The sequence below is a fragment of the Convolutriloba macropyga genome, chromosome 11, assembly GCF_964194025.1.
Source record: "Convolutriloba macropyga chromosome 11, txConMacr16.3, whole genome shotgun sequence".
Classification (NCBI taxonomy): Eukaryota; Metazoa; Xenacoelomorpha; order Acoela; family Convolutidae; genus Convolutriloba; species Convolutriloba macropyga.
In genome coordinates this window covers 3,386,106-3,491,763 of record NC_134478.1, presented here as the reverse complement: position 1 = coordinate 3,491,763, position 105,658 = coordinate 3,386,106, and the positions used below count along the sequence as shown (strand labels likewise).

The following is a 105,658-nucleotide window of genomic DNA, read 5'->3' as shown; positions in this document are numbered from 1 at the left end:
ACACACTTGAGTTTATTTGGTAATTTTTGAGAAATTATTCAAATTCAAACTCCGATTTTGTTTATTTTCCCTCTTTTTTCTCTTATATGATCAGCGATGCTTCTGGTATACGTTGTAGATTCCAGTGGGATCAAGTTATTTTTTTATCAATTTTAATATATAAGACTTTAAATGTCTACTTTGAAATTTGACAATTTCTCCAGAGAACGACTTTTTATGAATTTTTGAATTAATTTTTGTGTTTTTTTTGTTCAGGGGATCAATAGTCTCTCTTAAATTTTGCTTCTGCTTTTTCGAATACCATTTACCAACCCAAAATTGATTTTTAAAAACGAATCCACAGCATCAAGAACTTTCAGCAAATTTTTGGAAAATTTTTACAATCGTTTTGAAGCTTTCTGAGTGTAATGTCGCATTTTTTCTTCAGCAAGATTTATTTTCTGTTTGAATTCTTCAAATTCAGTTCGAATTTGTTATTCGTTTTTTTTGTTCAAATTCTTGACTGCATTTGTGACATTTTTAAATTTGTTGGTTGAAAAAGATCAGTTAGCTTAATGGCCACTTCATTTATTTTCATATTTGCCATTCAATCGTCCAATAGTTTTTTCAGGATTTGTCCTGCTGAACTTTAGTTTTCGTTTTTTTTTATTTCTTCATGTGTGCCTGTTTCTCATTTCATGTGTGTACTTATCATTTTTCTGCCTCTTCTATTCTCCTTATCTTCTGCTCCTTCATTTTCTCACCCTTGTTTTTTTTGTAGGAAGTTGTCGTTTTTTCCATCTTTTGATTTTCTATATAATTTTGCTTTAAAGCTCTAGTCGGCAAAGTATTGGCGTTTTTTCAATCATCGAAAACTTTTTTTTGATTTTGCTACCTTTCAAGTTCTATTTGAAAATTTTGAGTGGTTGAGTTACAGATTTGTGCATAAAAAATTGTCGTAGTCTTCCAAATTATTTTGTCTATTTGTAATTACCCGTCCCACAGCTTGAAAACTTTTTTAATTGCAAAAACAGATTTGAATTCAGAAAAAAAGGAGCAACGTACTGTGTAATAGGTTTTTTTACCCATTGAAGGCACTGTCTCTGTAGTTGTCACTCTTGTTTTGAGAGAATTCTCATCGCTTTTTGAGTTGTATTTGTATCCATAGATAACTAAAGTTTTCATATTTTTTGTGAATAGTTATTGCAAAATACACTTTGCAAAATATACAAAAATCCTCTATTTGAATGACCTCTGACTTTGAGTTTTGTATAAAATGTCTATTGGGATTTAAGATCGGTTAAACGATTTATATTAACCCCAGACCAAATTTTAGATTAAAGTTTTGTTCGGTTACCAAAATGCGATTACAAAAAGAAAATGCACATTTTTCTATTTTTTTCAGGTGAACTAAGGTCGAGAACTCAGAAATTATACTGAAATAATATTAGTGTTCCTTTTAATAGCAATTTCAATTGTTCGAAACATGTTTAAAACAGTTTTCTCATTCAAAATACTATTAAGTGTAGTTTCCGAGTTAATGTTGAAAGGCCAATAACTTCTAAAACTGTGAAAAATAGTCACATAATCAATTTTCCAACTAGGAAATTCAGTGGATACATCAAACATTTGTTTCTTTAGGCACAGTTTTTTAGTAAGTTATGTGAATTAGAAATTATCAACAGATTTTTTTCTGCTTTACGTGTCTTTAATCAGATTTCTCGAGTAATCTTATCCGATTTTGTCACTTATTTACGACCATGTTTTAAGATTAAACAATTTTGAGAGAAAAATTGAGCCAGCCCTGTCTCACCTGTTTCACTCCACTTTCGCAGCCTTTAATAAACATCAAATTCTCTTAGACAAAAGTTCTCTGATCCAAGACACAAGTGTTTGGTTTGAATTGTTACAATTCAAAAAATGAAATGAAAAACTGCAATCTACTTCTTAGAAGGCTGTTCCCAGGTAAAGACAGTAAATATCCTCACTATTTACACTCAAATGAAAAAACTTACAATTTCCAGCGTTATAATTATCAGTTTATTAAGATTCACAGGACGGAAAAACGAAAATAGTCCCCAAATAAAAGGAAAACTGCTCCTTCAACTAAAAATGGATAGGAAAAATAATGGGGCCAAATTTATTTCAGAGGCAAATTGAAAGATATATTTCTGATATTTTAGTACAATTTCAACCCTTCCCAGGTTGAGGTCCCAAACGGAAGCAAGTATGTCCAGACAGAAGATGAAGCACGAGGGGGGGGGGGGGGGGGCGTGGTGCGTTCGAAATTACTTAGTCTGGAAACAACGAAAAACGCGCAAAATCCTCAACACGAACGCACAAAAGTCTGAACATAGGCACTTTCCGTCTGGGGACGGTCTGGACGTACTTTGATTCCGTCTGGGGACGGTCTGGACATACTTTGATTCCCTCTGGCACCTCAACCTGGGCTGAACTAGTAACCAGACAAAAAATAATATAGTCCTGCATGTCACGATTTAGGTCAACAAATACTTTGGTCTTCATAGCTGTGAAAATGAGCAATATTCGAAAAAATTCAAATGGCCATCATAAAGGCACTATGGGATTCATTCCAGTTTATTTTGTGGGGGTTACAAATAAAAATTAGGCAGGCATGCTGTTTATTAACATAAATGACGTCGATTCCACGAGAAATGCTTTTGAGAACCACCCAATCGAACTTGAAAATATCTCTTCTTATCATTAAGATTTTAAATCAGTCTTTGCAAACTGCGGAAACAAGGATTTTTTTCTACCGTGTGCTGTTGCCTGATTTGCGTTATTGATTTAATAAGTGAAAAAGATGTCTTTGAGCTGTATTTTGTGTTGATGAAAGATAGATCCCGCAGGCACAGTTTTCTAATTATCGTCTCTGAATCAAAACTACCAAATTAAGCGTTTTTAGGTCTAATTAAATTCTCTTCCCGGTGACTGACGGAAACAGCGGGGAAACATATCTCTATTTTATTTTATAAATGGCTGCCTACAATACTTTTTTCCCTGATATTCAGTTTCAAAAAAGTCTTCAATCGGTAGATCTTATGAACTTAAAGCTGTACAGCGAAATTCCTATGGTAAGTTGAATTGCAATGTCCATGCCTCAAATAAATTTATAAGGGTTTTGCAACGGCAGGGTCAATTATTATGAAGGAAAACATTTTTTATACATTTTTATACAAAGTTTTATACATTTGAAGGGCTATGTCACTGACATGACTTCTTATATCGAAAACGAACGGAAGTGATTTTCGACACGAGCCACACAACACAAATTACAATCATACAAAACACTCGCAATCAAAGGAAACTAATATATTTAATCTAAATCAAAATAACAAACAACATTTTTTAATAGCACATTCGAACGATAACCCCCACCCAAATTAAGTTGTTTTTGATAACAGGCTAAAAGCGCTGAAATGAGGACGCCGAGAGGTGGGTAGAAGGCTCGATGTGGGATAGAATATCGATTAAAACTTGTTAGAGAGTCATAATGTTATGAGGTATTGTTTTTGAAACTCTTGTAGAGAATAAAAGTTAATCCTGCAAAATTCTTGCAAAAAATAATCATGAGGGATCTTGCGAGGCGGCATTTAAAACTAAAAGAACAGCTATGGAGAATAACTTAATTTTAAGGAAATCTTATTATTCTGGCGTGATAGCCGAGAGGTAAGGTGTGTGGTTCACACGCCAATGATTGAGAATTCAATCCACTGCCTCCGTGAAGCTGTCTGTGTAAGGATGAGCTCTTACCTAACCATAGCTTCAGGTTGACCATAGCCTGACCAATGATGGCTGCAATAATGGTACCATGTGAAAGTCTCAGATAAAAAAAAGTGGCCCTAGTCACCAAAAAAAGAGCATTCATGCTCACCAAATGAACAGTCTGAGATGTGGGGAATAATTGAAAAAGGACAGCTACTGAGGACAGAACAGGCTACTGTTAAAACACTGCAGACATAAAGCCTAATGCTACTCCGCTGCGATTACGCAGAAACGTATTCATTTATTTATTTCTATTTGCAGTAACAGCATTGTATCTTCAAAGAAATATAACAAAATAGAACTACCAATACTGTCTTCTTACTGTACCATAAACAAGGAGTGATTAGAACCAAGACTCATTAGAGTGGTTTTGAATCAAGATTTTCAGGAAATTACTCTGTATATTTAGATATTTCAACCATCATGCCGTCTTAAGAATCAAATTAGGAGATAAATGACAAGTTATCCTGACACCTACTCGAAAGAAGCGTCAATATCTCCATGCGAAAAAAAACAAATACAATTTTTATTTCGGAAAAAATAATAAAATTTGGAAAAAATCTATGTACAGCGTGCACGACAGCTTAACAAGGAAATTATCGAAACTGCTTAGGAAATTAGCTCATCAAAACTGATGTGCCAATGGTCGTGAAAAATAACGACGAAGATGAAGACTATTTGAATTTCGCGTCCGAGTAGACTCAGTTTTTTTTTCTCCCTTTGTGTCATGGGAAATGGTGAAACCTATTAACGTGCTCTTCAAAAGAAAGAGTTTTCCTCTGGAAAAACAATTAAATCCGGTACTCGAACAAATTGGAGTTAAGTTCTTGTCAGTTATATTCGACCAGATTTGATTTCACAGAAGCACAAAAGTCTTGCGTTAGTTACCAATACACGAAAACTTTCTTGAGAGTGGGACCAAAGTACAAATCAAAGAAGGACAAGTCTTGAATTATAATCCAATTTATAAATTTCCAGCATTATCAGGCTCAGACAAACTAAGTCAAAAATGCCCTAGGAGCCTGTATCTCAGAGACAAACAAAATATTAAAAACAAATTGAATTTTTTTTGAAGATTTGTGGACAGCTTCAAAAAACAATTTAAAAAGTTAACATTTTAATGAATATTTTTTATCTAAAAATATCTAAAAAGGCCTGAAATCAGTCCACAATAATCAAGCTTGGGAATCAATGACAAAGGAAGAAATAAAGAAACAAATATTTAGGAATAACGCAAAAATCAGATCTTTTTTGAAAATCAGTAATGTCAAAGTAAGAAATTAAACCATACAACTACAAGCCAAACTCTTTAACCAAAGCATACCAGCACAAGTAAAAAAAATCACCAATTGTAATTGCTTTAAACAGTTAACACATACATATTTCGGATACAAACCGTATCTCAATCAACAAAACAAATGGGTAAAATTAGGATTGAAAAGATTGACCGAAAAATGCGGCAGTAGAAAGCCAACGAAAACTGTTCTTTTTTTGTGAAACTAACCAATAAGAGCATACGAAAAACAACAAAAACAAATCAGACTTAAAATCAATTCTCATTTTTAAAAAAATTATAATAATGAAAATGGTAACGTTGATCTCAAACAATAAATGAGATTCCTGATTAAGGACGAAACAAAACTATAAAAAATGAGATGAACTGATGACTACGAAAATACAACTAATTCTCGTAAAACCTCAAAAGGCAAAGTTTTTTTGAACACGAATAGTGTACAAGAGTAGTATATAGGTGAGCGGAGCTGCCCGGGGGGTGAAGACCCACATGTTTAAGATACGCTATAGCGGTTTCAAATCATTTCGGTCATCATTGAGTTATCACATCAATGTATAAAGATAGGTAATAGATTTTACTTGTATTAAGATTTGATTTTTGACAGTAATGTATAAAAATGGGTAATAGATTTTACATGTATTAACATTAGAGATATGAAAGCAATGTATAAAGATAGTTAATAAATTTTACATGTATTAAGATTTGATTTTCGTCAGTAATGTATAAAGATAGGTATATGATTTTACACGCATTAAGATTGGAAATAAGACAACATCGCATTAAGATTGGTAATAGGTCTTATGTATAAGATTTCTCATTAAATTTTTTATCACAAAATAACAGAAAAAGGGTTAACAGATAGCAAATTGAAAAATGAATCTGTGTTATATTTTTAATTGTTCTTTAACGCAGTTCATAGCAATTATTGTAAACTTTTGTGTTTTTTTTATGCAAGTCTTTCGCTCGACATTTTTGCGCTTTTCTTCTCGAACATTCTTTGACTCCTAAAGTGAATTTGTCACGCTTTCGTTCTTCATTTGAGTGATCGCTAGTGCTCCGAAGTTGCTAATATAAAAGCGGTTGCAGCATAGCAAAATTAAGTGACTCGTAGCCGAGTTGGTAGTGAGTTTGGCCATGGAGCGAGAGGTCAGTGGTTCGAATCTCGGTGGGGTCAAAGTTTTTTTGCATCCATAAAGAAAAAATTGGTCTAGACTAAAGACCATCAATTAAAGTGCCTCACATGTCGTTCAAGAGCATTTCTTTCGACATTTGTCTGTTTATGTTTCACGATGAGTCATCTTTTTAAGCTATTGTTTTAAGGTACCTGGTAGCAAACAGTGCTCAATAAGACTAAGTGCAAGGCAGAAAGTTCTACAGTGCTAATACACTTTCAAATATTCTGAAGAGCACCTGTGTTAAGAATAAGCTTATTCTAAATAATGAGTTTTCTATGAGACGTTTATCGATCAAACTCATGATTGTTGTAATTTATAGTTCCTAAATCACATATTTATCATGAAGGATTTCACAGCAAACTATAGCTAATTTCGGAGACTGTACAGGTAAAAAGGATTATCTCAAACAACTGATAAAAACGAAGCAACATAATCAACTCAACTCTGGGTTAACTGGAATAAAAAAGGATCAAAATAGACTTCTGTTGAACTAATAACATTGTATTGGTCTCCTTATATGGATGTCTGAATTGATACACACAAAAAATTCTTATTGATAGCTACGATGAAAGTTATTCAATCAGAAGTGCTAGAACAAAAGGGAATTCAAGAATTTCCAGATGTTTCTTTATATCAGAACAAAAAACCTTGCTTGATTTTTTCATCCAGGGTTGTCTGCAGATCTGGTCAACACCTTGCAAAATGGGTCAGAAAACTTTTACATGCTCAGCTTGAACTTTAAAAACCCGGTTCGGGTTTCCTTCAAGAATGATTACTTTAAACAGTGGACTCATCAACATGAAAAAAATTTTATTACAATCACATCACATGTTCACAAGCGTACAATTGATTTAAATGGATAAAATGACAGAAAAAGAATCAGAAAGTTTAGATCATCAAAGGTGTCGTATGAATTCCATCTGCATCAACAAGTCGTTTTGGATAAAAAAACGAGAGTCCTTTTTTAGTTTGCTCATAAGTTAGAATTTGGTGATTTATAGTTCTGAATCCTCTGTTAGTTGAGGCTATATTCAATGCATCGTCCAGGACTCGTCTGTATTTCTGTAAAGGTCCATCACTGTTTTCTTCCAGAACACTCTTGTTGAGTCTTTTGCTGCTGAACTTAGTTTTGTTCGTTACTGAATTATAGCAACAGTACGTTTTGCTACATAAACATAGCATTTCAGTACATCGGAATTCCTCCTTGAATAATCCAGGCTCACGCTTGTCATGTTTTTTATGTTTATCGCAAAAAGTTCTTGGAAAAAAATTACTTGTACTATTAGCATGAAAAAAATCTGTACAGTCATTACTTCTCTTCTCACTCCAAATACTCCTCATTTCTGGTTTAATGCATTCATAGAGATTTTCATGAGCCAGCGCCAGATACAGAGAATCAGTGTCCATTTCAAGCTCCTCAAATTTCTGAACATCACAGAACTTGTCAAAGAAATTGTAGTAGAGCTCCAGCATTCTCAGTTTAGCATACTGTAAGATAAAGAATCCAACAATTATTGGTTCCGATGCTCAACAGTGCTTTTTGCAAGCTCAACTTCATATATATCTGGTGTAACGTTGTTCAATCTTCTAAAAAGACGATTATTAATGGCTTTATGCGTCTTTTCATCGTTAAGATAAAGAGTTTCTGTGTGTCGACTTCGATCCATAATCTGATAACCATACGAGTTGTTCCCAAGTAATTTCATAGTTTCAGCAACAACGCTAGAGTCCGGATTTTCATCACCTTCTCGTCTTGCATCAACAACAGATTGTACAAAACCGTTGAAACATTTTTGCGGGATATACTCAAGGAATCTGTGGATTTTGGTACAGCGAAGACCCAGCTTCAACTAAAACTTTAATAATGGTGTTATGACTATTCCATTGTTTAATTTGTAACTCGAAATCAACATTCGTTGTGGTTTTAACAATAACGAGTTTCTTTCAGCATAATTCAGCATGAATTTACCTATATTCTCTCTTCCAACATCAGGAACTTCTAAATCACACTGTACATATCCGAATAATTTATCTTCCTGTATCCGCATCAACAGCGTCTCACTGCTCAAAGGTAATTTGTAGGGGAAATTTTTTCTAACGTGGTTCTTCAACATGGAGTTCTTCTGAACATGATCCCACCCTTCACATTCTCTCATCTCTATAACTTTGTATCCTTTCTTTTCTAGGTAAAGCTTTCGTAAGTTATCAGACTCACGCTTCCGGATACCATTTTCAAATTCGTCCTTATCAAGACTTGGTTGAGTTTCTCTACAGGGACAGAAGTGGTAGTAGCATCCAAGGGCTTCAAAAATTGTTTGGCAGTGACCACAAAAGCCATCCACAGTAAAAGAATCAATTTTTTTCTGTCTTCCAGTCGTATAGGAGCTCTCAATAGTTCATTGGTGTCTGTTTGCTTGATAGAAAGACATTACCATGTTCTCAAACTTCCTGATTTTGTTTTGACGAGCTTTGAACTTTTGAAGATCGCTATCAAACTCCCATCTAATGTAGAGTCCAGTTGGCATCGCTTGGCACATGGAGAAAGGGTACAATTGGCTAGCATCTATTCCAAGTATTGCTTTACAGACACTATTTGACCTCCGGATGAATGTTTTGTCTACAACAGCTTTCCTCGTAAACACTATTGATGGACCACCAGTCATTTCACTTCTTATTTTCTCATGCAAGTCTTTGTCAGCTTCGATGAAAGGGTAAAACTTTCTATCCATCGATTTATGAAGACAGATATCTGCTAAATTGGGTAGCGTGCAACCAAGCTTTAACATATCAATTTTCTGATCGTGATAAAATTTCATCATTTTCTTCATTGCTTGTAAAGTTGGTACAACATCTTCGTTATTATACCAACGAAGGAAATCTCGAAAAGTTTTCATTTTCTCCACCTTCCACAACTCTTCTAGGAGAGCATAGTTTTCTATTCCAGTTCTAGGCTTTTCTTTCAGTCCCATTTCCCGGAGAACTACTGACTCCTCTTTTCCAGATTTAATCAACTTTTCGAACTGAGCGAAATCTTTTTCCAGTGGATTTAGGTTTTTCAGTTTGCTGAAGAAGGAATCGTAATGTGGAAGATGGTTACAGTCAAGTTTCGATGGCGAATCAAACCACTCATATGGGAAATATCCTTTTGTCTCTTCGGATTGATATGCTTTCAGAAAAGAGTCCAGAGTTGTTCCTCCACCGAGAAAATTTACTATATCAAGAAATTGAACATCTCCAAATTTGAAAGAAATAAATTGATTTGCCTTCTTGATTACCGTAGGTGTAGCAGCTTTGTCGTTGAGGAGATGAGGAATGAGATAGCTTTTGATTAAATTCAGATCATACTTTCCACTGTTGAATCCAAAAACTGGCAGAGTGTCAACATAATTATTGAAATGACACTGGAGATCAAGGAGCTGCTTTTGTTGGTATCGTAAGAAATTTTTAGAAGCATTTCTATCTTCTGTTTCTATCTTCTATTTGATTGAGCTTCGGAAATAATTTGCAGTCTGGAGTAAACATCATTCAACCTGGTTTTGATCTCTGCTTCCACCTCCAAGAACTTGGATCTCATATCCACCTTGTTTTTTGCTGCTAGTATTTCCAGTTGAGCTACAAAAGATATGATGAGACGATTAGGATCGTTTTCGCATATGAAAACTGGTTCGTCCAACAAATTTGAAGAGATTGATACCGATACAGGTACATGAGTACCAATCCATGATGTTGTCGCTGTGTTATTGAGATCAACTGAATGAACACATATTGCTTCGAAGTCGAAGACGGCTAAATTTTTGAAGAGAGTATCATCTGCTGGTTAAACAATTGAGAAGTTGTCAAGCTTCTCAAACAGTGTTTCTCGCAAAGAATAAACACCTCGCGGATAGACATTTTTCACTCGTTCTTTACAAGTTTTCAAGTGACGATTGAAGTTTCCGGAATGGTTGAAAAAGACATCACAGCTGGGACAACGAAGTTTCTTGAAGAATTTGTTGATATCATTAACATAACAAATATGGTTGTTACAACGAAGCAATTTGATGTTTTTATCATATCTTTCAACGCTTCGTCGTACAAGTTCACCGATAATTTCACCCTCTTCAATGTCAAAATCATAGATGAAAATGTTTTGTTTGATTTGTTCTTCAATTATAGGAATTTGATCAAAGGAAACACCTGTAAAGTTTTCAGGGTCACAACCACTTGCAGTAACAAAATTGTGAAAAATTTTCATTGCCTGTAGTTCAACATCTACTGATCCAAATAAATGAATAGCAATTGCACGGAACAAACACAAATTATCGTTATACGGTTCATCGTGTCCATTTGAACGCAGACAATTTACTTCAGGGTTCCTTAATAATGGCTCTGGAAGAGGCGAATCAGTGCAACCCATAAGTATATTCGTAAGAAGCGCTGCAAAGACAGTAACATTTGTAATTACTGTGAATCGCCATTTCGAGTTTTGGCGTTCCTGTGTACATGTTTCAACCAAGTCAAGTTTCTCAATTTCGTTCTGGATGTTTAATAAATCGTTTCTATTGCTTAGCAGAAAAGCTCGGTCCAGCAGTAAATTATTTTCATGCGGATAATAATATCGGTAATCGTTTGTCTCTATATTTCGCAAAATAAACCCCAATGCTAGGTTAACTTTTGCAGCACAGTTGAGGTTTGTGAAAACCTCATCGATGTTTTCATTGATCTTTTTGTTGTCCAAATCCGATAAACTGAAGTTGAAAACTTTCTGTCTGCCATGCTCAGCATGCATATCGTCAAGTAAATGCTGACAAGCTGCCAGTTCTTCTTTCAATGATTCGCTATCATTATCAATTTTCTCCATAATCTCACGAACACGGTTTGTGCGTGAGGACCCAAATTTTGTGCTAGCTTGATGTGCTTTCTTGCGATGCAGTTGAAGTGAATAGAAACTTGGGAACTGTTTCTGACAGACAAAACATTTCTTCAATGTATTACTAACTTTTGCTCCGTGAGCCTTCGCAATATGGTATGATAATTCTGCAGCATTTTTTGTCGCAAAATTACAATTCCCTTTCTTACAGTAAAGCGTCCCCATCATACATGTCTTCCTGTGGCGAGCAATATTGGTCTTTACAACAGATTTTCCACATTTTTCACAGTTGACGGCCAGGTTTCGATCTTTTGCAGGCATTTTAAAATAATTGGGTACGTTTAACTATGGAATGAACAAATAGATGTTTTATTTTTATTGAAAAGTATTGACAACTGAGTCTTAGAATATGAATAAACAAATGTCTCTCAAGTTCTGCAGAAATTCAAGGTGTATTCATTACTACATGCGAGCAATAAAGTTGAAATATTTGTTTATGTTACTAAAAATAGATTTCATTTCGAGTCCTCAACCAAGCACGGCAAAGTTTGAAAAACTTCGTGAAATTGCGACAGCCCTTATTCGTGTACAGAAGTTCAACAACCCTGATTTGTTTTATTAAAGTCTAGACAAAATTTATTCGGTTTGTTTACTTAATGTCTCGGTTTGTTTACTTAATGTCTAGACAGAATTTATTTGTTTACAAGCAGTAAAAATAACAATGTAAAGAATTTTCGTCTTCGAACGACCTTGAAATTTTGTTTACACCATGTTATCAACTCAAACCCAATAATTAATAGAGGTATATCACTATTTACTCACTCAGTTTAGTCTCTTACTATGGTTGAAGCTATGAACGAAAACAGTCCTGAATACTTCAAAAAATTTCAAAAACGATTCAAATACACTATTTGCGACAAAGAACCAAAACCTCAAGGTTCTGGAATAGAAAATTATGCATACGGTTATCACTCGTCTTCGACTCTTATCGATGGTTGTTCGTTTGGTTCCAATCATTGGCATCTCATTTTTGAAGATACAGGTCCCAAAGATAAAATTGTTTTTTCTTCTTATGCTCCTGCGACGATACCTTGCCTTGTGACTTGTTTTAAAATCCCTATTTTGCCTACGGAGGAAAATTTTGTTACTCATGGTGCTATTGTCTCTCGCTTACATGTTGCTGTGGAGTACTTGGCAAAATTTAATCAAGTTTCAACCAACAAAACTAAAAGACAACTTCCTCTGCCTAACCCTGCGGAAAGACTCTCAACCATTACTACTACCACTTCTAACAAACGTGCTTCCACTATCCCCGATGTGATTGTAAAACGTTTTTGTCAACTAATGCTTGGTGAACATTCTTCTTCTCTCTATCAGATTATGGATATAATTTTAAGTGGGCAGGGAAGATTTGTACGTGAGACTTCAGACTATTTAATAAACTTTCAGTTCTGTAAAAATTCTACTGTCTAAAATAGTGTTGTGATAGAACATTTAATTCAATTTCACTCCATATGTTTTAAAAATGCCAACAATTGCAATTCATTTACATCAGGTACAAATGGAAACTTACTGCTATAGAAATAATGAGCAATATAGATGCAAAATAAACCACAAAGTTGCGAGTCTGCTGATTGCAGGGGAGACTGAATATCTCTTCTGTGCTCCATAATATCCATCAACATATGTAAATCAGTACATTGCTGTAAGCGGGAGAAAATGTCTTTATAGGCAGTCAGAGGTACTGCTAACGGATCTGCAAAGTATAGTACGGGGTATGCGTAGCGTTTCGCAAGCATCACCCAATGTGAACCAATAGAATCAGCTCGCGATGCATTCACAATTATAAAACTGTTAACTGGTAAATTTAAGGGATAATTGTCAGCCGCATAAACACCTCGAAATTTAAATTTGAGATGTTTGCACTTTTGAACATGAATATAAATTTGTTTTTCATCCATTAGTAACCATTCATAGGTAGAACATTTTTGGATACGTTTCTTGCAGAGTCAATACACACAGTAGACAATTTTTCTCCCAGGAAAAAAAAATTAAATGTTGTTTGGCAAACCAGTATCAAATTTCAGTTCAACCGATAATGATGAGTTTGTTAGTTCAGGATAAATAAAATCGTGTGTCGCCTCTTGCGTGCTAGTTAGGTCAAAGACCATTATAAAGTGATGCGCAAAATCACTTAGGGGTATTCCATGACCGTTTTCAACATAAGCTAGGGCACTCATTGAATTGTAATACAGGCGCTTGTTATCATTTGTTAACATTGGAGTGCCAACTGTTGCGAACCCGTTTCGATAGACCGTAATTTCACTCAAATCAAACTTTTGATAGTGGTAGGGATTGATATTGTTAGTTCCAATGAATGCATTGCTCCTGCACAATGCAACAATCAGCCGCCTTATTGGTTCTTTTGTGAAAATATCTTCATGTTTCGAACTAAGTTGACCTGCTGTTGCGAGGAACGTTTTTGTTATTACTTCATTGTAGCGATACATTGCCGGAGTTTTTAGGAGTGTTTTTTTTTCAATGGCTCCAACAACGTTGTCTGACACTGTCATCTTTCTAACAAATAAGTTTACTTCATCGATTTTAACTTTGTAATTTTTTGCCGCTGTCTCACTAATGGTAACAAAATCATCTTGCGATCTTCGGAAAGAAAGTCTTAAGGTAACACCACTTACTAAATGTTTTTCACAGGAAAAGAAATCAACAGCGAGCTTTCCATATAAAGTAATTTGTTCCGATTCTCTCACAGCTACTTGCCTTGCATCTCTTGAAGCTGCAGCTATACCATCGGAGTTCGGCTCATACTCGTAACCTTGACACTTTAGCCAAGTTTCCTTTGCATCGGCTCCAGGTGAAAATTCTGTTTCAATAAAACTTTTATGAGCATAGTGTCCATTAGCTGAGGAAATTTTTATTCCATTTGCAGAAACAGTACAGTCGGCGAACAGTGAATGAAGAACCTTGTTGAAAAAATATGCAGCATCAGTTGCGGTTGCATCGCCGGCGGTATATCGCAAATCAGTTCCATCAGCATTTTGTATTCGACATTTTACTTCCAAATAAATTTTCTGCAAATCTATGAAATTGTTGCGATCGCCTACAACTTCGAATTTGAGCGATGATCCAGAGGGAGAATAAAGTGGTCCAGTTTTTTGCTCAAATGATTGATCAAAGGTGACTAGCAAAGGTGGTTTTTCAAATAAATCCAAGGAACTGTGAGTGGCTTCGGAAGGTATTACAATATTAGTTCGCATTATCGACTCGAGAGAAACAATCCAGTCGACTTCTTCTTGGCTGTGGTTTTCGACAAATGATTTTTTTAGTGGATCGTTTTTTTGTAGGTTCGAGGTTTAGCATATTGTTGTCTTCGACGTTTAATAACTTGCCGGCCTCGTGTTATGCGTGAATGGAGAGAACCACCAAATTGTTTTCGGGCTGTTTTTGCAACCGTGCTTTTCAACGCCGGCTTTGCCGACTTTCGTTTCGTTGCTACTTCAACCAACTCAGGTGCACCCTGCACTAAAAGCTCTCGGCCAATTCTTTTGGCAGCGGGCCATATAATTCTTCTTGACAATGGTAAAACAACTCTTCCAATACCTGCTGCGAGGGCTCCAAAGCCACTTCCTCTTTGACGATAATGACCGGAGAAATGTGGCATTGACTGTGATGCTTGGTTGCTGTAGTAAGCTTCCATTTCACTTGATTTTTTGAAACTTTAAGCCTACTATCACTTTTCCTGTACCAATAAATGGAATAAGTTTTCCGGCTTCGTTCCTCAACTCCACTTTAATATTCTGAATATTGTTAGAAAGTATGGGCTTGTAATCCAGAATTGTAAATGTCTTGTGATGAATGGGTGTAACAGTGTTTATGCTGCCGTTTCTTAGACGCCTTTCGGTCTCAATGATTTTAATTACAGGAGCTCTCACGTCTCCAATAATTCGATATTCTATAACGTCTTTGTAGACAAATATTAATTGTGAGCCACAGGTTATATCAACTGGAAAATCACTTTGGTGTCTATTGAGAGTTTTGTGTGATTTGTATCCAATATGAATGTATCCATCATGCGAGTTGTCTTTTATACCCTTGAAGCCGAGAATACTTGGAACTTCTTCGTTTTCAAAGGAAAAACCCTCATTCGCTCCGAATTGTAAAACCAGTTTATGAGTAATTTTGTCAAAAGTAAAATCAAATTGTTTAAACTGAGCAATTCGCCTGAGTTCATCCATTAGTTGATCCAAGCTACTGTAAATGCCTTTGCGAATTTTTCTGAGGTGTCCACTGCGATTATTTGAGGCGTCGATTTCCACTCCCGAGTTTTTATAAACGACTAACCCGTTTGAATTGACGTTGTTGATGTTTGATGGGAAGGATATTGAAGATAAAGCTACTTGCCATTCTCCATCCAAAATAAGTGGTTGAGATAACTGGTTACGGAATTTTGCCATTGTGTTTTCACCAAAAACTTCCATTGATGCGTTGGATATTAGGTCGATTGTGAATTCTTTCGCGGGATTCATTTTATTCGTCTGCAGTAACTAACACGTTTACTTGGACTAATTCCGGTTCATAAAATTTACCTTCAATTATAACGTTGTTTGCATCTATAAGATTGTACGTTGGTGGACACACGGTAGCAATTTTGAATATCGTAAAAACTTCGTCTGTATAATTTTGTTTATAACCTTTTCTGAAATTTTCGTCGTGCTTTGCAATCCTAACAAGGTCTCCTTTTTCGTATTTTGGTTTGTACTTTGTTGTGTTGATTGCTAATGATATTAAAATTGGTTCATGTTTTTCGAAAACTTTATTAGGTGCTAAATGGGTTACCCGGTTAACACGACTGTTTATAGTATTTACAAACTGGGGTAAATCTTCAATATATGTCCAAGTCCACTTTTCTTCCAAATATTTGTAAATGATTTTTTTAAGCGATCGAATGTTCCTCTCTGCAAATGCCGACTTGATTTCGCTTTCTGTTGTATATAAATGAATTCCTTTTTTTTCACAAAATTTTTTGAAATCTCCTTTGAACTCTGATCCCTTGTCTGTCCATACTTTTTCTGGTTGTTTCTTCTTGATCATTTTTTTGAACGCTTCAACAGCATCTTTTGCATATAAAGCTTTCATTGGTTGAACTCGTAAGTAACGTGATAAAACATCCACAGCCACTAACAAATATTTTACACCGTTGTTGTGTTGGGCAACTTTATCCATATACGCAACATCGACAGACCAGATTTCATTTATTCTATATGCAACAGCTTTCAGTCGGGGAAAACTTTTCATGAATTGTCTGTAATTTGTGTACGGGGCTTTCGACTGAAGATAGCGAACAATTTTGTCTCTGGTGAAACCGCTAGCCTTCTTCAAGTTAGCAATGCTACCAAATGCAGCACTGCCTTTAGTGTACAATTTGTCTAACTGTTTAACTTGATAGGAAGTAATTCTCCCAGGGGCTGGTTGGTTTGATTTCTTTTTCTGCCTCTTCAAAGTTTCTCTGGTCTCTGTCAGAAGCTTTTGTTTTCTTTCGCTGGGATTTTGAAGCAACATCTTTGTCCGACTCATATTCCAAAAATTGCAGTCTCTCTTCAGATGATAAATTTAGAAACTTTTTGGCGTATGTGTTACAAGTCAAATGCGACCCAATATCGAGATGCGTTAATATACTGAATTGTTCGAAAGATAGTTTGCAAGTGGTTTGCTGTAGATTGTAAAGAAACGTAGCAGCAAGAACTTCTGTATTTGTACCATTAATAAGCAATCTCTTTGATGAGTCCAAGGAAACAGAATCTGATTCCTCTATTATGTCCAGTATTGTATTCGCTCTTTCAAACTTTATCCCCTTCAAGATTCTAATATCATTCAGCACTCCTTTTTTGATAGTCGATGTGTTGTCTGTCGTAATTGATTTCGCCATAGACTCGTTTATTGTACTTCTATCATCCACTGAAGCGTCAGTTTGTTGTTCTGTATCCTGTTGCGAGGCAGAAGGAGCTGATGGTGACTTGTTTCTCTGGAGAAGCGATATCTGGTTGGCTGGATTGTGAATATTTTTGTTGCTGAGTAATTGAGAGACATGATGTTGTTCTCTTGTATACATCTGTTTAGGTATTAACACAAACTCAGTATGCATTTTGTTCGAAATCAGTATGCATTTTGTTCTATATATTCAATGCAGGATAATGCTATGAGTTGAATGAGATTGTTGCCCGAGGGAGATCGAATTATTTTTAACCGTTCAGTTTTCCCTACTTTCCTGTTCGAAAGTTGACGCAGAATTTTTTCAAATTTTTTTTAGTTCTTTTTTATTGACTGGAACAACTCCAGAGAGTACGTTCATCACACAGTCACTCAGAAACCAAATGAAGTCGCCGTCTTTAAGTAACTCGGATTCAATGTTGGAGTTCTTGTTTGTGCTATTTGCCAATTGCTTGAGCATAAGCAAATGTTTCCTTTTCATTCGTAATTGGTGTAACAACGGCTTCCTCCGAAGGAATGTAAGAAATTGAAGGATTCGGTCCAATAATATGTGACGCAAATCGTAAACCCTGACTGGTTTTGGGATCGAGATCAATAATAAAATGTCCAAAGGGCTCCGCAGTAGCTAGTTTGTATGCTTCTTTTCTCAGTTGGAGACAATTCAACTGTTTTCCAAGATATTCAATTTGTTGAATGTCACGAAGCGACTTGAATAATATTATGTGTGTTGTATTCAGATCAATGGTTCTGGACCATTTGCTTTGATGGAACAAATTATGCTTGACGCATATAACATGTAATTTGAGATGACGTCCTGAAGTAGCTATTTTTACAAATTCTTTATCGTTGAAGATTTCTTCACATGAATCGTCATAGATAAGCAGACAATGTGATAGATTTTTTGTTATATCAAAGCCTGAGTATTTTAGAAACTCAATCCCTGGTATAACTTGTTGCATATCTTTGAAAAGTGGTTGGAACTCTTTGTAAAATAATAAATTTTCTCAAAACGTGGATAAAAGGTCGAACCTTTTAGCATCCGAAACAAGAGTTCTGTTTTACCACAACCACTTGGTCCTACAATAGACATGAATACACTGTCATGTGTAAGAATAACTTTGTTCATAGTTTGGGATTAGGTAAAATGTAACCAACTAAACTCGATAAGAGAGCAATCCAAATTGATTTCTCTTCACAGCTTTCTGATAATAGAAAGAGCATAGAGAAGCAAAGAATGATCATTAAGACAATGATACTAACTTGAACAAAAAATATTACTTCGGACCTTGGCACTGCTGAATTTGAACAACAAAGCCATGGGGGCCTCTCCTTGTTGTTCACATCAAAGACTAAATTACTGATACCGGCGTCAGCCTCGTCTCTTTGATTCATTGGAGAAAAATAATTAATTGAGAAGTGAATTGAAACAAGGATAAAAAAAATGTTAAATTTTTGAATTATTTACTGGGCAACTCTTTCATGTACCAGAACTCAAACAATTTGAAACCTTTAATATGACTTTTTATCTCTAGTTTATAACAAACGGTTGATGAGTCATTTTCCTCGAACGATGGTTGATTGAAGACTTTTTCAACTTCGGGGTGCTCCAAGACATATAATCGCAACTCATTCGGCATCTCATTAAGTGATATCTCACGTTCTGGTGGTGTTTTTTTCAATCTAAATTGAGAAAATTTGTTGTCCGCCCATGCTTCCAACGTGGGATTCGCTGCTCTTTGGGGTACTGCATAGGCTTCTGGTTTGTTTTGTTCATAGCCATAATTGAACTGATTCCGATGTTCTCGAGCTCTCTGTTTATTTTTTATGTACAGTTGGAAGTGATAGAAATTATCTATCACGGGCAGGAAAGCCCTAAAGCTGTCTAACTCGTCGGGAGAAAGAGTAATTGTTGCAAAATAACGCTTTGCTGCTGCACTATAAAGCGAGTTGTAACGCGGTTGTTGTGCTGTGTTTGGCTTGTTGTTGAGATAGTTCGCTCGGTTCTGTTGATCACTTGAAAAATTATTCTGTATTGGTGGAGAAGGATCCTGAACTCTGTTGAATATTACAATCGGCTGATCGTCAAGTGGAGTCAAGCAAGTGAATATCTTCAAGTTGTCTGACAGATAAGTTGTTAAATTTTTTGTGTCTTCTCTGTGCATCACTTTGTGTCCACTGTGAAAATATTCTTGCTTTACGTTCCGCGCAGTGATTTGATAATTGATCGTTTGTTGAACGAAAATTTGAATGATGATAACAGGAAGGAACTTGTTCTTCTGATATTATCTCTGAGATTCGGGGACAATTTAGATCCTCCAGATTATAAACAGTTTTTTGTAAAAGCTTACTGAGGAGCTCACACTTTTCAATGCCTTTGGCAAAAAATTTTTTTCGTGTGAATCGGAAACTGAAACTCAGACAGATTGTTTTCAAATCACAGTAAGGTATATCACCTTCGTCCCAATCAAGACCGTATAGGTTATTGGTCAGCCAAATAACAGTTTGTCTATCGTGTGTGGGTAAATCAGCGAATTTAAGCGGCGGTTTGAAAAATATTGTATCGTTGTAACTGGAACACAAACTGAGTTCTCTTATAATGAATCCAAGTGACTTCAGTTTGAAACCTTCGAGATCGAGGACAATAATATTTGTGGTTTTGCTGCCAAAATTTTGTAGCATTCCAATTCACGAAACAATTGTGAATGAAAAATTTTCACTGATAGAATGAATAATATTCCTGTCAGGTGTCCAAAAAGACAATTGTTTACTGGTGAGTAACGGAAAGCGTAAACATATCCAGGGCCTTTGTTTCGGCAATCTTTTATAAAATGCAGCGGCGTCATTTAATGCAGCATGAAGTCGTAGCACTTTGCTCCGTTTCAATAAAAGATCTAGTCTTGAATTATCAATTCCAATGAAACCACCATAGGGTCTAAATTTAAGTGCTATTTCTCAATCAACTTCTGGATCTAACAAAGAACAAGCAACTACGAAATATAATTGTCGATAAGATATGTGTGTATAATTTATGTTACCTCTCAGTGATAAAACTTTCTCATGAATGAGCTTGATGTCTTTTGTTCCTATTGTGTTCATTATTTACTGTTTACTGAACGTGAGCGTTTAGAGCTTTTGTTTATAAATCTTTCAATTCTGATTGGTTGTCAATTTGAATAATAAATCAAGCACTCCGATTGATCAATTTACCTTGGAAAGTTTTGTGACCCTGAACATGTTTGGGCATGATCCGATGACTCTCTACTCAATATATCATTAATGATTTTATACATCTACTAACAGGTTAGTTTTTATTTTTTTGTTTTTGTCCCATTTATGTGTACATTTATGGATATAAGTGATTATGACCATAATTGTACACATAATTACGCAAAAAATTATTTCATTGTACAACTCTGGTTTTTTTATCAATGTGTATATTTATGTATGTATGTGTATGAAAGTATGTATGTATATATATATATATATATATATATATATATATATATATATGCGTGTATGTATGTACGTATATATGTATGTATGAATGTACGTATTTATGTATGTATGTATGTGTATATGCATGTAAGTATGCATGCATTGTGGTGTATGTTTGTGGTAATTGTAATTGGCTGATGTTTAGCGGAGTGTTTGGGGTGTGGTGGTAAGATGAATGTTGTTGTTTATCACACCAAACGTGTTTCACAACTTCTCATATTGATTAAAAGTGAAATAGCGTTGAAAATTTTTGGACCCCATTTTCATAACATTTCACATTGATTAAAGCCAAAAAATTGACAAAAAAATTTTTAGACCCCATTTTGCAAAAATTTTTACAAGATATTGTCCCCCTATGGGACCAAAATTTCGATTTTCGAAAAAAGTGTTTCAGACAACTTTTTTCACTCAAAAAACATGTTTCACAATATTCCACATTGATTAAAGCCAAAAAATTGACAAAAATTGTTTAGGCCCCATTTTTCAAAAAATTTTACAAGTTATTGTCCCCCTATGGGACCAAAATTTCATTTTCCGAAAAAAGTGTTTCCGACAACTTTTTTCACTCACCAAACATGTTTCACAATATTCCACATTGATTAAAGCGAAAAAATTGACAAAAATTGTTTAGGCCCCAATTTTCAAAAAATTTTACAAGTTATTGTCCCCCTATGGGACCAAAATTTCATTTTCCGAAAAAAGTGTTTCCGACAACTTTTTTCACTCACAAAACATGTTTCACAATATTCCACATTGATTAAAGCCAAAAAATTGACAAAAATTTTTTAGGCCCCATTTTTCAAAAAATTTTACAAGTTATTGTCCCCCTATGGGACCAAAATTTCATTTTCCGAAAAAAGTGTTTCCGACAACTTTTTTCACTCACAAAAGATGTTTCACAATATTCGACATTGATTAAAGCCAAAAAATTGACAAAAATTTTTTAGGCCCCATTTTTCAAAAAATTTTATAAGTTATTGTCCCCCGATGGGACAAAAAATTCAATTTTCTAAAAAGGTGTTTCCGACTACTTTTTTTTTACTCGCAGAACATGTTTCAAACTAGTTCACATCTTTTAGAGACAAAAACATCAAATTTTTGTGAAATACATTTTTTTTCAGAAAAAAAATAGGAGCTGATCAGAACCACAACGGGGGGGGGACATTATGTATTAAGATAGGGAATGCAGAAATTGTCCCCTAGGGGGGCACTTAGGGGGACATTTACTGCGAATTTGCGTTAAATGTCCCCCTAAGTGTCCCCCCTAGGGGGACAATTTCTGCATTCCCTATCTTAATACATAATGTCCCCCCCCCCCCCCCCCCGGTGTGGTTCTAGTCAGCTTTTTATACTACTTACAAGTCGCTGAAAGCATTAGCTACGGACTGGAACACTTATTTCGTGTTACTAAGTTTTTATTACCAACCGATGACACCTATCATTATTGAGTTTAAGCAAAAAGAGAGCAATAAATACAAAAAATACAATAAAAACACAAAGTTCACTAATTTTTTTTGTTAACAATCGGCGTATACGTCTCAGAAATCAATAGCAACGTTCCTGAACGATGATTTTAATACGTTAGGAATCCTTAGCAACCGATACATCCCGTGAAATTTGATATTGAGAGATGAAACTACGAAGTGAACAATAAAACTCGCAAAACTCAAAAACTCGATTCCACTTCTTCGTAAAATTAGTCGCCAACCAAAAAAAATCAAATAAGAATTTCCGAGAACAAATAGTGACAAAATAATAAAAAGCAGGAACTAAACGTTGAGAAAGTCTAATTGTTAAAATGTTACGCAATTAGAACACATTTTTGTCATATTAACAGCACTTGAGACGACGAAAATAAAAAAAAAACAAAAGTCAAATTAACGCTCGGGAAAAAAAGAAGAACTGAAAATTACCAGTTTCTCACTCTGTTTTAAATAAATCACAACGTAAATCTACTCGGTTCCCGGCCGCCTTTAACATTTTGGCACGATGAAAATCACCGCTCTAATTGTCTGCTCATGAACGTGAAAAAACTTAAATAATTGTGAACATATCTTAAAAAAACAGAGCACCGATACAGTCCAACAAACACTTTAGATTGTAAAAGGAACTTTGTAGTAACCTGTCAGCAAAAATTTTCACGATTGAAAAACAAAGCCAAACGGAAACAGGCAAACTGTTTTCGTTTGTCTGATATAAGGAAAACAATTTGAAATCAACTATGTCACGGTGTAAACCGTCAACTCCCAAAAATATATTGGTGTTTTTAGAGAATTGGGTACGAACGTGTACCCCTGAAAAACAGAAGTATTTTTTTTATTTTATGAGAAACAAGATTATTAGTAAAGAGTGAAAGGAGAAAGGCAAAAATTAATGTTTTTCACTGTCTTTTGGCCATATTCGAAAATAATGAAGTCAGAGCTCAATATGGTATTCACTCAATATCTAAAGAACATAAGCTTAGAGTTACATTGCGTATGAAGGAAAATTCCGATGTTAGATAATTTTGTTGACAGATTATGAATGGACTAGTCAGGATTTATAAAGTATGAACATTCAAGAAAATATAATCTTGATAAGATCGAAATGCAAAGCTTTTCTTTATTGAAAATTTAAATAAATATACTTAGAACTTTCCAATGCCAAGTACGTTTTCAAGATTTTCAAAAACTTTTCCAGAATCCCGAAAATCAAGCGATTCTCAAACAATGATCTCATGGTCATCTTCAAAGTAATTTTTTGAAATAATATGGTGGTTATAGAGAACAAATTAATATAATCACCTACCACTGAAACTCTCTATAGTTTAATTTTGTGCCTGTCATTTGAAACATTCTATTTTTTTCCTATCGTATCAAACTTTTAAAATTTTATTGCTCTGGGCTTTGATAGATTTATTGGCCTTGCTTTGCTTCAGTTTTTTTTCGAAATTTGTGGGTTTTTTTGTATCTTCAGAGATTTTTGGTTTTGGATTCAATTTCTGGTTTTTGATCTTGGGTAGGATCATCAGGGTCGAATGATTATGTTGGGTTTACCTCAGAGCGTTTTTCATTTGACTTTAAATTTTACAAAATTATTGACCTGTCATGCCCTGAGATTTTTTTTAGCCTTTTGCTAAGAAATCTGATCAATATTGTTTGCATTTGATCATTTTTCCTGATCAATCATTTCTCAATTGTTCATTTGTTGCTTGAGATCTTCCTCATAAATCAACTCATTTATCTTACAACAATTGGATTGCAGCCACAACTAAAAATTTAGGGACATTTTCAAAAATTTAGCCGATTGTTCTCATAGTTTTTGGCTCGTTTTTTTTAGCTTTGAGAATTACCTCAGACAACAATTGGACAAAAAGAAATAATTGTAGGTTTACTTTTTAGGAACCATTGTGTGTCTTAACTATATTGATCAAATGGACAAAAAAAGTAATTTTAGGTTTATACTTTTTAGGGACCATTGTATGTCTTAACTATATTGATCAAATGGACAAAAGAAATAATTTTAGGTTTATACTTTTTAGGGACCATTGTGTGTGTTAACTATATTGATCAAACGGACAAAAGAAATAATTTTAGGTTTATACTTTTTAGGGACCATTGTGTGTGTTAACTATATTGATCAAACGGACAAAAGAAATAGTTTTAGGTTTTATACTTTTTAGGGACCATTGTGTGTTTTAACTATATTGATCAAATGGACCGAAGAAATGATTTCAGGTTTATACTTTTTAGGGACCATTGTGTGTTAACTATATTGATCAATTGGACAAAAGGAATAATTTTAGGTGTATACTTTTTAGGGACCATTGTGTGTGTGTTAACTATATTGATCAAATGGACAAAATGAATAATTTTAGGTTTATACTTTTTAGGGACCATTGTGTGTGTTAACTATATTGATCAAATGGACAAAAGAAATAATTTTAGGATTAGACTTTTTAGGGACCATTGCGTGTGTTAACTATTTTGATCAAAATGGACAAAAGAAATAATTTTAGGTTTATACTTTTAGGGACCATTGTGTGTGTTCACTGTATTGATCAAAAGGACAAAAGAAATAATTTTAGGTATATACTTTTTAGGGACCATTGTGTGTTAACTATATTGATCAAATGGACAAAAGGAATAATTTTAGGTTTATACTTTTTAGGGACCATTGTGTGTGTTAACTATATTGATCAAATGGACAAAAGGAATAATTTTAGGTTTATACTTTTTAGGGACCATTGTGTGTGTTAACTATATTGATCAAATAGACAAACAAATATTTTTAGGTTTATACTTTTTAGGGACCATTGTGTGTGTTCACTGTATTGATCAAATGGACAAAAGAAATAATTTTAGGTTTATACTTTTTAGGGACCATTGTGTGTGTTAACTATATTGATCAAATGGACAAAAGAAAGAATTTTAGGTTTATACTTTTTAGTGACCATTATGTGTGTTAACTATATTGATCAAATGGACAAAAGAAATAATTCTAGGTTTATACTTTTTAGAGACCATTGTGTGTGTTAACCATATTGATCAAATGTACAAAAGAAATATTTTTAGGTTTACTTTTCAGGGACCATTGTGTGTGTTAACTTTATTGATCAAATGGACAAAAGAAAAAATTTTAGGTTTATACTTTTTAGGGACCATTATGTGTATTAACTATATTGATCAAACGGACAAAGGAAATAATTTTAGGTTTATACTTTTTAGGGACCATTGTGTGTATTAACTATATTGATCAAATGGACAAAGGAAATAATTTTAGGTTTATACTTTTAGGGACCATTGTGTGTGTTAACTATATTGATCAAATGGACAAAATAAATAATTTTAGGTTTACTTTTCAGGGACCATTGTGTGTGTTAACTTTATTGATCAAATGGACAAAAGAAAAAATTTTAGGTTTATACTTTTTAGGGACCATTGTGTGTTAATTATTTTGATCAAATGGACAAAAGAAATAATTTTAGGTTTATACTTTTTAGGGACCATTGTGTGTATTAACTATATTGATCAAATGGACAAAGGAAATAATTTTAGGTTTATACTTTTAGGGACCATTGTGTGTGTTAACTATATAGATCAAATGGACAAAAGAAATAATTTTAGATTTATACTTTTTAGGGACCATTGTGTGTGTTAACTATATTGATTTAATGGATAAAAGAAATAAATTTAGGTTTATACATTTTAGGAACCATTGCGTGTGCTAACTATATTGATCAAATGGACAAAAGAAATAATTTTAGGTTTATACTGTTAAGGGACCATTGTGTGTGTTAACTATATTGATCAAATGGACAAAAGAAATAATTTTTGGTTTATACTTTTTAGGGACCATTGTGTGTGTTAACTATATTGAACAAATGGACAAAAGAAATAATTTTAGGTTTACACTTTTTAGGGATCATTGTGTGTGTTAACTATATTGATCAAATGTACAAAAGAAATATTTTTAGGTTTACTTTTCAGGGACCATTGTGTGTGTTAACTTTATTGATCAAATGGACAAAAGAAAAAATTTTAGGTTTATACTTTTTAGGGACCATTGTGTGTTAATTATTTTGATCAAATGGACAAAAGAAATAATTTTAGGTTTATACTTTTTAGGGACCATTGTGTGTATTAACTATATTGATCAAATGGACAAAGGAAATAATTTTAGGTTTATACTTCTAGGGACCATTGTGTGTGTTAACTATATTGATCAAATGGACAAAAGAAATAATTTTAGATTTATACTTTTTAGGGACCATTGTGTGTGTTAACTATAATCATTTAATGGACAAAAGAAATAAATTTAGGTTTATACATTTTAGGAACCATTGCGTGTGCTAACTATATTGATCAAATGGACAAAAGAAATAATTTTAGGTTTATACTGTTAAGGGACCATTGTGTGTGTTAACAATATTGATCAAATGGACAACAGAAATAATTTTTGGTTTATACTTTTTAGGGACCATTGTGTGTGTTAATTATATTGAACAAATGGACAAAAGAAATAATTTTAGGTTTATACTTTTTAGGGATCATTGTGTGTCTTAACTATATTGATCAAATGGACAAAAGAAATAATTTAGGTTTATACTTTTCAGGGACCATTGTGTGTGTTAACTATATTGATCAAATGGACAAAAGAAATAATTTTAGGTTTTAACTTTTAGGGACCATTGTGTGCGTTAACTATATTGATCAAATGGACAAAAGAAATAATTTTAGGTTTACACTTTTTAGTGACCATTATGTGTGTTAACTATATTGATCAAATGGACTAAAGAAGTAATTTTAGGTTTATACTTTTTAGAGACCATTGTGTGTGTTAACTATTTTGATCAAATGGACAAAAGAAATAGTTTTAGGTTTATTTTTCAGGGACCTTTGTGTGTGTTAACTATATTGATCAAATGGACAAAAGAAATAATTTTAGGTTTATACTTTTAGGGACCATTGTGTGTGTTAACTATATTGATCAAATGGACAAAAGAAATAATTTTAGATTTATACTTTTTAGGGACCATTGTGTGTGTTAACTATATTGATTTAATGGACAAAAGAGATAAATTTAGGTTTACACTTTTTAGTGACCATTATGTTTGTTAACTATGTTGATCAAATGGACAAAAGAAAAAATTTTAGAATTATACTTTTTAGGGACCATTGTGTGTGTTAATTATTTTGATCAAAAGGACAAAAGAAATAATTTTAGGTTTATAGTTTTTAGGGACCATTGTGTGTATTAACTATATTGATCAAATGGACAAAAGAAATAATTTTGGGTTTATACTTTTCAGGGACCATTGTGTGTGTTAACTATATTGATCAAATGGACAAAAGAAATAATTTTAGGTTTTAACTTTTAGGGACCATTGTGTGCGTTAACTATATTGATCAAATGGACAAAAGAAATAATTTTAGGTTTACACTTTTTAGTGACCATTATGTGTGTTAACTATGTTGATCAAATGGACTAAAGAAGTAATTTTAGGTTTATACTTTTTAGAGACCATTGTGTGTGTTAACTATTTTGATCAAATGGACAAAAGAAATGTTTTTAGGTTTATTTTTCAGGGACCATTGTGTGTGTTAACTATATTGATCAAATGGACAAAAGAAATAATTTTAGGTTTATACTTTTAGGGACCATTGTGTGTGTTAACTATATTGATCAAATGGACAAAAGAAATAATTTCATTTATACTTTTAGGGACCATTGTGTGTGTTAACTATATTGATTTAATGGACAAAAGAAATAAATTTAGGTTTACACTTTTTAGTGACCATTATGTGTGTTAACTATGTTGATCAAATGGACAAAAAAAATTTTTGAATTATAATTTTTAGGGACCATTGTGTGTGTTAATTATTTTGATCACATGGACAAAAGAAATAATTTTAGGTTTATAGTTTTTAGGGCCATTGTGTGTATTAACTATATTGATCAAATGGACAAAAGAAATAATTTTAGGTTTATACTTTTTAGGGACCATTGTGTGTGTTAACTATATTGATTTAATGGACGAAAGAAATAAATTTAGGTTTATACATTTTAGGAACCATTGCGTGTGCTGACTATATTGATCAAATGGACAAAAGAAAAAAATTTAGGTTTATACTGTTTAGGGACCATTGTGTGTGTTAACTATATTGATCAAATGGACAAAAGAAATAATTTTAGGTTTATACTGTTAAGGGACCATTGTGTGTGTTAACTATATTGATCAAATGGAAAAAGAAATAATTTTTGGTTTATACTTTCTAGGGACCATTTTGTGTGTTAACTATATTGAACAAATGGACAAAAGAAATAATTTTAGGTTTATACTTTTTAGGGATCATTGTGTGTGTTAACTATATTGATCAAATGGACAAAAGAAATAATTTTAGGTTTATACTTTTTAGGGATCATTGTGTGTGTTAACTATATTGATCAAATGGACAAAAGAAACAATCTAGGTTTATACTTTTTAGGGACCATTGTGTGTGTTAACTATATTGATCAAATGGACAAAAGAAATAATTTTAGGTTTTAACTTTTTAGGGACCATTGTGTGCGTTAACTATATTGATCAAATGGACAAAAGAAATAATTTTAGGTTTACACTTTTTAGGGACAATTGTGTGTGTTAACAATATTGATCAAATTGTCAAAAGAAATAATTTTAGGTTTATAGTTTTTAGGGACCATTGTGTGTGTTAACTATATTGATCAAATGGACAAAAGAAATAATTTTAGGTTTATACTTTTTCGGGACCATTGTTTGTGTTAACTATATTGATCAAATGGACAAAAGAAATATTTTTAGGTTTATAATTTTTAGGGACCATTGTGTGTGTTAGCTATATTGATCAAATTGACAAAAGAAATAAATTTAGGTTTATACTTTTTAGGAACCATTGCGTGTGCTAACTATATTGATCAAATGGATAAAAGAAATAATTTTAGGTTTATACTGTTTAGGGACCATTGTGTGTGTTAACTATATTGATCAAATGGACAAAAGAAATAATTTTTGGTTTATACTTTTTCGGGACCATTGTGTGTGTTAACTATATTCAACAAATGGACAAAAGAAACAATTTTAGGCTTATACTTTTGCGGGACCATTTTTTGTGTTAACTGTATTGATCAAATTGACAAAAGAAATAAATTTAGGTTTATACTTTTTAGAAACCATTGTGTGTGTTAACTATATTGAGCAAATGGACAAATAAAATAATTTTAGGTTTATACTTTTTAGGGATCATTGTGTGTGTTAACTATGTTGATCAAATGGACAAGAGAAATAATTTTTGGTTTATACTTTTTAGGAACCATTGTGTGTGTTAACTATATTGAACAAATGGACAAAAGAAACAATTTTAGGTTTATACTTTTGCGGGACCATTGTTTGTGTTAACTGTATTGATCAAATTGACAAAAGAAATAAATTTAGGTTTATAATTTTTAGGGACCATTGTGTTTGTTAACTATATTGAGCAAATTGGACAAAAGAAATAATTTTAGGTTTATACATTTTAGGGATCATTGTGTGTGTTAACTATGTTGATCAAATGGACAAGAGGAAATAATTTAGGTTTATACTTTTTAGGGACCATTGTGTGTGTTAACTATATTGAACAAATGGACAAAAGAAAAATTTTAGGTTTATACTTTTTAGGGACCATTGTGTGTTAATTATTTTGATCAAATGGACAAAAGAAATAATTTCAGGTTTATCCTTTTTAAGGATCAATGTGTGTGTTAATTATATTGATCAAATTGACAAAAGAAATAAATTTAGGTTTGTACTTTTTAGGAACCATTGCGTGTGCTAACTATATTGATCAAATGGACAAAAGAAATAATTTTAGGTTTATACTGTTTAGGGACCATTGTGTATGTTAACTATATTGAGCAAATGGACAAAAGAAATAATTTTAGGTTTATACTTTTTAGGGATCATTGTGTGTGTTAACTATATTGATCAAATGGACAAGAGAAATAATTTAGGTTTATACTTTTTAGGGACCATTGTGTGTGCTAGATATATATTGATCAAATGGACAAAAGAAATAATTTTAGGTTTTTACTTTTTAGGGACCATTGTGTGTGTTAACTATGTTGATCAAATGGACAAAATAAATAATTTTTGGTTTATACTTTTTATGGACCATTGTGTGTGTTAACTATATTGAAAAAATGGACAAAAGAAACAATTTTAGGTTTATACTTTTGCGGGATCATTTTTTGTGTTAACTGTATTGATCAAATTGACAAAAGAAACAAATTTAGGTTTATACTTTTTAGGGACCATTGTGTGTGTTAACTATATTGATCAAATGGACAAGAGAAATAATTTAGGTTTATACTTTTTAGGGACCATTGTGTGTGCTAGATATATATTGATCAAATGGACAAAAGAAATAAATTTAGGTTTTTACTTTTTAGGGACCATTGTGTGTGTTAACTATGTTGATCAAATGGACAAAAGAAATAATTTCAGGTTTATACTTTTTATTGACCATTGTGTGTGTTAACTATATTGATCAAATGGACAAAAGAAATAATTTTAGGTTTATACTTTTTAGGGACCAGTGTTTATGTTAACAATATTGATCAAACTGTCAAAAGAAATAATTTTATGTTTATACTTTTTAGGGACCATTGTTTGCGTTAACTATATTGATCAAATGGACAAAAGAAATGATTTTAGGTTTATACTTTTTCGGGACCATTGTTTGTGTTAACTATATTGATCAAATGGACAAAAGAAATAATTTTAGGTTTATACTTTTTAGGGACCATTGTGTGTGTTAACTATATTGAGCAAATGGACAAAAGAAATAATTTTAGGTTTATACTTTTTAGGGATCATTGTGTGTGTTAACTATATTGATCAAATGGACAAGAGAAATAATTTAGGTTTATACTTTTTAGGGACCATTGTGTGTGCTAGATATATATTGATCAAATGGACAAAAGAAATAATTTTAGGTTTTTACTTTTTAGGGACCATTGTGTGTGTTAACTATGTTGATCAAATGGACAAAAGAAATAATTTCAGGTTTATACTTTTTAGGGACCATTGTGTGTGTTAACTATATTGAGCAAATGGACAAAAGAAACAAATTTAGGTTTATACTTTTTAGGGACCATTGTGTGTGTTAACTATATTGATCAAATGGACAAGAGAAATAATTTAGGTTTATACTTTTTAGGGACCATTGTGTGTGCTAGATATATATTGATCAAATGGACAAAAGAAATAATTTTAGGTTTTTATTTTTTAGGGACCATTGTGTGTGTTAACTATGTTGATCAAATGGCCAAAATAAATAATTTCAGGTTTATACTTTTTAGTGACCATTGTGTGTGTTAACTATATTGATCAAATGGACAAAAGAAATAATTTTAGGTTTATACTTTTTAGGGACCAGTGTTTATGTTAACAATATTGATCAAATTGTCAAAAGAAATAATTTTATGTTTATACTTTTTAGGGACCATTGTTTGCGTTAACTATATTGATCAAATGGACAAAAGAAAAGATTTTAGGTTTATACTTTTTCGGGACCATTGTTTGTGTTAACTATATTGATCAAATGGACAAAAGAAATAATTTTAGGTTTATACTTTTTAGGGACCATTGTGTGTGTTAACTATATTGAGCAAATGGACAAAAGAAATAATTTTAGGTTTATACTTTTTAGGGATCATTGTGTGTGTTAACTATATTGATCAAATGGACAAGAGAAATAATTTAGGTTTATACTTTTTAGGGACCATTGTGTGTGCTAGATATATATTGATCAAATGGACAAAAGAAATAATTTTAGGTTTTTACTTTTTAGGGACCATTGTGTGTGATAACTATGTTGATCAAATGGACAAAAGAAATAATTTCAGGTTTATACTTTTTAGGGACCATTGTGTGTGTTAACTATATTGAGCAAATGGACAAAAGAAACAAATTTAGGTTTATACTTTTTAGGGACCATTGTGTGTGTTAACTATATTGATCAAATGGACAAGAGAAATAATTTAGGTTTATACTTTTTAGGGACCATTGTGTGTGCTAGATATATATTGATCAAATGGACAAAAGAAATAATTTTAGGTTTTTACTTTTTAGGGACCATTGTGTGTGTTAACTATGTTGATCAAATGGACAAAAGAAATAATTTCAGGTTTATACTTTTTAGTGACCATTGTGTGTGTTAACTATATTGATCAAATGGACAAAAGAAATAATTTTAGGTTTATACTTTTTAGGGACCAGTGTTTATGTTAACAATATTGATCAAATTGTCAAAAGAAATAATTTTATGTTTATACTTTTTAGGGACCATTGTTTGCGTTAACTATATTGATCAAATGGACAAAAGAAATGATTTTAGGTTTATACTTTTTCGGGACCATTGTTTGTGTTAACTATATTGATCAAATGGACAAAAGAAATAATTTTAGGTTTATACTTTTTAGGGACCATTGTGTGTGTTAACTATATTGAGCAAATGGACAAAAGAAATAATTTTAGGTTTATACTTTTTAGGGATCATTGTGTGTGTTAACTATATTGATCAAATGGACAAGAGAAATAATTTAGGTTTATACTTTTTAGGGACCATTGTGTGTGCTAGACATATATTGATCAAATGGACAAAAGAAATAATTTTAGGTTTTTACTTTTTAGGGACCATTGTGTGTGTTAACTATGTTGATCAAATGGACAAAAGAAATAATTTTTGGTTTATACTTTTTAGGGACCATTGTGTGTGTTAACTATATTAAACAAATGGACAAAAGAAACAATTTTAGGTTTATACTTTTGCGGGACCATTTTTTGTGTTAACTGTATTGATCAAATTGACAAAAGAAACAAATTTAGGTTTATACTTTTTAGGGACCATTGTGTGTGTTAACTATATTGAGCAAATGGACAAAGAAATAATTTTAGGTTTATACTTTTTAGGGATCATTGTGTGTGTTAACTATATTGATCAAATGGACAAGAGAAATAATTTAGGTTTATACTTTTTAGGGACCATTGTGTGTGCTAGATATATATTGATCAAATGGACAAAAGAAATAATTTTAGGTTTTTACTTTTTAGGGACCATTGTGTGTGTTAACTATGTTGATCAAATGGACAAAAGAAATAATTTCAGGTTTATACTTTTTTAGGGACCATTGTGTGTGTTAACTATATTGATCAAATGGACAAAAGAAATAATTTTAGGTTTATACTTTTTAGGGACCAGTGTTTATGTTAACAATATTGATCAAATTGTCAAAAGAAATAATTTTATGTTTATACTCTTTAGGGACCATTGTTTGCGTTAACTATATTGATCAAATGGACAAAAGAAATGATTTTAGGTTTACACTTTTTCGGGACCATTGTTTGTGTTAACTATATTGATCAAATGGACAAAAGAAATAATTTTAGGTTTATACTTTTTAGGGACCATTGTGTGTGTTAACTATATTGATCAATTGGACAAAAGAAATAATTTTAGGTTTACATTTTTAGGGACCAATATGTGTGTTAACTATATTGATCAAATGGACAAAAGAAATAATTTTAGGTTTATACTTTTTAGGGACCATTGTGTGTGTTAACTATATTGATCAAATGGACAAAAGAAATAATTTTTGGTTTATACTTTTTAGGGACCATTGTGTGTGTTAACTATATTGAACAAATGGACAAAAGAAATAATTTTAGGTTTATACTTTTTAGGGATCATTGTGTTTGTTAACTATATTGATCAAATGGACAAAAGAAATAATTTTAGGTTTAAACTTTTTAGGGACCATTGTGTGTGTTAAATATATTGATCAAATGGACAAAAGAAATAAGTTTAGGTTTATACTTTTTAGGGACCATTGTTTGTGTTAACTATATTGATCATATGGACAAAAGACATAATTTTAGGTTTATACTTTTCAGGGACCATTGTGTGTTAACTATATTGATCAAATGGACAAAAGAAATAATTTTTGGTTTATACTTTTTAGGGACCATTGTGTGTGTTAACTATAATGAACAAACGGACAAAAGAAATAATTTTAGGTTTATACTTTTTAGGGATCATTGTGTGTGTTAACTATATTGATCAAATGGACAAAAGAAATAATTTTAGGTTTATACTTTTTAGGGACCATTGTGTGTGTTATCAATATTGATCAGATGGACAAAAGAAATAATTTTAGGTTTATACTTTTTAGGGACCATTGTTTGTGTTAACTATATTGATCATATGGACAAAAGACATAATTTTAGGTTTATACTTTTTAGGGACCATTGTGTGTGTTAACTATATTGATCAAATGGACAGAAGAAATAATTTTAGTTTTATACTTTTTCGGGACCATTGTGTGTGTTAACTATATTGATCAAATGGACAAAAGAATAATTTTAGGTTTATACTTTTAGGGACCATTAGGTGTGTTAACTATATTGATCAAATGGACAAAAGAAATAATTTTTGGTTTATACTTTTTAGGGACCATTGTGTGTGTTAACTATATTGAACAAATGGACAAAAGAAATAATTTTAGGTTTATACTTTTTAGGGATCATTGTGTGTGTTAACTATATTGATCAAATGGACAAAAGAAATAATTTAGGTTTATACTTTTTAGGGACCATTGTGTGTGTTATCTATATTGATCAAATGGACAAAAGAAATAATTTTAGGTTTTTACTTTCTAGGGAACATTGTGTGCGTTAACTATATTGATCAAATGGACAATGGACAATAGAAATAATTTTAGGTTTACACTTTTTAGGGACCATTGTGTGTGTTAACTATATTGATCAAATGGACAAAAGAAATAATTATAGGCTTATACTTTTTAGGAACCATTGTCTGTGTTAAGAATATTGATCAAAATGTCAAAACAAATAATTTTAGGTTTATAGTTTTTAGGGACCATTGTGTGTGTTAACTATGTTGATCAATTGGACAAAAGAAATAATTTTAGGTTTATACTTTTTCGGGACCATTGTTTGTGTTAACTATATTGATCAAATGGACAAAAGAAATAATTTTAGGTTTATACTTTTTAGGGACCATTGTGTGCGTTAGCTATATTGATCAAATGGACAAAAGAAATAACGTTAGGTTTATATTTTTTAGGGACCAATGTGTGTGTTAACTATATTGATCAAATTGACAAAAGAAATAAATTTAGGTTTATACTTTTTAGGAACCATTGCGTGTGCTAACTATATTGATAAAACGGACAAAAGAAATAATTTTAGGTTTATACTGTTTAGGGACCATTGTGTGTGTTAACTATATTGATCAAATGGACAAAAGAAATAATATTTGGTTTATACTTTTTAAGGACCATTGTGTGTGTTAATAATATTGATCAAATGGACAAAAGAAATAATTTTAGGTTTATACTTTTTAGGGACCATTGTGTGTGTTAACTATATTGATCAAATGGACAAAAGAATTAATTATAGGTTTATACTTTATAGTGACCATTGTGTGTGTTAACTATATTGATCAAATGGACAAAAGAAATAATTCTTGGTTTATACTTTTTAGGGACCATTGTGTGTGTTAACATTATTGATCAAATGGACAAAAGAAACAATTTTAGGTTTATACTTTTGCGGGACCATTGTTTGTGTTAACTGTATTGATCAAATTGACAAAAGAAATAATTTTAGGTTTATACTTTTTAGGGTCCATTGTGTGTGTTAACTATATTGAACAAATGGACAAAAGAAATAATTTTAGGTTTATACTTTTTAGGGATCATTGTGTGTGTTAACTATGTTGATCAAATGGACAAGAGAAATAGTTTAGGTTTATACTTTTTAGGGACCATTGTGTGTGCTAACTATATTGATCAAATGGACGAAAGAAATAATTTTAGGTTTTTACTTTTTAGGGACCATTGTGTGTGTTAACTATATTGATTAAATCGACAAAAGAAATAATTTTAGGTTTATTCTTTTTAGGGACCATTGTGTGTGTTAACAATATTGATCAAATGGACAAAAGAAATAATTATAGGTATATACTTTTCAGGGACCATTGTGTGTTAACTATATTGATCAAATGGACAAAAGAAATAATTTTTGGTTTATACTTTTTAGGGACCATTGTGTGTGTTAACTATAATGAACAAACGGACAAAAGAAATAATTTTAGGTTTATACTTTTTAGGGATCATTGTGTGTGTTAACTATATTGATCAAATGGACAAAAGAAATAATTTTAGGTTTATACTTTTTAGGGACCATTGTGTGTGTTATCAATATTGATCAGATGGACAAAAGAAATAATTTTAGGTTTATACTTTTTAGGGACCATTGTTTGTGTTAACTATATTGATCATATGGACAAAAGACATAATTTTAGGTTTATACTTTTTAGGGACCATTGTGTGTGTTAACTATATTGATCAAATGGACAAAAGAAATAATTTTAGTTTTATACTTTTTCGGGACCATTGTGTGTGTTAACTATATTGGTCAAATGGACAAAAGAATAATTTTAGGTTTATACTTTTTAGGGACCATTAGGTGTGTTAACTATATTGATCAAATGGACAAAAGAAATAATTTTTGGTTTATACTTTTTAGGGAGCATTGTGTGTGTTAACTATATTGAACAAATGGACAAAAGAAATAATTTTAGGTTTATACTTTTTAGGGATCATTGTGTGTGTTAACTATATTGATCAAATGGACAAAAGAAATAATTTAGGTTTATACTTTTTAGGGACCATTGTGTGTGTTATCTATATTGATCAAATGGACAAAAGAAATAATTTTAGGTTTTTACTTTCTAGGGAACCTTGTGTGCGTTAACTATATTGATCAAATGGACAATGGACAATAGAAATAATTTTAGGTTTACACTTTTTAGGGACCATTGTGTGTGTTAACTATATTGATCAAATGGACAAAAGAAATAATTATAGGCTTATACTTTTTAGGAACCATTGTCTGTGTTAAGAATATTGATCAAAATGTCAAAACAAATAATTTTAGGTTTATAATTTTTAGGGACCATTGTGTGTGTTAACTATGTTGATCAATTGGACAAAAGAAATAATTTTAGGTTTATACTTTTTCGGGACCATTGTTTGTGTTAACTATATTGATCAAATGGACAAAAGAAATAATTTTAGGTTTATACTTTTTAGGGACCATTGTGTGTGTTAGCTATATTGATCAAATGGACAAAAGAAATAAAGTTAGGTTTATATTTTTTAGGGACCAATGTGTGTGTTAACTATATTGATCAAATTGACAAAAGAAATAAATTTAAGTTTATACTTTTTAGGAACCATTGCGTGTGCTAACTATATTGATAAAACGGACAAAAGAAATAATTTTAGGTTTATACTGTTTAGGGACCATTGTGTGTGTTAACTATATTGATCAAATGGACAAAAGAAATAATATTTGGTTTATACTTTTTAGGGACCATTGTGTGTGTTAACTATACTGAACAAATGGACAAAAGAAACAATTTTAGGTTTATACTTTTGCGGGACCATTGTTTGTGTTAACTGTATTGATCAAATTGACAAAAGAAATAATTTTAGGTTTAAACTTTTTAGGGTCCATTGTGTGTGTTAACTATATTGAACAAATGGACAAAAGAAACAATTTTAGGTTTATACTTTTTAGGGATCATTGTGTGTGTTAACTATGTTGATCAAATGGACAAGAGAAATAGTTTAGGTTTATACTTTTTAGGGACCATTGTGTGTGCTAACTATATTGATCAAATGGACAAAAGAAATAATTTTAGGTTTTTACTTTTTAGGGACCATTGTGTGTGTTAACTATATTGATCAAATGGACAAAAGAAATAATTTCAGGTTTATACTTTTTAGGGACCATTGTGTGTGTTAACTATATTGATCAAATGGACAAAAGAAATAATTTTAGGTTTATACTTTTTAGGGACCAGTGTTTATGTTAACAATATTGATCAAATTGTCAAAAGAAATAATTTTATGTTTACACTTTTTATGGACCATTGTGTGCGTTAACTATATTGATCAAATGGACAAAAGAAATGATTTTAGGTTTATACTTTTTCGGGACCACTGTTTGTGTTAACTATATTGATCAAATGGACAAAATGAATAATTTTAGGTTTATACTTTTTAGGGACCATTGTGTGTGTTAACTATATTGATCAAATGGACAAAAGAAATAAATTTAGGTTTATACTTTTTAGGGACCATTGTGTGCGTTAACTATATTGATCAAATGGACAAAAGAAATAATTTTAGGATTAGACTTTTTAGGGACCATTGCGTGTGTTAACTATGTTGGTCAATTTGACAAAAGAAATAATTTTTGGTTGATACTTTTTAGGGACCATTGTGTGTGTTAACTATATTGAATAAATGGACAAAAGAAATAATTTTAGGTTTATACTTTTTAGGGACCATTGTGTGTGTTAACTATATTGATCAAATGGACAAAAGAAATAATTTTAGGTTTACACTTTTTTAGAGACCAATATGTGTGTTAACTATATTGATCAAATGGACAAAAGAAATAAGTTTAGCTTTATACTTTTTAGGGACCATTGTGTGTGTGTTAACTATATTGATCAAATGGACAAAAGAAATAATTTTTGGTTAATACTTTTTAGGGACCATTGTGTGTGTTAACTATATCGAACAAATGGAAAAAAGAAATAAATTTAGGGTTATACTTTTTAGGGATCATTGTGTGTGTTAACTATATTGATCAAATGGACAAAAGAAATAATTTTAGGTTTATACTTTATAGGGACCATTGTGTGTGTTAACTATATTGATCAAATGGATGAAAGAAATATTTTTAGGTTTATCTCTTTTTAGGGACCATTGTGTGTGTTAACTATATTAATCATATGGACAAAAGACATAATTTTAGGTTTATACTTTTTTAGGGACCATTGTGTGTGTTAACTATATTGATCAAATGGACAAAAGAAATATTTTTTGGTTTATACTTTATAGGGACCATTGTGTGTGTTAACTATATTGAACAAATGGACAAAAGAAATAATTTTAGGTTTATACTTTTTAGGGATCATTGTGTGTGTTAACTATATTGATCAAATGGACAAAAGAAATAACTTTAGGTTTATACTTTTTAGGGACCATTGTGTGTGTTAACTATATTGATCAAATGGACGAAAGAAATATTTTTAGGTTCATCTCTTTTTAGGGACCATTGTGTGTGTTAACTATATTGATCATATGGACAAAAGACATAATTTTAGGTTTATACTTTTTAGGGACCATTGTGTGTGTTAACTATATTGATCAAATGGACAAAAGAAATAATTTTAGGTTTATACTTTTTAGGGATCATTGTGTGTGTTAACTATATTGATCAAATGGACAAAAGAAATAATTTTAGTTTTATACTTTATAGGGACCATTGTGTGTGTTAACTATATTGATCAAATGGATGAAAGAAATATTTTTAGGTTTATCTCTTTTTAGGGACCATTGTGTGTGTTAACTATATTAATCATATGGACAAAAGACATAAATTTAGGTTTATACTTTTTTAGGGACCATTGTGTGTGTTAACTATATTGATCAAATGGACAAAAGAAATATTTTTTGGTTTATACTTTATAGGGACCATTGTGTGTGTTAACTATGTTGAACAAATGGACAAAAGAAACAATTTTAGGTTTATACTTTTTAGGGATCATTGTGTGTGTTAACTATATTGATCAAATGGACAAAAGAAATAACTTTAGGTTTATACTTTTCAGGGACCATTGTGTGTGTTAACTATATTGATCAAATGGACGCAAGAAATATTTTTAAGTTTATCTCTTTTTAGGGACCATTGTGTGTGTTAACTATATTGATCATATGGACAAAAGACATAATTTTAGGTTTATACTTTTTAGGGACCATTGTGTGTGTTAACTATATTGATCAAATGGACAAAAGAAATAATTTTAGGTTTATACTTTTTAGGGACCATTGTGTGTGTTAACTAAATTGATCAAATGGACAAAAGAAATAATTTTAGGTTTATACTTTTTAGGGACCATTATGTGTGTTAACTATATTGATCAAATGGACAAAAGAAATAATTTTAGGTTTATACATTTTAGGGACCATTGTGTGTGTTAAGTATATTGATCAAATGGATAAAAGAAAAAATTTTAGGTTTATATTTTTTCGGGACCATTGTTTGTGTTAACTATATTGATCAAATGGACAAAAGAAATAAATTTAGGTTTATATTTTTAGGGACCATTGTGTGTGTTAACTATAATGATTAAATTGACAAAAGAAATAATTTTAGGTTTAAACTTTTTAGGGACCATTGTGTGTGTTAACTATATTGATCAAATGGACAAAAGAAATAATTTTAGGTTTATACATTTTAGGGACCATTGTGTGTGTTAAGTATATTGATTAAATGGACAAAAGAAATAATTTTAGGTTTATAGTTTTTAGGGACCATTGTGTGTGTTAACTATATTGATCAAATGGACAAAAGAAATAATTTTAGGTTTATACTTTTTCGGGACCATTGTTTGTGTTAACTATATTGATCAAATGGACAAAAGAAATAATTTTAGGTTTATACTTTTTAGGGACCATTGTGTGTGTTAACAATATTGATCAAATGGACAAAAGAATTAATTTTAGGTTTATACATTTTAGGGATCATTGTGTGTGTTAAGTATATTGATCAAATGAACAAAAGAAATAATTTTAGGTTTATTCTTTTTAGGGACCATTGTGTGTGTTAACTATATTGATTAAATGGACAAAAGAAATAATTTTAAGTTTATACTTTTTAGGGAGCATTATGTGTGTTAACTATATTGATCAAATGGACAAAAGAAATAATTTTAGGTTTATACATTTTAGGGACCATTGTGTGTGTTAAGTATATTGATTAAATGGAAAAAAAGAAATAATTTTAGGTTTATAGTTTTTCGGGACCATTGTTTGTGTTAACTATATTGATCAAATGGACAAAAGAAATAAATTTAGGTTTATATTTTTAGGGACCATTGTGTGTGTTAACTATAATGATTAAATTGACAAAAGAAATAATTTTAGGTTTAAACTTTTTAGGGACCATTGTGTGTGTTAACTATATTGATCAAATGGACAAAAGAAATAATTTTAGGTTTATACATTTTAGGGACCATTGTGTGTGTTAAGTATATTGATTAAATGGACAAAAGAAATAATTTTAGGTTTATAGTTTTTAGGGACCATTGTGTGTGTTAACTATATTGATCAAATGGACAAAAGAAATAATTTTAGGTTTATACTTTTTCGGGACCATTGTTTGTGTTAACTATATTGATCAAATGGACAAAAGAAATAATTTTAGGTTTATACTTTTTAGGGACCATTGTGTGTGTTAACAATATTGATCAAATGGACAAAAGAATTAATTTTAGGTTTATACATTTTAGGGATCATTGTGTGTGTTAAGTATATTGATCAAATGAACAAAAGAAATAATTTTAGGTTTATTCTTTTTAGGGACCATTGTGTGTGTTAACTATATTGATTAAATGGACAAAAGAAATAATTTTAAGTTTATACTTTTTAGGGAGCATTATTTGTGTTAACTATATTGATCAAATGGACAAAAGAAATAATTTTAGGTTTATACATTTTAGGGACCATTGTGTGTGTTAAGTATATTGATTAAATGGAAAAAAAGAAATAATTTTAGGTTTATAGTTTTTAGGGACCATTGTGTGTGTTAACTATATTGATCAAATGGACAAAAGAAATAATTTTAGGTTTATACTTTTTCGGGACCATTGTTTTTGTTAACTATATTGATCAAATGGACAAAAGAAAAAATTTTAGGTGTATACTTTTTAGGGACCATTGTGTGTGTTAACAATATTGATCAAATGGACAAAAGAATTAATTTTAGGTTTATACATTTTAGGGATCATTGTGTGTGTTAAGTATATTGATCAAATGAACAAAAGAAATAATTTTAGGTTTATTCTTTTTAGGGACCATTGTGTGTGTTAACTATATTGATTAAATGGACAAAAGAAATAATTTTAAGTTTATTCTTTTTAGGGACCATTATGTGTGTTAACAAAATTGATCAAATGGACAAAAGAATTAATTTTTAGGTTTATACTGTTTAGGGACCATTGTGTGTGTTAACTATATTGGTCAATTTGACAAAAGAAATAATTTTTGGTTGATACTTTTTAGGGACCATTGTGTGTGTTAACTATATTGAATAAATGGACAAAAGAACTAATTTAGGTTTATATTTTTTAGAGACCATTGTGTGTGTTAACTATATTGATTAAATGGACAAAAGAAATAATTTTAGGTTTATTGTTTTTAGGGACCATTGTGTGTGTTAACTATATTGATCAAATGGACAAAAGAAATAATTTTAGGTTTATACTTTTTCGGGACCATTGTTTTTGTTAACTATATTGATCAAATGGACAAAAGAAAAAATTTTAGGTGTATACTTTTTAGGGACCATTGTGTGTGTTAACAATATTGATCAAATGGACAAAAGAATTAATTTTAGGTTTATACATTTTAGGGATCATTGTGTGTGTTAAGTATATTGATCAAATGAACAAAAGAAATAATTTTAGGTTTATTCTTTTTAGGGACCATTGTGTGTGTTAACTATATTGATTAAATGGACAAAAGAAATAATTTTAAGTTTATTCTTTTTAGGGACCATTATGTGTGTTAACAAAATTGATCAAATGGACAAAAGAATTAATTTTTAGGTTTATACTGTTTAGGGACCATTGTGTGTGTTAACTATATTGGTCAATTTGACAAAAGAAATAATTTTTGGTTGATACTTTTTAGGGACCATTGTGTGTGTTAACTATATTGAATAAATGGACAAAAGAACTAATTTAGGTTTATATTTTTTAGAGACCATTGTGTGTGTTAACTATATTGATTAAATGGACAAAAGAAATAATTTTAGGTTTATTGTTTTTAGGGACCATTGTGTGTGTTAACTATAGTGATCAAATGGACAAAAGAAATAATTTTAGGTTTATACATTTTAGGGACATTGTGTGTGTTAAGTATAGTGATCAAATGGACAAAAGAAATAATTTTAGGTTTGTACTTTTTCGGGACCATTGTTTGTGTTAACTATATTGATCAAATGGACAAAAGAAATAATTTTAGGTTTATACTTTTTAGGGACATTGTGTGTGTTAAGTATATTGATCAAATGGACAAAAGAAATAATTTTAGGTTTGTACTTTTTCGGGACCATTGTGTGTGTTAACTATATTGATCAAATGGACAAAAGAAAAAATTTTTTGTTTATACTTTTTCGGGACCATTGTTTGTGTTAACTATATTGATCAAATGGACAAAACAAAATAAATTTAGGTTTATATTTTTAGGGACCATTGTGTGTGTTAACTATATTGATTAAATGGTCAAAAGAAATAATATTAGGTTTATACTTTTTAGGGACCATTGTGTGTGTTAATTATATTGATCAAATGGACAAAAGAAATAATTTTAGGTTTATACATTTCAGGGACCATTGTGTGTGTTAATTATATTGATCAAATGGACAAAAGAAATAATTTTAGGTTTATACTTTTTCGGGACCATTGTTTGTGTTAACTATATTGATCAAATGGACAAAAGAAATAATTATAGGTATATACTTTTTAGGGACCAATGTGTGCGTTAACTATATTGATTAAATGGACAAAAGAAATAATTTTAAGTTTATACTTTGTAGGGACCATTGTGTGTGTTAACAATATTGATCAAATGGACAAAAGAATTATTTTTTAGGTTTTTACTGTTTAGGGACCATTGTGTGTGTTAACTATGTTGGTCAATTTGACAAAAGAAATAATTTTTGGTTGATACTTTTTAGGGACCATTGTGTGTGTTAACTATATTGAATAAATGGACAAAAGAACTAATTTTAGGTTTATACTTTTTAGAGACCATTGTGTGTTAACTAAATTGATTAAATGGACAAAAGAAATAATTTTAGGTTTATAGTTTTTAGGGACCATTGTGTGTGTTAAATATATTGACCAAATGGACAAAAGAAAAAATTTTAGGTTTATACATTTTAGGGACATTGTGTGTGTTAAGTATATTGATCAAATGGACAAAAGAAATAATTTTAGGTTTGTACTTTTTCGGGACCATTGTTTGTGTTAACTATATTGATCAAATGGACAAAAGAAATAATTTTAGGTTTATACTTTTTAGGGACATTGTGCGTGTTAAGTATATTGATCAAATGGACAAAAGAAATAATTTTAGGTTTGTACGTTTTCGGGACCATTTTGTGTGTTAACTATATTGATCAAATGGACAAAAGAAATAATTTTTTGTTTATACTTTTTCGGGACCATTGTTTGTGTTAACTATATTGATCAAATGGACAAAAGAAATAATTTTAGGTTTATATTTTTAGGGACCATTGTGTAAGTTAACTATATTGATTAAATGGGCAAAAGAAATAATTTTAGGTTTATACTTTTTAGGGACCATTGTGTGTGTTAACTATATTGATCAAATGGACAAAAGAAATAATTTTAGGATTATACATTTTAGGGACCATTGTGTGTGTTAAGTATATTGATCAAATGGACAAAAGAAATAATTTTAGGTTTATACTTTTTCGGGACCATTGTTTGTGTTAACTATATTGATCAAATGGACAAAAGAAATAATTATAGGTATATACTTTTTAGGGACCATTGTGTGTGTTAACTATATTGATTAAATGGACAAAAGAAATAATTTTAGGTTTATACTTTTTAGGGACCATTGTGTGTGTTAACTATATTGATTAAATCGACAAAAGAAATAATTTTAGGTTTATTCTTTTTAGGGACCATTGTGTGTGTTAACAATATTGATCAAATGGACAAAAGAAATAATTATAGGTATATACTTTTTAGGGACCATTGTGTGTGTTAACTATATTGATTAAATGGACAAAAGGAATAATTTTATGTTTATACTTTTTAGGGACCATTGTGTGTGTTAACTATATTGATTAAATGGACAAAAGAAATAATTTTAGGTTTATACTTTTTAGGGACCATTGTGTGTGTTAACAATATTGATCAAATGGACAAAAGAAATGATTTTAGGTTTATGCTTTTTAGGGAGCATTGTGTGTGTTAACAATTTTGATCAAATAGACAAAAAAATAATTTTAGGTTTATACTTTTTAGGGACCATTGTGTGTGTTAACTATATTGATTAAATGGACAAAAGAAATAATTTTAGGTTTATACTTTTTAGGGACCATTGTGTGTGTTAACAATATTGATCAAATGGACAAAAGAAATGATTTTAGGTTTATGCTTTTTAGGGAGCATTGTGTGCGTTAACAATTTTGATCAAATAGACAAAAAAATAATTTTAGGTTTATACTTTTTAGGGACCATTGTGTGTGTTAACAATATTGGTCAAATGGACAAAAGAAATAACTGTTGGTTTATACTTTTTAGGGACCATTGTGTGTGTTAACAATATTGATCAAATGGACAAAAGAAATAATTTTAGGTTTATACTTTTTAGGGACCATTGTGTGTGTTAACTATATTGATCAAATGGACAAAAGAATTAATTATAGGTTTATACTTTTTAGTGACCATTGTGTGTGTTAACTATATTGATCAAATGGACAAAAGAAATAATTTTAGGTTTATACTTTTTAGTGACCATTGTGTGTGTTAACTATATTGATCAAATGGACAAAAGAAATAATTTTAGGTTTATACTTTTTAGGGACCATTGTGTGTGTTAACAATGTTGATCAAATGGACAAAAGAAATAATTTTAGGTTTATACTTTTTAGGGACCATTGTGTGTGTTAACTATATTGATCAAATGGACAAAAGAAATAATTATAGGTATATACTTTTTAGGGACCATTGTGTGTGTTAACTATATTGATTAAATGGACAAAAGAAATAATTTTAGGTTTATACTTTTTAGTGACCATTGTGTGTGTTAACTATATTGATCAAATGGACAAAAGAAATAATTTTAGGTTTATACTTTTTAGTGACCATTGTGTGTGTTAACTATATTGATCAAATGGACAAAAGAAATAATTTTAGGTTTATACTTTTTAGGGACCATTGTGTGTGTTAACAATATTGATCAAATGGACAAAAGAAATAATTTTAGGTTTATACTTTTTCGGGACCATTGTTTGTGTTAACTATATTGATCAAATGGACAAAAGAAGTAATTATAGGTATATACTTTTTAGGGACCATTTTGTGTGTTAACTATATTGATTAAATGGACAAAAGAAATAATTTTAGGTTTATACTTTTTAGTGACCATTGTGTGTGTTAACTATATTGATCAAATGGACAAAAGAAATAATTTTAGGTTTATACTTTTTAGGGACCATTGTGTGTGTTAATAATATTGATCAAATGGACAAAAGAAATAATTTTAGGTTTATACTTTTTAGGGACCATTGTGTGTGTTAACTATATTGATCAAATGGACAAAAGAATTAATTATAGGTTTATACTTTTTAGTGACCATTGTGTGTGTTAACTATATTGATCAAATGGACAAAAGAAATAATTCTTGGTTTATACTTTTTAGGGACCATTGTGTGTGTTAACATTATTGATCAAATGGACAAAAGAAATAATTTTAGGTTTATACTTTTTAGTGACCATTGTGTGTGTTAACTATACTGATCAAATGGACAAAAGAAATAATTCTTGGTTTATACTTTTTAGGGACCATTGTGTGTGTTAACATTATTGATCAAATGGCCAAAAGAAATAATTTTTTGGTTTATACTTTTTAGGGACCATTGTGTGTGTTAACATTATTGATCAAATGGACAAAAGAAATAATGGTTGGTTTATACTTTTTAGGGACCATTGTGTGTGTTAACTATATTGATCAACGCATACTTCATTTCAACTGTATACAGTCGGAAAGAACTTCATTCGTTCGACTTCTTTCTCATCACTCTGCAGTCTTTCTTGGATCTGATCATCTCTGGCGCTTTGAACTTTTATCATTACATAATGAATTCGGCTGCAGCAGTACTTGCTTTCTGTTTTTACGGTGGGTTCTATTTTCCGGACAATGTTAAAGACGAGTATAAATTGTTCAGCTTTTCTATTGTTGAAATCAATTGATGTATTTTTTTGCGAAAAATAAGAACAGTGAGAAAGAGAAAGAAAATTTAAATAAAATAAATATATTTCAATAAAAACGGATCAGGTAATTCAAGCCCAAATTTATATTGCAGTGTGGCGGTTACAGCGATCCAAACAATAATTGATCCTTAATTAATTGAGTTGCCGGGGTCAAGATGTCAGATGGTTTTAAAAAACTGAGTTTTTTTTCCAAAACTCCGGCCATTTCCTGCATAATTTGGTGCAAAATATACTCAACGCTGTGAATATTTAATTGGAATTGATCTGGAGATTTTGTTGATCTTGTGAATGCCTTGAAATTTGCAACTCCTGTTTGCTAATTATATGCAGAGTGAAAAATTGTATCACAGCTATGTTGTAAAAATAGTCCCCAACAAAACAGTCGGGGGAAAAATTGTCTCATATTAGAAAATGTCCCCTCACAAAACAGCAGAACACTCAGAAAAATTAGCCCAAAAAGAAAAAATAATACCACACAAATCATAACGGATTAATGCACTATTAAAAAATCAGAACGAAAACCAGTAGTTGATCTTGAAAAAATCTTGAAAGAGTTAGATCTTGATTGTTGTAGTTTGACTTTTAACCGGCTTGCCCAAATATTTTGCTTCTAATTGTTTTGATCAAAGATAGAAGAAATAATAATGAAGATTTCACTCAGCATGAAAAAACGGGTTCTTCACTGGAATTATACAATTCATTTTCAATCGTTTTATTGTTGTTTCTCATGCTGGGCGATTTTAATTTCAATCGGTTCTTTTAGGCACCGTTTAGCAGTTTGTAAGTTTTCGAAACTTTGTAACAGGTGGGTAACCCTGGAGGACCTTTACTTTTTTGCCTGAAACCTGTCACAAAATTGTGAGTGTCTGTTTATCAGACAACCAAATTAACAATTATGCAGGGAACTTTTCGTGAAGCTCAAAATGTTAGATATACCAAAATCTAACATGGCTTTTGGCTTCGCGGTTTTGGTTTGGTCATATAGTTCGCCAACTGCCTTTAAATTTCATCCTGGTAGTGTTGCTTTTGTATATATAAAAACTCTTTGCTGTTTTTTTATTAAATTTCTGTATTTGTATATTTGAAAAAGTAGCTTTGCTGCCTTTAATTAACGATCAGCATCGCCCTCATTTCAATGCAATTAGGATGAGGTTTAAAATTTTGGATCTTTTCAACAATTGCCCCCCCCCCCTTTGGTACCTAGTAGAGAATCGCCTCCCCTTTTGTGCTATACTTTACCACAATATTACGTGGCCTACACTTTAGATAGCCGAAAATTAGTTTAAGCGCAATTGTGGACCGCTGTTCACGGCCATGCCTCTCATGCGCTGTGGGATGTAATCCGGAAATCGCGGGTCGGTTATCGCGGCGAAGCCGCGACGCGCGCGAAGCGCGCCCACCGACCCGCCAGTCGGAAATTCTTTTCGCTTTGTATTCCGGTTCGGCTAATTGCTATACCACGGTGTATTTTATTCTATTCAATTTAATAGTATGTGCATGCGTGGAAAGTTATTAGTCGTCTCTGATTGGTTAATAAATAGCTCGCTTAAATTCTATTCAAGAATAGCCCCCCCTTTTGCAAAAGGGGGGGCAATTGTTGAAAAGATCCAAAATTTTTATTGATGCCTGCAGTTAATGAATCATAAGGGCACACGTTCGATGGTGCTGGCGAGGTATATCAAAATTATTCCAAAAGTCGTAATTTTTAACAATCGATTCAGTTTCATTTTTTTACCAATGTACCAAAGCCAGCTGAATAATTAAAATACGTATCAGGTCCTTCAATCAACACCCCAACTGGAACTTCTTGTGTCATTTGACTTGGATTGAAAGGTGTCTCACTTCAGAAGAATGTGTGATAGCTTTGTTTTCGACTTTTTTACTATTAAATTTGAGCACTACTAAAGTTTCCCTGTTTAGGCGTCACAAGAAAACGCCGCCGAGGAAAAATATGTAAGATAAACGGAAAAAAATTGATTTTTTTCACCGCAAGTTTTGTACACAATTTTGCGGTGAAATGCGGAGTATGTGGTGAAAATATGTAAGCTTACCGCTAGAGTAATCGGTGAACTTACAAAAGTTCACCACAAAAGTTCACCGCTAGAGTATGTAATTTCACCGATTAATATAGCGGTGAAATTACATATTTTAGCCGTGAATTGTGGTAAATTTTTGTAAGTTCAACGCTTACTTTAGCGGTTAACTTACATAAATTCACCGCTTTCTCCGAATTTCACAGCAAAACTATGTACAAAAATTGCAGTGAAAAAAAAACAAATTTTACCGCTTAACAAATTTATCCAATTTTTTGCGTTGATTCTACAAAAAATCACAGCTTCAAAGTACCCACAAGTAGGTAAGAAATTACAAAAGTCTAAAAAGTACAATTAAGCGCTGAATTTATGTAACTTCACCGCATTCACTGCTGATCTCACACATTTTTAACGTTTTTTCCTAAGCGACGAATTGATATAAGCTGAACAATTCGACAGGCGGTGATTTTATGTAAATTCACCAAATTCACTGCAATCACCGCATATTATGTAATTTGGACAATTTTTTCAAAGCGGTGAGTTTATGTAATTTCACCGCTAAACTCAGCGGTGAAATTATCTAATTTCACCGCCACCAGGCGAAAAAAACTTTTTTCACCGCATTCACCGCCTGATTTATGTAATTTCACCGCCTTCACCGCTGATCTTAGAAAATTTTTCGTTGAATGGCGGTGACACCTCAACCGGGGTGAAGCTTTTCTTTTAGCGCACAAAATTCAGGTTCCATCAGTTGCTATTAAAAAGGAAAGATTGTTTGCTAGGGTATTTAAAGAACCAATAGAGCACTTACGCACCTGATGAAACCTTATAGAAACAGAGCACAAGAGAAATAACCAATATTCCATATCCACTTTCAGGCGTCTCATAATCGGAACAGAAATATTGTGAAATTTTTTTAAAAGTTATCCGGTGGATATCAATGTTAAAACGAGTGTGAAAAGCAGAGAAAGCCTTAATTAAAACGTTTCTGAAATAAGAAAAGCTTTAAAAAAAGTATTCAATCTGAAATCAAAAAATTATTCTGGTGAGTTGCTCAATCACTAGAAAACCCGTTTCTAGCTTTTTGTGGGCAATTTTTTCCCTGGTCTGCTAATGTTTTTGCTTTCGTTACAAAATCAGTTTCTAGTTCGACAAAAACGATTAAGAAAGTTTCGATTCTATTTGACAATTGTCATCGAAAAAAAATGATCAAAAAAGAACAGCTTTCAATAATTTTTTTTATTTTTGCTGAAGCAATGTTTTGACAGTTTATTTTGTTTAACTGAAGTAACTGGTGTCCTTTAAAAAGTTTTTTGCGTCTTATGCATTTAATCATCAACTTGAAAACTTTGTAGTTGAAAAGCTTTGCTCCTGAACACAAACATTTTCGAATTTCTCTCTGATGAGAGAAACTCAGTCAAACTTTTGAATAAGAAATATTACCCTCAGTTTTCTAATTATATTTTTTCAATTTTCTGCATTGTATCTCTGCTGGCTGTCCCACAGATTAGGATCCCGTATTGTACCACTGGTTTAACACAATTAATGAACATTTTGATCAACTGGCTTTTAGTTATATGGTGTCTCTCTTTTTTAAAACAAAGAGCCCAAATTGAATCAAATTGCTTTTGGCGTTGCAAGTGCTCTCTAAAACCTATATTTTTTGTCAATAGTTATGCTAAGGTATTTAAAACAAATTATATTTTCAAAGCGTTTTCCGTTCTTCTTAAGAAATTTCTTCTGTCGTACTTAATCTTAAAGTTGGTAGTAGTTCTATCCGTTCCATATGTAAGTTTATCAATTAAAACCCGGTTTTTTTGGATACTATATGTTGACGTTCATTTGCTTTGTAAAACTTAGTGAAAACTGCAGTAATTTCGGCAAAAAATAACAATTATTTTCTGGCTGTTTATTTTCAGATCATTTATGAAACATTAAGGGGAAATGAGACTAATATGGAGCCTGTGGTACCCCGATTTGGACTACTGTCAATTATGACCTCCTTTGTCCAGATTGTAGGATTTTTTGTTCCTATATTTCTAATACGCTTCTAAATTTTTATATACAGGACACCTTATCTTTATTTTTTACAGCTTTGAAGCAGTACCATTCGCTCAATGGTGTTGAAGAATTTACGAAAACTTGAAAATATGCAAAAATTGGTTCCCTAGTGGGAAAGCGTGCTGTTCGTATGAGCTGTTCCTCTTTCTCTCTTAAAACCAAATTGTTTTTTTTTCAATTTCCACTAACAGTAAAAGAATGCGAATTAGAAAATTTTGTATATAAATTTACAATGGGTGGTTTTGGAAGAAAGAGAGGTAATGGACGAAAACTGTTGGGTTCATTTATCCCTTCTTCTTAATTTAGGGATGTTAATGATGTTATCGTCAGTGATTCTGGAAGACTACCTTCCTTAAGACGTGTGTTATATGGCAGGATAGGTAGTGGGCACTTGAAGCTGCTACAAACTTCATAAAGTTGTAGCTCAGATCCATTTGGTCTCAACAACATTTTAACTTAGAATCGTGAATGACACTAAGAGCTTCTTTTCCGTTCGTAGGTAGCATAAACCAATATTGAAATTGTTGATTCTTAAAGAACACTCAATTCGTCTCCACTCGTTTTTTTTCGAATTTTTACCAATTGATTGAAATAAATGATAAAAATTGTTTTTTAGATGTGGATTAAGATAATGTTATTTTTCTCAAGCTTTTTCGCTTGAATTTGATGCATGTTTTTTTATTTTTTTGATAGATCTGTTTCATTTTTACTTTTGTCTTCTGCTTAAGTTTTGTGCGTTGTTTTTAGTACTTTTCTTTGTCTTTGGGTTCAATTGGTTTTAATTGCATATTTTATTTTAACTTTTTATTCTTTTTAGCAGTTTCGTTTGGGCTATCAACCTAGCTCTGATAGTATTTATTTTTGTATCGAATTTATTGGAAATTATCAGAAAAAGGTAATGATCATATCTTCAAGTTTTTTACTTTTATTTTGCTGTATAATTGCAATAAGAACAAGCAAGTTTGATTTTGTGGGTGCAGTTTCTCGCGTAAAATAATTTTCATCAATTATCTTCTTGCAACCTGATTTAAATCTATGTGAAAGTAACAAAAATGATACTCTCGAGAGTTCCAGCAACTCTCATAGTCAGCGCCGGAAGTCCGTTCATGGTATTTGATCGAACCAATTCCTTGTAAAGATTTTTTGGTAAAAAGTTGCAACCCAGCCCCCTCTTTTTTGATTATTTTCAAGAGATTATTATAAGAGCAGGATTATGTCTATAATCGTCTAGGAACAATGATTTTGTGTTGTAAAAGTCCTTGAGAATTGATTCTGTTGGCCGGAGATCCGCTGGTTTCTCCTTTAGGCTTTCTAGCAACACTTTCAGTTCTTCAAAATTTTGGTTTGTGATCGAAAGTTTTGAAGCACGATTTGGAAACCTTTCAGCTTATTCTTTGAGAATAGACGAAATCTCAACTGATTATATAACTAGCTATCCAGGCTGCTAGTCACAGATTAAATTAAAAAATTTCAAATGATTTATATTTAAAAAAAAACTTAAAGAACATTTAAATATGAAGCCAACCCAGACTTTCCGACATCAGTAGCATCAAATGGAATCCATTTCTACTGCAATAACAGCAAGAAGAAAACAGTTATCAAAAACTTGCTATTCTTTAACCACTGTCTGTTCGAAAGACTGTGCATACCACAATCCGAAAAGACTACCCTCAAAAATCACAAGCAGTGTGATAAAGGCAGAGAACCAGAGTGATCGCCATCATACCATAAGGTCCGTTTTTAGGCGTCTTAATATCCGAACAGAAATGTTTTGAAATTTAGTTCAAAGTTTTGCAGTGGAGGTCAAAATTAAAACTCGTGCGAACAACAGAGGGTTGCCTTAAATAAAACGATTCTGAAATTGGAAAGTTTTTCACGATAAAACCATCTAATTTACTCCAAAAAATAGTCTTGTGAAATGTTCATTCAGCAGAAAATACTTTTCTAGCATTTCGGTGGCAACATTTTTCTGGGGTCTGCTAATTTCTTTCACCTTTTGTCACAAAATCAGATTCCAGTTTGACAAGCATATTTGACTTTTTCCGACCGACTGTTTCAGATTAAACCCTTAGCTCCTGAGCGCAAAATTTTTTGCTTTTCTCTTTGATGAGTGAAATTTAGTCAAACTTTTGAATAAAGAAAAATAACCTCAATTTTTAAAATTTTTTTCTCAATTTTCTGCATCGTATCACTACTGGCAGTCCCAGAGACTAGAATCATGTTTTGTACCAAAGGTAATGACCACTAGTAATGAAGATTTTGATCAATTGGCTGTGATTTAAAATTTTACTCCTTTTGTTAAACAGTCCAAAAAACAGTACCAATGTAGCGTCGACGAGTTCCAAGTGTTCTGCAAAATATTTCTTTTGTCAACTTTTGTGCCCCGGTATTTAAGAGAAATTAGACCCTCAAGGGGTTTTCCGTTCAATTTTTCTGTCGTATTTAATCTCAGTTTTGAAGTCAACATTACTATTAAGTTTATTGTTTGGGAAAACTGTTGACGGTCATAATGAGCATTTGCTTTGTTTAATTTCAGTCCAAACTGCGGTATTTTTAGAAAAAAAATACTGTGCAAATACGAGCTGTTTGTTTTGCGATCATTTAAGTAAACAATGAAGGCAGGTGGGAATGAGTCTAGACAACTGCCTTTTTTAGGACATGTAATAATTAGCTGGATATGTAGTAGGCAATTGAAGCTGCTACTGTTTTCTTAAAAGTGTATTTCATATCCATATAGTCTTCAATATATTTTAACTTAGTACACTGAATGACTCTAAGCACTTCGTTACCGTTCGTTGGTAGCATTAACATTTTAAAATTGTTGATTCATAAAGAACACTCAATTTGTTTAAACTGTATTTCCAAATTTTTCCGTCAGGTGTCGTTTTTGCTTAACTTACTGTCGGCTTACATTGATCTTTGTACTTTTATCTTTGGGTTTCAGTTCCTTTTTGTTTAAACTTTTCTGAACTTTCTATTCTTTTTGCATTTTTGTTTCAATTGGCTGTCAACCCATGAGTGATGGTTTTTTATTTTTCACCGCCTGCTTCATCGAAGATATCAGACCAAAAATGATTTGAGTAAAATTTGAATCTCTCCAAATTATAATAAGTGCGGATATCCCAGTCCGAATAGACGAGTTGCAAAAATTACGAACAGTGTAAAGAACAGAGAATATTACTAAGCAGAAAGATCAACTAACTAGTGGTTTTCTGCAGAGTCATGTAATATACAAATTTTTAGAATCATAAGCAAAAAAATTTTCTTCAAATTGAACATGAAGCGAATTTTTAATAGCGAGAACATAAAGACCATTTAAACACAAAGCAAAAAAGATGAATATGGTTCAATGTTTCAGAGTTGTATTCCAGTTCTCAACAATCTTTTATCATTTTTGGTTATAAACTTGTAAAATTCTAATATTTCTCTCAATCGAACAAAATAAAATTTTTGATTTTATAATTTGTTTTAGTTCGCGTTTCAAAAAATTTTCTTGAATTCTGGCCCGCACACTGGAAGTGGCTTGTTCGAGTAGATATAGTTTCCATTGATTACGTTGTTCTTGTTGCGTAAAGCTGGTCTTTTCTTGAAAATTTCTTTTGGATTCGATAGCTTAACTTGCAATTAACAGTAGGCATATTCTCTTCATGTACAATCCAAGAAAAATAGAAAATTATCAAGGTTTCTGCTGTTTCGAAAGGAGGATCCTGTACGTTTGGAGCATGTTCAACAAAAAATCTACGAAGCTTAGATACTTCGGTTTGTAATTATTGTTGTTGGGATAATTGAGAGTTCGTTTGTACTTACAATACCACTGGCCGCAGCCTCTGCGTTGGCTGATTTTTTGTCCAGTGAATAATAACATGAAAAAATAGAAAACCAATTTTTATAAGTAAAAGGTAAAAGAGATATTAAAAAGTCCACAAAATTATACCGATTAGTTTTCTAAGCGTCTCAAGTGATATCTAAGATCTAATTTTTTCTCCATCGTGAGGCACAGCAATTTAAGAAAAAGATTTTCAATGGTTTTTTTTCACTGTAAATACATTCCTGATCTAGTGCTTTATACTAATGTAGGTTTTACATTTGGCCGTTTTGATGTAAGTTTAGTCATTTTTATCCCGTACTTTGTTTGGGATAAAATCTGTTGATGTTCAAGACGAGTATTTCTTTTGTTTAGTTTAGCGCAAATTTCGGTAACTTTGGCAAAAAAAGATGTTCAGGTACAATGTGTCCCTTTTCGGATCATTTATTTAAACAATGAAGGGAATGGGAGATAATATGGAGCCAATTTTGACTTCTATGATTTGCAAACTCCTTAGCCCGCATTGTAAAAATTGTTTCCTTTTTTCACAAAAGATTCTAATGTTTTACATACAGGACCCTAACATATACTTTGAGAAAAAAATGCGCATTGTGCTGGAAAAGTATGATGGTTGAATGAATTCAACTTAGCTGCTTACTGTGTTCACAGTTCTCCTTTTTCCCTTATAACCAAATTGTTTGTTAATTAAAATTTAAAAAAATTCTAAAATTCTATTAGAAAAAACTCTGTAAAAAATTACAGTGGGTTGTTAAGAGAGATATTTGACCAAAATTGTTGGGTTCACTCTTTCTTCTTTCTCTTACGTAGGAGGATTACTGACGCTAATTTTTAGCGATTTTGGAAAACTGCCTTCTTGAAAACATGTGTTAAATAGCCGGATAGGTAGTGGGAAATTGAAGTTGCTACAGATGTCATAAAGATGCCGTTTAGATCAATATAGTCTTCAATAAATTAGATTCCTGGTTGATTCTAAGCACTTCTTTTCCGTTCGTTGGTATCATGAAACTATATTAAAATTGTTGATTTTTGAAGAACCTTTATTTTGGTCTAAACTCTTTTAACAAATTTTTATCAATTGTTCGAACAAAATGATCCAAATCGTTTATTTGATGTTGATTGAGATTAAGTAATTTTTCTCTACTAAATTTTTCCAATGAATTCAAAAAAAATTCTGCTGCACGTTTTCCTATTATTGTTTTGAAAGATCTGTTTCATTTTTACATTCGTCTTCCGCTTACTTTTCGCATGTTGTTTTTAGTATTTTCTTTTTCTCTGCGTTCAATTGTTTTTGGTCGCATACCTTTTCTGAACATTCTATTTTTTTCTGTTTTATCAGCCTTTTACTTTTGATTTATAATTGCAGTAGGACCGTGCAAGTTTTCTCTTGAGCGTTTAGTTTCTCGAATAACAGAGTTTTTATCAATTATCTTAATACAACCTGCTCTCATGTAATCCTTCAATGTGTCTCGTTTTTGACTGTTGTAGAAAAAAATGGTAATAAAGTTACAGCACGGTTCTTAAAGAGTGCTGTTCTTTTCACCAAACTATAAAAAACTTTCGTTTTTTGAACTTCTCTGTGTTAACTGGTTTTGGAGTCATCCATTTGAAACTTAAATAGGTGATACTCTTTACCAACTCTCACAAGTAGTGCTTGAAGTCCTTTCAAAGTACTTGAGATGAGAAATTCCGTTTGAAGATTTTTTTTGATAAAAATGCAACCCCGCCCGCAATTTTTTTGTTCATGCTCAAAAGAGATCTGTGATTGTCTAGGAACAATGATTTTTTGTTATAAAAGTCCCTGAGAGTTTTTGTCAATGGTTTCTCGTGTAGGTTTAACTTTCAGCAAAACTTTTAGAACATCAAATTTTTTGGTTAGTGATCGAATGTTTAAAAGCTTGATTTGGTCTCTATTCACAGCTTAATGTAAAACAATATAACTGGTTCAAATTTAAAAAAAATGATAAACGAACGTTTCAGTATGATGCAAAAACAGACTTTCAGCAGACCAGTAGCATCAAAAAGAATCCAATTCTTTGATAATCACAAGCGAAAAAATCGATTATCACAAATTTACCCTACTTTGATTACTGTCTTTTCGAAAGACTCTGGGTATCACAGACCAAAAAGATGGCATGCAAAAATAACAAGAGGAGTTAAGAAAAAGAATAATGATAAGCAGAGAGCTCAACTAACTGGTGGTTTTCTGCAGCGTCATGTGTTATACAAAATTGTGGAGTCCTGAGCGAAAAAAGTTTTCTTCCGACTGAACATGAAGGTAAATTTTGAATAGCGAAAACAGAAAGAACGTTTAAAAGAAAGCAAAAAGATGAATCTGTTTCATTGTTTCATATTTGTTATCCAGTTTTTAACTTTCTTTTACTATTTTTGTTGTTATGCTGTGGGGATCTGGTTGTATGCTTGTCTAATTCTTTTATTTCTCTCAACCGAATGAAATGAAATTTCCTGTGTGTTGTTGTAGTTAAATCGCGTTTTGTAATTTCTCTTTTGATTTGTGCCTTGCACTCGGGAAGTGGCTTGTTCAAATAAATATAGGTTCCATTGGTTACGTCTTTACTGTTTCAAAAATCTCGTCTTTTTCTAAATATTTCTTTTGGAATAGATAGATGAACTTTCAAATAACTGTAGTTATGTTGTTATACTTCAGTGGGTCCGCTAAAATATTCAAAGCTTTCTTGCTGGGTCTCTCCTGGTACACTCCAAGACATTTATCAAAAATTGCATTGTCTCGAGAATAACATACCAGTATACTTGAAGCATCAAATGGGTTTTTAGCGATTAATACGTTGTTTTTTCGGTAGTATCGGTCCTGTACTTTTTGCCTCTGGTTACATTTTCTACGGCCATTTGTTAGCATTTCAGTTCGTTGATCTTTTCAACAATAGTTTTACTTAGCTTAGATGCTTCAGTTTGTAACCTTTGTAGTTGTTCTGTTTGTAGTCGTTTCTACCAAAAATATTATTGGCTACATCTTCTGCGTTGATTGGTTCCTTTGTCCAGTGAATGAACACTGTAAGCCAAAGTTGATATCAAAAGAATTCAAAATTTTTCTTTAATCATTAGGACTTCTCAGAGCATTGGGTTTTTGCTTGCAACATTTTTTAGTTGTTTTTATTTTTAAAAAACGATTGTTTTTTTCGGAACGATTTTTCAAATTGACTTACACACCGTAATTCAAGTTTCTTGGCATAGTTATGTATTCATTATGATATAATTGATGTCTTTGTGTTGGCCCACGCTAAGCACTCTGCAAATTCTTAAAGAACTTAATCATTGAATTGAGGACCTAACAGCAAAGTATGATACTATAGTGGCTTCCCAAGATGAGGTTCGCGACCCAAGCCAGCTCTGATCAGACTATCCAGACCAAAATCGGCTCTGGTCAGCTGATCCAGACCAAAAATAACTCTGATCAGACAGACTTGAGTTGCGCACTAGGGGTGTCATACCGACTTCAGTCCTGCACTAGGGGTGCCAGAACACCTTTTTCACGCACTGGCGGTAACCGGACTGACACGTTTGACTGTTGAATTAGCAGTACTCATTATTCTATCGTATTTTTTTCAAAAATATTTGCGTCATTTATGGATATGGTTTTTGAGTTTTTCAGTAAACAAAAATTAGTTTGGAATAAAAAAGGTCTTCAGCTCAGCAACGATTAGCAAAACTTTGTCTTTGGCGTGGTCTTGGACAATCATCAAGTAAAATTGCGAAGTGCTCTTCAAAAAACATTCCCATGGGGTTTTTTCGGGGGACTGGCTGGATTTTTTGCTGGAACTCGTGGTTCTGATCAGACTTTCCAGCCTCTGGAAATGTTTTGGATCAGACCGTACAGACGCTGGAAAGAGATTTCTTCAAACTATCAAAACAATACAACGAAACTACGCAGACCCTAGACCACGCTCTGATCAGACTATCCAGACTCTGGTTGGGGCTCTGATCAAGCTGTCCAGAGCGTAGTCAGTGGTGCCAGACTCTGTGCAATGGACTCGTTTTACCCCTCGTGCGCGACCAAAGTCAGTTTGATTAGGGCTGGCTCGGGTCGCGCACCTCATCTTGGGTTATATGTTGTAATTTATATAGCACTGTACAAAATCTTTTTGAATTTAGCTATCGTTTTGCTGATAATGACAAGGTGTATTGAGCTCATTGAATACGACCTGCCACGAAATTGAAAAATTGCAAGAAACTAAGCAGAAGCTCTAATTGCATCTTAGGCAATTGTAGGATATGTAGAACACTGTAGAAAATATAGCAAACACATATTTTTTCAGGCAGTTCAATTTACTCAAAACATTGTCCCCAGTTTGTGCTGGTTAGACCTTGTTTTTGAGTAAAATGAATTGCATGAAAGAAAATGTGTTTGCTACATATTCTACAGTGTTCTACAAATCCCACAATTGCATAAGATGCAATAAGAGCTTCCGCTTAGTTCCTTGCAAACTGGTGGAAGCTTGAATCGGGTGATCCTGACGAAAGTTGGCTATGATCAGACGATCCAGACAAAAGTTTGGGCGTGATTCGAATTTCTGCGAAATAGAGAGAGTTATTGCGAAGTAATTCGAAAAACTTATTTATTCTAATATGGAGCCTGTGGGACCCCATATTTGACATCTGTCATTTGCAACTTCCTTTGCCCACATTGTAAAAATTGTTTCCCTTTCAAATAAGATTCCAATCTTTTAAATATAGGGCTCTAAGATATACTTTAACAAAAAAGTGCGCTCCGTACTGGAAAAGTGTTCAAATGAATTCAATTTAGCTGCTTACTTTGTTCACAGTTCTTCGTTTTCCATTAAACCCAAATTGTTTATTAATTAAAAATAAAAATTCGATTTTACATAAATTTAATAGAAATACGAACTAAAAAAATTTTGCTGAAAAATCTACAAAGGGCAGTTGGGTTTTACAAAAATTGTTGGGTTCACTCTTTCTTCCTTCTCTACGTAGGATTGTTATTTCAAGAAAAAGCAGAGAGGGAATTAGTCAAACTTTGATTCGCACTGTTTCAATCATTTAGGCCTATTTTTCGAAATGTTGCAACTAGGAGAGGGAAGTAATCAGACTGTGATTCGCGATGTTGCGAACTTTAAAGCCCATTTTTGAAATGAAGCCACTATGAGAGGGTATTTTTCTTACTGTGATTTAATTTTTCTTAATTTTATTAACCGAGATATGGCGATTAAGGAAGATTTTGCGGGACTACGGTTCGGTTGAGTCCGATTATTTTTCGAATTAGGTCGTGCATATCAGACTTTTTGCGACTATGAGTCGTTGATGCCAGATCATGATTTGAAATAGTGCGTTCATCGTCTGGGAGGGGATACCCCCCACACAAAAAATTGTCGAATCATATTTCGACCACCTTAACTCGGGAATAATATAGCACTGGGCATCCCGAATGTCTACAAACAGGTTCAGCACTAATTTGCTCTACCACCAATTTCCAGGAACTTTGCTCTGATGTAAAGTTGGGCAGTTAGCAAACTTCAAAATCCTACAATTCTAAAAATATTTTGGCTTTGGAAAACATAATAGAGCTCTGGAGATTAATTCGTGTCGAAAATTTTGAAATTTTTAGCCTGTTGTAGAATTTTCCTGATTGGAATTAGATGAAATTGTGGTCCAAGTTTAATATTGATTGCATGCGATTCGAATTCGAAGTCGATTACCATGAAGAGCGCAATAGCGTCTCAGTTTCAATAAAAGTTGATGAAAAAGTTTCTCTTTATTTTTTACTGATAAAATTCAAAAAACATGTATATAAATTGACGTCTAATTTTCTGAAAACAATACTTCTTACCAATGGTAATGGTTACTGCTACTTCGGCGGTTAAATGTTTAGCCGACTGATTGAAGCTGGAACTTTAGCCGACTGGAAATTTCCACCTTTGGAGCAGCAGTAAAAATAGGTGTAAAGTATTGTTTTCAGAAAAATAACCATCATTTAAGGCATGTAATTTACGAGTTTTGCTATTAAAAATTCAGTTCTAAACCAGGAAACATTTTCAACTAAACAGCAACTATCAAAACTTACCCGTACCTGACGCCAAGTCAATATCAGTACTGGGCAAGTCTAATTCCAAGTCTAGGTATCAGTACCAATTCAGAGCTATGATCATAACATTTAAGACTTTGTTAGACTTGGCCAACGCTTGGCAAGCCCAAGCCAAGTGCAAAAATAAAGTTCCGCACGAGGATCGAACCACCAATCTCCCTCGTCCCTAAAGGTTGTTCTTGTTACTGCTCCACCGTTATTGTTGTATATTTGTCTTTTGCGCCGTTAAAATATGCTTGCAAGAAGCAAACTTCAAGCGAGAAAGCGAGCAAAATATATTACATGGGAGACTTGCGTTTACAATTGCCCAGTACTGATTTACACGTGGAATTCTGTACGGATAGGTTTTAGCGTGGTCTTTGATTTTAATGAAGTAAAACTGGCAAGTGATCCATAAAAATCCTCTAGGATGCTAATTATCTCTAACTATTTGTCGTATCTTTAACTAGGGTCCTCAGCAATTAATTTCTGTTTAAATTTACCCTCATTACAGCTGAAATTTTTTGAATATTTTTCTGCGTGCAAGACTAGGAAATACAAAAAAGTTCAGGAGGAGATCTCGTTAAATTTCCGAAATCATTTTCAAAATAGGTGGCACCTTTTTGGTTCAAGGGAGGCAAACTTGCCAAAACGAATGGACGAATATGGCGTTTCGAATTCATTATTCTCTCTAACTGGAGATTATGTGAGACTTGCTGCAGATTTTTTTTCTCTCTGGGCTCAGATAAATATTTCTTTTGCAATAGCAATCGAGAGATACATTCTCATTGTATGGGCCACAGATGCTGGCGATCTGCTAAACAAGAAAAGAAGGAAAAAATTATATGCTTTTGTGATGATTTGGATAGTTTTTCCTGTTGTTTTCTACTTTTCAATGCGCACATACATTGCTCAGAAGAATGGTTATCACGTAAGTGCGAATAATAGTTACAATCCATTTTTGGGCCAATCAAATCTCGATTGAAAAACTCCAAATTGTAAAATACAACTGGATCCAGTAACTCATCGGTTCCTTTGCATGTACTAGTTACAATAGTTCTCTTGATTTTTGAAACTGAAATAATGCTACCCGGTATGAAGAGGTCAAAAAGAGGCTGAACACCATCACAGACGTTAATATGGCCAGCACCATATACATATTCGAATCATCAGCCCACAAATTTTTCAATATTTTAAATCAATGAGAACACAAAAGCTTGATAATTTGGTTAAAAATCAGATAAAATGTGCCTCATAGTCCCGCTGAAATATTTTTTTTTCAAATTTGAATTATTTCTTTTACGTCTACGTTTTTTTCCGATTCAAAAGGTACGGTAGTATAATGAAAGGTTATTCGTTATTAGCATCCCGGGTTGGCCCATCTTAGATAGCATACTTCAGATCATTTGTGGTTCCATCCACGGAGGGCCAAATTTTCGTGTGTGATCTTACCATGGTATCCAAGATACCATAAATGATCGGGTGTATGACATCTAAGATAGCCATTAATGACAACCCTATAGTATCCAAGACAGCCATTAATGAAAATTCTATGGTATCTTAGATCAATATTAATGGTAACTCTATGGTATCCAAGATGGCCGTAAATGGAATGTGTATGGCATCTAAAAAAACCAATTATGACAGCCTCATGGTATTCAAGAAAGCCATTAAAGGTCGGTTTATGGTTTTTAAGTTTATGGTTTTCATGATTTTTGTGGTTACGTTTGTATCTAAACATTATAAAGCTGACAGCAGATATGAGCCAAGTCAAAAACCATGAATTGAAGCCGCTAAAAAATCTTTTATCAGTTTTTATCCTAATCAAGATTTTTCATTGATAAAAGCTAATTTCGTATAATTCCCTTTCCATCGTGCCATAATAATTTTTTTGCAGGGTAAAAATTTTACTGTGATCACTGTTTTTTATGCATATGTTATCAAAACAACTGAACAAAAGAGGCATAATCATCTTACAATATCTTTGTGATCCTTATATCCGGAGTTTCTGAGCACTATAACTCTGAATCCGACAAAAAAATTGATTTTCACCATGTCAGGGCCAAAATAGCCAAAAGTGCGCCAAAATCAAGTTTTGGAGCATACAGAACAAAAATTTACCCTCTCAACTCAACAAATTTACATAAAAAATATATATTGGGATACTCCTCACTATCTCAAGAACATAAGGAGCCCATATATGTGAGTGTACTTGAGTATTATGGGGTACCAAAATTTGGGTGACACCAATTTGACCCAAAAAAAATAAATTTTGTTTCATGAGTTTTTTTGAATCCTCAATTTTTTGCCTGAAACCCGCCTAGGGTGTTGTGATAAGCATTTCTGAGCAAAACATGAAGTTGCACAAAATAAATTTTATGATCTTGGATGATCCATAAAAGTCTTTGGTCTTGGATATGGTATCCAAGACACAATAGAATTTTTTTGTTGAAAGCCAATGAAAACTACCAAATAAACGATGTACTTCATGATATCACCTTTGTTTTCAAGGTCTTATTTATGGCATCAAATAAGCCATACAACCATACATGTCCTACGTATGGTTTCCAAGAAACATATATGGTGATCATCCCGGGATAACGGAGGTCAGTGTTGCAGATCTTTTTTAAGAAAGTGGCCCGAGCGCTTAAGTAACTCAAGAGAAACGTGTAAACATGATAAAATTATATTAGATTGACCCATAGAAACACCAGTATTATGTTAAGATCTACATAAAATATTGACTCTTAGAAATGCTTGAATTATGGGGATTCTACGTGTAAAAAACATAAAAATTACGTAAGCTCTATTTTAGAAACACCAAAATTAGGTAACATTCACGACCATGTTATAAGCGCCAATGCTATTTAGAAACTCTCCTAGAATCGAAGCTTCGCTGCCAAGTTATATCAGAAATTGCCGCCCGAGTCGAGGAAAATCGGAAAAATATGTAAGATAAGCGGTGAAAAGTTGTTCTTTTCATCGCAAATTTTTTAAGTAATTTTGCGGTGAAATTATGTAATTTCACCGCTATAGTAAGCGGTGAACTTACAAAAAGTCACCATTTTTCTTCGCCCTTAAACGGGCTTGAACCCATCACCTCCTGTGTGTCATCCCATTATTCTTCCACTGCGCCATCTCTCACTAAAGTCTAGAATTTTTGTTTTGAATATAAACCAAATTCTTCCTATTTTCTCAAAAACATGAGCGGTGAGTTTTTTTAAGATTTGCGATTTTTAGCGGTTAAATTACATATTTTAGCTGTGAAATGTGGTGATTTTTTGTAAGTTCATCACTTACTCTAGTGTGTTTGTGGCGTGTGGTGTGTGTGCGTGTGTGGGTATGTGTTTGTTTGTGTGTGTGTGTGTGTGGTATGCGTGGTACATTTGAAACAATTTCATTCTACTTTCTGTAAAGTTTGTGCGTTAAATTTTTGTAAGATGACTATTTTTTAGCAGTAAAATTACATATTTGAGCGGTGTAATGTGGTGATTTTTTGTAAGTTCACCGTTTACTCTTGTGGTTAAATTACATAATCTCACCACTTAGAAAAAATTGTCAAAAAGATGGAAGATTTTGGGGTAATTTAAGGGGGAGGGGGTTAAATCTAACGATTCCTCCCTTACTCCCCAATAATTCCACCACATTCATGGCTAAACTCATGCAGTTTTAACACTTTTTTTCTAAGCGCTAAATTCATATAATTTCACCACTAAGTTAAGCGGTGAATTTATTTAATTTCATCGCTTAATTCAGGTATGAACTTATGTAGTTTCACCGCTACCAGGCGATAATGTTTTTTTCACCGCATTCACCGCCTGATTTATGTAATGTTACCGCATCCAATGCTTATCTTATAAAATGTCCCGCCTTCACCGCTTATCGTACATAATTCTGCGTTGAATGGCGGTGACAGCTCGACCCGGGCGAAAATTTTATAGCTTTTCAACGCTAGATACCGATCGATTTTCGTACATAATTTTGTTAACATTCTCGGTCTGGGATTTAAAATTACGGAAAGATAATTTTTTCACACTAGTTTTCAATCTAGACTTTTGTTCAGCAAACAACATGAATGTGAAGAAATTGTTGATTTCAGGCTCTACTTTTTTTCTTGCGAGTCAGTGGTTACTGTTTTCTGTCTTACAACTTGTTTATAATCGGCATATGTTGTGTCCTATACTGGAGATGTATCGTTATTCTGCAGAGGTCGATTGTAATTGACAGAAAGAAACTGCTTACTTTTGTATTTGCAGTAAACTTACTTAGCTTCGCTTTAACTGTACTTCCGCATCAGTTTTACTCGCAATTTAAACCAACTTTACCTAGCCATGACAGGTTCACTGTCTTTTTGTGGCACGCAAACGTAATTTATAGAACGATGATAACTTATCCAGCAGCTTTGCCGCAGCTAATTGGTTATTTCAAAATAAAACAAGCAAAGCCTTATTAGATAAAAAAATTTTATTAACATGTTAGTCGCAAAAATTTTTTTCAATTATCAAACAAAACTTTGTCTGCAAATTTAGTAAAAAAACTTTTGAATAGAAGCTGAGCTCAAATATCAAAAGAACTTTGGGGAAAAGAACCGTTCTAGGAAAATGTTCCACGATATCTGACCCTTCATTAAAAATAAAATCTAAATTAGTTTGCACAGGAAAACTTTCAGAAAAAATCGGTCGGAAGAGACATAGTGCATTCGAGACTTTAATATGAATCAATTTTAGCTATGAAACAACAAAGTTTTTTGGCTCTTACAAAATCTCTTGACCTAATTCAATATAAAACCTTTTGAATAGCAGGTAGCAATTGTAAATTCAAATCTGTATTCTGCGTTGGTTTTTAAAACAAATCGTCAGAAATTTTTTTTCCGACCCTTCTTGAGGAGGAAGGAACAATATGCTCAAATGGGTTTTTTTATTCAGTCAATTTTGGCCGATCGATATATTCATCGTAGAGAGTTGAGACTAGTATCATTAGAAAGCTTGTCCAGCGTAGAACATGGAAAAAAACGATTTTTTTAATTTTCGTTTTTTACAGGGAGTTATCGAGGTTTGCTTCGGCAATTTTAATAATTTGTTAACTTTTTTCGAAAGTGTTAGTGATTTTTGTTTGTAGAGACAAAAAACTTTATTGTAGGTTATTTTTATTAATTTTTTTGGTCAAAACTTCTGGCTAATTTTTTCAAAGCTAAGACCCATTCATCAAAAAGTGCACGAAATAAGTTTCTTTAGCCCAGTTTGATTAAATTTACGGGAAGTACAGAACCAAACACTACTAACACAATTTTTTCAGACACAAAATGGGGCTTTTTCTACCTCAAATTCGGTTGAGAGTGCTCTGTAATTAAAACTTTGCCGTTTTCTGCTGAATTTATTCGTTGATTATCAAAAACGCAGCATCTATTTTTGAGGTTATAACTAACAAAATATCATTATTTAGAAAATTCGAACCATTAAGTGTTCGTAATGGACAAACAGCATTAGCAGGGCTAGTTTTGGATCAATCTTGGACTGGTAGGTATAATCCAAAACTAAATCGGATTGTAATCAGTCGGTCTTTTTTATTAAAAAGATCGAACTTTTCTGCATTATTAAATAACAGAACATTTCAAACCAAAGCTCAAAAAAGATAGATCCATTAGGATTCCTTAAAAGCTTAGGACTTCCTATCAATTTTTCATTTGTTCCAATAAACAAAAAGAATGATCTACTTTTTGTTGTTTTGGCCTTTTTCTATCTCTGCTTGATTTTGCAGATATTTAACACGAAATGTTGGTGAGTGGAGTAAAAACATTATGCAATATCTCCTTGTAATATCTATATACATTTATTATCTATACTCTAACAGTGCTGTAAAAATCTCTTTTTGACTGTAATATCTTTGCTGTCCTTTAAGGAAAGCGAATAAAGACCAAATAAGTAATCTCAAGGGTTGCGTTTTCTAGCTATTATAGAAATCACGACTCTCTGAACTTTAAAACTAGAATGAAAACAGATGTAAACGTCTTTCCTTTTTTTAAATTATCTTTTATGTAGCGGTTTTGTTTCCAATGTTTTTACACTTGTCACACCAAAAGACCAATCTTTGAAATTCACCGTTGACTGAATGTTTTCAAGCTTTCTCAAATCGCAATTTTTCTATTAAAAATTTAGGATAGTTCAAACTTGAAAAGACCAAGTATTGAGTTCAAGAATTATTCTTGCGCCCCAACCAACATAACACACAGAAACTGACCATTAATCGTAGTTTTTTGAAGCTGGAAAAATTGTAAAACAAAAATATTTGGCGCACTGGAGTTCCAATATGGTCTTTCACTAAACCGTCATAATTTCGAAGTGAAAATGTTTCTTTCCGACCCCTCTTGAGGGGGAAGGAACTATATACTCAAATGGGTTTTTTTTGTTCAGTCATTTTGGCCGCTCGATATATTCATCGTTGAGAGTTGAGACTGGTATCATTAGAAAGCTTGTCCAGCGTTGTATATAGAAATAAATAATTTTTTTAATTTTTGTTTTTCACTGGGAGTTATCGAGGTTTAAATTTTGAGAAAAAAGAGTGAATTCCGGTGATATTTTATTCACATTTTCCGGAATCATTGACTAAAACTTCGTCAATTCTGCTAAAATTTGTTAAATTGTTTAGAAAGTGTTGTTGATTTTCCTTTGTACGGAAAAAAACCTTATTGTAGGTTATTTTTATTAATTTTTTTGGTCAAAAATTCTGGCTAATTTTTTCAAAGCTAAGACCCATTCATCAAAAACTGCACGAAATAAGTTTCTTTAGCCCAGTTTGAATAAATTTACAGGAAGTACAGAACCGAACATTACTAACACAATCTTTTCAGACACAAAATGGGGTTTTTTTCTACCTCGAATTCGGTTGAGAGTGCTCTGTAATTAAAACTTTGCCGTTTTTTGCTGAATTTATTCGTTGATTATCAAAAACGCAGCATCTATTTTTGAGGTTATAACTAACAAAATATCAATATCTAGAAAATTCGAACAATTAAGTAGTCGTAATGGACAAACAGCATTAGCAGGGCTAGTTCTGGATCAATCTTGGACTGGTATAATCCAAAACTAAATCGGATTTTAATCAGTCGGTCTTTTTTATTAGAAAGATCGAACTTTTCTGCCTTATTAAATAACAGAACATTTCAAACCAAAGCTCAAAAAAGATAGATCCATTAGGATTCCCTAAAAGCTCTCAAACGTTGTATCTTGTTTATTACTTGAAAACTTATGGTCGTTTTGACTTTTAAAAGTATTTGATTTCTAAATAAATATTGACTTATTGGACTTTGCCTCTATTTTTCTCTTAATTTGGTCTTCTTGTAGCTTATTGTCAGCAATGAAAACATTTTCTTCTTTCTATTGCAATCAAAGTCAATCATTATTGTGGTTTTACGCCTTAACTTATGGTTTTCCCTTTTTAATATTACTAGATTTCACATTTTTTTTAAAATTTAGGTATTTTCCCATTTTCCACGTTTTCTAGTTTTGTCACATTATCACGCTATTGACATCGTAAATCACATTATTGGTATTGAAAATAAGGCACGATTGAGAACACTAAAGTCCTTGAAGATATAGATTATGATTTTAACAGCTCTGACAATACTTTCTCGAAGAATTTATTTGAATTTTTTATATTTTGTCTTTAACTGTCTTTTTCACTTTGTCTTCTTAGTCGTATGAGAATTCCAGTACAATATCCCAGTTTCATTGGTTTTTCATGGAAGAATACATGATCCGATATTCTGATATTAATAGATAGCTGATGGCTTTCATGACTCTGAAAACAATTGTTTTATAAATAAAAAAAAACACTTTTTAACTACGCAATTTTGCTCATTTTATTGTCTGTTTGTTATCTAGTCTCTTTTATTACCAGCCATGTATGACCTTATGGTTGTCAGAGGAAAGTTTCAAGCGGGGTTGGTGTCACACAATCTAATGTTTTAAAAGAATTCGTTGATTTTACTGGCTTCGACAAGAAAAAAATTAATTAATTTCTTATTTTTGTCATGTTTGACGTTCCTTTTGTAGACCTAAGACTTATTCTTGATAATTTCAATTCTCAAGGACTTGCTTTAGAAGAATAGATGAAACTATTTAGTCATTTCATTCTGTATATAAAGGCGGTCATGTCTTTGGAAATACTTTTTTCAAAAAAAAAATTAAAGTGCTACTAAAATTTGCATTTTTTCCATTTTTATCTACTTGTTACCTAGCTTCAATAAAAAGAGGTTACATAAAGCATTATTGGTGCTCTCAGAAATTACAATTGAACATATTTTGATTGCCGTAGTAAGGATTTAGGGTTTCGAAAGTGTTTTCTGCCAAGTTTAATTTGAGTTTTTGTTTGTTGTCTATTTGTTGTTCTTTTTGTAACCGCATAAAAAATTGAACACTGGCAGATCCTAAATCCTTCTATAGAAGCATTAGTAATCGTACTCCTATGGGATATTTTATTTGATTTCTAATGGTTTTCAATGCTTTGAAATTAGTTGTTCAAATAAAAATAACCGAATTTTACAAAATTACTGTTTTTGTTTTTTATTGTCTAAATGTTACCAAGCCTTTTCATTGAGTAGTCCCATATCTCTTCTGGTGAATTAAAAATTATTTTGTTTAATATCAGTTTTATCTGACGCGATTTTTTAAATTTGTTATTAAGTTTTGTTTTTTAAAACGGACACGAAGTTTTTGATGTAACTAATTTTGTTGTTGTTGTTGTTTGATTTTGCAGCTCGTCTTGAGTCGCTTTCTTAATATTTGCACTTCTCATTAGTCTAATGCACCACTACTGAGTTGCTTTGGAGGCTGTCTTTTCGTTCATAAATCTATTTTTAGAAAAATACTTGATTTTTTGCGTTTTTCTATGTTCCTCATTTGGTGGACAATCATGCCAGAATTGTGGATGAGTGGGGCCGGAACCTTATGTGCAATTGCACATTACCGAGTCGCCTTGTTTGACAGTTAAGTGTCAAATAATTTCTGACTATTTGTTTCAAAAACCAACGCAGAATACAGATTTTAGTTTACATTTGCTACCTTCTATTTAAAAGGTTTTAATTTAAATTAAATCAAGAGATCTTGTAAAAAAACCAGTAAAGGTTGCTTTTTCATAGCCGACATTGATTCATATAAAAGTATTAAATGCACTGTGCCAGCAGGGTAAGTGAAACAGCAGGGTAAGCGAACAACTGCATTTCTGTTGCATGTTTAAATGTTTTGATTTTGAAAAATTTAAATCTCACGCTGTATTGAAGCCGACTTTCGTCAACAGCCAGTTTTTTGTTTAGCCATTTAATAGCTGATGATTTTAATGTCATCAAAACTTGGTGTTTTCGTATGTGCTTTCAAGTTGTTTTCTATTCCTAAAACTGTATTTTTTTAGAGTCCTGTTCTTTAGTTTAGCTTTAGACAGCACGTATTTGTTTCCAGAGGGTTGTAAGTCAAATCATCTGAAGTTTTTTTTTAAATTAAAACCGAATTCTTTTATGACATTAGGAAGTATTTGGTTCTTGCTCATATTTTTTGTCTTTTGTTGATTTGTTATCCATACCCATTTTGGACAGCTCGCATCTGCTTTGTAGATAAATACAAGTCAATGTTTTAGGTTTTATCTGATTGTGTTTCAAATTTGTTACAATGTGCTTTTTAAATTGGATGTTCTTTAGACATTTTTTGTTTTTGTGCATTTTTTCTTTGTTTTGTCTCGTAAGTTTATAAACTGAAAGCATCATATGTTATCTATTGCAGCAATGCATTATAAAAAAATTTTAGTAGTTTGAGATTGTAAAGTTTTTTCTCTAACAGTTGTTTTTGTTGTTGGTCTCGTCTCCCAGTCTTGTTAATGGCATATGTCATCGGCCCTCATGCAAATTTGTTTACCTTCGTTTAATGTTCTGAGTACACATCAATTCTTTTCAATTCATAAACCATTTCTTTTTGAAAAAAATGCCGACATTTGATTTTGTTTGGTTTCTCTTTTTTAAAAAAATCTAAGTTTTCTATCTCTCCCACAATTAGGACTAAAATGAGGTTGTGTGGGGCTGCATTATCATGATCGAAAAGCACATTATCGAGCCTCCTTACTCGCTAAAAGAAATGCTTATAGATTTTTCCTTATATAATAATATTTACTTAATTAGCATTTTTTTTCAAAGTTAGGCGTAACAGATACAAAATAAAAGTTTTCAAGCTTATTGGAGATTCTCATTTTCGGAGTTTCTTATTTTCCTTCTGATTTCAGTGAAGCAGAGACATATGGTTAATTACGCAACTGAAAAACGCTGTGGAAAACGTTTTTCCAATATTTTGGCCAGAAAGTTTGAGGAAAGTTTTCCTGTTGTTAATAACATTGTTGATACATCTTGACACAAAACTTATTATGAATTATTCTCGACAGGTTGTGATGTTTTGCCATATAAAATTGACTTAAATCTATATTATTTTTTAATTAATTAATTTATGCTGTCGGGCAGATAATTTTTTTTCACTGAATTTCAACATCAGAATCAATAGACAAATGCAAACGTCAATTGGGTGATCTGAAATAAGAGCAAAAAATGTATCATCAGTACCCAGCAAAAAACTTGGAGCCATTTTTTTGAAACCATCAAATTATTGAGATGCCACGAAGTACAAAAACGGTTTCCTATAATGTCTTATATTATACCTCTATTATAGATTTTTACTTTAATACAAACAAGTAATCCACTCAATATTTTTGCTAACGGTTTTTAATTTTTTGAAATAAGCTGCTCATTTAAAATCAGTTAATACGAATGGGAAGAGACTGCTGTCGAAATTAATTTTTGTTGTTTTTAAGGAGTCTTTTCAAATGATCAGAACGCGCTAAAATTAAAGTATACAAATTTTAACTCAATTTTAAATTGACAAAATTTAACTCAAAAAACAGTAAAATCTTTAGTAATCCAGGAATGTGAAATAAAGTCAAAATAAGTGCAAAAATTGAAAATTTTACTGAATCAAGCCAAAACATGGATCAAAACTTTTAATGTACACCTACACGCAGTTTATATAAAACATAACTCTAGTTGTACATTACAGCTGGTAGCATATTCGAAGATGAGTTAAAAATTTACATAGCTGGTTTGAATATCCCATAAATTTTCTTGTTTTAAAATGTTTATAGCTGAGGCATACGTTTTTCAGCTAGTTGTCGACAAAGTTAGCAGCGAGTTTATTGTTTAGCTGTTCAAACATATTCAAATGCTAAGTAAAATGTCAACTAAAAGGAATTGAAAAAAAATTATTTTAACGACTGCCACGATGAACTATAATATTTAAAAAAGTAATGATTTTACTAAAATTATAATTGGAAAATCTTGTTTTATTTTGTGACGTAGATGAAGTGGATACATATAGAACTGTAACAAGGAATGACGTAATTCTTCGCGTGATTCGATACAGTTACGGGTTCATAAACACATTATTGGTTCTGGCCGTTATGCGACCTTTTCACATACCGATCAACAACCTGTGGCAGAGAATCGTTATCTACTTCACTGCAACTCGACGCTTCAGAAAACCATGAGATCTTTAAAGCAGTATTCCAGCACTGAATCATAGAATTACAACACAAAGTATATTCAAATATCATAGAATTAATATTGATTTTTAAAACGCAGCTAAGGATTTGCGATTATTATCGAATTTGAATTAGTTTACCAGCTACAGTTAACATATTTGTAGAAAGTTACAAAAGAAAAACTGCCTAGAGGGGTCTCTAACGAGTCGGAGAGGCCCAGAGAAAGCCCCCCCCCCCCCTAGTAGAGGCCCAGAGAAAGAGTCGAAGAGCACCAAAAACAGAAAAGGTTCGGCGACTCAAAATAACAGGTTGATTATTGATTGATTTTGTTTTATATATAGGTTAACGAATACCTGATATTATAACCTTCTGTATATTGTGATTGATGGTTCCCGGATATTTTTTGCCAGGAACAGACAAAGTTGGAATCAATTATAACCCGGGCTAGAACTCGGTGATTTTCTCATGACATCTTGTAAGACTTTTGTTTGACAATGCACTATCTTTAAAGGGCTCTTACAAGATTGTCTCCAGATAACCGTTATTCTCCCAGGGTTCCTAGCGAACAACCGTTTTTCTTGTAAGATTTATACCAGATGAAGGTCGACATTGCCAGGCGTCCGCCGCTGCAGAGAGGTTGATAACAGCCAACAATTGCTCTCGCAAGACTAATAATTTTCAAAAATTTAAAAAATTTCAAAACTTTAATAATTTTTCAAAACTTTAAAATATTGACCTCATTCACATAGTAAAAAGGCCTAAAAGAGGTATAAGCGGCATGTAACGCATAAAACACTGTCAGATAGCAGGGTTCTTGGTCTTATTATTATTTGCGCCATCTAGATACCTATAAAGTTCTTTAGATTTTTCATAGACATTTAAATGAGTACCAGGTTTTGGGTTTTTTCTAAATTCCGAGTCCAAAATTTTATTGATCAAGATTAAAATCATGAGACAACAAAATTGAGCTGAGACATGGAGGATAAACAGGTTGCAAAATTGAGATTTTGCAATTGCTGTTTCGATTTAAATATAATGGCGCCTGATAACTGAGCTGGATCCTAAACTAGATCCGGGTATTGATTTAGCCTTTCACTTTTATGAAAAATTTCCGAAATTTGCCTTGATTCACATTATCTTGCAAATTATGTTTTACAGTTGTTAACTACAACGTCATTTTGATCGGAGTTTCTACTTAAATGAGAAAAATAAAAACATTTCAGCAACTTTAAAACAATTGGTTATAGTATCTGACCATAATTGGGTGTTTTTGGAAACCTGAGTAATATACAAAAATGCACGTATTGTCACGGGGAGACGTCCCCGTGACGAATCGTGCATAACGTTTTGTCACGGGTGGGGACGAACCCACCCGTTACGAATCGTGCTGTATAATTTTGGGGGTCAAAAAATTTTGTCTCTCAGTTTTGCCGGAGTGCCAAAACTTGTGAAAAATTTCTCAATATGTGCCGGGGAGGACGAAAACTTGTAAAATTATCTCAAAATTGTTGGGGACAAAAACTTGTATAATTTTTGTCAATTTTTTGCGGTGAAAAAAAATATTTGCAAAAGTTTTTTCGGTAGGCAAAACTTATGATATTTCCAACTAGTTTGTGCGGGGGATAAAATTTCATAGTTTTGTCGAATTATTGAAAAATTTGTGATAATTTTGCCGTTTCTGGGGGTCCATAAAAGTGATTTCGAAGTTGAAAAACTCTTAACCCCTTTTTTAGTCAAAAAGACAATTCATGGGTTTTTAAAAGACATAGAACTGACTTGCGTTTTCTTCATTTCAATCACCTGATAAGTTTTATGTAATTTATAGACAGTAAAACGAAATGGAGTCAAATTTTGGTGGTTTCGGTCCAACATCATGTTTTAATTTGATAGTTTTATTGGCCATTTGTTATCCCAGATTAGTGAGTGTGGGCAGATTACAAAACCAATAAAATTAAAGTGCCAGGGCTCCAGATTGAAATTTTTTTATCAGATATGTTTTTTGCAGCGTCAGAGGTGAAAAGAATGCAACTTTGCAGAGAATAAGGAATAAAAGTACCAATGAATTGGACAAAATAAATGCCCAAAAACAATATGAAATGTTCCAAAAAAGTACTGAAAAAGTGATTGAAATTGTTCGTTAAGCAATTCATAGATCATGTATAAATGATGAGAGAGTTAAAATTGTGGAAATTTTTTAAAGTAAAACTTGTTAGTTTTTTGGGCAATTTTATCCCAAAAACTTCCACAAAACGCAATTATACTATGCAAATATTGTTTTACCTTGAAAATGTTTACAAGCGTAGTTCAGTAAATTGTTTAACATAAAGTTTGAGGGATAATGCAAATTTGAACACGTATTATGGTGTAAAACTTGGGAGAATTTATGAAAAATGACAAAATTTTCACGTAAAAAACTGATGTCCGACTGAACCGTGCTGCGTAACTTAGGCAGAAAGATAGAATGAGTAGAATTGTTCTCTATATATTAAAAAAAACTAATTCCTCGTTAATAATTAATTTTCCTGTACTATTTTTATTCTCCTTTTATTTTCATAACACTAACAATAACGATAGCTGTGTGTCTACAGTGTTGGTCTATCTTTATCCAATGTGGATTTATCTTGCCCACATCTGAATGGTTGAAAGCTGGATGAAGATTCATTTTTGTCTGGCGCATGTGAAACCATATGTTTTTGATTGTTGCTTTGAAAATTTTGGTCTCAGCGTTTGCGATTGGTTGGCCGAGTTTTAGGAATTACTGTGTCTACTACATGTGCGAACACGTGTCTTTTATTACCACAGTAATTTGAGTGCGATTGCCGCAGCTTCTATGATTGGTCAGTCTAATTTAAGCTTTTTTACCGTCTTGCACATGTTTGAACACGAGTGTTTTATTATAAAAGACAAGGAGTTGTCGCAACTTTGATTTTTGGTTTTTTAAAAAAGTAGTATGTCGCCGTCTCAAGATTACTTTGATTTTTATCACGATATAGCGCGTTCTGAAAAATTATTTGTAGTTGCCTGATTGCACTTATATGATAATACAGGAACTTATATATCGCTGAAACTTTTCAACAAAGAAACGGAGATATCGAATTCCCTTTCAACCAAAAACTCAATCTCTCTATGCTCGAACTGGAGTAAGTGGGAGAAAATATTGATGCTATCAAAAAATAAATCTTTCGAAGTTTGCGGAGGAGCCGAGTAGCTCTGGCAAAAGCAAGTTCTAGCCTGGTTTCAGTTTAGAAACGAATGGTCAAAATCTTAGCTGCAGGTTCCAAAATTTAAAGAATGTGATAAAGAGAATTAAACAGCAAATTAATTTGATTGAAGCAATGTTTGAACTCACAACTGAATAATTTCGACCATTCTAAAAAAATTTTTGTCATTTCATTTGCAATAGTGAGCCTCAATTTGAATCTAATCTTACAAAAACCTTCGCAAACATCCACAACAAAAACCAAGATCAATTCAAAAAACAACAATTTCATTAACATGTCTTTGCTGCTGTTGATCAACCACCTCATTTTTTCAAGGATACTTCCTCTAAACCATATAATATACCATGTTTTCAACTGCTCCTTCGGGCGTCTCTCTTGTTAGCTTTGGAAAACTGTCTGCTGCAAAAACTCCATAAAATTAATGTTTCAAATTAATACATTTTCTCAACAAATATCAGGTATTTTATCACTATCCATCTCTGGCGAAGGTGATAATTGAGTTCTTTGACAACTTTTAAAATGTTGAGTTTCTTTCACCCAGAAGTAGGTTTTCTACATTGGCTGCCAATGATCCGTCAGATGTAGGTTGAAACAAAATTGTGCAATTTGTAAGTTCTGGATTAATGAAATCATGAGAAGCTTCTTGCGTTGAAGTTAAGTCAAAAGCTTAAACAAAGTGATTGGCATAGTTGTCCAAATTTATGTCGTGCCCAACATTTTGTCAAGAAAAACCAAGGCTTCCAGAGTATTGAAGTGAATGCAATGGTTATAATTTGTTGAGACTGGAGATCCAACAATTGTTTGAGCATTTCTAAAAACAACAATTTGGCTCAAATTAAATTTCTGGTAGTGAAAAGGGTTAGTGTGATTATCAGCGAGGTATGCTTGATTTGTTGCCATTGCAATTACCATACGTTGTACTGGTTCTTTCGGAAAAATATCCTCAAGGCTTCAACTTCATATTCCAGCTGTATCTATAAAAGTTCGTATGAATACTTCTGTATAGCGATACACTGTATAGCGATACACTTTTTTTGTAGAGTTTTCTCAATTACCGTCAAACCATTATCCACTTCTGTCATTTTTATAACGTATAGATTAGCTTAAATTATTTCAGTTTTGTTGTGTTTGTTGGACTCGGAAATTTTAAAAAAATAGTAGACCTTCTATATGAAATTCGCAAAGTGATACCACCAAAATAAATGTTGCTCACAAGTTAAAATGTTACTCGCAGGCTTCCCAAAAAAAATTTCCTGAGAGTTAGCTACAATAACTTTACTGGCCGCTCTGTCCGCCCGACCGTTGTTGCATCAATTTTAGCTGGCTAGTCATCGCAATAATTTCCCTGACAAATTAGCCGTGTTTTTTACAATTTTTTTTGACAAAATTTCCGTTTCACTGAACGCTTTGTGCTCATATTTTCGGTATGTGTTGGAAATTTTGACATCAATAGCAAATACTGTCCATTCTGAAAATAGAGAAAGTTTTGCGTTGTTGCCTAAGTTTTGTGGATCTTCATTTGCTGCTTCAGTGTCTGTCCTTAAATTTCTGTCTTTATTTTGGAGGATATTACATTTAATTTCAAGAAGTTTTGGAAATCTATGAAATTGTTCTTGTCACCCAAAGCTTCAAACTCAAGCATTGGACCTTCGGGGTACATGATAATCGGATTTTTTTAGTAAAAACATTGTCAAAAGTTTTAAGCAGAAATTGTTTTTCGAGTGTCGTGTGAGTTGCCTCTGCGTGCAGTAAATACGTATTCGTTTCAACATAAGAAAAGAAATTTGACCTACTTATCGTCAAAAGCTTAGTTTTACGAGTGCCTTCATTTTCACCGTTGGTTTTCAAATTACGCGTTATTCTTGTTTTTGATCCGCCTACTTGTTTTCTGACAGTTTTTGCACAATCTACTATAATGCTTGTTTTTGAAATTTTTTCTTTCTTTTATCTAGACAAGCTCAGTAGCTGCTGGAACAATTTCTTCACGTCAAATCTTCTTCGCTACAGACGAAAAACAATTTTCTGCAATCGGCAATGCGGTTCTGCTAATAGCTGCTGCTATGACCCCAAAATCGCTGCCCTGTTTGCGATGGTGTCCTGAAAAGTATGTTGAAACTGATTGCTGTAAATAGTTATCTTCCATCAGGTCCAATACTCTAAAATTCAAAGTCAATAAAACTTCCTGTTTCAGCGAGTTGCATTTCAAGAGACGTGAAATTTTTTGATGACCAATTTTTGTATACCAATTTGCTGAAAACAATTCTGTATGTTAGCTCTATTTTGCAAGGATTATCGTTTTCAGTTGTCATTTTGAATCAATGACTCAAATATGGGGAGCTTTATTATCATTACGTATTGATGTTCAATTATGTTGACGTATGTAAAAATTAGTTCCGTCCCTGCAGACAAGTCGAAAGGATAATCACAAACGAAAGTTTCTCTTCGTGATTGCCATGGTCAGATTTTCAAGTGTCCAATAACTTGTATACAAAATAATCTCACCCATCATGAAAACCGTCGAAACCTAGAATGCTTGGAAGTTCGTCATCCGGAAAATTTATTCCTTTGTTTTACCAAAGAAGAGGAAAAAACCATTGATTTTGTTATATTGATAATCAAAATGAGGTAATCCAGAAGTTTTTTTCTATGGATCTCAAAAAAGTTTTTATAGGATATAACTTCAATGATATGTCATTCTCCTCCTTATGGTCTGGAGACAGCATAAAAAGCAATCTTTTTCTCATAAAAGTTATGGCCTTCAGATCAAAATTTCTTTAAATCGACTTTGATCACTGGATTTATTTTAGCCGAGAAATTAATTTCACTTTTTCCAATCCTCCTCCAAATTATTATCTTCATTGGAAAAATTTTTAAATGAGGACAGTGTGCTTCAAGGAAAACCGTTCATAGAGGCTGATGAAACTTTGTTAACCGTGAATTCAATCATGTTTCGTTTTTTTCAATTTGCTGTCATTAACTTTGACCAACTCTAATTCGTACAATTTTTACTTTGACTGGTTCTTGGGATGTGTAAATGAAAATATAAGTAGGGGGATTTGTTGTAGTTATAAAAGTCATAAAAGTTTATGATAGCAAGTAAGGAGCGTTTTTCTTTGTCCTTTTATTCGGCACAAAATTCGTTACTCTGTTGACTCTAGATTTAATGGTTTGTACAAAGCTCTGCACAAAGTTTTGTACAAAACTGAGCCAATTTCATATATATCTCTGTATTTTTCTAAGTCTCTTTCTTTCACTCTAACATGACCCAGTAAAAAATTCTTAATACGTTCACATATAACCAGCAAAACATCTCTATCGCAACCAAGCAAAAATTTCCTCAACAGTTTAGGTTGCAAATGCATCATTTGCTTCAGTATAGATAATTTTTTATCTTTCATTGTTTAGTGTGGTTGTTTCTGCTTTATCAGATAGAAGATAAAACACTGTAAAACTTGGTTCAGTATTGTTTGAACAGTATCGTAAACAATTAGACGTTATTGGTTCAAGATCGATAAGCAAATGCCCAAACGGTTCTTCCGTTTCCAAACGATAGCATTTTTTTTTAATTTAACAAGGTTGAACTGCCTGCCTAAAAAGTTGACTTGTTGAAAATTGAGGGCTGATTTGAACAAAATGATGTGTGTTGAGTTCAAGTCGATTGTATGAGATTACTTTCACTGCTGATAAAGATTGTGTTTTATGTAAATAGGTTTAAGGTTTTTCTGACGCCCCGCAATGGCCTACTTAACAAATTTTTATTGTTATAAATTTCTTCGCACAAGTCCTCGATTAAAAAAAGAGCGTTTTCAAGGTCAATTAAATATTTTACATTGATAAACTTTTTGAATATAACTCCAAATTTTTGCTCGATATTGATGTATATTTGTTGCATTTCCCGGTATAAAAACATAATATGGTTAATTTTTGACTAAATGTGGTTTCACTCAACATTGTGAAAATTAACTCTTTTTGGCCACAACCAGAAGGCCCTACAACGGACATGAAAACTCTATCTAGCGTAGATAAAATTTCAATTATAGTTACATTTATTTTCAAGAACTGTGGAAATCTATGAAATTGTTCTTGTCACCCAAAGCTTCAAACTCAAGCATTGGACCTTCGGGGTATATGATGTTCGGACTTTTTTAGTAAAAACATTGTCAAAAGTATTAAGCAGAGACTGTTTTTCCAGTGTCTTGTGAGTGGCCTCTGCGTGCAGTAAATAAGTATTCTTTTCAACTTAAAAAAAGGAAATTTAGCCTACTTATTGTCAAAGGCTTAATTTCACGAGTGCCTTTATTTTCACCGTTGGTTTTCAAATTAAGCATTATTCCTGTTTTTGATCCGCCCACTTGCTTTCTGACCGTTTTTTGCACAATCTAATATAATGCTTAATTTTGAAATTTTTTTGTTTTACCTAAACGAGCTCAGGAGCTGCTGGAACAATTATTTCACGTCTAATCTTTTCCGCTAGAGAACAAAGAAGCTTTCTTGCAATCGGCAAGGCGGCTCTGCCAATAGTTGTTGCTAAGTGCCCAAAATCACAGCCCTGTTTGCGATGTTGTCCTGAAAAGTATGTTGAAACTGATTGCTGTTGATAGTTATCTTCCATCTAGTCCAATACTTTAAAATTCAAAGTCAATATAACTTCTCCTGTTTCAGCGAATTGCATTTCAAGAGACGTGAAATTTTTTGATGACCAATTTTTGTATACCAATTTGCTGAAAACAATTCTGTATGTTAGCTCTATTTTGCAAGGATTATCGTTTTTATTCATCGTTTCAAATCAATGACTCGAATATGAGGAGCTTTATTATCACTACGTATTGATGTTTAATTATTTTGACGTATGTAAAAATTAGTTCCGTCCCTGCAGACAAGTCGAAAGGATAATCACCAACGAAAGTTTTTTTTCGTGATTGCCATGGTCATATTTTCAAGTGTCCAATAACTTGTATACAAAATAATCACACCCATCATGAAAACCGTTGAAACCTAGAATGCTTGGAAGTTCGTCATCCGGAAAAGTTATTCCTTTGCTTCACCAAAGAAGAGAAAAAAACAGCCATTGATTTTGTTATATTGATAATCAAAATGAGGTAATCCGGAAGTTTTTTTCTATGGATCTCAAAAGTTGGTCAAAGTTTTCATGGGATTTAATTTCAATGATACGTCATTCTCCTCCGTATGATCTGGAGACAGCATCAAAAGCAATATTTTTCTCATAAAAATTTTTTACCAAAGAAGAGAAAAAAACAGCCATTGATTTTGTTATATTGATAATCAAAATGAGGTAATCCGGAAGTTTCTTTCTATGGATCTCAAAAGATGGTCAAAGTTTTCATGGGATTTAATTTCAATGATACGTCATTCTCCTCCGTATGATCTGGAGACAGCATCAAAAGCAATATTTTTCTCATAAAAATTATGGCCTTCAGATCAAAATTTCTTTAAATCGTTTTTGTTCAATGGATTTATTTTGGCCGGGAAAATAATTTCACTTTTTCCAATCTTCCTCCAAATTATTACCTTCATTGAAAAATTTTTTGAATGAGGACAGTGTGTTTTTAGGAAAACCATTCATAGAGGCTGATGAAATTATGTGAACCGTCATTAGCTTTGACCAACTCTAATTCGTACATTTTTCTTTGACTATTTCTTCGGATGCGTAAATGAGGTTATAAGTAGAGGGATTTGTTGTAGGTATAAAAGTTTATGATAGCAAGTAAAGAGCGTTTTTATTTGTCTCCTTATTCGGCGCCAATTTCGTCACTCTGTTGACTTTAGATTTAGTGGTTTGTACAAAGCTCTGCACAAAGGTTTGTAGAAAACTGAGCCCATTTCACTGTATTTTTCTAAGTTTCTTTCTTTCACCCTGACATGACCCAGTAAAACATTGTTTATACGTTCACATATAACCAGCAAAACATCTCTATCGCTACCAAGCAAAAAGTTTCTCAACAGTTTAGGTTGCAAATGCATCATTTGCTTCAGTATAGATAATTTTTTATCTTTAATTGTTTAGAGTGGTTGTTTCTGCTTTATCAGATAGAGGTTAGAACACTGTAAAACCTGGTTCAGTATTGTTTGAACAGTATCATAAACAATTAGACGTTATTGGTTCAAGATTGATAAGCAAATACCCAAACGGTTCTTTCGTTTCCAAACGATAGCATTTTTTTTAAATTTAACAAGGTTGAACTGCCTGCCTAAAAAGTTGACTTGTTGAAAATCGAGGTCTGATTTGAACAAAATGATGTGTATTGTGTTCAAGTCTATTGTACGAGATTACTTGCACTGCTGATAAAGATTGTGTTTTATGTAAATAGCTTTAAGGTTTTTGTTACGCCCCTCAATGGCCTACTTAACAAATTCTATATTGTTATAAATTTCTTCGCACAAGTCCTCGATTAAAAAAAAGAGCGTTTTCAAGGTCAATTAAATATTCTACATTGATAAACGTTTTGAATATAACTCCAAGTTTTTGCTCGATATTTATGTATATTTGTTGCATTTCCCGGTATAAAAACATAATATGGTTAAATTTTGGACTAAATGTGGTTTCACTCAACATTGTGAAAAATAACTTTTTTCTGCCACAACCTGAAGGCCCTACAACGGACATGAAAACCCTATCTAACGTAGGTAAAATTTCAATCATAGTTTTGACTTCGGTAAAATGTATCCAACTAAACTTGATAATTTGGATATCCAGACTGAAGTTTCTTCACAATTTGGTTTTATTGCGGTCAAATTAACAGTACAAAGTGATATTAGTACTAATGTAACAAACTTTTGCACAAAAAAACAACGTCTGAGCGTGGCTTTGGTTACAAAGTTTCCAACAAGTTTTCTACCCCTTTCTTTTTCAAAATAGTTATCCTCTACAACAGCGTCAACTTAATCAATTGTTACTCCCTCCATCTCAACACAAAGCAAAAGCTTGTTAAAAGAGTACAAATTTTATATCAGCTTACATAACACAACTCATAGCAATTGAAATCAGTTAGAAAGTCTTCCATAAGAACCATAAAGCACTCAGACAGTCTCTAAGTTCTGTCATGATGAACAGTTTTCATTTTTCATGAACAGTTTTCATTTTTCATGAACAGAAAAATTTCATGATGAACAGTGAAATTTTTATTCCCTTACCAAATGTTGAATCTCTTTTGGCAATGAAGGATCATTTTTGTCTTTTTCGTCATCATCCAGGTGCTTCGACATCAATAAGAGTTTTGGAGGACAGACTCTGGGTTGAGGTTTTGACATTCTGCTTTCATCACTGAGGAAAAAGTTCAAAAAAAGATAATAAATGAATGAACGAGCGAATTTCGTCCTCATTCAGCAGCAATACAAATTTTCTCTATAAGAACTGGCTTCCGGTTGTTTTGGTTTTGTCTTGGGAAATTGAAATACTCATATTTCATTCCGCCGTAATCAAAGCACAAATTGTTGAATTTGTGATTTGATCACGGCACAAATCAAGGCACAAATTGTCAGACCCCGTCCACTCCCATTGGTTAATAAATTGAAATAGAGATGGGCTTTTTCTTTTTCACAATGTTCGTTGAAAATGTTTTTGCCCTTTGAATTAATTTTTAAAAAAATTGTAAAAAAAAGTTTGCAGATGTCGAAGGACACTCAAGTAAATTCAGATCAATAGCAGAGCCTTCAATTAACACTGACAAAAAATTATGTTTCTCCGCTCCCCTAGCGTAGATTATTGCACCCGGAGTCCGCAAGCGAACGTCTTGAATTGTTCGTTTAAGATAAATGTAGTGATAGTTACCTCTGTCCCAATCAATAACGTGTAAATTTCTAATCAACCAACGGAAAGATTGCTTTTGTTGTTTTGTTAACTCACTATATCTTGTTGGTGGTAAAGATGACGCGCAGTCAAGGTAATCCTCAGTACAAATACCAAACTCTTGAACAATAAATTCTACTTTTCTGTGACAAAATCCTCCAAAGTCTAGCACAACCGTTTTGCTGCTCAGCATTCCAATAATTGAAAAATTTATGGATGAAAAATCTTTATAAATAAGCAAAATAATAGTCTCCACAAATACCACTTAAAACACTTGCTGCTTTTTCACGGGAGCATATAAGAACAACCAATTCCAACGTTTCTCCGGTGGCATATAAAGTGAAAGAAGAGACCAATCTCGATTTCAGATAAATAGCATGTAAAAAACTTACAAAAAAGTGTAAGTCGTTTTCTTAAACAAGAGTTGCAGGACAATGAGTGGATTACAATTAACTACTTGGCGCTACCAATTGTAAATTTTGACTACATCCAATCAATCAGATTTGAAAAGGCGCTGATGAAAAGAGCACAGTACACGATCGATCATGTAACAAGCTAGTAAGAAAATTTGCGTTCAATCCAGAGACGAGAGATGAAAATGTGAGAAAAATTCTTCATCACTATTATATCAAAGAGAAGAGATTCTTTTATACAAAAGTCAGGAGAACTGTTGGAGTGATCTAGAATATATCAATCGTTTTTGATATATTCCAACCAGCCTCGAATGTCCTGACATTACAACTCAGCCCAATTCTCCTCTACCAGACTCAACGCCAATAATTCAACTCCCGAGGTAGCGGAATTGCCAACAGCAGTCTTGAGACGTCACCTGAGACCCATTGCTTTGCTCCAAAGAAACAAAAAACTGGTATCAACTTCTAAAACACAATCAAAGGCATAGACATGTGGTGAAACTATTTTGTTAATGTCTTATGTTCCGTGTTATAAAGCTTAACAAATCATTCACTTTTCAGTCTAAACGCAAATTGTTCCATTTGAAACTGAATCCTTGCTTCCACTGTAGTTTTAGATTATGCACAATAAATATCATACATATTCCTTTAAACACGCAATATTGTGATAAAGATCAAACTAATTTTGAAAAGACGACGTACTACTTTCTTTTTAAACAGTTACAGTTATTGTTAGTGCTATATAACTAATTGGAGAACAAAAACAAAACAGGAAAAGTGTTTATCAAAGTAAACAAAAAAATAGAATTATCTTCACAAAAATAGAAAATAGTTTAAGATTATTTATGGCAAAAAGTCTGCTCATATTTTTTTGCCTAAGTTACGCAGTAAGGTTTAGTCGGACATCAGTCAAAAAAACTATCAAATTTTTACCAGATGTTGGATCAGCACCAACAAAATTTGACTCCTTTTTGTTTTACTGTCGATACATTGCATAAAACTTATCAAGATGTTGAAGTAAAGAAAAAGTACGTCAGTTGTATGTCTTTTAAAACCCATGAATAGTCTTTTTAACTTAAAACAGGGTTTAAGACATTTTAAACTTTAAAATCATCTGCCTTGAAAACCAGAAATTGCAAAATTGTTACAAATTTTTCAATAATTCCACAAAACTGTGAAATTTTAACAAGTTTTTTCATCCCCCGCAAAAAATAGCTGAAAAAAAAAATTTGTCCACCGAACAAATTTGCCAAAAATTTTACAAATTTTTGTCCTCCACAAAATTGAGCAAATTTTACAAGTTTTTGTCCTCCCTAGCACATATCGAGAAAGTTTCTACAAAATTTTAAATTTGTCCCTCCGGCAGAATTGGGAGACAGAAATATTCGAGCCCCAATAATGTACCGCACGATTCATAACGGTTGGGGACGTCCCCACCCGTGTCAAAACGTCATGCACGATTTGTCACGGGGGGACGTCAATTTCTGACCAAAAGATTTCAGTGGATTATCTCCTAGAAATCTTGTAAGAATGCTTCCCGATAACACTTGCATTTCTGTTTCGTTACAGAATACCGCTATTTTTATATAAATTTAGCAGACAATCTGAATTCGCAGGAATCTTGCAATATGTAAACAGATTACCGTCCCAGTTCGTCTAGGTGACTTACATGATCAGAGTCTAATTGATGAAATTTCATTGTTATCACTGGATTCTGATTTTATAAAGCTAATTAAAAGCAGGCTCATGAGAGATCATGAAAGCAGACCATCATATAGAACAAATTCAATAATTGCAATAAAATTGGATGCAGCCCTTCAAAAAAATTTGATGGCGTGTCTTTAATCCTCAAAAAACTACACATGTCAACGCTATAAAAATGAGAAAAGGAAGCCTGAAGTGTTTGAATTCTCTGATAAATCTATCTTTCTCACGCATCTGTTCTGTTTTGTCTTCACATTTTTTCCTACCCCCTTTACCAATCAGTTGTTATATAGCACGTTACCATGTAGAAATTATACCCCGTGTGACTTGGTGGGAGAGGGGGGCTTCAAATTTATATGCCACGAAGCTGAGAGTGCTGAAAGAGAAATGATCTCAATTTTTGTTTTGAACAAAAAGGAGTCAGTACTGGTATACTGCTAGTACTCCATGATATTGGGGTTGTCGACTCAGCATTGAAAAACAGTATAAATAATGTATCCCCAATTTGTTTCCCTTTTAATCTGGAGATTCTCCGAAAGCAAATGTTTCCACTGGTCTTGTAGACTAAATTTTTCCTTCCAGTTTTTTAAGCTATAATATGAGACTAGGTCAGAAAATGAGAGTCAAAATGTATTACACCTAAATAGACAGGATCTTTCTTAATTTATCAACCTCCCCAGTTGAGAGGTCGATTTATGAAAAGACTATGGGTCGACCGATATCGGGTATTAAAAGACCGTAGTTTGACCGATATGGGATATGAAAAGAACGTTGGTCGACCTAAGAAAAGACTTTATTTAAAGTAGGGAAATACCTCCCCCCCCCCCCCCCAGTCGACTTTATAAGTCTTATCAAAAAGCCGACCTCTCATCTGGGGCTATCAAATTATGTTTTGTATAGGTTCTCTTTTTGTGCTTCCTGTGAAAATTATGATCTTTCTTGTCTGTGCGCGCCATCAGTATCTTTGATCATTCATTTTGTAGAGGGGGGGGGGGGAGGGGGGAGGATCGAATTGTCAATACTTCGTTCAAAACGTGATAAATGGTACTCCTGTCCCATCAAATCATCAATCACTCAGTACAAAGCTTCCAAACTGCATGAACACACCTGTCTTTTGGATCATTCACTGTTTCGATCTTTTTCCGCTAAAAATTGTTCCGAATTATATCTCAGCTATTTTCTCGGCAGAAATTGAGAAGTACCAAAATGTTAAAATTTAACCAACAGGAAAACTCAGTTTCATCATGTCAACCTCTACTCTTGTAGTTTATTGCAACTCTTTGAAGAGTGGGTTTAATTCTTGCAAGACCACTTCACACTGATTCAAAATTGTACCTAAATTCCGAATTTATTCATGCTTCTTGTTCAGCTTTTGCGACTCAAATCTATGAGAACTTTTTTCAGTATTGATTTGAAATGTTTCTAGAATCTTTCAGCATTGAGGCGTGATTATGAATTCTGAAAAAACTGCGACATATTCTAAAGGGGCATGGAAAATTCAAACCTAATTGAAATTAAGAGGCTGACATCATGAATTTTTAGCCGTCTGCTTTTCAAAAAGAAAACTTGCAAGACCTTTACATGCGGGATTCAAATTTTTGCATGATCCCAGTGAAATGAAACTTGAAACATCTTGATAAGAAACTCTTGGTAAGATTTTGGTAAGATTTTTCCAAGAACAATATATTTTGCCCACCGAACAAATAAAGTTTGCCCACCGAACAAATTTGCCAAAAATTTTACAAATTTTTGCCCTCCTCAAAATTGAGCAAATTTTACAAGTTTTTGTCCTCCCTAGCACATATCGAGAAAATTTCTACAAAATTTTAAATTTGTCCCTCCGGCAGAATTGGGAGACAGAAATATTCGAGCCCCAATAATGTACCGCACGATTCATAACGGTTGGGGACGTCCCCACCCGTGTCAAAACGTCATGCACGATTTGTCACGGGGGGACGTAAATTTCTGACCAAAAGATTTCAGAGGATTATCTCCTAGAAATCTTGTAAGAATGCTTCCCGATAACACTTGCATTTCTCTTTCGTTACAGAATACCGCTATTTTTATATAAATTTAGCAGACAATCTTAATTTTAGCAGACAATCTTAATTAGCAGACAATTTAGCAGACCGTCTGCTTTTCAAAATGAAGCTTGCAAGACCTTTACATCCGGGATTCAAACTTTCGCATGAAGATTTTGGTAAGATGTTTCCAAGAACAATATATTGATATATACTTGTACGTTCTGTGCAGGAAAATCAAAAAAAAATCTTACTCAAATGAACAGGGAGTAATCGTTACGATCACAACAAAATGCACGACAATACGAATTCTCTGCAGTTGGAAAATGGAACCCCTGATCAACTCTTATTGACTATATAATTTCAGGAAATCTGTTAGCAACAAAAAAGGTAGCTTATCATAAGAACACAACCACAGTGGTGCTATCAGTCCACATAAGACTCTTTTCAATGGAACTGTTAGGGCTATATTTATGTCAATTTTAAACCTTGTCGCCATGAGGGCTGCCTGTAATTCTAGTTTTGCAATTGTTAAACACTTCATGGGAGCAATCCTCGAATTTCCAAGAACAGTAGCACCTTCGATGCGATCACCACTTCTCGATTTTACTTTGGCCCTGAGGAATAGAACTAAACTAAAAACATCCTTTTTGCTGTCTCCGAAAACATCAAGCTCCAACTAATCAAAAGACCCGGAGATAAAACTACGAGGGATGGTTGAGTTGCACAATTTTAGGCAGATCGGAACTCCAGGCCTTGAACATATTCATCATTTCAATGGTCAGGATGTTATCCCTGTTTGGCCACTCAGTCTCTATAAGTCCTTCAATAACAGTCGAGCAGTAACTTTGGACAGTGCGACCAATCCGATAGAGTCAAAGACATTTGCTACTACGATGCGAACTAAGCGTAGCCTAACTTTGTTTCCTTCGTCCCACTCCGGCCTCAACTAACAGCTAATGTATCTTTTCAATAGTCTCATTTCAGACCCAGAATATGTGAAGAAGCTTCTTCATCAGAAAATAGGATCATATATAGGTCCGCATAATTGGTTGTTGTTTTCAGTTTTGTCGAGCAAGTGTGGCGTGTTACTTATAAATTTTGTTAGCTCAAAACCTCCTAACTTCAGTAAAAAATAGATTTAAAAAAATAGTCTCGTCGGATATGAAAATTTTGTCTCCAGTCAAATCAACGATTGGCCTCAGAGGGTTTTCCAGTATAACTTTTGAAGTTTTCCCCACCTCCTTTTCATTCCGGGCATGGTGCTGGTAGCGCAGTGGCAAATTTACCAATATGATTTACATGAACACTGAAACAGCACGGTTGAAATATGTCCGTCCACACAGACTTACAAAAATTTAAGTTATATTAAAATATTTTCCTCTTTTCCGAAATCAATTTGAAAATCCAACTGTAAAATTGTTTTGTATGTTATTTGTGCTTTGATTGATAACATCTTTTGTAGTTGTTTACTACAGCAGTTTGTATTTCTTTGTGAAATTATCAGCCAAGAATAGAACAAAGCCTCCGATATTATTAGAAAAACAATGTTTGTCTTCTTTTCTGAGCCCTTGATCTGTTTTGTTCTCATAGAGCAGCAATATGGAGGAGATACATCGAACAATAGTCAGAATGATTTTAAAAAAGTTATCAAGATTGGTCAAGATTTTTTCAAAATCAAGAGCTGACAACCAAACTTCTTGGTTTATTTTGATGATATCATACCAAGATCTTATCAAGAGTTACCAAGATCTGTTTTTTTTTTCAAGTTCTTGGCAAGATATTTCAAGTTTTTTGCTGGGCGAGTTCAAGACAATGCATGCGTTATGAAGTTGTATTAAGTTTTGTTTATCTGTGATTCATAAAACTAGAGTGAATGTTATGAAGAATTAGCGTTCATGCTTTGGCGTTAGCCTCCCGAGTCTAGATAAGAACGATTCATTCCGGTCTTATCACTTGCATTCCCGGGTTTACCCCATAATTCAAATAGTTCTAAAATCAAACTTCACATTATGCCGTCTGTGAAAAGAAGCAGTTTTGCAAGTTTACTGAACAAAAGTTTCAAAAAATGAACTTGATGATGTAATCTGAAAAAACGCAAAATCAAAGCGCAAAAAATATATTAAAAAAATTAAGAAAAAAATCAGAAACTTTTTTTTTAAGTTGGGTGTTAATGGGGGGAGTTGTAGTCTTAGAGCGCCATACAAAAAACTTTTTTTCATACAGAAAACTGACAGCCTATAAATTTAGGATTTTAGATTTTTTTTTTTGGAAATCACTGACTCTAACCTTCAATTAAGTCTGAACCTCAAGTAACGAATAGGTGCATAGTTCTTTGGAAATGTCACAGTCATTCAAATTCATTATGCAAAAACATTTCAATTAGATGTTAACCATTTATTTTTTGATTGAAACATGGTAAGCCACCAACTAGCCACTAAAACAACTCAGTGCAATCATCTAAAAATCATCACTGTAATTGGAACTAATTGAACAAATTTTTAAACAAAACTTGATCATCAACGTGATCAACTATCAAGAAAATTCTCATTAGATCAATTAAAAATTACTATGAAATTATCAAGCGTTTTCTTTCGCTCGAAAATCTATCTAAAGGTAGTTCCTCAAACTAGAAGGGTGCTTCATAACGACAAAGAGCATTTTGTGCCTGAAATTAAACGCATGGGTACACCAGTCGCCCCAATTTCCGTATAAAGTCTCGTTCTTCAGATCCCCCCATTCAAGTATAACGGCGAGCAACTCAATTGAGTGTCATCACCTGTTCATGGATGTGTAGAGGTTTCAACAAAAACCTTTACTGCAGCTACTAGGTTTAAAGGGTGAGAATTTCATCAAAAGCCCAGCAAAAAATCATTTAAAAAAATTAAAATATTCTCTTCATGAATACCTTTTCCGCGGAATGGAGGATTTGATGTGCCAAAAAATCGGTTTCTAGGATTAGTAATGCTTTTCAAAAATACTAAAAGCAATGTAAAATTACGGAGTTGTTTCAACTTTGTTTTTTAAATGTTATATATAAATGTATTCTCCTGGCTTCATTTTAATCCCCTCAAAAACGAGTATCAAATCGGTAAAGCTCGTGGCAGTTAGAATACACCGATCAATTGTTTTTTTATATTTTGACAAAGATGTCTTAGAAGATCAGAATCAGTACTAAAACTTCAGAATCAGTACAAAGATCAGAATCAGTACTAAAACTTCTTCTAAATTTCAGAAATTTCCACTTCCAAACTAAGCAGTAACCTATTTATGGGCTGATCCCGCTCAACCAAATGAAACCATTCCAAACAGAAACGTTAGCTAACCAATGTTTTTAAAATGCACAGGTTCCGTGGTGGATCTTCTGGATAAGTTTGATCCCAATCTATTTGTACTCTTGCACAGAACAGATCATAATGGCCATGGCAGGTGAGATTTGTCAAAATTGAAGAGCCGCAAAATCAATTCTAAATTAACCGACCCGGGAGGTTCATCAGGGCTACCAGAGTAAAAAACTCTATCGCAAAAAGAATTTGACAAATCTGAATTGTGTTGCAAACAAAATTTCAGTTTCAATCAAAATCTTGTCCAATATTAGCTCTTTAGCGTTATTGTATCCGTTTGACAAACCGAGCCATTTTTCAGTAGCAGCCTATCAATTTTAATTTAAAGTGAAACAAATAGCCGCGAAATCCCCGTACCTAACACTCAGCCAAATTCAGTACCGAGTCAGAGCCTAATTCATTTCACATTTTGCACTGAATTTGTCTGAATCAGAGCTAATTCAGTGATTCATTCTGAATTATGTTCTGATTCAGAAGAATGCAGAATAATTTCCGGGAATTTTTCTCTGATTCACAGAGATTCAGAAATTACTTCACAGTTGGTTCTGAAACAGACCAGAATCAGTACTAAAACTTAAAATTTCTCTGAAATTGTTCTGAATCAGCACTGATTGTCACTGAACTTTAGGTACGGGTCAAGATTGACACTTTTTAAGATAGTCACATCAGTATTTGACCCTCTCAAAAAGTCATTTCTACTCTAACTAACTCTTGTTCACCTCAGATCTATCTTTAACCTAAATAAAGGTCATCAGATTATAAATTTGTTACGAAAACTTATTGTGAAGCCAGAAGAGATTTTCCAGTCTCTATTCATTTACTTATTAATCTTCCTTCTGTATATTGGAAGTCGTTTCAAATTTTCATTGCATTAAGTTTAATTAATTAGGGTTGTACAAAATTTAATTTTCCCCTGCAAATTTTGTGATGGTTTTCTGGTTTTATTTGCCTTCACGAAATTGAAGAAATGGGAAAGTCTCAGATGTCCTGAATCAACGAACAATTATTTTGTAAGTCAGTCAAGTTCAGTTCAGGGACATTTAACAGGTACAGTTGAAAGTCAGTGATATACACATAAGTTATTTTTTCAACTTTTTTAGAGAACTTTTTTAAAAAATCAATGTTAATTTCACCTGTTTCTCCAATCACATTTACTTGTTTTGTATACTTAACAAGATCACTTGTTTTGTATACTTAATCGTTTTACTGCTAATCTGAAATTTCAAATTTGACTTAGTTACTTCAAACCTTCTATCCGTTTCCCGATAGTCTTGGGTAGGTTTTCAACTTAAGCAAGTTTTTTTTGATCAGCTGACCGTTGAGGACTAGTCAGAAAATGGCTTCTTTTTTGCACAATTGACAGTTTAAGTTCAAGACATTAGACAGGTACATTTGAAATTCAGTTAACTACAATTAGAAAAGTTTTTTTCTGAGATTTAAAAAAAAAACAATATTAATTTCAGTTGTCTCGTCAATAAAATCGAATCAATAACAGTTTTTTAAGATTATTTGTTAGTATTTTAATCGACAAAAGGTCCAGTTCCCCACTTACATATACAGTCCTCCCAACTCAGTTGCCATCACCAGCGACAACCCCCTTTCCTCCCCAACAACACTCCTCATACAATTTCAATAACCACCTCCACGAAAACCTGTCCCCTCTGCGCGGAATCTGGCCACTATCTCTCGCTCTTTTTTTCTTGATTTGGACAGAAACCTTGAAGCTATTCTGTTTCGGAAAGTGTAATATTTTGAGCCCAACAATCTTGGGGCCGGAACGGTATAGGTCACAAATTTTGTCTACTTTGCTGAAATTTTAATTGGCATTTAACTCTTGTATCATTGTGCAGTTTCCCTTTTTGTTTCAATCACGTAATGCTATGGGAGCAAAAAAATTTTCTCCTTAGAAAACTTATTATCTATAAAACAGACCATATATGGAAACTTCGTTACCATCTCAGGATCATCAAGCGGAAACTTGTATGGGCTTTTATGGACCATATGTTGTCGGTTTTATGGTAAGGATGTTAGGTCAACCCGGTATGTGATGATTGTCTCTTTTGAGATCGTTTGATCATCTTGTTTGTTTTCTCAATTGATTTTCTCCTGTCTTCTAACAATTATGTTTTAACTCTGCTGAAAGTGAAAGCCAATAAATCAATTTTTCGGCTCTATGAAAGAAAACCCATGAAAAAACCCATGGAAAGACCCACCTAAATTTACACAGGAAAAAACCCACAAAGGATTAAACCCCCACGATAAAAAAAACCGCGGAAATAGACCACTACGGATATCAAACCCCTCCTTAATCTTGAATCCTTATTGTGATAATTTTTTTGGTTGTGATAGCTTCATATCAAAACCCAGGGATCGCTATATCATGGCCATAGTCAATGAGGCATGGTCAAACGCGCTAAATTCGCAGGTCTTCAATTGTGAAGCGGGGTTTTTTATCCGTGGTTTTTTTCTTCTCTAAAATTCAGTGGTTTTTGTTCCGTGAGACTTTATTCCGAATCATCCAATAAACATCATTACTCCGATGTTGATGTCAGAGCAAATCAGCGATGAATCAGTCTAGAGATATCTTGTTGTTTTTTTGCATGCTCAGTATTCTGTTCATTTCACAATTTACATTGATTAGTCTTCCGCTTGCGTATCTGTAACATTTAATTTGCGTAACACTTCGTAACCACAAAGCTAAAAGGGCTTTGTAGTAATTGCCTACAAATAAGTTTAATAAAAAAGAGTGCATACTACTATAGTAATTACCAGTTATAACTTACAAATGTATGACATTAATTGGCTCAGACTTAGTTTTGATGTATTAGTAGTTTGCAGAAAGAGTAAATATAGTCCGGGAGACCACTATGAACTCAATATGAATATAATGAAAAAACTTCACAAAAACAAACTTAAGTTATTCACAAAATGCAGTGTTGCAGAAAAGATTTAAGTTTTTTCTTTTGAAATGTGCTCGGTCAGCGCTGATATTCTGAAACAAGGTCCGGTTAACAACATAAAATTAATCTATGCATTCGAAGGATACAGTTACACATATGTTATGACTCCAAAAGGCTCCCCGGACCGAACTCCAAGTCTATATCAGTACTAGGCAAGTCTAAATCCAAGTCTTAATTAGGTTTCCAGTACTGGGCAAGTCTAAATACAAGTCTTACAAGTCTGCCAAGTCTTAACCAAGACTTGGATAACACTTGGAAGTTGATTCCCAAGTCAAAACCAACTTTTCAAAAAATTTCGAGTGAAATTTTCGAATTCAAAAAAATTTCGCAACGTGCCACGATTTTGGCATTACTTTTTGGCCACTTTCCCGGGGTGCTAGAAAATGATGCCGGGGGCATACCAAATTGATTATTGGGTGATATTAGCACCCCGGGAGGGTCTATTGAGGGTATTTCAGGTGTTTTGGGCCGTTTTCAGCCATTTTTCAGCCGTTTGGAGCCGAATTTTAGCCGAAAACCAACATATATATATTTCAGATCTTGAAATGTCTGGGTATTCGAATCGAGGCAAAGTTATGAAGAAGACTGTGACGGTTCCCATGCTGTCAAGGCGCCCAGTTTTACAAAGTCGTGGAAACCTGCTCGATAGTAGTGGGAATGGTCAAAATGGTCTGCCACGAAATGGTCAAAATGTGGACGAAAATGGGCATATGGCAGTGCCGATGTACAGATTGTCAGAAGAGCCAATCCTGCCCTCTGTTAGTTTAGCAATGTATTATGGGCATACCAGGCATGCCATGGGCATACCACGGTATATTTTGGTGGCATATTGGTTGGCATATTGGCTGGCATACGGGCATTTCGGCTATATTTTGTGGTCAAATTACACAGTGCTCACTACCTAATTTCTCATCAACCAGTGATCCAAATTTAATGTGCTATATATAGTTTTGAAGCTTAGATAATAACGGTCTCAATGAGCTATGTCCCGTTTAATTTGACCCAAAATTGATGGAGTTATTAAAGATTGGCGTTGTAACACCCGAAAATCTGAGGTATGCCCGATGGCCCATCGTTAATAACTTTTTATTGAGTGATGCGATCTGGATCATTTTTTGATATGAGTAAGCCTATTATCTGCTCTAACAAACAATATATGTGCGAGCTTGATTGGTATCAATTTGGTAGAGTTATTAATGATCGAGCTCGAGGTACCTCGTGTGGAGGTAGGTCGATTTAGGCGGTGCTCAGTACCTAATTTCTCATCAACCAGTGATCCAAATTTAATGTGCCATATATAGTTTTAAAGCTTAGATAATAACGGTCTCAATGAGCTATGTCCCGTTTAATTTGACCCAAAATTGATGGAGTTATTAAAGATCTGGCGTTGTGACACCCGAAAATCTGAGGTATGCCCGATGGGCCATCGTTAATAACTTTTTATTGAGTGATTCGATCTGGATTATTTTTTGATATGAGTAAGCCTATTATCTAACAAACAATATATGTGCGAGCTTGATTGGTATCATTTTCGCGGAGATATTAATGATCGAGCGCGAGGTGCTTTGTCTGGATATGGAGCTCCATCAAACCCCAACCCCATCACCACATCAACCCCCCCCCCCACATCAACACCCCCAACATCCCAACATGACACCCCCCACACCAAGCTGATGTGTGCTGACTAAATTAATAGGACTCAACTAGTTGCGTACTAATTTCACTCAAAAAAAAATGAACGAGCGCAAGGTAACATGGGTCGACTTGGGTCAACTTGCCCTCTACTCGCAGGCCGGTCTTTCGCGAACCACTCACTCAATTTAAGAGTCATATATATGGTTATAAAGCTTATTTCAAGGCGGTTCTAATGCGCCATGTCTGGTTTCGATTGGTTCAGTATTTTGGTAAATATTCATGATTTTAGACTCTGTACCCCGAAAAAATTGGTCATGCCGAGTGCTCGTTCGTTAATAACTTTTTGTTGAGTGAATGTTTTTGGCTCAAATTTTGATATGAGTGATCTCGTTATGTGTGCTAATTAAATTGATAGGTCTCAAACCGTTTTGTACTAATTTCACGAAAAAATTCATGAACGAGCGCAAGGTAACATGGGTCGACTTGGGTCAACTTGCCCTCTACTCGCAGGCCGGTCTTTCGCGAACCACTCACTCAATTTAAGAGTCATATATATGGTTATAAAGCTTATTTCAGTGCGGTTCTAATGCGCCATGTCTGGTTTCGATTGGTTCAGTATTTTGGTAAATATTCATGATTTTAGACTCTGTACCCCGAAAAAATTGGTCATGCCGAGTGCTCGTTCGTTAATAACTTTTTGTTTAGTGAATGTTTTTGGCTCAAAATTTGACATGAGTGATCTCGTTATGTTTGCTAATTAAATTAATAGGTCTCAAACCGTTGCGTACTAATTTCACGAAAAAAATTCATGAACGAGCGCAAGGTAACATGGGTCGATTTGGGTCAACTTGCCCTCTGCTCGCAGGCCGGTCTTTCGCGAACCATGGACTCAAATTAAGAGTCATATATATGGTTATAAAGCTTCTTTCAAGGCAGTTCTAATGAGCCATGTCTGGTTCCGACTGGTTCATTATTTCGGTAAATATTCATGATTTGGGACTCTGTTGCCCGAAAGAATGGGTCATGCCTAGTGCTCGTTAGTTAATAACTTTTTGTTGAGTGAATATTTTGGGCTAAAATTTTGATATGAGTCAGCTCAATATATGTGCGTTCACGCACCCATTTTCTTCAAGCACTGAAGGAGGGATTGGGGATCGTGGCAAGCAATTAGTTTTTTTTTTGAACGGAAACAATCGGATTTTGTCTTAATTTTTTTTCAAATTGTTTTTGATTTGTGGCTCAGGTCTTTGGAAATTTTTCTTTTTGTCTTTATTTGTTTTTTTTCAGAGTCAGGGGCCCTGTCTTAGGGATACAAGAGGTTTGAGTCAAAGAGACAAGGAGGAGGCAAAAAAGATTGACGAACGTTGCTCAATCTTTTTGAAGAACAGATGGTGGTTCCTCAAATTTGAAAATAAGTCAACTCTTGTGGTCAATGCAGCTTTCAGTGGTGCAATTGGTCTCAATAATGAACAGCGTGTGGCAATAAAGGCAGGTCTTTTTGTATTAGTTGCGTTGCAAAACCGTAATCCTCATGATTTTTTAATTTTTTCTAAACAAATTTTTTTTTTAAAGGCAGGAGACCATATTGACGTTAAAGACACAATGAGAAACCCACGCACTGGAACGTTCATCTGGTCAGCATTAGTTAATACTGTTGGTCACAAAAATTACTGTTTGGAAGATGAGCGTAGATATCTTGCCTCCCAGAGGAACGAGTCACAGGGCAGCTCTGAACTTTCGTTCCAGTTAAAAACTGACCCGAATTTAACGGTGCCTGACCCTTCTGCGCAGCTCCTGGGGACTCATAGGGTCACCAGCTCTCAAGTCATTAAGAGGCTCACTTACATGGAGAATGACAACGCTAATAACACTACAGTTCCTAATCCCGAATTGGGAGGTCTTGCAATGACTGATTGCTCTATGCCGGAGATCAGCTCTGACGATATACAAAGGGTATTTGAAGAAGATGCGCTCCAAATTTACGAGGGAGAACCGAGTCAGCGCAAGGTTTGATAACTGTCATTAGTTGCTCACATCTCTTCAAATTCTAGGTTTCATTTTTGGATTATTTAGACAAGCAGTCAGCCTGGCTGTTCTGCTGAAGTAACTACTTCAACTCCAGGGAACCCCAAAAGGTTAAAAAGGACCATGACGCCAGCTTCTGGATGCTTAGAGGGCAATGAACTCCATAAGAACTTACTGGAGGCCGTGAAGCACAGCGTCACCGTCCAGTCTGAGCTCAGAGATACTGTAGCCAACTTAAGCAACACAGTAAAGGATTTGAAAGGAGCAATTAACTCTCTGGCTAACAGAAATTACAATGAGATGCAATCTCACACAAACCAGCTGAAAATAATGGTTATTGTTTTGTCTTCTTTCATTTTTCCAGGATAGCCGATTGGTTTTTGCGTCTACGTTCTGTTCAGTTCAATTGATTGAAACCTGTTTTTTATGGTTAGTTTTTTGTTTGTCTTTCGATTCGTTGTTGTAACCCATACGTTTTTTTCTCTCAGAATCAACAAATTGCGCGGTTTGGTTTGGCTTTGTCTCAACCAAAGGACATTCCAGAAGGGACAGAGCCATCGCTTCTTGTTCTGAAGGGTCCAGAATTGGGATATGACTTGGCCAAAATAACCGGCAAAACCGCTGCCTCAATAATGCGCCAGGCTGCTAACAAATTGTGGACCAAAGAGGACCAAATGAGGCACATGCTGTCTCCAAAAATGAAGACAAAGAGTGGAATGGTTGCGAGAACTGACTTCAGTCCAACGCGCAAAAGCCAAATGAAGGGTAATTTTTTGTTGAGCTTTTTGTTCAAATGCAAGTCAACCCGCCCCACAAGACTCCACGCAATTCATGCGAAAATCCTCCTCTAGTCTCGATCATTATTTTAGTTGAAAAAGATTTTTTTGTTGCAGAACTGTTCAGACTGAAGTACGACGATAACTGGCTCGCCATGTACGAGCACGCAAAGACCAGCTTCAATAACCGTGCAAATGAGCTCAAATCTGACGAGCGAAAAAGTGGAGGGAGCATCGAGCCCAACGATGAGGCTGAAGTGGCAGCCAATATTTTTGCACCGGACGATTAAGCATGAATCGAAGCAGAGAAAAACAAACTTGAAAACAGTCTAGTGCAGCTTTTTAACTGTGCGGATCTAACTTTAAAGCTTCAAATCACTTGCTATCCGAAAGCCTAAACATCCTTGAGTTCATTTATTATTTAATGTTGATTTTCCCTGCCATAGACTTAAGTCTATTTTGTTTTTGTCGTTAATCAGTCTTTGCTTCAAAATTTTCAATTGATCTTTTTCACGTGTTTTGCTTATTGATTTCGGAAAGATTGCGGAAATTATCTAAAACTTTAGGGACATTCTTTAACAATTTTTGTGAGGGCTGATTTGATACTAATATTTTTTCCAGTTCTATGTTGTCAAAAAAAGTTGACTGGATTACACTCAGTCAGTGCGATTTGTACGCTGTCAAACGAAATGTTGAAAAGTTCTATCGGAGCGCGGAATGCATAGTCAGGCCGCTTTCTGAGCGGTTATTTGATCAGAACATTCTAACAAAAGACCTCTGGAAGGAAACCTATGAAATAGTTTGCAAGTCGTACGATACTTTGAATCCGTCTTTCAAAATTGATTGCGATAGCTATGGTGGATATCGGCTAATTTATGTTGGTGATGTTGACTTGCAAGCCTCAATTGTAATCAAGGGTCCAATCGGATTTGTGAGAACCATTCCTGACGGCATAACAGATTGGTCCGTGATGCGGTCTGAAAGGACCGGTGAAAACCTCCTCTTAGTCGGTCCAATTCGATTCGTCAATTCGGACTGCAATCCGGATTGCGAATATGACTTTTCGAGTAGCTCTGGCATTGTCCAACTCAGAACTAAAAGACGCATCACTAAGAACTCTGAGCTTTTAGTAAAATATGGGCCCGAATTTTTTGAACAAAACTATTGTAAATGCCATACGTGTGAGCAGTCTTTAAACCAAAGAGTGAATTCGGAATTTGTCGATTTCATAGATTTGTTTATCAACGAAGTTGCACAATTAGCGTACCAGGAAGAGTATGAACTTAAGAATTCATTGACAGCCGTTAAACCGAAGAAGAAACGGTTGCGACAAAAGGATCGAGTTGTGATGTATAATATAATAACCGAGGCTCCTGTCAGTCAATTCTCAACATTTCCCGTTTTTTCTCAAAGCAGATACGTCTCTACAACCAGTAAAACCCCTCCAGTAACCATGTGTCTTTCTTCGCCGGAAATTGATCCAGCGGGAGAATTGAGCGATGAAAAAGAGATAACAGATGACGGTTTTCACAATTTTTCTGGTGATCCAACTCCAAGAGCGTCGTCTCCATTACATTTTCAGCCCTTTGTTTGCTCTGTCTCGACAATATCCGAAAATAGTAGACTTGAAGATGTTGGAGAGAACGCAGATTCAACAATGTTATATTCTGGTAGCGATGTAACGTTAAAACAAGCAACTTCTCTGCTTGAGTTATTTAGTTCTCGTTTCGCTCTATCCGATGAGGCGTCTGTTTCTTTGTATTCAGTTGTTCAGGCCTTACTCCCCAGGGACAATCAACTGCCTTCTGGTCACTCGTTGGTGAAACGAATGAAAAAAGAGCTCAGCAATCAGACGAGAGCGTACCTAGACAGTTCAAAAGGCGTTGTCATAATCTTGAATTTCAGAAATCAATTACAAAAAGTTTTGAAACGTAATCTAAGTCAAATTGTGGCATATTCAGACTTCAGGCTTGAAAATTCTCATTTGGACCTTAATTCAAATGTTGCACCTGTTGTTAATCTGCGGAACTGTTCAACCATTGAAATGAATCTCGTACTCTCAACTGACGGTGTTAATATAAAGAAATCTACATACAGGAAGGAATTGTGGCCAGTATGGCTCCAGTGCTCCGATTTGCCGCCAATATTACGTATGTCGCGAAAGAATTTTATTTTGGCAAGTCTTTTTGTGGGTTCTGGAGCGCCAAATTGGCACGAAATTGTTCCTCGGTTGAGAGCCGAGCTGATTACGCCGATCGAAATTGACAGTCCAGAGTTTCCCAGAAAAACAGTTGTCTTCAAAGTACGACTACTGGTAGCAGATATGTGTGCCAAAGCCCATGTTTTAAACATGATGCAATTTAATGGATTCTTCGGCTGTCATTTCTGAACTGCTGAGGGCAAGACGATTGGGAAAACGCATGCGTACTATCCTTTCCAGCAGAGTGGTTCGATTCTGGAGCCGGAGCTAAATAATGAGTTTATTCAGAGGGCTGAACTTACATCGGTTTGCTGGGCGTCAAGCGTTTTTGGCGTAAAAGGACGTAGTGCTTTCAGTGACCTGGTTATCGGCCTGCCTCTGACGGCGCCTGTTGATTATATGCATTGCGTTCTGCTTGGAGTTTTTCCCGAGCTGTTGAAGCTTATCATTAGAAAAATGACAACATCTATTAAGCGAGAAGTGAATGATATTGTGAATTCACTTGCGTGTCCTCGTGAACTCATCAGCTACTCGAGAAAAATTCGCTCGTTAGATGAAATTGGACAATTTAAAGCTAATGAGTTCTTCAACTGGATGTTTTACGTTAGTCCTGTTGTTTTTCGTAAGTGCATTTCCGACACCTTATATGAAAGTTTATTAAATCTGGTTTTTGGCGTTCGGCTGCTGCTCGAGTCAAGTAGGGAAAATGACATATTGTTATCCGAAAATTTGTTGAATCAATTCTGTTCTAATGTTGTTGATATTTTTGACGGAAACGAACGGTCGGAGACTATCAACGTTCACTCCTTGCGTCATCTTCCTGACCAAGTAAGAAGGTTTGGGCCGCTGTTCGCTTTTTCGGCAATGAGTTTTGAGTCTGCGAATCGAATCTTAAGTGAAGTTTATAGTGGAACGCACCACGAGTGCGATGTCATTTGTCGTAGATTTTTGCAAAAGCAGCGCTTGTTGGACCTTCATCAAGACCCGGAACAAAACCAGTTTAGCGGACTTGTTAAGCAACTGCTACGTCGGGATGATTCACACACAACCGATTTTTCAACTTTTATGCGCGAAACAGAGAGTCTGCATTATGGGCGGCTTACTTATCCAAACGCAATCTTTTTCAATCGTTTTTCAAAAAATAATTTGTATTTCGATTCACCGGCTTATTCTCGGGCGCCATCATCCGGTATGTGCAACAGTTTTGTGCGTTATAGGAAGACAGACGAGGAATGTTTCGGGAAAATACTCTATTTTTTGTCAATACCAGATGAACCGTTCGATGGAAAAGTGCAAGCCAGTGTTCAGGAATATGAAATTGTCGAGGAAATAGGACCGGTGAAGGGATTTTTTTATGTTATAAAAAGAACTGACTGTGAAGACTTAGTTGATGTCGACTCTATGACGACAGTTTTTTGTGTTCCCTTCTCTGAAATTGAGTGCTCAGTTATAAAGCTTTGTACTAGTTTTGATCACTCTTAAAATTTTATTGAAATTGAATTTTTAGAGACGGATCGGATTTTTATCTTAAATTTTTTACTTTTTTAGGTTTTAAGATAATATACCATTAAAGGCTTTGATGCAGAAGTCATAACACGTTTGAGGCTATTTTACTATTAATAGTTTCTTCATAAAACTCATAACGCTAGTTATGGGTTTTCATATAAAATTTACGTCCTGTAAATAAATGGTATTTGTTTGAAGCTATTAAACCATTAATAGTTTCTTCAGAGGAGATTCATAACGCTAGTTATGGTTCTTCATCTGTAAGTTTCCTTTTGTAGTTTATTAGTATCTGTTTTAGCTTTTTTGAAGCTATTATAGTATTAATAGTTTCTTCAGAGGAGATTCATAACGCTAGTTACGGGTCTTCATCTGTAAGTTGCCTTTTGTAGTTTATCATTACTATCTGTTTTAGCTTTTTTGAAGCTATTATTCTATTAATAGTTTCTTCAGAGGAGATTCATAACGCTAGTTATGGTTCTTCATCTGTAAGTTTCCTTTTGTAGTTTATTAGTATCTGTTTTAGCTTTTTTGAAGCTATTATAGTATTAATAGTTTCTTCAGAGGAGATTCATAACGCTAGTTATGGTTCTTCATCTGTAAGTTTCCTTTTGTAGTTTATTAGTATCTGTTTTAGCTTTTTTGAAGCTATTATAGTATTAATAGTTTCTTCAGAGGAGATTCATAACGCTAGTTATGGGTCTTCATCTTTAAGTTGCCTTTAGTAATCTACTTGCTTTCTTTGAGCTTTTTTGAAGCTATTACAGTATTATTAGTTTCTTATAAAAGAGTCATAACGCTAGTTATGGTCTTTCATGTGTATGTTTTGTTTTGTGAAGAATGGCTTTTGTTTGAACACGTTTGAAGCTATTTTACTATTAATAGTTTCTCCATAAAACTCATAACGCTAGTTATGGGTTTTCATATAAAATTTACGTCCTGTAAATAAATGGTCTTTGTTTGAAGCTATTAAATCATTAGTAGTTTCTTCAGAGGAGATTCATAACGCTAGTTATGGGTCTTCATCTGTAAGTTGCCTTTTGTAGTTTATTAGTATCTGTTTGAGCTTTTTGGAAGCTATTATAGTATTAATAGTTTCTTCAGAGGAGATTCATAACGCTAGTTATGGGTTTTCATCTTAAAGTTGCCTTAAGTAATCTACTAGTATTTTCATATTCAAGTTGATTCTGTTGCTTATTGATGTTTCGGTCATTCTAAAAACACTTTCTTCTTAGACAAGAATTGTATTTGTCGGAGATTCAAATCTCCGCGATGCGTTGCCGTTGCTTCGGCAAAATGAGAGAATTCGTCAGTATCGGTAAGTATCTTTCCGACTGAGCTTTATTGTTGTGATGTTATGCTTTCCTAATTGGCAATGATTTCTAGCCCTTCTTATAATGCTGAAGGCGGTAGGCGCTCTGTTCACCTTAGAACAATGATCCAAAAGTTAATGGTTTATACCCATATATTTGTAATATGTGGGGATAATGATGTCAACTCTCTTACTGTTGAGGAATTTTGCCGGAATTATCAGTTTGTTATCCGTGCTCTGCATCCTCGAATAATACGCTTCAGTGGCTTTTTGCCACGAGCTGACTTCGATGAAAAGCTGCGCGAGAAAAATAACATTTTTCTCGCGGAAAATCTGAAAGAACGCTATAAGAGTCCAAAATTGGTCATGAAAAACGATTTTGACAATAATGGACGTGACAAGTGTCATCTAAGATACACTCAGCATGGTCTCCAGCACTTGATGGCTCACTGTCTTAGTTTCTTGATTGACTCTTTTGGCGATATCGCAAAATAAACTGGCAATGAACTGAGTGCTTAAACTCGCTTTAAATGTTTTGCAAACTTACTTGTTCTAAACTTCGTTTTACTGCCTCTCAATTTTTTCTTTAGTCAGACAAACTGGAGCAGAAAGAAAGAAGAGAGCAAAGATATTATATTTTGGTCAGAGCAAACAGACTCTGACCACTCACAGACTCTGGCCACCCTTTGTCATTCCAAACAGACTTTGGCCATAATTGGTCAGACCAAGCAGACTTCGGCCACCCTTGGTCAGACCAAACAGACGTTGGCCACCCTTGGTCAGACCGAACAGACGTTGGCCACCCTTGGTCAGAGCAAACAGACGTTGGCCACCATTGTTCAGACCAAACAGACTTTGGCCACCATTGGTCAGACCAAACAGACTTTGGCCACCATTGGTCAGACCAAACAGACGTTGGCCACCCTTGGCCAGACCAAACAGACTTTGGTCACCATTGGTCAGATCAAACAGACTTTGGTCACCATTGGTCAGATCAAACAGACTTCGGCCACCCTTGGTCAGACCAAACACACGTTGGCCACACTTGGTCAGACCAAACAGACTTTGCCCACCCTTGGTCAGACCAAACAGACTTTGGTCTCCATTGGTCAGACCAAACAGACTTTGGTCACCATTGGTCAGATCAAACAGACGTTGGCCACCATTGTTCAGACCAAACAGACTTCGGCCACCATTTTTCAGACCAAACAGACTTCGGCCACCCTTGGTCAGACCAAACACACGTTGGCCACCCTTGGTCAGACCAAACAGACTTTGCCCACCCTTGGTCAGACCAAAGAGACTTTGGTCACCATTGGTCAGACCAAACAGACTTTGGTCACCATTGGTCACATCAAACAGACTTTGGCCACCATTGGCCAGACCAGGCAGACTTTGGCCACCCTTGGTCAGACCAAACAGACGTTGGCCACCCTTGGCCAGACCAAACAGACTTTGGCCACCATTGTTCAGACCAAACAGACTTTGGCCACCATTGGTCAGACCAAGCAGACTTTGGTCACCATTGGTCAGACCAAACAGACTTTGGCCACCATTGGTCAGAGGCCACCCTTGGTCAGACCAAACAGACTTTGGTCACCATTGGTCACATCAAACAGACTTTGGCCACCATTGGCCAGACCAGGCAGACTTTGGCCACCCTTGGTCAGACCAAACAGACATTGGCCACCCTTGGCCAGACCAAACAGACTTTGGCCACCATTGTTCAGACCAAACAGACTTTGCCCACCCTTGGTCAGACCAAACAGACTTTGGTCACCATTGGTCAGACCAAACAGACTTTGGTCACCATTGGTCACACCAAACAGACTTTGGCCACCATTGGCCAGACCAGGCAGACTTTGGCCACCCTTGGTCAGACCAAACAGACGTTGGCCACCCTTGGCCAGACCAAACAGACTTTGGCCACCATTG

At 33.5% G+C, this 105,658-nt stretch overlaps 1 protein-coding gene across 1 annotated transcript; it reads left to right on the top strand.

Moving 5' to 3' along the window:
* Positions 1-2,952: 2,952 nt before the first annotated feature.
* On the top strand, positions 2,953-62,222 carry LOC142349713 (uncharacterized). The gene is made up of 4 exons (XM_075401446.1): positions 2,953-3,074; positions 46,972-47,201; positions 49,039-49,095; positions 61,871-62,222. The coding sequence occupies exons 1-4, from the start codon at positions 2,976-2,978 to the stop codon at positions 62,220-62,222; spliced, it is 738 nt and encodes a 245-aa protein (XP_075257561.1). The 5' UTR covers positions 2,953-2,975.
* Positions 62,223-105,658: the final 43,436 nt, after the last annotated feature.

Excerpts from the sequence above, each read along its gene's own strand:
- LOC142349713 (XM_075401446.1), top strand. The coding sequence starts at position 2,976 with ATGGCTGCCTACAATACTTTTTTCCCTGATATTCAGTTTCAAAAAAGT. Across the intron at positions 3,075-46,971 it reads TGTACAGCGAAATTCCTATG|GGACCATTGTGTGTGTTAAC; the intron begins GTAAGTTGAATT and ends TATACTTTTTAG. Across the intron at positions 49,096-61,870 it reads CATTTGACTTGGATTGAAAG|GGAGGCAAACTTGCCAAAAC; the intron begins GTGTCTCACTTC and ends TTTTGGTTCAAG.